Raw genomic sequence first — 144179 nt, 5'->3', positions numbered from 1 at the left:
TGTGTGTGTGTGTGTGTGTGTGTGTGTGTGTGTGTGTGTGTGTGTGTGTGTGTGTGTGTGGACTTTATCTGTTTGTGCTGTCTTTATTTGTAAAGTTCCTTTAATGTGTTGAATAGTGTGCCCTTGCAGAGTGTAGTGTATTCGTTTAAGACCTGTTTTCCCTCTGCTATTGCCTTTTGTATATGGAAGTTTTCTTCAATGGTCAGTTTGCTGTATAGGCTGTGGCTGGGTTTTAGTATTCTTAAGTCTGTTTCTATTGTGGTTGGGTGGTGATTGTGGGCTACAAGGTGGTCAGCGAATGTACTATGGGAGCTGTTGCTTTTTAAAGCTCTGAGATGTTCTGAATATCTAGTTTTGAAGTTTCTGCATGTTTGTCCTATGTACACTGACAGGCAAGTGTTGCATGTGAGTTCATATATTCCTGATCTGCTGAATTTATCCATGGGTGTTTCTTGTGTTCTGATCTTTTTCTGTGTTGTGTGCTCCGTCCGGTATCCTATTTGGAGCCCCTGTTTCTTTAATATGTTCCCTATTCTGTGAACAATCTTGTTATCGTAAGTGAGTATATGCCATTTTGTTTTGTGTGTTTGTTGTTGCTCTGTTGTGTCTCGTGTGTGGTCATTGTTTGTGTTTAGTGTTGTTCGGTGTTGGGTGAGGATTTGGTTGTGTGTGGTATGTTCCTTCCTGTACTGCTTGTATATTTTTTGATTTAACTTGTCTACCATATGTGTTGTATAACCATTCTGCACTGCTATTTGTTTTATTGTGTTTAGTTCCTGTGTGTAATTCTGTTTGTTCATGGGTGTTCTGTTTAATCTGTGGAGCATGAATCTGAAGTTTGCTTGCTTATGAGTTGATGGGTGGTTTGATAGGTTGTGAATGGTGGTGCTTGTGGTTGTTGGTTTCCTGAATATTGTGAAGTTGTGTGTGTTGTTTGTTTTATGTATGGTGAGATCTAGAAAATGTAGTGTGTTGTTAGTTTGTGTTTCTAATGTGAACTTTATTTTTGGGTGTAAATTGTTTATCTCATTGTGTAGCTGTTCTATGTGTGTATGTGGTTCATCGATCAGTGTACATAGGACAAACATGCAGAAACTTCAAAACTAGATATTCAGAACATCTCAGAGCTTTAAAAAGCAACAGCTCCCATAGTACATTCGCTGACCACCTTGTAGCCCACAATCACCACCCAACCACAATAGAAACAGACTTAAGAATACTAAAACCCAGCCACAGCCTATACAGCAAACTGACCATTGAAGAAAACTTCCATATACAAAAGGCAATAGCAGAGGGAAAACAGGTCTTAAACGAATACACTACACTCTGCAAGGGCACACTATTCAACACATTAAAGGAACTTTACAAATAAAGACAGAACAAACAGATAAAGTCCACACACACACACACACACACACACACATACACGCACACACACACACACACATACGAAAAGTAGACAAAAAAAAATTCACAAAGACGCACCATTCACACACAAAAGAAATACCACATAAAAAAGACAACGCAAAAAAGCTAAAGAAGCGTACAGAAAACACACACACACACACACACACACACACACACACACACACACACACACGCACACACAAAGATAAAACACAAACAAGATTCATATTTAGCGCCGAACTCTCTAGTGAACAAATGAACATCGACTGGGCTGGGACACACAACAAACCGCGATCATACTGTGTTTTGGCGAGGTGGAAAAGTGTTTTCATCAATATATTTGTGATAAAACCGGCTATACTTGCGTGTGCATCAGTACACGTCAACATAATGCGGGAAATGAGAGTGCTGGCCACGGAAAACTGTAAGTAATAACCGAGTATAGGCGCGAAAACATCGCGAGTAACTAAATTACATTCCAGAAGATAGGTTAATTCCCACCAAAAAACGTTCTAAACAACATTGTTTGGTTACAGATGACAAGCTACAACATAAAAGGGATCTGTAAATTTCACATTCATCAAATGTAAAGGTTTATACAAAAAAGCGATCGACTGTTTCTACTAAATATTAGCATAACCTTACAAACTTCTAACATAAATGTTCATATTACAGTGCAAAATAAAAAGGAAACCCACTGATGATGGCACAGTGGTGCCGAAACATGTTTGGGTGTTGATGAAAAACGGTGTTTTGCATAACTGGCGGACCTCAAATCCAAAATATTTTCTTCAGTTTTAGTATACAATTCATAACCAATGGATTGTGGTCAGAGTTCACATCTGCCGCTGGAATTGTCTTTTAATGTAAAACCTGGTTCCTAAATCTCTGTCTTACCATTACATAATCTATCTGAAACCTTTCAGTGTCTCTGGGCCTCTTCAGCGTATACAGCCTTCTTTCATGTTTCTGCGCAAAATTCTACCAAGAGGCTTCCTCTTTCATTCCTTACCCCCACTTCCATATTGACCTAGAACATTTCCTTCTCTTTCTTTTCCTACGAATTCCAGTCGCCCATGACTTCTAAATTTTCTTCTCCCTTCACTATCTAAATAATTTCTTTTATCTTATCATACATTTCTTCAATCTCCTCGCCGTCTGCGGAGCTAGTTGGCATTTAAACTTGTACTACTGTGGTAGGCGTGGGCTTCGTGTCTATCTTGGTTGCAATAATGCGTACACTATGCTATTCATGGTAGTTTACCCGCGCTCCAATTTTTTTATTCATTACTAAATCTACTCCTGAATTACCCCTAATTGATTTTGTATTTGTAACCCTGTATTCACCTGGCCAGAAGTCTTGTTCCTCCTGCCACCTAACTATTCTAATTACCACTATATCTAACTTTGACCTATCCATTTCCCTTTGTAAAATTTCTATCCAACATACCCCGATTAACCCTTTTTAAATTTTGTAACCTACCTACCCCGATTAAGGTATCTGACATTGCACACTTCGATCACTAGAACGACAGTTGTATTTCTCCTGATAACGACGTCCCCCTGAGTAATCCCCACCCGGAGATCACAATGGGGCACTATTTTACCGAAGAGGACGCCATCATCGTTAAACCACACAGTGAAGTGGCATGACCTTCGGAAAAATTACGGCTGTAGTTTCCCCTTGCTTTCACCGTTCGCAGTGCCGTTTTGGTTAATGTTACAAGGCCAGATCAGTCAGCCAAGCAGACTGTTTGCCGTTGCTACTACCGAAAAGGCTGCTGCTCCTCTTCAGGAAACACACGTTTGTCTGGCCTCTCAACAGATACCCCTCCATTGTGGTTGCACCTGTGGTACAGCTATCTGTATTGCTGAGGCACGTAAGCCGCCCCACCAGCTGCAAGGTCCATGGTTCATGGAGATCAAATTTCATGTGCCAGTATTAACTACCAATTAACTGAGAAACGAGATTATTTCTTTTAGACTATGAATCATATTACATTTTCCTATCGATTATACTGCAGTTCTGACCAATTTGAATGGTCTGTGGGGATTTCACAACGATGACCGATTTTTAGCCTAGAATACGTTTGTAGTTCGTCGGGAAAGCTTTAAGTAATATGTAGTTACTTATGTACGTAATACAGAAGCTGACGATATGAACGACAGCGTCTATACTTCATCACCACAGGGGATCGAAGTGATATGAGGGTCGAGGAAAAATAAAAACAAAATAAAAAAAATGCTAGAGTCCAATACCAATGAAAAACGTAAAATTCCTCTGTGCTAAGCTGGAGCGCGAAGGTGGGATCAGCTCTATTGACTAAGGTATCGGAAAAAACTTAGGCAGCGCTTTATTTCCCTTTTCATTGCGCTAAAGCTACTATTGGAGATTTTATCTCATCGTCGCTCTTCTCTTTCTGTGTCTTTCGCTTCGTATTCCGTAAATTTCAGTTACGACAATCTTATGATACGTAAACATTTAGATCTTTTGTAAACTATAAAAGACACTGAATGAACGTAATTTCTCAACTGGAACAATAAACAGCAACCGTCGGGGTAAACTACGTTGTTTTAACAGAAACTCCAAATTTCTACTTTCTTTTATAACACTGTACGTCACTATTATCGTCACGTCATCAAATAAACGTGTTTTAAGCTATTATTTGCGGTGTAATAAATCGATCTCTATTAGATTACAAAGTTTTTAAAAATGACATCAGCAAACTTCTTATATGGAAAACCTAACTTCTCTGTCACGGTTGCGAGAAGCCAGGTGCTGCGTTGGCAGCTTTTTGTAGGCGATGATGCCTCGGTTTTACGCAAGCGTTTTCTTAGCAGGTGCACTTAGACAAAGTGGCTAAGCGGCCGTTGCGCTGCTCGCACCTGTAAGGAGCGCACTCAAACCACAGTTTTACCTCCTCCATTTTCTACTACAGTTCCCGGCGCTGCTTTTAGAGCTTTCAGGAAGATACTTATATGTTGCCCCTCCAGACGACGTCTCCCATTGTGTTGAGGAATTGGAAGGACGCTAATGGCTCAACTTTTTGACGGTGACCACGACATAGCATACATTATTGAGGATTTGATACACAGGATTTTTCTATGGTACTCAAGGTTATTCCAAAAATAATCTAGTTTGTTAAATAATATCTAAAATCCTTTGGAGGTACATCTGTGGTCAGACATACAAGCCGAGCATAAAATAGTCCCCTGATTACAAAAATTTATTTTTTAGGGATGTTAGATGTAGATCACTTGCACACAGACGGCAAAGGTCCCGTTTCATCTGCCAGGAAGTTTCATAACGGCGCACACTCCTCTGCAGAGTGAAAATTTGATTCATTATGTTAGATACTGCTACGTGATTTGTTGCAATTTGTGGCTTATCTTATCAAGGTTCTTATGTATAATTTTTCCTCATAGACAGATGAAGCTGTCGTTTTTGCAAATAGAAGCTTGAGCCACTGAGTTTTTACACTTCTCTTCTGCTCATCTTGTTACAGCTAACGTAATTTAGGAGGGTTGCTGCCACAATATCTTACGCGGAGACGGCAAAATGGGTTTTGTGGTTTCATGAAACACTATCACCTATTACACTTCAGTGACTGATCTGATGTGCCTCTGGTAGAGATCTCCCATATGTAGAGAGCATGAAAAGATGGTGTGAAAAGTTTAAAGACAACAACGGTGATGGTTACAAAGCTACAAGTGGTAGACTGACTACACTGCCGATACAGTGCGTCCATCATTTCAACACAGTCCATGGAAATCGATGCGTCGTCTTCCTAGAGAAACAAAGATGCCTCAGAGAACTGAGGTGAAGATTTTAAACAGATAGGTGCGTCTACCTGCGTTCAAAGTGCAACTCCTGAAAGGTTAACAGCCAGATAACAGGGCGAATGCGCTTTGTTTCCTATTAACACGCTGGAACTGAACGATGAAGACAATGACTATCTTAGCAATGTTCCTTTTTTTCGATAAAAGTGCCTTTAACAACCACGGGAAAGTAAATGGTCATAGTGTGTGGATCTGGGTGTCGATTAAGCCAAGCGTATTGGTACAGCCAATAAGGAACACCCCGAAAGTGAATATGTATGGTTTGGCTTAATGCGGAACCTAATTATTGGGGCGTGAGATTATTTGGAAGTTCACAGTTGCCCCTCATTTACTACAATTCCTGCTGTTTGAACAACGTGGCACATCAACACAAGGCGGAGGGGGGGGGGGGGGGGAGGGGATTTTCCGCCAGCTCTTGCATGACAGCTTCCTGAACAACACGACAGGTAGAGCCGATCCAACGAGATGGCCACCTCGTTCACAAGATGTAACTCTTCTAGACATTTGTGTGATGTTACGCCAAGGTTAAAGTGCTCTGTACACCAGTTCATGAGATTCATACCTTTACGGCATGAATACAAGGCTCTGTAGAGGAGGTAACGCAAGAGAGATTGGCACGGACATGAAGAGAATTTTAGTGTTGTCTGTACATTCTTTGGCCAACAGACGGAGCACATATGGAAGAGCATCCATAAAATACTTTATGAGTTGCCGCGAGTTGTACTGAGGCCACCGTAAAACTACACCGGTGGTGACGTCTCACAGCGAGTTCCTCTGTGGATAAAGTACTCTGCTCGCACTGAACCCCAGCTGACGTCGGTTTAGTCTCAGCGACATTCGTACTGCTCCCTCATCTCGTGCCTCACAGATGTAATTTTTCTTAATTGAAAATAACCGAACTCGCATGCAGTGGACGTACTGTGTAGCGGTTTGTGGTGAAAACTTCTTAGTTACTGAAACTGATTTTTTATTGGGACAGTGAAATGTATTGTCCCTTGAAGTGACAGAATCGTACAGATTTTTATGAATATCACATCAACAAAATTCAATGTTCCGTATTTTTAAAGTATCTATTTTCCTTTAAGTGCCGATATACGCAGCGGCAGACAAAATCAAAGTGTAGTTAACACCATCGTCATAAGCGTCGTGTAATGTCGTTAGGGCAAACCAGAACCAAAGCTCACTTTCTTGTATTCTAAATTTCACCATTAAAATTTAGGCTACTACCTGTTGAATAATATGACGGTTAACTCTTCAAAAAAAGTTTACTCCCAAATAATTTCAAAACGAAATTAATGCATGAGACTTACGCTGAAGTGCCAAGGAAACCGGTACACCTCCTTAATATCGTGTGGGGCTTGCGTGAGCACGCAGTAGTGCTGCAATACGACGTGGCATGTACTGGACTAATATCTCGTGTAGTGCTGGAGGGAAATGACACCATGAATCTTGCAGGGCTGTCCATAAATCCGTAAGAGAACGACAGGAATGAGATCTCGTCTGAACAACACGTTGCAAGGCATACCAGGTATGTTCAGTAACGTTCATATCTAGGGAGTTGGGTGGCCAGAGAACGTATTTAAACTCAGGAGAGTATTCCTGGAGCCACTCTGTGGCAGTTCTGGACCTGTGTGGTGTCGTAATGTTTTGCTGGAATTGCCCAAGTCCATCGGATTACGCAGTGGATAAGAATGGATGCAGGTGATCAGACAGGATGCTTACGTACGTGTCTCCAGTCAGAGTCGTATCTAGACGTTTCAGGGGTCCCTTATTACTACAACTGCACACGCTCCACTCCGCCTGGGCAAAAAATTGTTCTTCCCGTATTGCACGTCAAACTGGGAATCATGTCAGAATTTTTAATGCTGTGCACAGGAACGAAGCAACATTTCAGTATTTGTGTATGAAGTTCCCACGATTCAGCACAAAGAAGTGCTAGCTTGAACAATCCCCTGCTGAGACCCACTCCATAGATTCATGAGATTGTCTCCATACTCAACAAGTCCATCCACAAGATACAATTAGAAACGTGACTCGTCCGACCAGGTAACATGTTTCCAGTCATCAACAATTCAGTGTCGGTGTTGACGGGCCCAGGCGAGGCGTAAATCGTGCAGTCATATGGGGTACACGAGTGGGGCTTCACCTCCGAAAACAAATATTGATGATGTTTCGCTGAATTGTTCGCACGCTAACACTTGCTAATGGCCCAGCATTGAAATCTGCAGTCATTCGCGAAAGGGTTGCGCTTCTGTCACGTTGAACGAATCTCTTCAGTCGTTGTTAGTTCCTTTCTAGCAGGATAGTGCATCAGCCGGAGCAATGTAGGGGTTTCGATGTTTTACCGCATTCCTGACCTTCACGGTACACTGGTGAAATGGTCGTACTGGTAAATCTCCACTTCATCGCTACCTCGGAGATGCTGTGTCCTGTCCCTCGTGCACCGACAATAACACCACGTTCAAACTCACTTACATCTTGGTAAGCTGCCATTGTAGCAGCAGTAACCGATCTAACAACTGCGCCAGACACTTGTTGTATTATATAGGCGATCCGCCACAACGCCGTATTCTGCCTGTGTACATATCTCTGTACGCGTATACCAATATCTTTAACCTTTCAGTGTGTAAGGAGATTTATCCTTCTGTCCATAACTACGATTATTGCTTGTTCAGTAGTCTCTATCGATGCATTGCTTTCTGTTGTTCCAGAGAAAAGTACGCTTAGCTGACAGTTGCCATTACTAAGTTCACCCAATTTTCTCCAGTCGACTCCCTGCTGCTCCCCACACCTTTGCTAACGTTACATCTGTTATAACAAATTGACACTTACCAGAATCTGCCCATGGAAACCGCCGTTTCAATCTTCTCAATTGTTCTGATTTTGAAGCGTCATGTTATTATTATTATTATCGTATGCATCTATTACAGCAATACACATTTAGCAAAACAAATATATATATATATATATATATATATATATATATATATATATATATATATATATATATATATATATATATATGAAATTAAATATAGTGCACAAGTTTTAAAACGGTTCAGACTACCCACGGATGGTGACGGACTCGATCCAGCGGAGCGCCTTTTGGGATGCTTGATGGAGCTTCTCAATGCCACCAGGGAAGCGTCTGATTGGACAGTCATTCACAATGTGGTTCATTGTCTGGGTGTTACCACAGTCACACACGCTATCCCTTGAAAAGCCCCATTGTGGATGTTGTATATGCACCTACCCTTTTCAGTCCCATATCTGTTTAACTGCACCCACACCCCCCTGGTTTGGTGAAAGCCTGGAACTGTAACTGTTGGATTATCTACAAGATCGTGGTTTCGGCTTCTTGTAGCTTGCCACTCACATTTCCACTCTGCGTCCTATTCGAATCCTATGTATAGCATTTGGACTCCCGTTTCATATGCTGGACTTCTAGATTTGAGGCGTTTCGTGGGCAATGACAGCAAATCATCATGGAGAGGGATCGAGTTGTTTTCAGAAACTTACTGATAGAGTTTGTAAAGAGCAGCCTTTTGACGAAGGTCTGGTGGACAGATGTTTGAAACCACTGGTAGCCACCAAGTAGGTGCAGACCGGACTGTACCACATGTCACTCTCATAACTGAGTTCAGTTGGACGCCGACCGCGGTGGTCTCGCGGTTCTAGGCGGGCAGTCCGGAACCGTGCGACTGCTACGGTCGCAGGTTCGAATCCTGCCTCGGGCATGGATGTGTGTGATGTTCTTAGATTAGTTAGGTTTAAGTAGTTCTAACTTCTAGGGGACTCATGACCACAGCAGTTGAGTCCCATAGTGCTCAGAGCCATTTTTTTTTCAGTTGGACGTCTGCTTTCACTACGTGGGCGCTTCGGAGTCAAACTGGTGCACAGTTTTCTGCTGCAGAGTATACAAGTACAAGGGATGCTCCTCGGAGGACTGATGTGGTTGCTCCTCATGTACTGCCTACCAGCTTTCTCACAAGGTTCACTCGTGTTTGTATGTTCTTGGCGAAGTAGGAAAGGTGTATTTTTGTATGTTAAAGTTCTGTCCAGAGTGACTCCGAGGAATTTTGGGCTTTCGTTGTATCTGACTGTGCCAAGAGAGCTGAACTGTGGACTGATCTTTGCTGATGAAAGGCGATTAGAGAGGTGGAAGACGTGTCATATTACGGCATTGTAAACAACGAGAACATACGGAAATATTTCCAGAGAAAGGCACGTCTTTTCTTAGAACAATAGCTTCACAAAACATCATCACTAATTTATACTACATGATACAGTCTTCTCATCTCCTGAATCATTTTCCTGATGCTGCATTATTTATTAGCAGTATTGCTAAGCCAAATTTCCTCAAATAATCCACAAACTGAACATTTTTTCTATTGATCGCTTCTCATACCTCAATACCTTACCCGCCACATATAAAGCCTGATAATTTAGTGGACCTTTTATTATGCCAAACAGAAGGAAGTCGGAAGCTGCGAGTTCCGGGCTGTAGAGTGGATGAGGAAGAACAGTCCAATGAAGTTTTGTGAGTTCTTTCCGGGCGAATAGGCTTGTGTGAGGCCTTACGTTGTCATGGAGAAGGAGGAGTTCGTTCACATTTTTGTGGCGACGAACATGTTGAAGTCGTTCCTTCAGTTTCCCGAAGGCAACACAGTGAGGAAGGACATAAAATGGAATAACCGCTTCAGAGTCCCAGAAGACCACCACTAAGATTTTACTGGCAGATGGTGCAGTTGGGAACTTTTTCTCCAGGAGGGAGGTGTTTGGCGCCATTTCATGGACTGTCGTTTTCTTTCCTTTTCGAAGTGATAAATCCAAGTATCATCATCAGCAATGCTGCTCAACAAAGATTTGTCAACATCAGGCTCGTAACGCACAATCAATTCCACACAGGAGGTCTTTCGTTGGTCTTTATTCTTCTATTAGGCGGAGAGGAACCCAGCGGCCAGTCACCTTTTGACTACTACAACTGGCGGGCGAGTGTGTCAGCACCACCAACAGAAACGTTTAGATGTGCAGTGAGGTATTTTATTGTGATCCGTTCATCACCTAGAATGAGAGTGTCCGCACGTGTCAATACTGCAAGAGTCACTTGTGTATGGTCGGGCGTCACGCAGGAGATTCAAATAGCGCCGTCATCTATAGGAAGTTCATGAAACTATAGCGTCTGAAGTGGGAATATTCCACAATGTCGCACAACAAATTCCGCATGAAGCTATTGGATATGAAGTGAGAATATTCCACGCTGTCCAACAACAAAGTCAAGATCTTTCTTCAATCGAAATTAGCCGATAAAATATATGTTGTATTACTTATCTAGTGCCCCTCGTATTTTGTTTCTGTACACTGGGAGATAAAGTTTTTCGTACAAAATGCAGTGAAACAGAGCTACCTCCGCCCCTCCCCTCCGACCCTCCGCCCATTTCATGAACTTCGGAAATATGTTCAGGTTGCAATGAAGATGACGATGGAGTCCCATACTCCGAGGAGCGTAGGGGCCGATGCGGGCGACCCGCACCGCCGACTAACAAGGTCCTAGCAGAGGTGGTTTGCTATTGCCTTCCTCCGACCGTAATAGGGATGAATTATGTTGATGGAGGCACAACAACACCCAGTAATCTCGAGGCAGGGAAACTCCCTGATACCGCCGGGAATCGAAACCTGGAGCCCGTGTGCAGCAAGCGAAAACGCTACGGCAAGTAATGGCGTATTAAATCTTTACACGTATTTCATCTTGTATATCGTACGAGTGCAAACTGAAACGAGATGTGTTTTGCAGTGAAGAGCAATGTTGTTCACATTATAATTGCGTTGTAGTTCGTCGTACTCCAATTCTGTCAAATTCAGCTTTCCCGGCATTTTTCATATAAAGTATTTCGTCACTGATACCTATTCCGGGTCTGTAGTTCATGTGTTCACGGCTGCCATAATTTCTTCGTTGCACTGAGAACCTTTCCTAGCCAACGATTTCTTTAAAACGAGACATAGGAGGAAGGATAGAGATTCTTAGATGTAGTGAATGAGAGAGATATTCAAACAATGTTATAGTTATTTTGGTCTTAGATCGGAAGAATAATTTGAAGTAGCCCTCAATACTAGTTTGTGCAAGTCTATTCATTTCTGTGTTAATACTGTAATGTACATCAACAATAACCTGTCGATTGTCAGGCTTTCATATTCCTCTTCAACTTTTACCATCGTAGCCTCTTTCAGTTCCCTCAGAGTTTAATACTCTGGGGCACTTTCGTGAGCAGAAACAGGGTCCTTAAGATGACTAATGTTCTGTGCAATGTACGTCCCAAATTCTCATCATCAGTTTAGTCCGGGAGATATGTGTATCAGTCGCTACTTATTATCCTACTTTTCACAGAATGTTTGATAACTGGAAATCCACTTTCATTCCAGGTAAAAATAGCCAAAACCGTCCGAAAAGACAAAGGTGTCTTGGCCTTCTCTCATTCACAGCTATCGTTTCCTACTTATTGCCCTTGTTGCTTTTTCGTTTATGGCATGCAGTGTTGGAGCTAGACCTGTTACAAGGATATAAAGTTTGAAAAATCAGTTCCATTCCTTTCTAAACTATTCAAACATTGTTTACAAAATTGTATTCTTGTTTGATTTTGACAAACATTCAACTAATGTTTTGCCTCAGATTTGATTCCACAGGGATACGCTTCTCCTAGATCGCATATGAGTGTAAAGTTTCTCGAGAGAAATGATGTAGTCAAATTTTTTATTATTTTAAACATAAAACTGTGTAAACTTCAATGGATTTTGTTATGAAACTCATAAGAGAAGACATTTTAAAGCAAAAACATTCTTGACCTTTCGACGTATTACTGATTGCACCACGACTCTTGGTGTAACTCCTGTATGTTCCAGTTCTTTTAACTGCACTTAGTAGGTTGAACGGTTTTATTAAACTTTTGCTAGCTTTTGAAAGAGATGTTTAGATTTTTTTAAAATTAAATTTAGTTTTAATTTGTGCGGGAGTAACTGACACCACTCGCTAGTTCATATAGTTGCCAGCACGTACATCTGAGAAACATAAGCTCCAAAAGAGAATGGCCGTTAAACATCTCGACTGGTTTCCATGTCAGATTTGATACATAAATGCATCACACGTTATAGTTTATCTCATTAGTTAACTTCTCTTTGCTATTTAAATTGTTCTCAGTAGTACTTATGTGAATCAACAAGTGTACTCATCAGAATGATTACAGTGGATTGCTTACGTTTTAGCCACGACCCTCGTCAACAACTGTCTGTCACGATCACTCAACACACACTTTCATCTGTGTTGTGACTTAGCGGACCATATACTATGGATCACACATAGTTTATACTACATTTTAAATCTGTGCAATGGAAATTTTTTGACGAAGTAAAGTCACAAAAGGAATAATTGAAGAGTTAAATAAACTCAGAGATTACTAAGTCACAAAAATAAGAATTTCGATTTCACTCGTGAGAAGTGTTTCAAGTTCCATGTACATGGTCGCCATCCACTGCTTACGTCTGCAGCTGGAGGGTCGTTGTGGTTCGGTGTTTTTGGAAAGTCGATTCCTTGTAAAGGAGGTATCTCGTTCGTCCAGCTCGTGCAGTTTCCTTCCGAGGCCCTGACGCATTGTGCTCTCGCGTCTTTATGCAGATAAGAGCGAGTACGTTTGGTACTGTTAAAAGATCGGTTGGCTAGCGTGGTAGCTAACATTCGTCACAGTTGTTCAAACGCTACGATTAATCCTATGACAACGAAGCTCATGGTATTTTTACCTTTGTGCCCTTCTGTCTGCTGTGTGCCTTACTTCTATGATCCTCTTTTCTCAGGAGTGAGTAGAGGTAACGCGTTCATATACATGTCAGATACTAAGGTCTCTGGTGCTTTGGCCGTGGAAAAAATTTAAGCTGCTAACTCAATGCAGTCAGAAAACACAGCCATTTAAGTCTAGTATTTCGCTACTAGCAAACACTCTCATCAAAACACGTGGGGCACTACCCGTTCTAGAATCATAAAATTTGTCTACATACATGGCTCATAGTGTAAGTCAAGAAAAATTGCAAAAATTGTTAATTTGTAATTGTACGATATAAACTAAATCTTTATGTTGTTAGTTGTCCGTCTTTCCGTCTGTCGATCTGTTAAAATCCCATCTTCTCACGACGGGGGAGAGGTAACGAGTTGAAGCAAATATCAAATACTTCGGCCTACTGTTCCTTGGCGCTGTTAATAATTCAAAGCTCTAAGTCATTATAATAGAAAGATACGGGCATACATTTCATATATTTCAATACGCGCAAATTCAGTCATAAAAACCTATATATAAACAATATATACACAGAAATAATTCGGTCCTGGTGGTCTGACTACAAACTACATGCCCAGGAGGAAGGTGGATCAAATATCGGTCAGATGACAGATTCTTACAGTCTTCCTTTTAACCTAGGAATCACCTTTCAGCCACGTGAGGAGATGCCACAAATAAGTCCGTTTTCCCAGGTTGATAAAGGGGTTGGGTTATTAACACGCAAGTCGCCGAAGTGGTGACCAATAGAAAAGGTTACTCCAGGCTATTGAGCCACACGAAACAGCTATTAGCTACAAATGTAATTAAGAGATTGAGTTCTGCTCTACTACGTTGGTTTTTTATTTCATGTTGATGCCATTGGCCTGCGCGCTGCGTGCGCTGTTTGAGCCACTATACACTACTGGCCATTAAAGTTGCTACACCACGGAGATGACGTGCTAAAGACGCGAAATTTAACCGACAGGAAGAAGATGCTGTGATATGCAAATGATCAGCTTTTCAGAGCATTCACACAAGGTTGACACCAGTGGCGACACGTACAACGTAGTGACATGAGGAAAGTTTCCAACCGATTTCTCATACACAAACAGCAGTTGACCGCCGATGCCTGGTGAAACGTTGTTCTGATGCCTCGTGAAAGGAGTAGAAATGCGTGCCATCACGTTTCCGACTTCGATAAAGGTCGGATTGTAGCCTACGGCGATTGCAGTTTATCGTTTCGCGACACTGCTGCTCTCGTTGGTCGAGATCCAATGACTGTTAGCAGCATATGGAATCGGTGGGTTCAGGCGGGTAATACGGAACGCCGTGCTGGATCCCAACGGCCTCGTATCACTAGCAGTAGACATGACAGGCACCTTATCCGCATGGCTGTAACGGATCATGCAGCCAAGTCTGGATCCCTGAGACAACAGAGGGGACGTTTGCAAGACAACAACCATTGCATGAACAGTTCGGCGACGCTTGCATCAGCATGGACTATCGGTTCGGATACCATGGCTGGGATTACCCTCGACGCTGCATCGCAGACAGGAGAGCCTGCGATTGTGTACTCAACGACGAACCTGGGTGCACGAATGGAAAAACGTCATTTTTTCAAATGCATCCAGGTTCTTTTTACAGCATCATGATGGTGCATCCATGTTTGGCGAAATCACGGTGAACGCACATTGGAGGCGTATATTCGTCATCGCCATACTGGCGTATCACCCGACGTGATGGTATTCTGTGCCATCGGTTACACGTGTCGGCCACCTCTTGTTCGCATTGACGGCACTTTGGGTAGTGGACGTTACATTTCAGATGTGTTACGACCCATGCCTCTACCCTTCATGCGTTCCCTGCGAAACGCTAAATTTCATCAGGATAATACACGACCGAATGTTGCAGGTCCTGTACGGGCCTTTCTGTTTACAGAAAATGTTCGACTGCTGCCCTGGTCAGCACATTCTACAGATCTCTCACCAAGTGGAAACGTCTGTTCAATCGTGATCGAGCCACTGGCTCGTCACAATACGCCAGTCACTACTTTTGATGAACTGTGGTATCATGTTGAAGCTGCATGGGCAGCTGTACCTGTACACGCCATCCAAGCACTGACTCAACGCCCAGGCGTATGAAGGCCGTTATTACGGCCAGAGGTGGTTGTTCTGGGTAGTGATTTCTCAGGATCTCTGCACCCAAATTGCGAGAAAATCTAATAACATGTCAGTTCTAGTATAATATATTTGTCTAATAAATAGCCGTTTATCATCTGCATTTCGTCTTGGTGTAGCCATTTTAATGGTCAGCAGTGTACATTGGATGACTGATCTTTTCCTTCAAGAGAATTGCTTGCAGTATGGTGTCGTGATGGTCATTACTCGGCCAGGTTGATTCGATGACCTTTCTGTGCCGCATACTACCGCTCTGTTTATCAAGCTATGCGAGCAGGTCCTAGTTCGTCGCTTGTCCTCTGTGTGGAGTACTGTCAGACTGGACGCTGACGTTATTTTAAAGATCATGTAAGGATGTGAGTGCCAAATCACGGGTAATTGTGCACCCACCTTTCCTAAGCTCGGCATGGCCAAACAACGGAGCGCCGTGCTAGCACAACACAGTGGGCGCGCCGCGCTGTCGATGCGCGGAAGGCGGCGCAGACGTATGACGGCCATCCGTCGGCTGCACAAAACGGCGCCGACAGCGAGGCCGCTTTAATGGCCAACCCCGGCGGCTAAGTGAATTGCTCTCTGGCCGGAGCATAAACTGGCGATTGATAGATCACAATTTATCAACTCGAAAAATAAACGAGCCGCCCCATCCGGAGGGGAGGGAGGTCGCTATTAAAGGCGATGTGTCCGCTGCACCGCGCCGCCACGCACGCTCTATTGCTTCTGCCTGCAGAGGCTGCTGCGGTTCCACAGGAGGAAAGTGCCCGCTCCATTTGATGCACATATACTGACAAATTCATTTACTCTTGAAATGCATACTGTACGGAGATGTAGAATGAAATTTAGGTTTGCAAAACAGCCGTTTCTGATTAAATATTACTCCGCCGATTATCTTTCTGAGACTGTTCGGGATAATTTCTAAGTATTTTGGTATAAAGGGCCTTTGGTCTCTGGTGGCTCTTTACAGAGTAATTACACTTCCGTACCTCGGTCGGCAGAAACAGAATCCTTAATTAAAATTGCTACACCAATAAGAAATGTAGATGATAAACGGGTATTCATTGGACATATTATACAAGAACTGACATGTGATTACATTTTCAAGCAATCTGGGTGCGCAGATCCTTAGAAATCAGTCCCTCTGGCCACAATAATGCCTGGGCATTGAGTCAATCAGCGCTTGGATGGCGCGTACAGGTACAGCTGCCCATGTAGCTTCAATACGATACCACAGTTCATCAAGAGTAGTGACTGGCGTATTGTGACGAGCCACCATTGACCAGACGTTTACAATTGGTGAGAGATCTGGAGAATGTGCTGGCCAGGGCAGCAGTCGAACATTTTCTGTATCCAGAAAGACCCGTACAGGACCTGCAACATGCGGTCGTGCATTACCCTGCCAAAATGTAGGGTTTCACAGGGATCGCATGAAGTGTACAGCCAGGGGTCGTAACACAACTGAAATAACGTCCACTGTTCAATGTGACATCAATGCGAACAAGAGGTGACCGAGATGTGTAACCAATGGCTCCCCATAATTTCACGCCGGGTGGTACGCCAGCATGGCGATGACGAATACACGCATCCAATGTGCGTTCACCGCGATGTCGCCAAACACGGATGCGACCATCATGATGCTTTAAACAGGACCTGGATTCATTCGAAAAAATGACGTTTTTCCATTCGTGCACCCAGGTGCGTCGTTGAGTACACCATCGCAGGCGATCCTGTCTGTGATGCAGCGTCAAGGGTAACCGTAGCCATGGTCTCCGAGCTGATAGTCTATACTGCTGCAAACGTCGTCGAACTGTTCGTGCAGATGGTTGTTGTCTTGCAAACGTCCCCATCTGTTGACTCAGGGATCCAGACTTGGGTGCACGATCCGTTACAGCCAGGTGGTTAAGATGCCTGTCGTCTCGACTGCTAGTGATACGAGGCCGTTGGGATCCAGTACGGCGTTCCGTATTACCCTCCTGAACCCACCGATTCCATACTTTGCTAACAGACGTTGGATCTCGACCAACGCGAGAAACAATGTCGCGAAATGATAAACCGGAATCGCGATAGGCTACAATCCGACTTTTATCGAAGTCGGTAACGTAATGGTACGCATTTCTCCTCCTTACACGAGGCATCACAACAACGTTTCACCAGGCAAATGGAGTCAATTGCTGTTTGTGTATGAGAAATCGGTTGGAAACTTTCCTCATGTCAGCACGTTGTTGGTGCCGCCACCTGCGCCAGCTTCGTGTGAATGCTCTGACAAGCTAATCATTTGCATATCACAGCATCTTCTTCCGGTCGGTTAAATTTCGAGTCTGTAGCACGTAATCTTCGCGGCGTAGTAATTTTAATGGCCACTATTGTACTTTTACTCTGTAGTCCTTCTGTCTGCCTATCTATTTGCCCAGCTCTTAAGAACCACGGGTAAATGTATGTTATTGAAATTTATGTCACATGTCAGTGAAGTTGAAAGACAAACATAGGTCCAAAGAAGGTAGTGGCAAACGAATCACGGGTAACAAAAGAAATAGTTCAGATGTTCGATGAAAGAATAAAATACAGAAATGTCCAGGAGAAATCAGGAATTCAGAAAAATAAGTCGCTGAGGAATGAAATAAATAAGAAGTACGAGCAAGCTAAGATGAAATGGCTTCGTGAAAAATGTGAAGAAATTTAAAAAGAAACAATTATCGGAAGCACTGATTCAGAATAAAGGGAAGTCAGAACAACATTCGGTGAAATTAAAAGGTTTTAAATTGTAAGACATTTCCAGGGGCAGATGTGGACCACAATCTATTGGTTATGAACTGTAGATTAAAACTGAAAGAACTGCAAAAAGGTGGGAATTTAAGGAGCTGGGACCTGGATAAACTAAAAGAACCAGAGGTTCTACAGAGTTTCATGGAGAGCATAAGGAAGCTATTGACAGAAACAAGGGAAAGAAATACAGTAGAAGAAGAATCGGTTGCTTTGAGGGATGAAGTAGTGAAGGCAGCGGAGGATCAAGTAGGTAAAAAGACGAGGGCTAGTAGGAATCCTTGGGTAACATAACAAATGTTGAATTTAATTGATGAAAGGAGAAAATATAAAAATGCAGTAAATGAAGCAGGCAAAAAGGAATTCCGACGTCTCAAAAATGAGATCGACAGGAAGTGCAAATTGGCTAAGCAGGGATGGCTAGAAGACAAATGTAAGGATGTAGAGGCTTATCTCACTAGGGGTAAGATAGATACTGCCTACAGGAAAATTAAAGAGACCTTTGGAGAATAGAGAACCACTTTTATGAACATCAAGAGCTCAGATTGAAACCCAGTTCTAAGCAAAGAAGGGAAAGCAGAAAGGTGGAAGGAGTATATAAAGGGTCTATACAAGGGCGATGTACTTGAGGACAATATTATGGAAATGGAAGAGGATGTAGATGAAGATGAAATGGGAGATATGATATTGCGTGAAGAGTTTGACAGAGCACTGAAAGACCTGAGTCGAAACAAGGCCCCTGGAGTAGACAACATTCCATTGGAACTACTGACGGCCTTGGGAGAGCCAGTCCTGACGAAACTATACCATCTGGTGAGCAAGATGTATGAAACAGGCGAAATACCCTCAGACTTCAAGAAGAATATAATAATTCCATCCCAAAGAAAACAGGTGTTGACAGTTGTGAAAATTACTGAACTATCAGTTTAATAAGCCACAGCTGCAAAATACTAACCCGAATTCTTTACAGACGAATGGAAAAACTAGTAGAATCCGACCTCGGGGAAGATCAGTTTGGATTCCGTAGAAATACTGGAACACGTGAGGCAATACTGACCTTACGACATATCTTGGAAGAAACATTAAGGAAAGGCAAACCTACGTTTCTAGCATTTGTAGACCTAGAGAAAGCTTTTGACAATGTTGACTGGAATACTCTCTTTCAAATTCTAAAGGTGGCAGGGGTAAAATACAGGGACCGAAAGGGTATTTACAATTTGTACAGAAACCAGATGGCAGTTATAAGAGTCGAGGGACATGAAAGGGAAGCAGTGGTTGGGAAGGGAGTGAGACAGGGTTGTAGCCTCTCCCCGATGTTATTCAATCTGTATGTTGAGCAAGCAGTAAAGGAAACAAAAGAAAAATTCGGAGTAGGTATTAAAATCCATGGAGAAGAAATAAAAACTTTGAGGTTCGCCGATGACAATGTAATTCTGTCAGAGACAGCAAACGACTTGGAAGAGCAGTTGAACGGAATGGACACTGTCTTGAAAGGAGTATGTAACATGAACATCAACAAAAGCAAAACGAGAATAATGGAATGTAGTCGAATTAAGTCGGGTGATGCTGAGGGAATTCGATTAGAAAATGAGACTCTTAAAGTAGTAAAGGAGTTTTGCTATTTGGGGAGCAAAATAACTGATGATGGTCGAAGTAGAGGGGATATAAAATGTAGACTGGCAATGGAAAGGAAACCGTTTCTGAAGAAGAGAAATTTGTTAACATCGAGTATAGATTTAAGTGTCAGGAAGTTGTTTCTGAAAGTATTTGTATGGAGTGTAGCCATGTATGGAAGTGAAACATGGACGAGAAATAGTTTGGAGAAGAAGAGAATAGAAGCTTTCTAAATGTGGTGCTACAGAAGAATGCTGAAGATTAGATGGGTAGATCACATAACTAATGAGGAAGTATTGAATAGGATTGGGGAGAAGTTTGTGGCACAACTTGACCAGAAGAAGGGATCGGTTGGTAGGACATGTTTTGAGGCATCAAGGGATCACCAATTTAGTATTGGAGGGCAGCGTGGAGGGTAAAAATCGTAGAGGAAGACCAAGAGCTGAATACACTAGGCAGATTCAAAAGGATGTAGGTTGCAGTAGGTACTGGGAGATGAAGAAGCTTGCACAGGATAGAGTAGCATGGAGAGCTGCATCAAACCAGTCTCAGGACTGAAGAAAACAACAACAACAACTGGTAACATTGAGAGTGAAACGGGATTTCCACCGTCAAAGGCAGAGGAGATAGCGGACAAGTGGAAAGAGTACATTGAAGTCCTCTATAAGAGGAAGATTTGTCCGATGTGATAAAAGAAGAAATAGGGGTCGATTTAGGAGGTAGGCGATCCACTATTAGAATCATAAATTAAGAGAGATTTGAAGGACTTAAGATCTTATAAGGCAGATGGGATAGATAACATTCCATCAGAATTTCTAATAATCAATGGGTGGAAATGGTAACAAAGTGAATATTCACTCTGATGTGTACAATGTAGGGTCTGACGACATACCGTATCACTTTCGGAAAAGTATCACCCACACAATTTCGAACACTGAAAGAGCTGACAAGTGGGAGATGTATCTCATAATGAGCTTAACAGCTCGTGGATCCAAGTTGTTAACAAGAATAATACACAGGAGAACAGAATAGATAATTGAGGTCGTGTTAGATGACGATCAGTTTGGCTTATGAAAGGTAAAGGCACCGCAGAGGCAATTCTGACGTTGAAGGTGATAATGGAAGCAAGAATAAAGAAAAATCAAGACACTATCATTGGATATGTCGAAATGGAAAAAGCGTTCGAAAATGTAAAGCAGTGCAACATATTCGATACGCTGAGAAAATTAGAGGTTAGCTATAGGGAAAGAAGGACCATATGCAATATATACAAGAGTTAGCAGGGAGAAACAATAGTGGAAGAATAAGAACGAAGGGCTCTGATTAAAAAGAATGGAAGACAACGGATGTAGTCTTTCGTTCCTCCTTCTCAGTCTGTACAGTGAAGAAGCAATGTTAGAAATAAAAGAAATGTTCAGGAGCGGAATTAAAATTCAGGGTGAAAGGAAACAATGATACGAATCGCTCATGACATTGTTATCCTGAGTGAAAGTGAAGAAGAATTACAAATTTACATAATGGAATTAAAAGTCTAATGAATACAGAATACGAATTGAGAGTAAATCGAAGAAAGACGGTAATAGTTAGAAGTGACAGGAATGAGAACTGCGAGAAACTTAACAACTTGACTGACGCTCATGACGAAGTTAAGGAATTCATCTACCTATGCACCAAAATAACAAATAACGACGGAGCAAGTAGGACATTAAAAGCAGACTAGCGTGGCAAAGAGAGAGAACGTTCCTGGCCAAGAGAACTCTACTGTGCCAAATATAGGCCTTAATTTGAGGATTCGATGACCAAAAAAAAACTAAAAAATACATATGCAGCCCAAACTTTGACAACTCACGAAATTTACTAGTAATTAGGTTTCCACAGTACAAGTAAAGGAAAAAAAATCCAAAAATCCAAAAATTATATCATACGAAAAAAAAATTTGGCTTATCTTATTCGACTTTCTTCCGTCTGTTAAGACACCTTTCCATCAGGAAAGGGTAGTCGTGTATCGTGGGAGTACCGATCTCGATGCCCGCCCGGCTGGCCACGCGATCTAACGCGCTGCTCCCTCGCACGAATCCGCCCGGCGGATTAGTGTCAAGGTCCGGCGTGCCGGTTAGCCTGTGGATGGTTTTTAAGGCAGTTTTCCACCTACCTCGGTCAATACAAGCTGTTTCCCCTTATTCCGCCTCAGTAACACTATGTCGGCGATTGCTCCTCAAACACTGTCTCCAAGTACGCCTACGCCATCATTACCACGCAAACCTTTGAGGTAGCACTCGTCTAGTATGAGACGTTCTGGGGTGGGAGGGGGGGGGGGGAGGGGTTGGGAGTTCTTCCACTGGGGGGCCGAACAGCACAATAACCCTGGATTCGGTGTGCAGCTGCGGTGAGGTGGGTGGACTGCTGTGGCCTGTTGTGGGGTTGTGAACCACTGAGGGCTACGGCGAAACGATGCCTCTCCGTCGTTTCTAGGTCCCTGGTTTCATCCACATACACACCGATATTAATATCGGCAAAACGTTTCTAGATTCTTGATTTATGCGACGGATGAGTCATCTATATACATAATGAAGTTTGTGCGGAACCCTTAGTGTGACAGTTCTACTCGCACTTATTCAGCTTTCTTTCATTTCACTTCCCACTCTCATTTAACTTTGTATCCGTATCGCAAAAACAATATGTGCACAACAGTGCAAATGTCGCTGGTATTCGCTTTATGTCTTATTTGGAAACAGACTTGACCTTGCAACTCAAGGTGCTTGCTGTTGACAAAAACGCTTACTTAACTCTTCACCATCAAGATTACATTCTCTGTACTGTATCCAGCTCACTTTTCTGCCACCGTTGAGGAAATCGCCAATGTGCACTCTGAATTCAATGGCAGAGTGACTCAAGGAGGCTATGCTGTTCTGTTCCCACAGCAACAGTAAACATACCACAAAAGTACTTTTGCCTCTGTAGAATTATTATATGATTTATGTTGTATCTTATGGTGATGTATGGTTGTTCTCACTGTTGTGAAGCTACTGTATATTCAGAGAAACGAATGCAAGTGGGTTATTTTATTTCATTTTTTGTTTTTTGTCAGCAGTCTTTTGACTGGTTTGGTGCGCTCCGCTACGAATTCGTCTCCTGTACCAACCTCCTCATCTCAGAGTAGACCGTGTAACCTATTGTACGTCCTCAATTATTTCCAATCTCTGTCTTCCTCTACAGTTTTTGCCCTCTACAGCTCTCTCTACTACAATGGAAGTCATTCCCTGTTGTCTCAACAGTTGTTCTATCATCCTTGCCCGTTCTCCATGTCAGTGTTTGTCTCATATTCCTTTCCTTTCCTATTCTGTGCAGAATCTCCTCATTCCTTAGCTTATCAATCCACCTAATTTTCAACATTCACCTATAACAACACATCTCAAACGCTTCGATTATCTCCTGTTACGGTTACCCATAGTCCATGCTTCTCCACTACACAATGTGCTCCAAACGTATATTCTTAGATATTTACTCCTGAAATTAAGGCCTGTGTTTGATACTAGCAGAGTTCTCTTGGCCATGAACGCACTCTCTGCTGGTGCTAGCTTTCGATGTCCTCCCTGCTCCGTCCGTTATTTGTTGTTTTGTTGAAGAGGTAGCACTAGATACTGCCCGTCACTCCCTATAGCTTACCCCTATTCCTCTCAGAATGTCGAATAACTTGCACTACTTTACATTGCCGAACGATTTTTCCAGGTCGACGTATCCTATGATTGTGTTTTTATTTATTCTGTCATGCTACCATTATCAAATTTTACGTCAGAATTGCCTTTACGGTGCCTTTACCTACTTAACCCAAACTGATTGTCATCTAACATATCCTCAATTTTCTTTTCCAGTCTTCTGAGTACTATTCTAGAAAGTAGCTTTGATCATTAGCTGTTAAGCTGATTGTGCGATAATTCTCGCACTTGTCACTTTTTGCTGTCTTCGGAATTATGTATATGATACTTTTCAGGAAGTGGTATGGTATCTCGTCAGACTCTACATTCTACACACCAACGTGAATAGTCGTTTTGTTTCCACTTCCCCCCATGATTTTAGAAATTCTGATGGAACGTTCTAAACAATCATGGTGGTGTCTGTTCTATATCGTGTCTCCCTACCACTTTCGTGCAACGACGCTCTGAGCGTGTTTTTTAGGATATTGACTAGTTTGAACCTGAGACCTGTTGCTGGTAAGGAGACGCCAGACCACACATGACATGTAGAATTCAGAGGAGTTCAGTGAGACAAGGGATGATATAACCAAATACTAAATGCTCTCAGCGTCACCTCCACTGCACTCCCTGTAAAAGAATCTTAATACTAACTAAATTTAGTGGAAGGGGTTCAAGGCTTTCCTATTTTTAGTTAGCTGGTAAAATAACGTCGAAAAAGCAGTTAAATTTACCACTGAAAATTTTATTCTACTCACAAAACATTGTTTATAAATTGCACTATTGATAAAAGGAAGTGTTTTAATACAGGATGGTAAAATCTAACTGCGTTCAACAAAAATGTGAACGAATATTCCCTGAATGGTTTTCCAGGTTCTATAATGGATCGAATGATGACCTATGCCATATCACGTCTATAATCTAGGTTTAAATTAAGTTTCACAGAATAGAAACTATGAAAATGGTCTACAGTGACCCTCAATTAGCTTTAATTACTTATTAAACTTGTCGTAAATTACAGTGGCTGATGTGGCTTCTCAATAATTATATAAAAGAAAAATCATCGCTTTTCAGATCTTTACTTCATGTGGCAAATGTGAACACAATGAGTTTTAATTAACGATCGACACTAGTATTACGCAAAAAAGGGGGTGTAACAGATGAGACTTCTGCAGTTCTGAGTGAGCCTTATGCGCTCAAAAATGCGGGATCCCGTGCGTTCATTACCTTGTCGGTGTTAGGCAGCGTCAGGGCGGCAGCGGCCGGCGCAGCAGCCATCCAGCTCGCCGTCTAGGAACTAACTAACTTCTTCACTTCTCCTTACTACCATTTACCGACGTTGGTTTAAAAATAACTATCTGGCTGTGTTTCCATCTGACTAATTAGGGTCTCAATGTAAAGCTCCGCCTACAAAAATTCTGTCTATCCAATGAGAAACGTTATACTTTTCGAGGTGGAGCAATGTTTTTAAAGTTTGCAATGTAACAGAGACGCGAAAAAGTCTCACGCTAAAACTCGCAGCTGGTGTGGTCCTTTTAGCGTTATGGTAAGATCTATACTGTTCTTCTGGAGGGCTCTATCTTTTAACATGGGCTGGGGGGTGGTCCTAACGTAACAGAGACGCGAAAAAGTCTCACGCTAAAATTTGTGGGGGATGTCGTCCTAATGGTTAGCTGGCGACGTGGGTGTCCAGTGCGTCCCTTATCGTAGAGCCTTCCAGCTTAACACTGTGCTACTCTCGGCTTCTTTTCTCGTTTCTCTCCTTAGAACTGCGTCTGTGTCACAGTGGGAAGGTACGACATGCATTTAGGCATTCTTTTGTTGGTCTGTGGTATTCCATTTGCTTACTTGTTACTCGTATTACTTTGGTTAATTTAATGCCACGATTTATTCGGAGCTATGTGACACACTACAGGATTTGCTTATCATGTCAGGGTTTTCATGGAAGGTGTTGGATTTGCCTGACACCTTATAATGTTACATATCTCTTTGGCCTTATTGGAACTTAAGTCGTTCAAAGATCTCTTAAATTAATATTCTAATATTGGATCCCATACCTCTACTAAATCTTCTTCTACCACATAGGATAAGTCTTCCCCCTCATAGCGGCCTTCAGTCTACTCTTTCCACGTATCGGCTCTCTTCTCTGCATTTTACAGGGGAGTGCCCGTTGCACTCTTACTGTTACCACACTTGGTTTTAATTTCACCGAAGAGTATTTTGATTTTCCTATACATTTTGCCAGTCCTTGTAAAAATCATCTCCTTTTCGATTTCGTGACATTTTCCAAGCAGCGATTTCGTCTTAGCTTACTTCATTCCTCAGTGACTCGTAATTCTGTATTCTTGAATTTCCCTGAACGTTTTTGTTTTTCCTTCTTTCATCGATCAACTGAAGTACTTCACCTGTTCTTCATGGTATCTTCTCAGTTACCTTCTTTGTACCTACGTTTTTTCTTTACAACTGTGACTGCAGTTTTTAGAGTTGTTCATTTGTTTTTAAGTATACTGCTATTCATCAATGCTTTATCTATAGCCTTAGAGAACTTCAAGCGTAGCTAGTAATTCCTTAATACTTCCATATCTTACTTCTTTGCGTACTGATTCTTTCTCAGTGATCTCTTGAACTTCAGCCTACTCTTCTTCACTATTATATTGTGTTCTGAATCTATATCTGCTCCTGGGTAATCCTTACAATCCTCTTTCTGGTATTGGAATCTCTGTCTGACATGATGTAATCTAACTGAAATCTTCCAGTATCACCCGGCCTTTTCCAGGCATACCTCCTTCTCTTATGATTCTTGAAAAGAGTACTGGCTATTACTAACTGTAATTTATTAGAGAACTTAGTTAATCTTCCTCCTCCTTCGTTCCTTGTCCCAAGCCTATGTTATCCTGTAACTTTCTCTTCTACTTCTTCCCCCACAACTGAATTCCACTCCCTCATGACTATTACATGTGTTACCCTTTTAGTCCCGTCGTATACGTTCTCTATCTCTTCATTTTTGGCATGCGTCTGCGGCTTGTATATCTGGACTATCGTTTTCGGTGTTGGTTTGATGTCGATGCTGGTAAGGGCAACCCTATCACTGAACTGTTCACAGTAACACACTCTCTCCCCTACCTTCATGTTCATAATGAATTCTACTCCCGTTGTACCATTTTCTGCTGCTGTTCATATTACCCTGTACTCATCTGACCAGAAATCATTGTCTCTGGTTTTTTTTTGCATTTTACTTTAATTACCCCTAGTATATCTGGATTGAATCTTTCCATTTCAATGTTCAAAATTTCTAGCTTCCTTAACACGTTAAAGCTTTATACGTTCCACGCCTCGACTCCTAGAACGTTATCATTACACTGGTTATTCAGTGTCTTTCTCATGGTCACCTCCGCCTTGGCAGTCCCCTCCCGGATATCCGAATGGGGGACTATTGCGGAATCTTTTGCCATGCAGAGATCATCATGACACCTTTCCAATTACGGGCCATATATCCTGCGGTAACACCTTACGTTTCTTTATTTCAGTGGTTTCCATTGCTTTCTGGATCCTCATGGGATAGATCATTGCTGATTCTTCAACCTTTAGGGGTAGTTTTCCATCCCAAGGACGCGAGAGTGCCCTGAATCTCTGTCCGCTCCTCCGCCCTCTTTGACAAGGCCGTTGTCAGAGTGAGGGTGACTTCTTATGCTGGAAGTCTTCCAACGTGAATGCTGATTATCAGTGAAAATCTCTCGAAACAAGAACCGAGGAAGTTTTGATTCCCAATTATAGACGCTACTCCTAAATCACAGGGGTGCATTAGTGAACCTAAAATAAATCATAATTCAGCTGTTACTGGGGTATTGTGTTTACACACAAAAATATATAAGTGCGTTGTGAAAAGTAATGCCTCCGACTTCTCTTTTTAAATAAGAGAAACGTTATTTATATTCTGCATCTTCCTCCTTCATGCCCCAATATTTATTTCTCGACTTAGTCATCCTAGTGACTTACACATTTATCGTAACGAGAAACTAGTCTTTTGATATCATCACTTTAGAATGTTTGATTTTTTGACAGAGCCACAGCCCCACTTCTGCTTGCACCACTTCGAAGTAAAATTATCGATAGTGTTCTTTAAGTTTTGCAAACATCAGAATCGGAAGGAGGTCAAGGCCGGGTTGTATGGAGGACGATCGCTGGCTGTGAACCCAGTGCGTCGGATTGTTGGAGATGTCTTTGTGCTCGTATGTGGTCTGGCTATGTCATGGCTCCCTGTGTGGACGCACTCTCGGGATTTGAAACTCGGTTAGAGTACCGTGTTTCTCACGCAACGACCTAGTTACTTTACCCACCGCCACATAATACACTAACACTCGGTGTTCTCTAGCGGCAGAGGGCTCCAAATACCTAGTCATGACGTATAATGAACTAGAATGGTAAAAGAGTTTCCTTAAATATCTTTAAAATTTTTGAGATTAAAAATTCGCAGGCACTACTATTCAGAGCGCCCCTGTAAAATACCACTGAATAGACTGGAAAACATTATTAGTTGGCTTCGGTTTCAATCTTTGGAGCTACAGGTACTTATGGCTGTTCGTTTAATTCGCAGTGCTTCGAACGCAACGGTAAACAGACAAAAACGAGCAACGTCGAAAACACGAACGCAGCTGTATGTAGGTTATACAGTACTGGAATTTAGCACCATTCATTTACTGTATAACGTAGCAGCAGCAGCACAGAAAGGCAGGAAAGCCGGTGAACAAGAGGAAGACTGCTGTGAAATGCGCATTTCTATGTGAGTGAGTATACCCAAAGCAGAAAGAGTATTGGAATTTAACGCTCTGCGTTTGTTTCACAGGAATCATCCCAAAATTAACCTCAATCGGTTTGCTAAGCCAAAGAAAACCTAATCAGGATCGTCTTGCTATAGTTTGCGAATGCTGGTTATTTACTCTTCTGTATTTAATTGCGTTCCGAAGCACACTTATTAAGTGAAAGCTTTTGCACGTAAGACTCAACGTTTCCAGTTTGCGAAGAAGCACTGGCTAGTAAATTAATATGCTTCCAGTTGTTGAAGAGAGAAAACATTTGAGATGAGTATATGCTATGTGATTTTCTGTTCGGTTTCTTGCCTCTGCCGAGCAAGAGCTTACTGCAAAACTCAAAAAATAAAAATGGTAATCAATAGATTCCTCTTTCAATGCCATTCTGGATACGAAATGGAAACATTTTACACAAATAAGGACAAGACGACAAGATGACGATCGTCGTTGTTGGTACTGCCGGTTTCGAGGCCTATATGTAGTTGAAAATTACCGAACTATCAGTTTAATAAGTCACAGCTGCAAAATACTAACGCGAATTCTTTACAGGCGAATGGAAAAACTGGTAGAAGCCGACCTCGGGGAAGATCAGTTTGGATACGTAGAAATGTTGGAACACGTGAGACAGTACTGAACTTACGACTTATCTTAGAAGAAACAGCAAGGAAAGGAAAACCTACGTTTCTAACATTTGTAGACTTAGAGAAAGATTTTGAGAATGCTGACTGGAATAATCTCTTTCAAATTCTAAAGGTGGCAGGGGTAAAATACAGGGAGCGAAAGGCTATTTACAATTTGTACAGAAACCAGATGGCAGTTATAAGAGTCGAGGGGCATGCAAGGGAAGCAGTGGTTGGGGAGGGAGTGAGACAGGGTAGTAGCCTCTCCCCGATGCTATTCAATCTCTATATTGATCAAGCAGTGAAGGAAATAAAAGAAAAATTCGGAGTAGGTATTAAAATCCATGGAGAAAAAATAAAAACTTTGAGGTTCGCCGATGACATTGTACTTCTATCAGAGAGAGCAACGGACTAGGAAGAGCAGTTGAACGGAATGGACAGTGTCTTGAAAGGAGGATATAAGATGAACATCAACAAAAGCAAAACGAGGATAATGGAATGTGGTCGAATTAGGTCATGTGATGCTGAGGGAATTAGATTAGGAAATGAGACACTGACAGTAGCAAAAGGAGTTTTGCTATTTGGGGAAAAAAATAACTGTTGATGGTCGAAGTAGAGAAGATATAAAATGTAGACTGGCAATGGGAAGGAAACCGTTTCTGAAGAAGAGAAATTTGTTAACATCGAGTATAGATTTAAGTGTCAGGAAGACGTTTCTGAAAGTATTTGTGTGAGGTGTAGCCACGTATGGAAGTGAAACATGGACGATAAATAGTTTGGACAAGATGAGAAATGTGGTGCTACAGAAGAATGCTGAAGATTAGATGGGTAGATCACATAACTAATGAGGAAGTATTGAATCGGATTGGGGAGAAGATAAGTTTGTGGCACAACTTGACTAGAAGAAGGGACCGGTTGGTAGGACATGTTCTGAGGCATGAAGGGATCACCAATTTAGCATTGGAGGGCAGCGTGGACGGTAAAATCGTAGAGAGAGACCAAGAGATGTATACACTAAGTAGATTAAGAAGGATGTGGGTTGCAGTAAGTACTGGGACATGAAGAAGCTTGCACAGGATAGGGTAGCATGGAGAGCTGCATCAAACCAGTCTCAGGACTGAAGACCACAACAACAACGACATCTAGTTGACTGCGGTGTTCAATCAGTTGGTGAGACATCCTAAAGGAGTTATGACAAATGCACTGCATACTGGAGAAAACACGAAGGTGTCGAGCTTATCTGGCTGTCATATACCGCTTAATGAAAGAAATTTTTCTACTATTTTCTACTGAATTCCCGTTTCATTTTCAAATACGCAGTCCACTCACATTAATATGGTCACCGCCTATATTCGACGTCAGCGTGCAATAATCAGTCAGAGACGGCAAGCGGCAGCACTATCAGTGCAGCGTGTAGAAAAAGCGTGTAGGGTGGATGCGGAAAAGGAGTGCAGTCGTTGTCGTAATGTGGAAGCAGAGCGATTTATTTGACGCCCAAGAGGGCATGAGCATTAGCTTTCAGTCTAAGTTGGAACCATTTTCGTAACGGCGTATTCATTAAACAGGTCGCATGCCGCCGTTTTTTAAGTATATCGTGCCTCGTAAAATGGAGCTATCCAAAGCTGGCGCCGCGCAACTATGGCGCACCAGGGGCCATTGATAATAGGGATGAAAGGCGGCTGCCGAGATATGTACCAGCGAATACACGTGCAGTTGTTGAGAATCTGACAATCCAGATGAACCAAGGGGCTACGAACAGTGTTTCCTCAACGTCTGCTCAGCGAACGTTGCTCCGATCAGCGAACGTTGGTGCATGTGGGTCTCCACAGCAGCTATGTATCTTATACACCCACGCTGACTACTGTTCATCGGCGACGAAGGCTCCAATTAAGACAGCTGTACCGGAACTGGTCGTCTTCTCAATCGTGAAAGGTGGTCATTTTAGATGAATCACGTTTTATGCTCAATCGAAGAGACTGTAGTTGGGGTCTATGGCGTGAAACGTCTGAAAGCAAACACCCTGCAACATTCGTCGGAAAGATCCAGGTCGGAAGGCACCCTCGTCATTCTGGAAGGCACAAAGGATTAGCACAAGTACCTATCTATTCCTGGGGACCATGTCCATCACTACATGCAGTTCGTTTTTCCTCGGCATGATTGCATCTACCAGCAGGACAGTGCAACGTGGCTCACAACTCGTAGTTTGCGTGTGTGGTTCGAAGAGAACCGTTCTCTCATGACCACCAGACGCCCTGGATTGAAGTCTAATCGAGAACCTATGGGACCTGGCCACGGTACGGGAGTCGGCATGGCTCCACATCCATGTCTGTACCTTTCAGAGCTTCACTGGCTGTTCCAGCACGTCCCTCAGCGGTCCACTCTGGAAAAGGTTGTTACTCTGGCTTTTGACAGAAAGTCACGTTAATGTGACTGGACAATGTGTGACTGTAGCAGTGCCAAAGACAACTTTTTCTCGCATCAGAAAAAAATTGATTACTTGATATTGACATAAATACGTGAGATTCTCATTACCAGAAATGGATGGATGTGTAAATAATGAAGCTTAAACGGAAACCTCGGTGTGTGAGTACTGCTCGATATTATCCGGATTTTTTTCAATTCGTTTGACGTCTTACCCTCATTCATCTACGTATCCAATGTAAACATAGGAAATTTTCAGAGTTGTGTTGTTATTAAACGGGTAGCACGTGGATTGATTGCGAAGTTTTGCCCCAAGCACTTATCGAAATTCGTATATTATACTCCTGATCGGACTTTTCTTCACCGACGGGTACGATTTGTAACGAAATAAGGGCCTCTCCAGTATTACTACTAACAGAAATGACAGTGGTCATATAAAAAAAATTAATATGACTGCTTTTCGAAACTTAAACATTGTGACTGAAACAGTTCACTGATATTCATCGAAATCGGTAGACAAGGTCCCAGAATGGCTTTGGAATGCGTAGAACGAGGATTTTTGAGATTTACACGAACGCCAGCCAATACTCATCTGTTTCACGCAGTCTAAACGCTTCACCAGTGAAAATACGCTTATGAAATGCATCAACACAAGTACGCGCCTGTCCTTTGGGGCCACGTCCACCGTCCTCCCTTACATGCATTTTGCAGTGTCCTGACAGGTCGTAACCATCTGACTTAATGACAGACGCTACACGACGTGCATACTCTACTAGCACATCCTACATCTACCTCTAAATCGACCTAACTACTCCGAAACTTCGAAATTAACTGACTGGCAGAAGGTTCATCGAATCACCTTAAAGCTGTTTCTGTATCACTCCAATCACGAAAAGCAGGCACTTATTCCCTTTCCGAGCGAAATCTAAGCTATTTTATTACTATGATATTTCTTCGTATGTAGGCGTGCCAACAAAATATTTGCGAAATATGAGGAGAAATTTGATGATTTGAAATTTCGTGAAAACATCTCGTCGCAATGAGAAACACCTTTATTTTCATGGTTTCCATCCCAAGATGTATATCACTCTTTGACATTCAACAACATTTCAAGATACAACAAACCTCCTACGATGTCCTCCGTGAATGATAGGCCTATATGATAGGTATCCCATACCGTGCAGCGATACTCCAGAAGATGTCGGACAAGCACAATGTAGGCAGCCTCTTTAGTAGTCCTGTAGCCCCTGGTAGGTGTTTGACAATAAAATGAAGTCTTTGGTTCGCTTTCCGCACAAAATTATGTAAGTGTTCTTTCGAGTCTAAGTGTCTCGTAACTATAATCCGTTGCCGAATTTACAGTATTCAGATTTGTGTGGTTTAACGAACAACTGAGATTTACTAATTGCTTTTGGTACTCATTTGGTCGACCCCATACTTTTCATTATTTAGATTCAATTCTGACGTTTCGCACGACACATATCTCTTCTAAATCGTTTGCAAACTGGTTTTGATCTTTTGATGTCTTTAATAGACTAGAAGGCGTCACTGGATGCGAATATAGAGGCGGCCGCGAGGTCAACACACCACTCTCCGGCAGTTGTTATTTTTCGTGGCCGGGGCCGCTACATCTCAATAAAGTAGCTCCACGGTTTTCCCCACAAGGACTAAATTCACCCGGCTTGCCAACAGCGCTCAGCTGACCGGGTAGTAACCCATCCAAGTACTATCCAAGCCCGGCAGCGTTTATGTTTAGCGGTCTGACTGAAAGCGGTGGGGCCTCTGCGGCATGGCCTTAGGCACAATACCTGTGGTAGCACACAAAAAAGAACAAGGCAAGTCCATACTCTAGTTATGTGGGTTGTGTCCAGTGACGAGACAATTGACCATCACAGGTTCTGTTCAAAATAATCACCGGCAGCGACAATACACGCTTCCGGTCTGGTATGAAAAAAACTGCTGCACAGGGGATGTTTTCGGAGGCTGCTGTAATGAATCGTTGCATATCATCGGGTGTAGCTGGTATGTACTTGTAGACAGCGTCTTTCAATTTTTCTCACAGAAAAGCCTACAAGCGTCAAATCCGGGGAACGGACCGGCCAAGGTGCAGGCCCTAAGCGTCCTGTCCAACGATTTCGAAGCAGTTCTCGAAGACATTCTGTACTACTTCGTATACTTCAGGATGGCCAGCAATCATGTTGGTATCACAGGTTCCTTCTAGTCTGAGGAGGAACATTTTCTAATATCCGTGGACGATGGTCTGTTAGGAAGTTGCGATAGTCGTGGGCGTTCAGTGTTCCGTCTATGAAAAACGGACCTACGAGCAGATCACTATCCCAAACCACACGTTTACGCTCCATGGACGCTGTAGTTCCGCCCGACGATGCAAAGAAGTTACAATAGATCAGTAGAGCATATTTCGGCGCTTTACCTGGCAATGATTGGTAAATGTGGCTTCGTCACTAGATAAAATGATCTTAATGAACATTTTCTATGCAGCTCTTAGTGAAGAGAAAGTGATAGAGGTGGAGCCTGTGTCGATGGGGAATTCGTAGGTCATATCACTGACTCTTGCCACTTCCTCGCACGACTGCGCGGGAGCTAACATGCGGATGAGGTGCAACAGCAGCAAGAACATTAATTCTCTCCTCTTCTGTCATCACTTGCTTCCTTCTGTTTCTTTGTCTAGGTGCTACACAACCACTTTCACGGAAATGATTGACGATGTTGATAAATAAGTGCGGAGACGGTTGACGTCTATTGGAATATCTTGCAGTATGAACGAACTGCTTTCTCCCTGCACTCTCCGTACACCACGAGCATGTCGGCTTTTCCTGCATTGGTAAATCCCATCGTCATACAATGACAAACTAGGAAATTGCAGTGCACTCAAGATACAAACAAGCCCACTGTAAGGACTGCGACTACGCGCATTGAATGGCACATACAAGTGTCGCTGTGGAAACATTTAAACTACTATACCTAGTAAACGACTCGCACTAGAATCCTGCAACAAACACCGCTTTTTTATATGTATTTTAAATAATTAACCAACGATCTCCCACAAATATTGAGAAACACTACTAGGTCAAAATATTTAAGAAACTCTCTCATTGCATAAAATCATTTATAAACTAATAAACCATTAGCAACGATCTCATATAAAAATCGACAGAAGCCACTAAGGCTGAATTTGACCATAACTTGAACAAAACAACTTTAGTTAAGACACGTTATTTAAGATTGTTTCAATTCTAATACATTAACATTACATATAAAATAACAGTGGATACACAGCCTTAATTTTAACGCGAATACTTAGAACAAACTCATTTAAACGTACCTTGGGCAGTCTTGCAAATTACTAGACTAGAGAACCTTGCAGAGCGAACCACGAAATTATTCAAATGCCCATTGACTTGTAAGATGGGGTTTTAGGGTATAGAAAGTTACAACTGTGTGCAATCATAAATGTGTAACAACAGAAGTAAGGCCCAAGGTTGTAAGGCTGAAGCTCAACCACGAACGGTGGAACCGACTGAGGAAAGTAATACTTAACTTCGAACAAGGACGTGGCTCCGTTAACAACCCCACTAAAATGTGAACCCAGCAAACGCTACCGAAGAGGAACACACGAGCTCAGACCGAGTCCACCGCCCGTAGGCCGAACTTGTAATCTAAAGGGAAGCTCTGCGCTTCGGTTGCCCGCTGCCTCAGATCACTGAAACACAGACCCTACTCGACAACACGAGACCAAAAACTTTTCTTTACTTTGACATTCAAGGTTGACCAGTAAATTAACACTGTAAAATCAAGGCTAAACTGCAAATAATTTCACTCGCAAGTCCTCTCTTTATATGAAACAGTACCAGATAAAGAAACGCTAAGAGTTAGAAATGAATTGGTTCACGAGAACTGACACTCACTAGAACTTAATGACAGACATATTGGCCACCTTAAGTGGGCTTGCAACGCTAAGCACGGTGACCTTTAGAAATAAAAACGCAGATTGGCCGCAGAGGGAATAGTGGCATGGATTAACCGATATCCTTAGCAAATTAAACACTTGCTAATAACATCTAATGAACTAACACTATGCAAATACATCAATATTATGCGGAAGCAGAGTACACGCTTAATAAGAGGCATCAAATGAAATTGAACACACATAACACCACGCGTCCGGCCACCTCTTACTGTACCAAAAGCGATGAAAATCCCCGTTAACTAAGCGCTCATAGTAATTAGAGTACTTATCTGGGTGTCTTAATGCTGGGGCGATTTTGCGAAGATGTCAGACCATCACTTCGCAAGACCTTAACATCGTGTCCCTCGAAGGAAGCGGGCACATCCATAGCTCACGGGGTTCCCGTAGAATGCACAGCGCCGGCCAACTCTCGCCGTCTCCAGTATAACCACGTGATAACCGCCGCCCGGCCTCAGACACGCCGTCTTCGATTCTGCCCTCCAGCCAATAGCCGACTCGCGCACCGCCGCCTTCCGTTCTCAAAGCGTTGTTCCCCTTACTCGCGGTCGGCACTCGCTTATATCCCGAGCCGGCCCAAGCCCCAAAACAAACCTCTGTACTAGGTAATAGTTCTCATGTCAGATATACTACTGGCCGGCCCGCCACGGCTCAGGCGGCATTTGCGTAGAGTTGTCAGTGCTAACAGACAAGGAACACTGCATGAAATAAACGCACAAATCAATATGGTCGCTATCCTATCTGTTAGGATAGTGCCGCGAAATTTGGCGTTAGTGGGCTGTGGCAGCTGAAGACGGACGCGAAAATCTTTGCTAACAGTTAGAGAAGGCCTCTCCTGGGTTCGTGTCCGTATCGATTGGACCCTAGGCGACTGGAAAACCGTCGCCTCCTCACATGTGTCTTGATTTCGGTTGGTAAGAACTAAGTGGAGCAAACCCACGAAGCCACGGACTAAAGTTGTCATTGTGGGGACTGTGCAAGCTGGTGGTGGTTCCTCCATAATGGTATGGGCTGTCTTTTAATGGAATGGACTAGATCCTCTGGTCCAACTGAACCGATCATTGACTGGAAATGGGCGTGCTCGGCTACCTGGAGAGCCTTTGCACTCATTCGTGGTCTTCACGTTCCCAACCACTAATGGCATTTTATGAACGACATTGCGCCATGTACCTGAGACACAGTTGTTCACGGTTATTTGCCTGCTTCCTTAAACAGCTATATTTTGTGTTAAGTATTTTGTGGATTTGGCTGTGTCTTGCTAACATGTCATGTTATTCCTTTATTCCTGTATCCTTCATAACACTCCGTATTTCCTCAGGATTATTTGTTGCTACGAGGTCAAGTATGTTTTCGAACTATTTTACACTTTGGGTGGCTCCTGAAATAACTGTTCAAAATAATTTTCGGAGAAAGTATTTAGTACTATTTCGGGTAAAGTTTATGCGTGTTACAGACTTGGGACATACATTTTCGTCGATATATCGACGGTAGATTGAAGTATCCACCTATAACTGTATCAGGTGGGTACCTATTCCAAATGGGACTGAAGTTTCCTTCGAACGTTTCAACAGCTGGGTCGTGCGAGTCGTGAGATCGGTAAAAGGAACCAATTACTTTTTATTTCGGTGATCAAGTATAACTTCTATCCATACTAATTTACAGCAACCATGTTCTTCAGTTTCACTAGAAGGTAAACTATTGTAACAGCAATAAACGCTCAACCACCAACGGTATTTATTCTACCGTTTCCGAAAACCGTTAGGGTCTTTATACAAATTTCACCTTTACTTATCTCCGGCTTTAGCTTCAGTTCTTTTTATCAGGCCTTGAAGCACTTGCTCTTTTCCAACACAGCTGTGATATATTACATTTGCAATACATTTCATTAAACAACATGAAATTCGATATGACCGATGGTTAAATATGAACAAGAAAGCAGTAACACTCACAAACAGTGCAACCAGATCTTTAGATATAGTGACAGATGGAGAAAACAGATGAACTTTAGCACCTGAAAATGATACAGTAACGAAGGTGATGTCAAGAAGTTTTCGTAGAGGTAAAACGTTTTATTTTAAAAGAGTATATAATAATAAGAGAAATTAAGTTCAGTTTTACCTTTTTAGGATACTGAAAATATGATTCAAAGTGACTGAGATTTAAGATGAGTGGGATGGGTAACAAAAATGAGAATTCGTAAATGCAACTTCAACACAACTGATTATAAGTTTAACACGTAAGTCTTTATGACGCAGAATTACAAGAGGAGAGATCGCTAACAGTCGTAATGTCAGACGAAGAACCACTTCACTGTGGGAAGTGGTGTGTCGTCATCCGACGTTTGCGGCCTATAAACCACACTTGTGTAATCCTCATTGCCGCTAGAACTGTCCTCTTGAAAGTGGCCGCCTGTTTATTGATGCAGCAGAAAGTGAGTTATTTACAGTCTCCTCGTTGATTGAAGAGTCTGTTGTCTACTTCACAAAGAAACAGCGTGCTGTTACCGATGTTTACCGATTTATTAAACATTTTTCGCCGTTGTTCGAACGTTACAGGCCCTTTTATTAACTCCTCAGACATTGGTCAACGGTGAGAGGCACTTCGGTGTATTTATATTTCACAGTCCTCGCTACGAATCGAAAGCAGCTACGTTGATAAACACATTGCTCCACTTCCTGACATAGTTGCTTCCAGATTATTTTTTTATGAGACAACAGTCTGTAGCGAAATTCACTTTGATCAAGTTAGCTGTCCGCGCTATTCATCGAAAACAGTCCACCGTCCGCACACCGTAATTTTCAATTTTACTTTTCCAGTTAACAGTCCATGCCAGGAAGGACTTAATTATATTTGTATTTTAAGTTCAGAGTCTACGATGTGCAGCGAAGACACAGTCTAAAGCTGATGCAACAAACATTCTGTTCTCGCTCATACACGACATAATCAGTCATGTACTTCTCCCCAGACACCGTTGTTACCGTTTCACATAGCGGCCTCGCGACACATTTCAAAGCTGATCTACGTCGCGGACTGTTTCATATCTTACGGTATCATGAACTTTTAAGCGTAGCTAGAATATTATGCACGTAAGAGCATTTTAAGTACAGAACTGAAAGTAAAAAATAAAAAAAATCTTTGAAAAAAGAAACAACCAAATATTTTGTGAAGTTATTTCCCACTCCAACACCCTAGGACTCGAAAAATGTACATGTTATCAACGAGAACCCGTACACTGCCTGAAGGTAGATCAAATTTTCTAAAAGGCATATCTGGAAATTTCAGTTTTCTCATATGGAGAAGGGAGTAAAGCAAGAAATACGAAAAGTGCCTTTTGCGCCCAACAGTCAAATGACCTGTCTATCTCTCATCGGTGCTATAATTTCCGTGTATAACGTCGAACAGAGGTTGTTGTGAATGTACGTTAACAAATTGTATTTGTAACATATTAGGTACATGACACTAAATAGATAGATGAATATGAAATCTGTATGGAGTAGTGTACATGACTTATGAAATGAGTCAATTCTGAGGCCAGGATTCGGTCATCATTTCGAGTAGGTTCTCTATCTGGAAAAGAAAGTAACTATAGGAGTACGAAGATAAGCTGTATAGCGAAAAACTACCTGCACTGGTGTTATGTGTGCACTTCCTTTACTCGTCTCCGTCTTGCTGTTGGAGGCGCAGACAATGCTCCTTCGGCACTAGAGGGTTCTCGTGAAGGGGTCTGGGCACTAGAAGGTCCAGGAAAAGCCTGAAGGTCTGTGGAATGTCAAGGCTGAACAGTGAATTATTGCTGTCCTTCAACTGACAAAAGTGCAATCGAACGTTTAATGTTTTGACAGAGAAAAATTTTTCTGTGAAGATACCTAATTCTGCAAAATGTTACATGAATTAATACCTTCTGTCGCCTGAACTATTTCAGCCCGGTACTGCAAGTGGCTTCTCAAGATCGTTTCGACTTCTATATCGAAATTATCGCCGCTGTTTGTGCACCGCCCATACATTACTGTTACAGTTTCGTACAGAACAGCTACACCGACCTTGGAAATCCGTATTGATTTGCAAGATATTTGCTTAAGGAGCCTCTCAGGAGCCGAGATTTTCTCTTTGGTAATGGACGTGAACCCATTTTTTGTCAGCTTCCACCCTCATTGGCCCTGCTGCAAGTAGTTTATCATCCACTATAGCACGTAATGGAAAAATCTGACGGAATATTGTTGAGCTGCAGTTCAGATGGGAGATTTGGGAGCCGTGTTTGCTGTAGCCTTGTAGGCTGATGTCACTAAATGCGTATTCTAAAATGGTTGAAATGGCTCTGAGCACAATGGGACATAACATCTGAGGTCATCAGTCACCTAGAACTTAGAACTACTTAAACCTTACCAACCTAAGTATATCACACACATCCATGGCCGAGGCAGAATTCGAACCTGCGAACGTGGCAGTCGCTCGGTTCCGGTCTGAAGCGCCTATAACGCTAGGCCACCGCCACCGGCTAACTGGGTATTATTGAGTGTTGTGGTTGGGTGGTTATCACCACAAAGGGCAATCAACAGTTTCCCATCATCAGTGGCTGTTTCCTTGGATGGACTGAAGAATAGGTGAATTTTTTATGTATGATTCGAAATTCGCGATTTTGGAGAGAGTCTTGAGAAATTTAAACTTTTCGTGTTTGAATAACGCGGTTGTAGAGTCGCAGCCACTCAATGCGGGGAAGAAGAGCATGCAACTGGCAATATACTGTACCACTCATTTCCCAGATAGTAGAGGAGCTCAGGGGCTGTACCTATCCCTAATTTGAGGAAATGTACATTAAGGACGAGTCTGGAGACCGGTCATTATGACCAAAAGGTTCACCTCTTCCTCCCCCAATGGCGACACTCTTCTGAGCCGAAGCCATGGATTCTGCCGTCAGCACTTCTAGTGTGTCTGTATCATAAGCTGCCTGCTTGGAGTCGGTACCATTTGCATTCTTTTTTGTCTTTGGCATTGTGACGTGTGTTGACTCCCATCACCACATTCAAGCCTTCAGCTCCCAACAGGCTTATTTAACTTATAACTTGCAAATACAAGACAGATTGTCAAGGTCGGTGTGAGTGCAGGCGAGCAGGGCTCTTCTGCAAGGAACTGTGACATTAATGTACAGGGTCGTGCTCTAAGGTCGATGACAGTTTTAATGTAGCAGACGTAGACAACACGGACGACCCCTTGCAGTAACACTGTCTGAAGCAGCTGAGGTGACAGAAAATTTTAATTCATGTAATATTTTGCAGAATTATGCATCTCACCAATAATTTTTTCTCTACCACAACATTAATCATTCAATTACAACAGCAGTAACTCACTGTTAGCCTGGACATTTCACAGCCCCTCATGCTTTTCCTGGTCCGTCAAAGGCCCAGAACGCTTCACCAGGACCATGTAGTGATGAAGAAATATTGCCTGCGTCTGTAACTGGTAAAGGGTGCGTCTCTAACAAGTAAAGGGGGGAGGGGGAGCAAGCAAAAGAAAAGCCAAATCCACACGTGACATCAGTAAGTATTTTTCGTTTTGTAGGGAGATGGAATGGACATTTTTGACTTTTTCGCAGAAGTTCAATAAGATCGTTGCATTTTAGCGAGCTCTAGTACCGTTGCTGTTAGTCAGAAAATCAATTTTTTCTACCTTACTTCACGACAACTACAAGAAACGAGAAATAGACGTATGTAAGAGGAAAGAGCAGCGCTTCAAGCTTTTAACCTAGTCGATGATATAAATAGCCCAGGAAGGCGCGGATCCGCAGCGAGAAGGAAACAATGTTTCTAAGCTTTATGATAAGTTACCCGTTAGAGCAAGTGTATCAAGACGTGTTTCACGAACCTCGGCGGTCCATTTATATTTCCCACTTTTCTGTACGTCTCGTAGTCTTCATGCAGTACTCTTCTGAAACCTCAGAGATGCAAGGGATTTCTGGAAAGTAATGGCTCCGAATTTCTTACGTGAAAACTATTAAAGTTTTTTTAAATAAAACATACATTATTAAAATCCTACTTCCTTATTATTCTACATATATACAGCCCTCTACTGCTAAAGGGCTCTGAATCATAGCGCATAGCAAGGCGGTGTACAACGTAACTATGTCAGTGTGTCACAAACTACGTGCTGTAACCGACTTTCGAAATGGAAAATTTCGTTCTCACATGTACTGTCCTCTCCTTGGCAATGCCAGACCACAAACGAGCACTGCGACAGTTCCAACAATCCGACGCCTCTGCTTCACTATCATCGTTCGTCCTTCATACAGTCCTTACTTGGTCCCACCCGATTTTGACCTTAAAGAATACGTTCGATGACTTCATCCTGATAGTGATGAAGCGGTGCAGCCAGAAGTGAGGTTGTAGCTTCGTCAACAATGTCAGACGTTACATAGTGACCATGTCGACAAATTGGTCTCTCCTGGGGGAATTGTGTTCGTCGCAAAAATGACTGTGTTGAGATATAAATTTACAGACAATAGTCATGAAAAAATAAAGATGTAGTATGTTAATGACATTCGCCTCCCCCCCCCCCCCAAATCCGGTGACATTGCGTTTTAGTTGGCCCTCGAACTGATTAATAACCCCGCAATGAAGTCAGCGTTAGTATTCCACTGTTTTAATATGTGAAACTCTGATTAAATGTATTCTTCTCTTTCATAAACTAATTCGAAACGGTACGGTGTAGCCTCAAACGTGTAAAGAAAATGTGCTGATAGGTTCTAAATTTTGCTGATGTCTTCGTACAGCAAGCAATTCGTGTTCCTAAGAGCCAACCACAATGAAACAACTTTACTTGAGCATTATTGCATTCATTAAAACAATAATTTGAAGTTTCCTTACAACTGACTAATTTACTGTTTCTCCTTGAGTATAATGTTGCATACGCAATAGTGTAGTATAGACGAAAAATCCTGCTCAAAACGAGGAGAGCATCTGTGAATTTTTGATTCTTCCATCTCTCTTTTTTATATGTTGTTTCTCTGGCGAAGATTAAAAGCGCTCCAGATTCTCTTTGTATCAAAGAAAGTGAAGGCCATTCCATTGCTTGTGCTGGTATCACCCACCGATAATTAAACTTTCATCCAGTGCCTGCAACACGGCCCTACATTTTTCAGACAAGTTTACTCAGCCCACGCACAGAAAGAAGAGAGGGAATGAACTAGAGAGAAAATTAGTTCATTTAAAAGGAACATAAAGTAACAGTAAGTTAGTAAAGTCTTTTGATTCGCAGTTCTCGGTTCATGTCCATGGTTCGTGGGTAAATATTCATAATTCAATGGAAGGCAGACAATAAGCATAGGAGTTAAATAACAGAAGGAGATCCACAGGCATCCATAAAACAATTTATGCTTAGATAAATGAGCTTCTAGTAATTTTCCCAAAACTTTTGTTCTGCGTAACAGACTGGCCGATAGTAAAACAGGACATTGAAATTACACGTATTACATGCTTATATTTAGATTGTTTAGTTTGGTTGTTCGTTGCTTGAATTAGAAACCTAGAAAATTCTGTCGTTAGTAAGGAAAGATGAATAAGTAAAACCCTATCAAATAAACCCCATAATAAATTCGCATCTTGTTAGTAGTCTCTGCCAGCCACTTTGTGACATACCAGCGGCCGGTCACTTGGGATGTCAATTCGTGATTAAACCTGTGAGTCCATGGTTTAACAGTGCACGTGAATCCAGGAATCCTGAAGTCGGTAAGGCATCCTAAATCGGGGAACACCGAGCAAGTATTCGTCATATGCCAAATAGGTGAGGTGCTGGCCGTGAGGCCCAACAATATTACTGAGATGGCGGGCGCCATGAAAAAAAAAATGGCTCTGAGCACTATGTGACTTAACATCTGTGGTCATCAATCCCCTAGAACTTAGAACTACTTGAATCTAACTAATCTAAGGACAGCACACACATCCATACCCGAGGCCGGATTCGAACTTGCGACCACAGCAGTCGCGCGGTTCTGGACTGAGCGCCTAGAACCGCAAGACCACCGCGGTCGGCACTTGTTTTTCTATTGGGTTGGTGTATAACTTCGTAAACATTTTGTTTTGCATGTTGATACCCCAGTTGATAGGATTTATTTACCGGTTGTCATTTTTATTTGCTTTTCACTGTTGTTTGAGTTGACGTATTGTCAATATCTCCCGTGGTCTAGGGGTAGCGTCTTTGATTCAAAATCAAAACATCTTCGGGTTGGGATCCTCACCTCTGCCTAAATTTTGATAAATAATCAGCATTGGCGGCCGAAGACTACCGGCATAAGAAGTCAGCCTCATTCTGCCAACGGCCTTGTCAAAGAGGGCGGAGGAGCGGATAGAGGTTCAGGGCACTCTCTTGTCCTAGGGGTGGAAAATTGCCCCTAAAGGCGGAAGAATCAACAATGATCAACGACATGAGGATGCAGAAGGCAATGGAAACCACTGCATTAAAGAACGTAACGTGTATCCACAGGACATGTGGCCTGTAGTTGAAGAGGTGTCATGATGATCTCTCCATTGGCAAAAGATTCCGGAATAGTCCCCCATTCGGATCTCTAGGAGGGGACTGCCAAGGGGGAGGTTACCATGAGAAAAATATTGAACAATCAACGAAAGGATAATGTTCTACGAGTCGGGGCGTGGAAAGTCAGAAGCTTGAACGTGGTAGGGAAGCTAGCAAATCTGAAAAGGGAAATGCAAAGGCTCAATCTAGATATAGTAGCGGTCAGTGAAGTGAAGTGAAAGGAAGACAAGGATTTCTGGTCAGATTAGTATCGGGTGATATCAACAGCAGCAGAAAATGGTAAAAAATGTGTAGGACTAGTTATGAATAGGAAGGTAGGGCAGAGGGTGTGTTACTGTGAACAGTTCAGTGACCGGGTTATTCTAATCAGAATCGACAGCAGACCAACACCGACAACGATAGTTCAGGTATACATGCCGACGTCACAAGCAGTATGTAAAGGGGGACCAAAATCTAATAGTCATGGGCGACTGGAATGCAGCGGTAGGGGAAGGAGTAGAAGAAAAGGTTACAGGAGAATATGGGCTTGGGACAAGAAATGAAAGAGGAGAAAGACTAATTGAGTTCTGTAACAAGTTTCAGCTAGTAATAGCGAATACCCTGTTCAAGATTCACAAGAGGAGGAGGTATACGTGGAAAAGGCCGGGAGATACGGGAAGATTTCAATTAGGTTACTTCATGGTCAGACAGAGATTCCGAAATCAGCTACTGGATTGTAAGGCATACCCAGGAGCAGATATAGACTCAGATCACAATATAGTAGTGATGAAGAGTAGGCTGAAGTTCAAGACATTAGTCAGGAAGAATCAATACGCTAAGAAGTGGGATACGGAAGTTCTAAGGAATGACGAGATACGTTTGAAGTTCTCTAACGCTATAGATATAGCAATAAGGAATAGCGCAGTAGGCAGCAGAGTTGAAGAGGAATGGACAGCTCTAAAAAGGGCCATCACAGAAGTTGGGAAGGAAAACATAGGTACAAAGAAGGTAGCTGCGAAGAAACCATGGGTAACAGAAGAAATACTTCAGTTGATTGATGAAAGGAGGAAGTACAAACATGTTCCGGGAAAATCAGGAATACACAAATACAAGTCGCTGAGGAATGAAATAAACAGGAAGTGCAGGAAAGCTAAGACGAAATGACTGCAGGAAAAATGTGAAGACATCGAAAAAGATATGACTGTCGGAAGGACAGACTCGGCATACAGGAAAGTCAAAACAACCTTTGGTGACATTAAAGGCAACGGTGGTAACATTAAGAGTGCAACAGGAATTCCACTGTTAAATGCAGAGGAGAGAGCAGATAGGTGGAAAGAATCCATTGAAAGCCTCTACGAAGGTGAAGATTTGTCTGGTGTGATAGAAGAAGAAATAGGAGTCGATTTAGAAGAGATAGGGGATCCAGTATTAGAATCGGTATTTAAAAGAGCTTTGGAGGACTTACGGTCAAATAAGGCTGAAGGGATGGATAACATTCCTTCAGAATTTCTAAGATCATTAGGGGAAGTGGCAAGAAAACGAGTATTCACGTTGGTGTGTAGAATATATGAGTCTAGCGACATACCATCTGACTTTCGGAAAAGCACCATCCACACAATTCCGAAGACGGCAAGAGCTGACAAGTGCGAGAATTATCGCACAATCAGCTTAACAGCTCATGCATCGAAGCTGCTTACAAGATTAATATACAGAAGAATGGAAAAGAAAATTGAGAATGCGCTAGGTGACGATCAGTTTGGCTTTAGGAAATTTAAAGGCACGAGAGAGGCAATTCTGATGTTACGGCTAATAAAGGAAGCAAGGCTAAAGAAAAATCAAGACACGTTCATAGGATTTGTCGACCTGGGAAAAGCGTTCGACAATATTAAATGCTGCAAGCTGTTCGAGATTCTGAAAAATGTAGGGGTAAGCTATAGGGAGAGACGGGTCATATACAATATGTACAATAACCAAGAGAGAATAATAAGAGTGGACGATCAAGTGCTCGTATTAAGAAGGGAGTAAGACAAGGCTGTAGCCTTTCGCCCCTACTCTTCAATCTGTACATCGAGGAAGCAATGATGGAAATAAAATAAAGGTTCAGGAGTGGAATTAAAATACAAGGTGAATGGATATCAGTGATATGATTCGCTGATTACATTGCTATCCTGAGTGAAAGTGAAGAAAAATGATCTGCTGAACGGAAGGAACAGTCTAATGAGTACACAGTATGGTTTGAGAGTAAATCGGAGAAAGACGAAGGTAATGAGAAGTAGTAGAAATGAGAACAGAGAGAAACTTAACATCAGGATTGATGGTCACGAAGTCAATGAAATTAAGGAATTCTGCTACCTAGGCAGTAAAATAACCAATGACGGACGGAGCAAGGACATCAACAGCAGACTCGTTATGGCAAAAAAGGCATTTCTGGCCAAGAGAAGTCTACTAATATCAAATACCGGCCTTAATTTGAGGAAGAAATTTCTGAGGATGTACGTCTGGAGTACAGCATTGTGTGGTAGTGAAACATGGACTATGGGAAAACCGGAACAGAAGAGAATCGAAGCATTTGAGATGTGGTGCTATAGACGAATGTTGAAAATTAGGTGGACTGATAAGGTAAGGAATGAAGAGGTTCTACGCAGAATCGGAGAGGAAAGGAAAATGTGGAAAACACTGATAAGGAGAAGGGACAGGATGATAGGACATCTGCTGAGACATGAGGGAATGACCTCCATGGTACTAGAAGGAGCTGTAGAGGGCAAAAACTGTAGAGGAAGACAGAGATTGGAATACGTCAAGCAAATAATTGAGGACGTAGGTTGCAAGTGCTACTCTGAGATGAAGACGTTAGCACAGGAAAGGAATTCGTGGCGGGCCTTATCAAACCAGTCAGTAGACTGACGACAAAAAAAAAAGTGAGTAGAGCTGTGGGCTCTAGAAACTGGAGCGATAAGTGGATGAATCGGAGCATTTCCGACACACTTGACATTTTCGACGTATACTTCTGTTTCAGTTCAGGAGAGAGATGACAGCAGCCGAGGCCGCCAGAAACATTTGCGCTGTGTATGTGGATGATACCACTCGACAGTGCAAGACTAGAAAACAGTTTTGTCCTTTTAAGTAGGATCGTTTTGACATTAATGACCCTCCACATTCAAGAATACATTCGGGGTTCGGTGAAGATCGTTGAAACGCATTAATCCAAAATGAACCACGTCAGTGACTCCGAACTGATGAATGTGATGAACTACGGTTATTCCAGCATCGTGAAACATTTGTTTGCGATGGGAAAGGGTCAGAACTAGGACGTATGGAGAAGTATGCTCCAAGTAAATATCACAAAAATCAGCGGATGTCCATATGTGCAAGTCTGCTTAGTCGCCGTCAATTGGCTCGTAAACAACACCGACCATTCCTATGCTGTTTCATTAGTAGTGACGAGAATTGGTATCTTTATACTAACAGTAGGAAGATAATGGAGTGGCTCCGCCCGAACATAGCATGAACTCCACGTACAAAGGCCTGCCCGCATCAATGAAAGATAATGTTATGCACCTGTAAGAACAGCGATTGTGAGGTGTGCTACGAATTTCTTCCCCAAGCGGTAACCATCACTGCTGACTCTTACTGTCCAAAACATAGAAGTATTGCAGACATATTTCAAGTACAGTGCCCAGTAAGACTGCTTAAAGTGGTTCTACTCCGCGATAACGACAGCACGCATTCTGCTATACTGATAGAAAACACTATACATGACTTCGGTTGTGAAGTCATTCCGCACCCACCTTAATCATTAACCTTACACCCTCATATCTTCCCCTTTTCCGCTGTCTGTCGAAGAACCTTCAAGAAACTTACTTTTCGGATGGAAATGCCCTAAAAAAAGACGGCTCGATGAGTTCCTCGCCTCAGACCCACGTGATATCTACAGGATTTCTACAGTCGGCGGACCGAAATGTTTTCTCAGTGTTCGCAGCCGGATGTAAATAGTGAAGAGAATATATTACTGACGACTCAAGTCACTGTTATGTGTATCTGCTGTGTTTATTCAACACGGAAAAATGCTACGAACATATTCACCATCCCATTAGTAATGAAAAGAAAAAGAAACCGGGAGCAAGAAGAAAATTGATGGTGTAATTTAATTAAAGCAGAGAAACATGAATTTCAGTTGGTTAAAAGTATCTTTCTGCTCATAACTTGCTGTTCTAATCTTAACATTATTGCTGCGTATGCATCATATGCGTATCCAGAAATAATGTTTATATTTATTTCCGCTCCTTTTGTTTTTGTAGTTGTTGTAGAGTGGACTGTAAAATAAAAAAAAACCTGCAGCCTAGCTAATGAACGTTACAGATATGTTAACAATAAAGTTCACAAAAATCATAACAAACCAAAACTCTTGTCAAATTAGTTTAATATTTATTTTGGATATATACAAAGAGTATCGTAATGAACGGCGTAAACTCAAACAGCTGAAAGTGCACGATACTAGAAGCAAAAAAGTCTAAAAAAAACCGGTTTTGAGACGAATACCTTAAGTGTTATGCTCATTTATTCTATTTCGATACCGCAAAATCATTTCTTCAGCTGAACAATTGCGCGTAGCTCGACGATGAAATTAACTTCCGTGTGATGTGCCTCTGCCAAGAAAAACATCTGGCAAAAACTTCGAACTTGCATAGACAGAATTTCTGCAGTATAATGCAGACAGTAACTGAAAGAAACTTCGTAGAAGACGAAGAGAAGTGACACTTTTATTGAAAGGCAATAATTACGCTGAATACGCCGTGATTCATGATGTCCTCAGGACAATACAAGCGGCAGGACGTGTTTTTTAAAACGGAGTGCAATCACCACAGACGGTAAAGAATGCTGTGCGAAGTGTTCCCACGATGGACATGAGATTGGTAAAGAGTTCTTGATGTGCGATGTTCCATCACACGACCAGCGCGGCTGATAACTGCCCGATACCTCGATAGCTTGTTGGTGTGTGTCGAAGTGCTGCAACACCTCTACCCTCTAGATCCCACAAGAGTGTGGTGGGATTTAAGTAGGAGGAACAGCAGACCAATCCATTCGCTGAATGTCCTCCCCTTCTAAAGGCTCCTTCATATGCGCCATCCAATGCGGTCGATCATTGTGATCCACAAAAATGAATTCAGGTCCGGAGGCAGTCCTGAGAAGTCGCACACGTAGAAGAAGTACAGTGCCACAATGTCGTGCACTGGTGGGTATACCGTTTGCGACGACGTGGAGATAAGTGGGCCGACGTAACATTATACACTCCTGGAAATGGAAAAAAGAACACATTGACACCGGTGTGTCAGACCCACCATACTTGCTCCGGACGCTGCGAGAGGGCTGTACAAGCAATGATCACACGCACGGCACAGCGGACACACCAGGAACCGCGGTGTTGGCCGTCGAATGGCGCTAGCTGCGCAGCATTTGTGCACCGCCGCCGTCAGTGTCAGCCAGTTTGCCGTGGCATACGGAGCTCCATCGCAGTCTTTAACACTGGTAGCATGCCGCGACAGCGTGGACGTGAACCGTATGTGCAGTTGACGGACTTTGAGCGAGGGCGTATAGTGGGCATGCGGGAGGCCGGGTGGACGTACCGCCGAATTGCTCAACACGTGGGGCGTGAGGTCACCACAGTACATCGATGTTGTCGCCAGTGGTCGGCGGAAGGTGCATGTGCCCGTCGACCTGGGACCGGACCGCAGCGACGCACGGATGCACGCCAAGACCGTAGGATCCTACGCAGTGCCTTAGGGTACCGCACCGCCACTTCCCAGCAAATTAGGGACACTGTTGCTCCTGGGGTATCGGCGAGGACCATTCGCAACCGTCTCCATGAAGCTGGGATACGGTCCCGCACACCGTTAGGCCGTCTTCCGCTCACGCCCCAACATCGTGCAGCCCGCCTCCAGTGGTGTCGCGACAGGCGTGAATGGAGGGACGAATGGAGACGTGTCGTCTTCAGCGATGAGAGTCGCTTCTGCCTTGGTGCCAATGATGGTCGTATGCGTGTTTGGCGCTGTGCAGGTGAGCGCCACAATCAGGACTGTATACGACCGAGGCACATAGGGCCAACACCCGGCATCATGGTGTGGGGAGCGATCTCCTACACTGGCCGTACACCTCTGGTGATCGTCGAAGGGACACTGAATAGAGCATGGTACATCCAAACCGTCATCGAACCCATCGTTCTACCATTCCTTGACCGGCAAGGGAACTTTCTGTTCCTACAGGATAATGCACGTCCGCATGTATCCCGTGCCACCCAACGTGCTCTACAAGGTGTAAGTCAACTACCCTGGCCAGCAAGATCTCCGGATCTGTCCCCCATTGAGCATGTTTGAGACTGGATGAAGCGTCGTCTCACGCGGTCTGCACGTCCAGCACGAACGCTGGTCCAACTGAGGCGCCAGGTGGAAATGGCATGGCAAGCCGTTCCACAGGACTACATCCAGCATCTCTACGATCGTCTCCATGGGAGAATAGCAGCGTGCATTGCTGCGAAAGGTGGATATACACTGTACTAGTTCCGACATTGTGCATGCTCTGTAGCCTGTGTCTATGTGCCTGTGGTTCTGTCAGTGAGATCATGTGATGTATCTGACCCCAGAAATGTGTCAATAAAGTTTCCCCTTCCTGGGACAATGAATTCACGGTGTTCTTATTTCAATTTCCAGGAGTGTACGTACCCACACCATTAACACGGGACCAACAAGTCCAGCATGTTAGACATTGCTGGACGCACTGTCAGATGGCGAAGGGTGGGAGAACGCAATGCACTCTGAAACACTGTCGAACATAAGCGCCTGCACATTCATTCTACGTACTGGGTGTTTCACAAATCGTGTTATACATTCCTAGAGTTTGTGGAAGGGATGTAGCAGATTAAATTTTATACAACAACCCACGCTCGTAAATGTCATCCAACGACGCTACAAAGGGCCAAAGTTACAGGCGCCGGTGGCTGAAAATGTGGAGGGTGACAGTTACCGAACCATATAAAATGAAATCGCCATACCACCTGTAACAGTTTCCGTTAGGACGCTCAAATTCCAGGGTTGGCTGGATTACGGGAATTAGTATGCACGTGCAAGGTTTCGTTCAGCGACGAAGCCCACTTTGATTTGGATGGTTTCGTCAATAAGCAAAATTGGCACATTTGGGCGACTGAGAATCCTCATTTCGTGATCTAAAAGTCTCTTCACGGTCAACGGGTGACTGTGTCGTGTGCAATGTTCTGTCACGGATGTTCCTTGGTGGCACGGAGACTACCGAACGGTAAGTGAAGGTTTTGGAAAATGATTTCATTCCAAAGCGAACCTGATTTCGACAATATATGTTTCTTTTAAGACGGAGCCGACTCCATCGAAGCAGGAGAGTGTTTGATGTCCTGGAGGAACACTTTGGGGACAGGATTCTGCCTCTGGGCAGCCCAGCATGGGCCTCACTTGGCTGCCGCGTTCTCCGGGTCTAAACACATGCGACTCCCCCTTTTGTGGGGATATGTTTAAGATAAAGTCTACAACAATAACTCCAAAAGCATTGCTGAGTTTGAAACACCCACAGCATCAATGTTCCGACACTTCAACGGGTCTTGCAGAACTTCGCTATTCGTCTGTGTCACACAATCTCCAACGATGGCAGGCATGACAAACATGACATATCCTAAATCTGAATATGTATAGTGACGTTTGCATGTTGTATAAAGGGTGTGCACCCCGTAGTTTGTAAGGAATTTACGTTTCTCTCATATAGTTCAATAATTGTCACCTTAGAATGAAATTTTCACTCTACAGCGGAGTGTGCGCTGATACGAAACTTCAGGGCAGATGAAAACTGTGTGCCTGACCGAGACTTGAACTCGGGACCTTTGCCTTTCGCGGGGAAGTGCTCTACCGACTGAGCTACCCAATCACGACTCACGCCCCGTCCTCACAGCTTTAATTCCGCTAGTACCTAGTCTCCTACCTTCCAAACTTCACAGAAGCTCTCCTGCGAACCTTGCAGAACTAGCACTCCTGGAAGAAAGGATTTGCGGAGACACGGCTTAGCCACAGCCTGGGGAGTTCGACTCTCGGTCAGCCTCACAGTTTTAATCTGCCAAGATGTTTCATATCAGCGCACACTCCGCTGTAGAGTGAAAATTTCTTTCTAGAAATATCACCCAGGCTGTGGCTAAGCCATGACTCCGCAATATACTTTCTTCCAGGAGTGCTAGTTCTGCACGTTTGGCAGGAGAGCTTCTGTAAAGTTTGGAAGGTAGGAGACGAGGTACTGGCGGAATTAAAGCTACGAGGACGGGGCGTGAGTCGTGCTTGGGTAGCTAAACTGGTAGAGCACTTGCCCGCGAAAGGCACAGGTCCCGAATTCGAGTCTGGGTCTGGCACACAATTTTAATCTGCCAGGAAGTTCCAATTGTCACCTTGATGGTATATACAGGGTGATTCCGTGCTGATTTTACAAACTTTCATTGATTATGCAGACGGATAAATGAATCAATCTGTGGGAATGGTCCCAGCTTTGGAAACGAACTAGTCGAAAATTACAAGCGACAATCATTCTGATAAACCTGACAGTGATTGCATGTACGGTACTGTAGTTGTTGAGAATGTGGGGTATGGATCATTCAGAGGTTGTAGTATGGATCAAAACAAGAAAATATGTGTAGTAGACATCCATACCTAAGAAGCTGTTAGTACCTGCTCATCTTCGCTAGCGTTAAACAGATCCCCTCTATTGAACAAGTGTTTATAGCTCGTAAGGCATGAATTTTAGGGCCCATGCTATCTCGACATTTTTTCTTGTTTTGGCCCATACTACCACTTCTGAAAGTTTCCTACCAAGGGAAGTACATGTGTGTAAATTTTCTTGTTTTGGGTGTCTGAAAAAGTGCTCGTAAGGTCTGAAATTGCTTAGACATGTGGGTGCATCCTCGGCAGAGAAGCTGTGCTGCACAGATATGAGTTAGACGTCATCTTTGCTCTGCGAAGATGCGAGTCAGATGTGTCTGATGATCACGACGAGAGGAGAGAAGACAGACAGTCGAGTTTTGGTATAGTAGGAGTAAGCAGCAAACAAGGAAGATTTTTGAACATTATGTTACGGATTAATTGAAGATTCCTTGTAGAGAGTAGAACAAAATTTTTTATTGATGCGACTATATTATTTGTGATGAATGGGTTATAGGTAATGATAGAGTTTGTTTTATTTGCGGCAGCGGTTTGATAATGCAGCATTCTTGGTTCGTCAGAAATCCAAATATAGATTTTTTTGCTTTTTATTTTTTTTCGGATTTATAGATAATTGTGAGGGAAATGGATATCAGAATTTTGTTTAACGAAAAATTATACATGTGAAGTTTAATTTTGTAATTTTCGGATTATAATTACATGATTTCAGGGAAATCCTAACTATTATTCAAAAAATAGTTCAAATGGCTCTGAGCACGATGCGACTCAACTTCTCAGATTATCAGTCGCCTAGAACTTAGAACTAATTAAACCTATCCAACCTAAGGACATCACACACATATCCATGCCCGAGGCAGGATTCGAACCTGTGACCGCAGCGGTCTCTCGGCTCCAGACTGGAGCGCCCAGAACCGCACGGCCACTCCGGCCGGCTAACTATTGTTCAAGTTTCATTCAGTTTTATTAAGTCAAACAATATGTGACTGGCGTTGAATTCATTTAATGCAGAGTCGTTGTCCACATTCCAAAAGTCAATTAATTTCCTGTACATTTAAAACCGTTACGAAAAATTATGAATGAATAATGGCAGCACTACTTTTATAGAGAACAACTTGCACATTTGTGAATCTCAGTAGTTAGATTTTACAGTTCTCTTAGCAGTTCTCTTATCGAGACAGGCTGTAGCTACGAGAGCAGTTTGCACGGCATTATACAGTTGGACCCAGATTATCAAGTACTGTAGAAAAAAATATTCTTCCCTTAATTAAATTTCACATGTATCAACTTTAGTTTCTAAGTAATCAGTTGCTCATCGAAGTTAGTATGCAAATTTTGTGATAACAGTAAATTTCGCCGGCGGGGGTGGCCGAGCGGTTCTAGGGCTGCAGTCTGGGACCGCGCGACCACTACTGTCGCAGGTTCGCATCCTGCCTCGTGCATGGATGTGTGTGATGTCCATAGGCTAATTAGGTTTAAGTAGTTCTAGAGGACTGATGACCTTAAAAGTTAAGTCCCGTAATGCTCAGAGCCATTTCAACCATTTGAACCAATAAATTTCACACAAGTCGTGAATTTGTTATAATTCTCCCAGTTAGGTTTGTCTATACACTCTCGCAGCTGAATTACGTCACTAACAATTAACGTTACGCAAGCAGTCGGCTTTAGGGTCTCGTACGTGCACCATTTTAAATAGGAAGTCCGAAGTCTAACATCTAACAGAAAATTTTACATTAAAAGCACAATCAAACTACAGATCCACATTCCCTAAAGTAAATTTAAACATACAACTTACAACTGTACATTTTGAGCAACAACAGTACCGGTACACACTGGTGGGTCATCAGAACCGACCGACCACCATGTCATCGTTCATCAACAGCATCATTACTTGCGGTATGGAGAGGCGAGGGGCTCAGTACACCGCTCTCATGGTCGCTGTTAGTACCTTCAAATATACTGTACAGTGCTTCAGATAGCTATTCATCTAGTTTAAATTCAATCGCTACTTACACTGTACGTTGTATTCCTCTTTATACCTCCAGTTAAATGTTTTCGCAAACATTCCTATATTTCGTATTTTCAGTACGGTCGGACTGTATCGGCAACAGTTAGTAAGTTTCATTGGCCACAGTGAACTTGTAAGCGTACGTTGCTATATGTTGACTTTATTAATTTCGAAAGAAATCTACGAACGGAAAAGTATCAGAGGTTGGAAGATTTTCGGTTTATAGCACCTGGCGAATTATACCTTTAACACAGACGGAGAGTATTAGTATTTAAACCGTTGTTTTTATTTTTCTATTACTGGTAACGTAGGGAAGCCTGTAGTGGGTGTTTCGTCTGCAGGATGATCTACGGAAGACTCACGTTCGTTTCCACCTAGTGATGGCATAGGTAGCCACCGTTATCTATGACATGCGGATGTTATCAGCACAGACCAGCGCTCCTGACACAGGACTGTGGCCAATGCTAGTGGTAGCAACGCGTGCGAAAATCCAAAAAGGCGCGCAAGCAATGCAATAAATTTCTCGCAGCAGCTGTTACGGAAAATGAGGCACGCGGTCGAATCCGCGGAAAAGCCACACGTATGGCGGGGCGAGGTGCGGTGGCGGCGCTATCTATTTCCCGCCAACACTGCCGCACTTTCTCATTTCCACGCGCTCAGTCAGACGTCCGCTGTCAGGAGGGGGGAAAAAGGGAAAAATAGGGGGGAAAATAACGCTGTTTGTCTGAGTGGCGTCACCGGGCGGTGGTGCGGGCCGTGTATTCGCTACGGGCCACGGTCGAGGGGGTAGCCCAGAGGTGCGTTTCCGTTGTGATTTACTCCCTCGGACAACGTTAATGGAACCCCTTTAGCCGGGCTGCGATAGTGCAGCAGAGGATGCGCCAGCGAGCGGGCGCGCGAGGCGTCACCGGCCGACGAGTCAGCGGCAGATAACGCTGGAACGGCGGCCTAGGGCCGATATCTATTAACGCAGCGGCTCGCCCAATATATAACGCCGCAGCGCGCAACAGCGGGACCGACGCGGTGCGGAGAGCAGCTGGGAGCACAGCTGAACTGCCCGCCCGCCGGCGGCACTCGCCGCTTTCAAATCGAATTCCGTTCAAATAAACCCCTGCGACGCGACTGCGTTCTGCAACAGCGGTGCGCGACGGGTTGCCTACCTGCCGCCGGTCTGGCAGACTAAACGACACGGGCTGCCAGCCGCGCAGGGGCGCCCCGCGCCAAAACTCCCGACAGCGCTGCGGCCAGGCACTCGTAATCGATTTCCGGGGGCCCGATCAAAAGCAATTAGGACTGATGGGCGAGTATTGGTGTGAACGGTGGAGTGGTCAGGAGCTGTCGAAAGCGAGAGAGAGAGGAGATACAGTGAGCGAGAGAGATAGTAACACACGCGGACACCAAGTCGATGTTTTGATTTTGCTCGGTGTTGCGTGTCAGATAGCTCCCACCGTACGCTTAGTAGTAGGCCATCGGATCTCACGGCCGAGCGCCGCGTATCGCACATACGCTGTATATGGCGGTCTAGCGCCCTCGCAAATCTATTGTTTGCTCCGTGTGAATGAATATCAAACATAAAAGACGCGTCCGGAACCGGCGCGCACTGCTGATTGAATCCGTTAGCGTGCGTATTTGGGAGCGTGTGTTCGTGCCTGCGTGTGTATGTGTGTGTATGTGTGTGTGTGTGTGTGTGTATGAATGCCAGCGCCGTCGGCCGCGTTTTTGTTGCGCCCTTTTCCGCAGCGGTTATTGTTGATTGCGTCAATAAACATCACAGATAGAAAGTGCCCCAAAAGTTAATATTTATGGGGAAATTTGGCCGCAGAATATATACCGCGCGAAATGAGTGGGCCTGTTGCTGCCCTGCCTACTGGCGTCGGTCTGAAATCAATTAGGCGCAATTCGAGGGGTGGAGGGAAGTGGGTGGAGGAAATACAATAGGTTCATTCCCAACCCAACCGCAGACACCTGTTAATTTTTAATCATCCTCTTTTTTTTTCAGATCGATGTCAACTTTTTCATCTACTGTAATTCAGTTACTTGTCACTTTCGAAGCGACATCTCGAAAATAACATTTTTAAAAAATCGCTAGATGCCTTTGTTATCACAGTGATAATAACGATTACCATAGCCAACTCCGGATTGCTTCAGCGTTTTGAAACTACCGTTACTAACACGTGACACAAGTTAATATTAACGTAAGTGTAATACTTCAGCTTATAAATGCAATAGAGGACATCAAATAATAAAGTACTAGTGCAGTTTTTTCAGTGCCTCCCATGTTTTAGTAAAATGAATTCATTCCACTGACGAGAAATTTTTATAGAGGTTTCAGCGTACAAAATATGTTTCAAAATACAATTTTTAAATCAAACTTAAATTGCTAATTGAAGTTCAGTTGGTACTTTCCGTTTCAATAGGATTCCTATTCAATAGAAAAATATGAATAACGGGCTTCAGATTTTTATGATCTCGGATGAAAGGCTGCCTCCTGAGAAACGAGTATGTCTTCCACTCAGTCAATGGGTTCTTCCAGCGGCATTTCACGGTACTGTGGTGCTGGAATTTCAGCATATGACAGAACTGCAGACATGTACTTACAAAGAAACAAAGAATTAATTACTTAGCTTTATTTTTTTATTTTTTCCTTATCGATCGCTGTATTTGGTCATAGCGGACGTTACATGACAGTTAATTGTTAATCCTTTCACTCAGTTTTTTTTGCTACAGAGACTAGCCAGCTCTCTGACCGAACACGCTGATCTACTGTGCGGGCATCCCTTAAGAAAGCGACATACTCCAGTTTGTTACAGAACGCTTAGTACTTACAGAGTGAAACATCTATTTACACACGAATATTACGTAGGTAATACAAATTCATTCTTTCACATTGTAAGTAACTTTTTTAACAGTCTTCCTGTATCTGGCGGAGATATATTAAAAAAGCAGCTCAGTTCGTTGTTTCCTGCACAACAGTCAAGTGTCATAGTGTGCAAAGGACATTGTTGTTGTTGTGGTCTTCAGTCCTGAGACTGGTTTGATGTAGCTCTCCATGGTACTCTATCTTGTGCATGCTTCTTCATCTCCCAGTACTTACATCCTTCTGAATCTGCTTAATGTGTTCATCTCTTGGTCTCCCTCTACGATTTTTACCCTCCACGCTGCCCTCCAATAGTAAACTGGTGATCCCTTGATGCCTCAGAACATGTCCTACCAACCGATCCCTTCTTCTAGTCAAGTTGTGCCACAAACGTCTCTTCTCCCCAGTCCTATTCAATACTTCCTCATTAGTTATGTGATCTACCCATCTAATCTTCAGCATTCTTCTGTAGCACCACATTTCGAAATCTCCTATTCTCTTCTTGTCCAAACTATTTACCGTCAATGTTTCACTTCCATACATGGCTACACTCCATATAAATACTTTCCGAAACGACTTCATGACACAAACCTATACTCGATGTTAACAAATTTCTCTTCTTGAGAAAAGCGTTCCTTGCCATTGCCAGTCTACATTTCATATCCTCTCTACTTCGACCATCATCAGTTATTTTGCTCCCCAAATAGCAAAACTCCTTTACTACTTTAAGTGTCTCATTTCCTAAGCATCACCCGAGTTAATTCGACTACATTCAGTTATCCTCGTTTTGATTTTGTTGATGTTCATCTTACATCCTCCTTTCAAGATACTATCCATTCAGTTCAACTGCTCTTTCAAGTCCTTTGCTGTCTCTGACAGAATTACAATGTCATCGGCGAACCTCAAAGTTTTTATTTCCTCTCCATGGGTTTTAATACCTACTCCGAATTTTTCTTTTGTTTCCTTCACTGCTTCCTCAATATAGAGATTGAATAACATCGGGGAGAGGCTACAATCCTGTCTCACTCCCTTCTTAACCACTGATTCCCTTTCAGGACCCTCGACTTTTATAACGGCCGTCTGCTTTCTGTACAAACTGTAAGTAGCTTTTCGCTCCCTCTATTTTAGCCCTGTCACCTTCATAATTTGAAAGAGAGTATTCCAGTCAACATTTCCAAAAGCTTTCTCTAAGTCTACAAATACTAGAAAAGTGGGTTTGCCTTTCCCTAATCTAGCTTCTAAGATAAGTCGTAGGGTCAGTATTGCCTCACGTGTTCCGATATTTCTACAGAATCCAAACTGATCTTCCCAGAGGTCGGCTTCTACTAGTTTTTCCATTCGTCTGTAAAGAATTCGCGTTAGTATTTTGCAGTCGTGACTTATTAAACTGATAGTTCGGTAATTTTCACATCTGTCAACACCTGCTTTCTTTGGGATTGGAATTATTAAATTCTTCTTGAAGTCTGAGGGTATTTCGCCTGTCTCGTACATCTTGCTCACCAGATGGTAGAGTTTTGTCAGGACTGGCTCTCCCAAGGCTGTCAGTAGTTATAATGGAATGTTGTGTACTCCGGTTGCCTTGTTTCGACTGAGGTTTTTCAGTGCTCTGTTAAACTCTTCACGCAGTATCATATCTCCCATTTCATCTTCATCTACATCCTCTTACATTTCTATAATATTGTCCTCAAGAACATCGCCCTTGTATAGACCCTCTATATACTCCTTCCACCTTTCTGCTTTCCCCTCTCTACTGCAAAGGACATATGCTGGTCCATAAGTTCTGAAGTAAAATCTGGTGGGTAAATAGATACACTATATGCTCAAAAGGATCCGGAGACGAAACTTAGGCCCATACTGTACAAACAACGTCCTCCGTACTTCACTGTCGGTACTACACACCATGTCAAGTAACATTCTCCAGGCATTCGCCAAACCTAAATTCTTCCATTGGATTACCACAGAGTAAAACCAGACGGGTTACTCCATCCTACTCGTTTCCAAGTATCTATCGTCCTGTGGCCTCTCTGTTTACACTACTCCAAGCGTCGCTTAACACTGGCTACAGAAATGTGCGGTTTACGGGGAGTTGCTCGGTCATTGTATCCCTGTCATTTTAATTCCGTGCCCACAGTCGTCGTTCTAGCTGGTACCATTTTAGAAGAAGTTTCTCCTTACACTGATTTGACGCCATTCTTACAAACATTCTCAGTAGGGTTCCACAGTCCCTGCCCGTCAGTACCTGAGGCTTGCCTGGTCTTGATTTATCAGTTGTTCTTTTTCCGCGTTTGCACTTCACCGTCACATCCCCATGAATCTATCTGACCAGCTTTGTAAGGGAGGAAATGTCCATTATGGATATATTATCCGGGTGACATCCAGTTACTCATGAATGTCCTAAGTTCATTGATCTCTTCTGACCAGCAGTTCAGCTATTACAGCGTCTCTACTGATAATGCAATACTCCTGTCTCCTGTTGTAGTGGCTGGGCTGCCCTCCAGACATCTAGTGGTCAAGTCGCATTGAATTGGTATGTCCAGGTGCCTGTGATTAGATAGTGCTTACAGTCAAGTAAAATGAGAGGGAAGAGGCCCTGAGGCTATGTTAACAGCCCGACGGCCGTTTTGGAAGCCATCATATTGGATGCAGCTTGTTAGTTTTTAAATGAAACATAATTTTTAGACGTATCAAGCACGGGAAAACAACGGCATCTCTCATTTGACATTTTTTTTTCATTTTAGTGCAGCTGAAAAGTAGACTCAGAAGAGGTTTAACGCTGTGAGAAGGAAGAAAGATTTCACTGGACACATTTGAAGTGATATTGCAGCTATCGTATGATGTGAGGAGAGAAATTTGGGAGACGGTAATTAAGAGTGATTAAGAATCTTACTAAAAACTTTCTAAAGCGAAGATTGCGTAAATATTCCTTTATTTACAAAACTGATTTCGACAGGCTTTGCTGTCATCTTCAGGTAATCAAAATTTTTCTTATAAAACTTGTTTATTTGAGTTGGTATCTCAAGCAAAGTTGTCATCTTGGCGTGAGGTTCTAGCCCAAAACGAATACGTTTTATACCAAAAACTTGCTATTGAAATCTCTGTCCGAGCATAATGGAATGCAGGAGGAATATCCAAGCCTTTTCCTACTACACCTCCTCCTCTCGTGACATTTAACAGTGTATTCTCGTTTAACAATTTAAACTTATTGTGGAACACCCTGCATCATTTCTGCTACCATGTCTTTACTGTCCCGTAGCTCTTTCTTGTCCTGCTCTCCCGACTACAGCGTTTCAATCCCCCATAATTATTATATATATATTTTTTACATTGAGCCGTGCTCGACTCACGTTTATCCCGTTTGTTGTTTGTCATCTTCTATTACGGTTCTGCGGCCTTGTTTTCTTATTCCATTTACTGGCGTCACTAACTTCCTGCCATACTTGCCGTGAGCGGCAGCAGCATCGCGTATCGATAAGTGCACTGTCGTACCACCTATGGAGCGACCGATAGTACTTCCTCGTCGTCGTGTGTCTGGCATTTAGTTGGAGACGGACCAGCAGTGCAATACAGCAGCATTGAAGTCGTGGACGGAGCGCCGGTGACGCGACGATAGCCAGTGCTCGCCTACCTCTGGTGACACCGTGAATTGTCCGAAGGAGGGAGATTGGAGCGGGACGACCATTGGTTGGTCGTCTCATCGGCAGACGTTTATTCTGTCCTTTCACCGTTTACGGGCCTGGGAAGTCGGTCGGTTGGCGTGGAGCAGCAAGGAATTCTCGGCGGGGCGTAGTTTGGCCGGGTCCCGCTGGCGGTCTTTACGCAGTGTCGGAGAGTGTGGCGCGGTTCCCATTGCTACGAGGTCCGTGGCTCACCGACCCTGGACACGAAAGTTGAGTTTTGATTTAATCTACCAGCAAGTCAAAACTGTTCACATTGTGTCATTTGGAGTTCGTTGTCGGCTGTTGGGATGTTCCCTCAAGCAACAACGTGGTTTTCAAGTTGGAACATTGTAGCCACCCTCCGATGGAGTTTCACTCTATTTGGGTATTTGAATTGAAGTGCACCAGCGGAATCTTCTGCCCTGTGGCCGTTAACGTTCCGGTTACCTGCCCTGGCCGTTGTAAATTTCAGGCACTGTGGTTTCTCATCGTGTTGTTGCGTCCAGCACTGTGTGTAGTTTGACAGCTCCATGTATGATTGGTTGTGGGCGCCAATATCTTCTACGTTGTTCCATTGAACTCCGTGTTGTGCCCTGGTCGGGTGAAGTGGAAGTTATCTTGTCGGTGGGTCCGTTGACTGTCTGTCGGTTGGATTGTTGTCGGATCGTGAATGGTTGCCCCGACTGCCTGTCTCACCTAATGCAGCGTTAGTGTTTGAATTCCAGGCCGACACTCGAACATCTGAGCGCCCTTGGGTGTACTGCCTTTTTTAATTTGTTCTTGTTGTTTGTACTTGTATGGCTTCTAGCCAATTTTTTTAAAATTAAGGTTGTTTTGCCCTTAAGGCGTACGTTTCTTTAGGCCTTCAGCCGAATTTAAAGACGTGTTTCACGTAAGACCTTTGGTATTTTAAAGGTTTTAGTGTTCTTGTATTTTAACTGTTGGGCCTTCAGCCGATTTTGAGGCTGAGTTGTCTTGCTCTTAAGGCCTTCAGCCCATCTCAAAGAACTGTTTCACGTAAGGCCTTTAGCATTTTTAAAATTTCAATGTTATTGAGTTTTAAGGGTTGGGCCTTCAGCCGATTTGAATTTAACTTGTTCCCTCTTAAAATGTCTGATTCTTTGGGCTTTCAGCCTAACTAAAGAACTGTTTTAAGATAAGGCTTGCCTGTTTAATTTCTGATTGTGGTTGCGTTATTAGTTTTTAGCCTTTAGCCGTTTTTAAATTAAAGTGGCTTTCAGCCGGTAATTATGTCCTAAGCTGTGTCTTAAAAATATTGGGCTTTTGTAATGTTTGATCAAATAATAAAGTTGTATGTTAGAGTGTAAGTGACAGCCCTTATTTTGTTCCCTTTTCACGATTTAAACTACCTGTCTCGTCCTGGGGGTTGAGCAAGGCGTCTCCTTCATAGTGATTTAACCATTCCATTTCCTCCTATACATTCTCTACCTGATGATTGTCTGCTTGGGACATCGGCATGTGTGCCTCAAGTAATGCTATTTTCATTGGCCTGCTTTCGATTCTGATAAGAACAATTCTATCACTGGGCTGTTTGCAGTAACTCACTGGCTGCTCTACTCTTCAATCCGTGACAAAATGCACTCACATCATACAGTTTTGTGCTTTTGTTGATGTCACACTATATTATCTTCCAGTTCACTTCCTTCACTCCTAAGTATAGATATGGGCTTTGCATCTCCATTTCCACCTAGCTACACTGTTGAGTTTAGGCATTTGACATTCTACACTCCGACCAATAGTATGGTATCCTTACATTGCCTTTTGAGTCCTCCTTCTTCACTCAAGAAAACATGAATCTGAAATATGGTAGATATAATTAATCGATATAAATAGTATATATATTAATATAGATATAATTAATAGATAATCATTTATGTACGGAAAAGAGCGGTATTCTTTGTGGTGAATGCAGAGGACTTCCTTCGATTTATTTTAATTTTAAATTGCCTGTTCAATTCATTCTTCTGGTGATTAGTGGGGTACTGCCCTTGCAGTTTCCACTTGCGTCAGCTTGCCCTCAGTGAGCGAAGCCGCTAACCGGCATGGCGGCGGAGGTAAACACCAGTCGCCCGAGACCCTGAGAGCAGCCCACTCTGTCCCTTTACTGCAGAAGATGGAGGCTTTCGTCCTTGACAGAACTAGCAATGTTCACAGAAGAGTGCTCTTGCAAGCTGGATTCAAGAAACTCTCCATCCCAGCAGCAGTCATGGATATCATAAAATCTGTTTACAGAGACTTGGCAAGTCCTGAATTACTGAAGAAGTGTCTTCATGGTCACACTCAAAATCCAATAAGTCGTTCAGTAATCTTATATGGACTCACTTGCAAAAAAAAAGGTTTTTGTTGGAATGAAGACACTAAATTGGGGGCTCAGTGATACCATTATTTCTTTTAATGATGGCAACAATGGTATGGTGAAAGTGCTACAGCATATGTGTATTAATCCTGGAGAAAATTGCATCAGAGAACTTGAACGGATGGATTAGTATGCAGCACTGTTGGCCACTAACGAGTCCAGAAAGAAGAAATGAAGAAAAAACTCGGCAAAAGTTCAAGGGGATGAATTATAGTATGATGAAGGGTGTTTTCGAGTGACTAAAACACAAAATTAAGCGTATATTAAGTGAATTACAGTCTTTTGAAACTTTAGAAGCCGTTCCTGAAGATTTACAATTTCTGTTGCATTTTTCCCTAAATCTCATAAAGAACTTCAAGTAGAAAAATCAAATTTTCTGGCACTAATAGCATACATATCCTGAATCTACCGAACAAAAAGAAGAACATAATGTTATGTATAATTAAAATTATTTATGATCAGGTACAAAAAAGTACACAAAATTTTAACCGTGTAATTAAACATTTGTATTCTCGAAATCAGTGGCTGAGATGCAATTATTAATATACAGTGTCCTGTAGAAGTTTCGTGTCAATGGCTACAGTGATTCCTGATATACATGGAAGCCAAGTCACTAAATTCAACATTGCTAGGATAGGGAGTTCCAACTCCCATTAGTTCCATCATGTGCGGGTCAACGATGGGTGCTTTCTGTGGTTCTTCAGCAGGTCGCCTACGGGCACGTTTATATCCATGTGACTCGCCACAAACAGAAAGGAGGCTCAACGCTGAACGCCACAGAAGTCTACTCAATGTCTCCGTGATTTCTGCTTTGGAACTCTCTGTTGGGTTTTGTACAGTGTCAGCAGTAAACAAGTCATGACGATACACATTATTCGACTTCGTTTTGGCCTGATGCAGCAACAGCGGTTCAACGTTCTTAAAATGGAAAACAATCTCTGTTGTAGATATTTTATTTATATTGACACTTTTCTAACTGTTAGCGCAACTTCATGTTATCGTGAACAGCAAATGCTGTGTTCAAACATTATGAGATATCTCGAGGAAAACGATTTATTGACGAACAGGCCATACGGATTCTCATTCTTGTGAAACAAAACTACCTGTTTATTCTCGCGAAGTAATTGTGTGCTGTTGACGGGGTGTGTCAAATTGATTCCATATTATTCAGATATTCAGAAGGCTTTTGACATCGTCGCTCACAAGGGACTTATAATAACATTCCATCGCTATGGACTAACGTCTCTGTTGGGCTACAGTGGCAATCTTTAAAACAAAGACTTTTTTTTGTTGCTGCAGGATCTTCTCATGAAATTTCAATCACCAACTTTTTCCTCTGCATCGAGAGGAATAGTCTTAGTCCGACTGCTCTTTGCCACGCATGTCATCGACCTGGTACATCACAATACAGACTTCTTCCCTACGTGAAAAACACTGACACTGTTTCACCAATGACTAGCTTTTCCTACTCAATCACCTGAAACTGTTTTCTCGATTGATTTTCTTACCTGTCCAGACATTCCCATTTTCCCTCACATGAAGACTAATTCAATAGTATGGCTACTCGGACGCCACGCCCTCTATGTAGTTGAACGTGACAACAATCGCGACTGCCGTGTTTTTCGTCCATATATGGTGAACAACCTTTGGAAGTGGTAGAGGCTTCGAAGTTATCGTGCTTTATTTGCAAATATGTAGCTCCGTCCTTTAACCGTAAAAGTACTGCACAGTTTTTCCCCTGATTGGGGGCCTTACCTATTTACGTTTTCTTATTGTTAACGCCACGTAGCGCTCTGTATGAAAAATCACTGGCTGTGCCGTGTGCAGTCTGTGGCTGGTTTGCATTGTTGTCTGCCATTGTAGTGTTGGGCAGCGGCAGCTGGATGCTAACAGCGCGTAGCGTTGGGCAGTTGGAGGTGAGCCGCCAGCAGTGGTGGACGTGGGGAGAGAGACGGCGGAGTTTTGAAATTTGTAAGAATTGGTGTCATGAAGTAATATATATATTATGACTACTAAGATAATACATTGTTTGTTCTCTATTAAAATCTTTCATTTGCTAACTACACCTATCAGTAGTTAGTGCCTTCCGTAGTTTGAATCTTTTATTTACCTGGCAGTAGTGGCGCTCGCTGTATTGCAGTAGCTTGAGTAACGAAGATTTTTGTGAGGTAAGTGATTTGTGTAACGTATAGGTTAATGTTAGTCAGGGCCATTCTTTCGTAGGGATTTTAGGAAGTCAGATTGCGTTGCGCTAAAAATATTGTGTGTCAGTCTAAGCACAGTCGTGCATAAATTTTTCTAAGGGGACGTTTCACTATTTGTGTTCTTCCCAGAAAGAAAAAAAAAGTTTTGTTTTGAGCCCCATAAATGTGGAATTTATGACTATCAAGTTTTGTTTTCACGAAAAAAACAAAATACAAGAAAATAACAACCAGCCTGTCACATGTGAGTGACTAGGTCAGTAATGAGCCTTTCTGTAACATAAAATCAAAACAAAAAAGTGATAAAGTACATACCTGTGGATCGATAGGTCAAAAAATAAAATGGAATAAAATAGTGAGTAAGACGTTAGTGTCATGAAGTTGCTCCAACTTATATATGTATGTAATGGTTAGGGTGTCCGACTGCCATGCAGAAGACCCGAGTTCGACTAAAAAATATGTTAAGGCGAGCGCTCGCGATAAACAGGAAATCTGGGTTCGAGTCTCGGTCTGGCAGAAATTTTCTTCTTCGTCTATCCACTATACAGCCGATGGTTGTCCATATCCGCAACTGTGGATACATTTCATATTTTTCATTGCGATTTGCATGGTCTGTTAACCTCCTCGTTGTCGTAACTCATGAATTTAGAGCCCCCTGCCAGTAGGGCCGATTTCGGTGGCCTTACACGGTCGAGACTGAGACCGCAAACCGTACTCAGTTTTCCCACGGGTAGAGAACAAGGCGGAGACGTCTAGTCCAGTTACAGAGGGGTCCATTCGGTATACTACTGCTGGACGAGTGGTCAGTGGTTGCCGGAGGGAGACAATGGGATCCACGTTGGAGCGCTGACCCGGCGAGGACGAGTCCTTTGACGCGGCTGTGAAAGAGCGCCGGCCTCCATTGACAAACAGCTGCGCCACGACGCACTCTGCGCGCCGGCGGCTCGAGTGCTCTCCAAACGTCCGGGCCGAGGCGGCCCGTCGCGAAATCACGCGTGCTGTCCAAACGCCGCGGGTGGGCGCCGCTGCCAACCGCTACATGGTCGCCACTGTGTCCAGAGCGACCTACTGCCCGCTGCCAGAAACATCTGCTGTGTTTGCTGACCACCGAGCGGTAAGGTCTACATTCTAATACAAGGTGTTTGGGGAGAAATAGTATGGTGGTGACGTAGACTAATTCTCATACAAAAAATATTGCATATATGAGGGTCGTCCAGAAAGTAAAGACCATGTAGCAGAAATAAATAAAAATTAAAAAATCTAAAAAAATTTTAATTCCAAAGTTACAGTAGCTTACTCTATTTTAGGATGTAGTCGTAATATCAAGAAACACATTACGAGGACTATTCGAAATATAAAGTGTGATCGGTCACGGATGGAAACCACTATGAAAAATATAACTGTTTTCTTTGCGACAGTTAGCTACACTTTCCAGTTACTCAACTCTTCATAGCTGTCATAGTGTTGTACCAACTTTATAGTACCCTCGTCGTAGAAGGCAGCCACCTGTGCTTTCTGTCAGTTCTCTAAGCTGATCTACACCTCGTTTTCTGTGCCCAACTGTTGTCTTCATAGACAGTGGTTCATGTGTGTAGAGATGAAACTTATGTGAGCCAATAACGGACTGTATTGTGGGTGATAAAAAACGTTCCATAGAAAACGCTGCTGGAGGTTCCTCATTTCCTCTGCAGAATGTGGTTGATAATTGTCATGAAGAAAGAAAAAAAACGCATGACAGTCATGTTGTCTGGTTTGCATGATATCAGGCGAAACCTCTCTTCAGGCCCTCATACTTGGTTCAAATGGTTCTGAGCACTATGGGGCTTAACTTCTGAGGTCATAACCCCCCTAGAACTTAGAACTACTTAAACCTAACTAACCTAAGGACATCACACACATCGATGCCTGAGGCAGGATTCGAACCTGCGACCGTAGCGGTCGCGCGGTTCCAGACTGAAGCGCCTAGAACCGCTCGGCCACTCCAGCCGGTCCTCATACATGGAGGGATATACTATTTTCTACGCATCTTTACTTACTCACTGTGTGCTCAGAATTGAAAAGAGCGATGTAACGCGATCTACTGGCATACTAGAGACACTTAGAAACGCTTTACAACACATCTTTGCATAGCTTCATCAGACTTTTACTGTGGTTTCGATTTCGCCGCCGATCTGACCTTACTATCCAAATAGCTCACTGGCATGGTATCTATCTTCGAGTTCAAATGTTGAACTACTCTACCGCCGAATATTTGAGCTAGAATATCACTGCTTGTTTGAAGTCCATTATTTGCGAACTGCTATACAGTAAAGAAATCCTTCAGTATCGAGAATAGAGAAAATCACTTTGTGCCAAGTCGGGGCTGCGAGGAGGATGTCCAAAAATTCACGCAACCCGACGAAGCTATGATCTGACGCCTAGCTAGGGCGAATTTAAATGGTTCAACCATTATCTCATCTCCTCAAAGCCATGATAATGCCTCCTGAGTGCGACGTAGGCGCCAGTCAAAAGAAGTACTGCAGATGGGAACGTGGTCAAGCTTAGACTGAGATCGCCCAACACAGGATCCAACAGACCGTTGCCTCAGCACACAAGCCGATAGGAACCTGAGTGAACTCATATTACATCTAGTCAGTAAAAATGTAGTCACTCATCTGGAATCGTCAGTCAGCTGTTTCTGATAATAGACGTCGTTAAGATCAAGCTCCAGAGAACTACGAGAGACAATTGTGTCAACAGGGCAACGGCACGGATTCGAGGACGACCTTTGGTTAAGGCTCCCATATCCGACCACCGGCTCGAAATCGTTGGATTGGCCCTTGGGCGACGCATAAGTCAGCGTGGATGGCCTGATAACCCTATCGTTCAACATTTAGTTGACCTTCTGCCACAGTATCCGTATTTTGGGGGGTGAAAAACGATATGGAGCTTGGCGCACAGGGACATCATCTGATAAGGGGATTTTATACTGTAGTTTGTCCATTATGCCTAAACATTTAGTGAGGACCTTGGGATATTCTCCCAAGGTCTACAACATTTGGCGAGCCTGAACTTGCTCAAGAACGTTAACTTCGAGCTTAGAATGGCATGAGTTAAGTAGTTCGACCTTACCACTGCTACGACTAGAACATAGGGCAATTTTTCCAGAAGACGGAACGTAAAGGGAAAGGTCTTTCTGCCGAAATCTGGCTGCAGTCTGGTTTTCTGAATAAACTCACAACAGAAGTATAAGTGAACGGACAGATTCTTAACGGCGACCCGTTTAATCGGACAAGAAAAATCACAAATGAGTAGTTCCTTCACACCTAACCAATCAGAGGCAACTCTGAAGAGTGATACGCAATGGAGGAGCACATGGGGTAGCCGCTCGGAATTGGGCGCCATTTCAAGGTTCACGCGACCTGCTCCCCCCCCCCCCCCCCCCCCCACACACACACACACCGTCGAATGTTAGAGTCCTTCCTTGGGCATGGATGTGTGTGTGTGTTGTCCTTATCGTAAGTTAGATTACGTTCGATTAACTAGTGTGTAAGCTTAGGGACCGATGACTTCAGCAGTTCGGTCCCATAGGATCTTCCCACAAATTTCCAAATTTTCCGCTAAGGGGACGTTCTACGTAAACTTCCACATTCCAAATACCTATGGTAATATAACAAAGAAATGAAAGTGCCTGATTCTAACAGGCCAGAGACCGGTTCCCAGTTCAGTTGAGCACAAACATACGGCAAGGAGAAACCGTTAATGGCGCGGATACGAGAGCGTCGGCTAGGAGGTTCGCGCCGACCCGGTCTCACTCAGTTCAGAGCATATAGCGTCATCTGTTAGATCTTGAGCATTCTCCTTTTCCACATCGGAAACTGAATACTTCAGTGGTATCCGACAGTGTTTACTGCCTTGTACTTAGAATACGGACTATAGCCCTGTTTGCTGGTTGCGCTGCTCGTCTGCGAACCTCGGAGCCTCCAAGGAAGACTACAAGCTGCTTAGTTCAGAAAACGTAGTGGGGATCTGGACGAATGCAGTCCACGACGTATCTTCCTGTCTGATGCCCTTGACCATGTTCAGCACGCTGTCATGTTCTGTAACAGTCATCTGCAAAGCGGCAACTGCCGTTCCCACACGCTCTATGTGTTCGAGGAAATTCTACCCGCTAATAATGATCACACTTTAATTAATTACTGACGTGGGGTGATAGCTTTAACAGTCTCCTGAACTGCCCTCATCCCTAAGTATTTCCGTAAGTACACCACTCAGCAAATCTCGGATAAAGGCATACAATAAGTTCAATATAAGTGAGTGGGGAACCTCCAAGCATCAGCGTGAATCTCAAAACCGACCATCAGCCATAACAGCTCTTCAAGCTGGGGCAGTTGGTCAATGGCTCGATCGGGAACATCCCGAAACAAATGCATAATAGGGTTTGGCAACTTAGCAAATGATACTACAGTCGATCTATCGGTATGGTAAGCATCAGCATCCTCGTCCGCCTCATCTGGTAAGTCCTGGGTGGGGTCACCCCTCTCTGTGTGACCCGACACTCCTTCTAAACTAATCCGGTTGTGGTTACTTGTAAGTCCTTGACCCGAGTAAAAAATTGATTAACCCTGTCGTATTGCTCGTTAACAAGAGGGAGGTGACTCAAATCAAAGATATGGTTCCCTAATGGAAAACTGATCCTGAACTCTTGCTGTCTGCTTGCGACTCGGCCGATCCACTTCAAGAAATAGAATATTCCGAAGAACCTCAGTGAAAGCACCGACGTCACCAATCAGGTCTGAAGAAACATGAATCGGGTCCAAGGACGCTCACGACGTCACTGCTAGCTCAGTGACGACGCCACCTATTGGATGCCGCCTTAACTTAAACTCATGTTCAAACTGGTCCCTTTTCAAATATATGTATACTGACAAACACTTCCACAACAGGCTAATATTTAAACACAAGATTAATCCAAAGGTAATTATAACAAGTAGTATCCATAAATCTATTACACAGACAGCATCGAGATTAACCGCTCAGTAAAAAATTTCACTAGATACAAATATTTCACCTTACCAATACTGGACATAAGTCAACAATTAACAGTGTCAGATACGTGACTACCATCTCCCCATGCAGCTAGGGCTAACGGTCGTCCCACTGGATTTATTGTAATATTAAAAATAAAAGTGTTAAACAACTCTACATCTACATCTACATCCATACTCCGCAAGCCACCTGACACCGTATGGCGGAGGGTACCCTGAGTACCTCTATCGGTACTCGATGCAATAATTGCCCTGTCTATCCCAGTAGGACTCGTATTAGTTGCACCCCCTCGCAGATCCACCAAAGAAGAATGCCACAAGCAACTCAAACAATACAAAACCAGTCACTGCGCAACAACAACGGCGAACTGCAAGTTTCAGAGACACACGAACAGAAATTCGACGAAAATGCTCAATTAATCTCATATGCCATGATCGACAGAGCCACCATTGGTCATTCCCTACGAAGTTATAGGCAAGGGAAGGAGTTGCAAGTGAATCGCCACCTGACAACTTGTTACCAAGTCACTTCGATAGACGAGACCCCAAGGGTGGCAGCGGCAACAAACCTTCGATGGAAAACCAATAGCCAACCGCCTCTTCCGGAACGGAGGCTTAGGTCACGTCCTGCAGAATCAGCCAACCGTCATCCGAACCACTTCAGCTCGGTGCCCTAAACTCATCCCAGCTTTGCCAAATGACACTCGAACGCCGGGAAAATTCAGCCCAACGGCCGCGGCGCAGCAGCAGCGCCACCGGACGACCTAAGGAAAAACCACGCAGAGGAAGTCGCCCAGAAGAAAAATCGACACGAGCCGACGTGGCTCAAAACTATTTATTCTGGCTCAAAACATGGATACCGCAATATGAAATCATCTATTGCTGAATAGACTTTGATAAATTTATTCTACACAGAAGTAATACCACTTTGGTGCAGCAGAGAATGAGTGGCAAGACTGTTACTCTGTTTTCCCTAACAAGCCAGAACAGCAATACTAGCCCTAACTCGATGTGTAGCACTGTCTCAGGTGATGGTCATGGTTCAAGCAGCGATGTGTGGCGCCAGCAATTCGTTATCGCGTGCATGAAATATGCAAAGTCGTGGCTGGCGTTTTGTTAGATGGATCGGAATTACTCTGCAATGGAGCCCTGAAATCTTGGTAGATTCCAGCGTGGGATACTGCAGTTCTCACACATAGCATGGACCAATTTGGCTCACTTGTATGGCAGTGCACACAAGGAGATCAAACATCAAGGCGGTGAACCTGTCACGAAGGAGATTACCCCCTGCACAGTGAGTTGTCTGAGTTCACTGTGGTATAAACTTTTGGTACAGCTAAAGCCACAAGACAGGCTCCCCAGTCAAGACGGATACTGATTTGAAGTCATGTGTCCCAAGTGCAACCCACTTATAACTATAGTCGAGACCACAGTCCTCTGCAGACTAGAGTCAGAATCAGAAGACCGCTCCAGACAAGAATCTGAATCGGAAGACCCTCCTCAGCCTGGAGTCTGAAACAGACGACCAGATGCCTCAACAGACATGACTCTGAATCAGAAGACCAAGTTCCTCTTCTCCTCACTTGCCATCGAATCTCTGTAAACTACTCAGAAGCGCAAACGTTTAGTGCCAATCACAACACTCCACGAGCTCCATATCTCTCCTGTAATTCATATGTTGTACCCATCAGCCAATCCTAATCAGAGCTAAAAATGTTCTTCTCTTTTCTTGAGAAACTGCCAACTTCTGACTTGCGAATTCCTGCACAGAGAGGAGAATATGTTGTACTCCAGACTTGTTTCTTCCCATGCCCTCTTCAGGCAGAGTATTTGGAATTTCTGTACAACTCTAATGTGAGTAATACATTTATCACAGAGATCATTATGTGGATGGCCTGAACGTTACAGCATGCCTGAGCAGGGTCGCAGCTAAACTGTGAGAAGTGATTTTGTGTCCCAATATAGACCATTTCAGATCCCCATAAATGTTGTGTTCTTTCTAAAATTGTTTGAATGGCTAAGGCTTGACAAAGATCCTCGTCAGCCAGAGGGAAGACACAATCTGACGGCTCCCTCGATAACGTTTGGTCCATGGTGAATATAGAAACTCGCGAATTTTTACGGCCGTCATCCCTGTTCACAAAGGATGCTTATGATACTGTTGAAGCGCCCTGGGCCGGCGACCTAGACTTCCCTTGCGCCCCTGTTCCTGTCATGATAGAGATGCCCAACAGGTAGGCCCAGGCAGGCAGTTCTTCCCCCTCTTTGGCCGAAAGCAATGTCGGCTCACTGGTGTGAGAAATTCTTGGGAACAGCATTCTGTCCCTGGTAGGAGCTTGTTCCTTTCCCTAATAGCTGCATATGATTTCCAACCCCCATACTACCACTCCAAGATTTATGGTTAAATGATCAAACTTCCTGCTTGTTCTGAACTGCAGAAAAATACTAATCAAGGATGAGACACTATAAAGATCCCGCATTCATGAACAATATAAGTGCTGTCATCAATTCCCGCTCATGCTGATAACTTCCTGTTGACTCACAAAATTATGCGTAAAATCAACAATAAACAGTAGCCTTGAATATGGAAAACAGTGAGAGAGTAATTCAACCTCTCTCATTACTATTGAATGAAGACACTGGCCATGTTTAGGTGGTGTTATGTTTGTAGATCTAGGTAATATAAATTTGCAGTAATCGTAGTCCTATGGATATCATTTCAGTAGTTAGTTAACCCTTATCTCACTTCAACAGATTAACCAAGGCTATCAGTCATACTTACATGTGAGGGAGTTATTCCTCATAAAATTTCCTTGCTGCAGATCTTCTTTTACATCAGATAGCTTGCAACCAAGTTACATGCCATAGGATACCTTAGTTCGTTTTTGAAATAATCACTGATGCTCACGCATCTGGCGACTCTTGTATTAAACCATTAGTATAGTCAATAGCAACAGCTTACAATTCATTTAGCTCCTCACACAGACTCGTATATAAGTGACTACTTTCAAGGGGTTCGGTAAAGCTTTATTTCCGTGTTAGAATTGGTTTTTCTCTCTGCCCATGGTCATATTAATTAAGACACAGCCTGCAGCAGAATTACGTGAACCGTGTCCTTACAGTCGCTGTTCAAAACACGATCTGGGTTAAGTTTGGTTAGAATGTACAGTGTTTCTTGCTAAAACTGAGCGAACGTAATGTTGTCATTCACTTCGCTGCTTATTTTTATATGCGACTAACATCATTGTTTCTAGTATCAAACATGTAGCATCAACTGTTCAGTGTTCATTATGGACTTTGTTTCCAGCGCACTGTAGTGGAAGTGTACTCAAATACAGAGTTGACTGATGCCCATTTGCTGCGTGAATTAATAGATGGTAGTGGCCGTGGCGCTGAACATTTATATCGGGAGAAATGTCCACAACACGACGGAAAACGATTGAAGCAATTAATCGTCGTCTTATGGGCCAGGGACGTTTAAGCCTACTACTCACGGCTGAGGGAGACATAGAAGGAGGTGTGCACCTCAGCTGGAGGAGGAACTTCTTCATAAAGTCGACGACAAACCTACTGTCAGCTTGAGACAAATAGCTGAAACAAGTAATGTTGACCACGTAAGTGTCTGGAGGATGATACACGAGAACCCGCTGCAACCATACCACGATGGCGTGTGCAGGCACTATCAGCAGCAGATTTTCAGCATGTGTTAACTTCTGCGAATGATTCATTCAACAATGTGTTAATCCTCAATTTAACGGAAATGTGTTGTTCACACAAGAGGCTTCATTCCAGAGTAGATGATTAATGGTTCTTCCAGATTATTTAGCCCGTTAACGTATAGTTTTGTGACTATCGGACTCGACTTGCCGATTATCACGAACGGCATGGGAGGAGGATTGAGCTAGTTGCTGCGTAGACCGGCCTTGTCTCCTAGGAATGAGATACCTTGTTGACACAGCGAATTACTGTTTCGGTCACGGATTTACATACACAGTTAATACGAAGAAATACTGGATATTGTATACTGTCCCGCGACATTTTCAGTGGAAACCTGTGTCAGAAAGTCATCCACTGAGTTAAGAGAGCACTGATGTCATAGGAGACAAGGCTTGTCTTCGCAGAAGCTAGTTCAATCTCTCCACTGCTGATTGTGGCAATCAGTCGCAGTCATTGAACAACAAACGGTATTGGTGGACGTTCAGCATATGGTACGTCAGCGTACAATGTCATATCTGCTGCAGAAGGCGTGGCCTAGTGGTAGGCGACGTAGACTGCGTCTTCGACGCTCTGCAGCGTCATTGGATGACATTTCCGGACACAGGCTCCTGTCCTCACTTCGTTCCTCAAGGTACCTGTTACAACCTGTGGAAGTATTGTCGCTGTAGTTTTGAAACACCCTGTACGTATATAAAGGATGAACCAGAACCGCCGGCCACGGTGGTCTAGCGGTTCAGGCGCTCAGTCCGGAACCTCGCGACTGCTACGGTCGCAGGTTCGAATCCTGCCTCGGGCATGGATGTGTGTGATGTCCTTAGGTTAGTTAGGTTTAATTAGTTCTAAGTTCTAGGGGACTGATGACCACACATGTTAAGTCCCATAGTGCTCAGAGCCATTTGAACCATTTGAACCAGAACCTCACCGACAAAATTTTGGATGTTGCTCAGGGACGTTTCGTGAGTATTTTTGTATTAAGACAAGTGGTCTCTGTCGGCTCGTAGCAGAACAATGTAATGTTTCACTGCCACTATTTTTCGCAGCAAAATATCAAAGCAGCCTCACTTGTCGCAATAAGTAATGGCAGCAGGTGTGCGTGGAGAGGCACTAATACCATCTATCCATTTCCTCAGGATGAGCTGAGCTGGAGGCTGGTATCACAATAACGATTACTTTGTTTTATTTTTTTATTTACACGTCAAGTTCCTTAGGGCCATATTGAGGAGCAAATATCAGAGTTCATGGAACATCTCAGTACATGAAATAGCAACATAAAAGTAATAAGAGATAAAAAAAATTATGAACCCGAAAAAAGTCATGTCATAAGTTAAAGTGAACGCAGTCAACGCTACAACAAGAATCAGCTTAATTTTGCAGGGAACTCCTCAACAGAATAGAAGGAGTGACGCATAAGGAAACTCATCAGCTTCGATTTGGAAGATCGTGTATTACTGCTAAGATTTTTGAACTCTTGTGGTAGCTTACTGAAAATGGGTGCAACAGTATACTGTACACCATTGTGCACAAGAGTTACGGAAGTCCGATCTAAATGCAGGTTTGACTTCTGCCGAGTATTAACTGAGTAAGAGCTGCTTATTTTTGTGAATAAGGGAATATTGTTAAAAAGAAATGACACTAAGGAAAATATGTATTGAGTGGCCAATGTCAAAATACCTAGCCTCGTGATCGACAAGAGATTCGCGAACTTACACCAGTTATTGCCCAAACCACCCGTTTCTGAGCCAAAAGTGTCACCCCAAAATATAATATCATACGACATAAACGAATGAAACTAAGAAAAGTGCACTAATTTTCCTGTTGAACGATCAGTCACTTCAGATATCGTTTGAATATTAAAAATAGAAGCATTAAGTCTTCGAACAAGATCCTGATCGTGGGGTTTCGAAGACAGTTTACTATCTATCTGAACATCTAGAAATTTGAAATGTGCAGTATCACTAATGAAATGCCCATTCCGTGAAATTGAAAAGTTAGGTTTTGTTCAAATGTCTGTTAGAAACTGTAAAAACTGAGTCTTACTCCGCCACGCACCGTATGGTGGATTGCTTAGTATGTATGTAGATGTAGATATAGCGTTAGTTTCTTTTCTACAAGCCATGAAGCAGTGTCATGGACTCCACACAGGATTGGCCCCAACACTGATCCCTGGGGTACCCCCATTTGACCGTACTCCACTCAGACTCGACATCACATCCATTCTGAACACTGTGAATAATGACTTTTTGCTGTCTGTTGCTAAAGTACTGGGTGAACCAACTGTGAGCTACTCCCTGTATTCCGTAATGGTCCAACATCTGGAACAATCTTTTGTTATCAGCAGTATCAAACACCTTACTTAAATAAATAAAAAATATGCCAAGCGTTCGAAAACTTTCGTTTTACCCATCCAGTATTTCACAGAGAAAAGAGAATATAGCATTTTCGGATGTTAAATGCAGTAGAAATGTAGGAAGAAAGCAAGACTCTGAGCTATGTGATTGTTTTGGTATATATTGTTGGAAGTAGCGATTCAGCTAAATAAGTAATTCCCTTACCTGTGCTAGTACCCATCATTTTTAGCCAAGTAGTTCTCAGGCTGGCAGCATCATTTATGAGAAGAGGCCCACGGCCACTGGGGCCACGTGGTGCTTGAAGCGGCCCCCCTCGGACTATTTCTTCTAATAGTGGGCTACCAGCTGCACTGAGTGCGGTGATGGTGATGTGCTGCCTAGCGACCAGTACGTCTCCTGCAGGCCAATCATGAGATGCTGATGGCCTTCTACCTTGGCGGCCTACAGTTCAGGCTCAGGGTAGTGTATCTGTCTACTCATCTTTCCTGGAGGGCTAGCTCCGATATTACTTGGCCGCCATTTCTGCACTGGGAAAATGGCCTGATTTCAGGTACCACAGGAGACTGTGTCCTTCAAAGTCAGGTGGTCTTTCGTCTGCGCCGTTGCTGGGTTAGAGCTTTATCAGTAGATAAATTTGCTAATACTAATCCCGTTAGTTCTGCAATTGTGAATAAGATAGGAGAAGTGGAGCCACTGTCGATGCTGCATCTCCAGACGGTCGGTCACGAGGCAACCTGCTGATGGTGAATTACTCCGCACATCATTTACAACATATGCCCTGGAGGGTGTGAATAAGGCCAAGCTCCATCACTGTTGTGTAATCCATATAGAAGTAAAATGTCTGATTAACATTGATATTTCTATGAGCGACCACTGGTCGTCATCCTGAGAATGACACATCGCTCCAACTCAATTCTGCCACAGTCGAGGTCACCCACTTTGGGCCTCTATAGTAATAATGATTTCTTCAGTTCGTTACTTCATTAACTTCTCTCATGTGAAAATACCTTCAAAAATGCGCAGAAGCCTGTAATACAACAACAGTCATGCCATAACCCACGAAGTTATGGAAATAGTTGACTGGGGTTACTGCCCGTGGGAGAATATATCAACGTAGAGCCGTTGTTCTACTCTTCACTCTTTCATGGCATTTGGTGAACCTACATATGAGATTCATTTCGGGAAGTAAAACTAGAAAATAGAAAATATAAACTTTAATTTTAATAGTTTAAAAGAAAACTGGGGCTTGTAAATGAGAATTAAGTCTCGAATTCACTTTTAAGACTTTCGTACGTAAATTTATTGGTACTGCTCTGTGTCACTGTTAACTAACGACTAAGTCAGTCAAAACTAAAATGAGGCCAGGCAATCTTGAGGTTGACAAGGAAAATGGGTTTTACCATTGTCAACAACAACTACCACGAGGCAATCGAACAAGTGTTTCAGGAAAACACACACACACACACACACACACACACACACACACACACACACAGTGCATGTATTCGACATTTGCAGTTTCATTCAGATATTTACAGTGCAATACAGATACAAAGATTAATAAAAGCAAGAACTCACACGATATGCTGTTACAACGGAGAACACGAGTTACTTATACCGAACTCTTTACAAAATATTCTGCAACATCATACAAAGTTTTGCAGCCGGTATATATATATATATATATATATATATATATATATATATATATATATATATATATATGTGTGTGTGTGTGTGTGTGTGTGTGTGGGTGTGGGTGGGTGGGTGGGTGTGGGTGTGGGTATGTGTGCGTCCCTTTCATTGATTTGAGTCACTGCAAGCATTTTATTCATGATAATGATAACAAAATTTTAAATTTGCATTCAAGTGCGTACAGTTACGTTTAACTGCTGAAACTCAGTGGCAGATAGTACGACAGAATTACGAGTCATTAAGAGCGTCTTTGGATGCATTGATACACTCCTGGAAATGGAAAAAAGAACACATTGACACCGGTGTGTCAGACCCACCATACTTGGTCCGGACACTGCGAGAGGGCTGTACAAGCAATGATCACACGCACGGCACAGCGGACACACCAGGAACCGCGGTGTTGGCCGTCGAATGGCGCTAGCTGCGCAGCATTTGTGCACCGCCGCCGTCAGTGTCAGCCAGTTTGCCGTGGCATACGGAGCGCCATCGCAGTCTTTAACACTGGTAGCATGCCGCGACAGCGTGGACGTGAACCGTATGTGCAGTTGACGGACTTTGAGCGAGGGCGTATAGTGGGCATGCGGGAGGCCGGGTGGACGTACCGCCGAATTGCTCAACACGTGGGGCGTGAGGTCTCCACAGTACATCGATGTTGTCGCCAGCGGTCGGCGGAAGGTGCACGTGCTCGTCGACCTGGGACCGGACCGCAGTGACGCACGGATGCACGCCAAGACCGTAGGATCCTACGCAGTGCCGTAGGGGACCACACCGCCACTTCCCAGCAAATTAGGGACACTGTTGCTCCTGGGGTATCGGCGAGGACCATTCGCAACCGTCTCCATGAAGCTGGGATACGGTCCCGCACACCGTTAGGCCGTCTTCCGCTCACGCCCCAACATCGTGCAGCCCGCCTCCAGTGGTGTCGCGACAAGCGTGAATGAAGGGACGAATGGAGACGTGTCGTCTTCAGCGATCAGAGTCGCTTCTGCCTTGGTGCCAATGATGGTGGTATGCGTGTTTGGCGCCGTGCAGGTGAGCGCCACAATCAGGACTGCATACGACCGAGGCACACAGGGCCAACACCAGGCATCATGGTGTGGGGAGCGATCTCCTACACTGGTCGTACACCTCTGGTGATCGTCGAGGCGACACTGAATAGTGCACGGTACATCCAAACCGTCATCGAACCCATCGTTCTACCATTCCTAGACCGGCAAGGGAACTTGCTGTTCCAACAGGACAATGCACGTCCGCATGTATCCCTTGCCACCCAACGTGCTCTAGAAGGTGTAAGTCAACTACCCTGGCCAGCAAGATCCCTCTAAGAACATGCAAAAAATGGGAGAAACTCAAGTCTCGCAAAGAAGCATAATAAAGTTGACTCGCTATGTGAGGTTACGAAACGAATTAATGTCTTGCCGGATTCATTGCAAAGTAAATGGGATAAAGTTTTGTACTTCTTTTACTAAGTGAATCCCATAGACTGTTAAAGGGCCGAATGCATAGTCAAATGCACGGTGTACTGGCTCAAATACCAGGTGATTCGAAGTAAAGCCATCCTGAACCGAAGACCTCAGGGCTTTACTAGGAACGGTGCTACAACAAGTAACCATTAAACTGACTTATCTAAACTGTTACAACGTGCAACGTGGACTACAAATTACTGTGGAATACAGTAGTAAATAATTCTCATAAGAGGAAGAAGCTATGAATGTCATCAGAGAATGTAATGCCGTTGCTTTGGATTTGTATTGTCTGGTACCTATCCAATTAGCCACGAATCCATATGTTTTCAGCTGCACCTAAACGTTAACTTGTGACAGGAATAACGAAACATTTATCTTTAATACGCTCACTGTGGAAAAAATATTCAATAATGCAATTACCACTGAAGCTATACTGTGTAACGACAACCGCAATTTAAACCAACAGGTATATTCAGATATATTCTTGAAGAACTGAAATGAAAACTACTGTTAAAAGGAAATGACAATGAAGAAGAGAATATTATCAGCACATCTGAAAACCTAAAACACAGAATTAGTTTACAAACTGTAAACAGTCATAAGGACAGTGAAAAAATGGCACAAACTCAGTGAACAACAGACAGACTTACAGAACAGGGTGAAACAAAGACGGTAGATATACAATAGCACAAATTAATCAGTATGATTTTGAAAGAACAGATGGTTAAAATAGCTGTTACAATCAATAACATAGTAACAAGAAACCCAAAGCAAAAACCCAAAAATAGAAAAAATTATAGCCCGCGATATTCGGTTGAGACCAATACACTGCCTGAGAAGAAAAGTGAAGCATCCAGAACAGGAGCGTGTGTCAGTGTAATTTCGTACAGTGTCACACCATTTCAGCGGGTATGTAAATAACTAAGAGTTGTAATTATTTGGCAGGGGAAAGGGAGGGGGTGGGGGGCAGAACGGCCACCAGAGTGAACTAGTGCTGTTCGTGTTTAGTATTATTGTCGGCCATGATAGTATATATAAAGGACGTAAACAGCTTCGGATGCTGAGTGGTCACTGTGAAGAACGCAGAGATCCCGTGTGTTGGTGGGAGATAATGTTATCAGTACCCGACAGAGTCAGAAAAGAGTTCCCTTGTCGAGTCTTGGAGTCTCCAAATTTTTGGGGCATTCAAACGCCACAGTAGCCCGAAGTTCCACTAAAAGGGAACGTGAGGCAGTCGTGTCGTCAGAGACCCAGTCGACGACGTATCGCCACCACAAGGCAAAATCGCCACGTGCCACACGTCTGCATTTACATCAAACTCCGAAAGCCGGCTAATGACGTATGGCGAAGGTATTTCTTACAACCGTTTTACTCCCGAATAGCGCGTGGGAAGAAAGACTTCTGGTAAGCCTCTGTATTGGCTCCAATTTCTCGACTTTTCTCCTCGTGATCATTACGTGAGACGTACGTGGGGGCAATTAATATGTTTCTGACTCTTCTCGGAAAGTGCTCTCCCGAAATTCCAATTGTAAATCTCTCCGTGATGCACAACGCCTCTCTTGTAACGTCTGCCAACGGAGTACGTTGTGCATCTCCGTAGCGCTTTCGCGCCTGCTAAACGATCCCGTGACGAAACGCTCATCTCTTCGTTGGATCTTCTCTGTTTCTTCTATCTGTCCTAGCTAGTAGGGATCCCAGACAGATGAGCAATACTCAAGAATCGGTCGAACAAGGGCCTTGTCAGCCACTTCCAACGTCGATGAGATACATTTCCTTAAGTATCTTCCTATGAATCGGAGTCTGACACCTCTGTGTTTTATGTGGCCATTCCACTTAAGATCTCTCTGGATAGTTAATCCTACACATTTTACGGTAGATATGGTTTTCAGTGACTTGTATTAATAGCGTTTCTGTATAGTAGTGGATTTATTTTTCTATGTATGCGCAATATCTTGCATTCATTAACGTCCAGGGTCAGGTGCCAGAACTTGCAACATTCATCAGTTCTCTGGAGGTCATTCTGCTGGCGTTGCTACTCAGTGTAGACAACCGCATCATCTGCATATAGCCTTAAAGAGCACCCAAAGTTTTTTTTCTACATCATTACTATACATAATAAACCGTAACGGCCCTTTGACACTGATTTGGGGGGTATTCCGGAAATTGCCTTATATCTGTCGATCGTATTCCGTTAAGAGTGAGGTGTTGTATTGTGTCTGCAAGGAAGTCTTGAATCCAGTCGCAAATCTGTTCCGATAATCGATAAGCTCGTGTTGTTTTCGCTAAAGTGCAGTGCGAGACGGTGTCAAATGCGTTCCTGAAGTGAGCGAACATGCCATTGACCTGGCGGCGTTGGAAACGCGCTGGAGGAACCGAGCTAGCTTTCACAGGATCTCTATTTTAGTGATCCCAGCTGATTTTTATAGAGGAGATTTTCGTTCTCCAAAAACGTCACAATACTTCAGCGTAAAACATGTTCCTTAATTCTGCAACAAATTGACGTCAACGATCTAGTTCTATAATTGTGTGCATATGTCCTAGGACAGTTCTCGAAAGCTGGACTGACCTGCTCTTTCTTCCAGTCACTAGGTACACTTCGTTGAAGAGGAGCAAGTTCTTTCCCATAATCCTTGTAGAATGTGCACCGAGCACATCGTTACCCATTCTTATGGGCGGCCGCTATTCGAGACCAAGTTTTGGATAGCCAAACATCAATACGTACTATCGGTAGCCTTGGTCGCAGACCAGAAGCAGTCGGATTGGGGAATCACCGTCCGATGCCTAGGACCAGAATTAACACTGTAGCGCTGTTGCTAAGTCTTGGATGGTTCCGTGATGGAAAGCACGGACTCCTTATGAATGGCGTCTCGTTGTGTTCATAAATGGATCGCAGTTAAGCACTACCTGGAATGACCGTTACCAGCGACTATCGCGGCGATTTCGGGGGAAGAGGGGGGGGGGGGGCGGCTCCGTCTTCCACTGTTTTTAGTTTTGAGAGACACAGCACTAGTATTCTTGGCGTCGTTGTGTGGGACGCCGTTCGGTATAACTTTAACTCATGGGTGACAGTGACTGAATGAACTCCTACGTAAAAATTTTTATCTCTCCTAAGACATTATTGTGATGCAATTATTCAACAGGATAGGGTTGATTAATGTGAAGTAGCAGAAATGAGAACAGCGAGAACACATCTGGATTGATGGTTACGAAGTAGATGAAGTTACAGAATTCTACTACCTAGGCATTAAAAATGACGGATGGAATAAGGACATAAAAGCTGACTAGCACTGACAGAAAGGACATTAATCGCCAAGAGAATGCTAGTATCAAACATAGGCCTAAATTTAAGGAAGAAATTTCTGATGATGTACGTTTGTACCACAGAATTGTATTATAGTCAACTGCAGACTGTGAGAAAAACAGCAACAGAAGAGAATCAAAGCACCTGAAATGTGTTGCTACTGGCGAATATTGAAAATTAGATGGACTGATGAAGTAAGGGATTAGGAGGTTTTGCACAGAATAAGAGATGAAAGGAATGTATGGAAAACACTGACGAGGAGAAGGGACACGATGATAGGAAATCTGTTAAGACATGGGGGAATGACTTCCATGGTACTAGAGGAGCTGTAGAGGGCAAAATCTGTAGAGGAAGACAGAGACAGGAAGACATCCAGAAAATAATTGAGGATGAGGAATGCAGGTGGTAATCTGAGGTGAAGAGGTGGGCGTAGGAGAGGAATTTGTGAAGGTCCGCGTCACGCCAGTCAGAAGACTGACGAGTCAAACAAAAAAAGTAGTGTTTGTAAATGCAGCGCACCTGTCTCTGTGAATTGTCGGCGAGATGTTGAGGAACTACCATGGCCAGCAACATTCACAGATCTGTTTCCTGTAGAAAATGAGCGGGGTCAACTCAATCTCAATACCACTTTCTATTACACTAGCTTTGTGACATCGTTTCCAGTGCATGCAAGCAGGCTACGTGGGGTGCGATGTTTTATTGATAAGTGGGCTCAAACTCCCAAGTTCTTTGTAAATTCGACTCGATTTTCTGATCATTGAAATTACATTGTTATGTAGGCTGCTGTCGGAGTCAGCATGGACACAAACCGGGAAGGATAGAGATGGCGATGGCCCGCAGCAGGATTCTAGTATGATCTATACATTAAACTTTAATATTAATATAACACTACATTGCTGCAAAGAAGAGAACCATTGCTTAACTTGCAGAATGAGATTTTCACTCTGCAGCGGAGTGTGCGCTGATATGAAACTTCCTGGCAGATTGAAACTCTGTGACGGAACGTAGGAGACGAGGTACTGGCGGAATTAAAGCTGTGAGGACGGGGCGTGAGTCGTGCTTGGGTAGCTCAGTTGGTAGAGCACTTGCCCGCGAAAGGCAAAGGTCCCAAGTTCGAGTCTCGGTCCGGCACACAGTTTTAATCTGCCAGGAAGTTTCATTGCTTAACTTGTTGTACCTCCTACGTGCAAGTACTTGACAATCTATTACCGCTCACATAACTGAGGCTAAATAACGTGTTCACCGACCAGTGATGGACGGCTGGTTAAGTTAACGTTCACAGAGGACGCTGAACTCTGTCTTCATGGATGTGTTGAGTTACCGCTGTTTCCATTGGCGCGCGGTCGCCTACTTCATGGCGTTTCGCGGAACGGCGCTGGTCGGTGTGTCGTCGATGTTTTTGTACTGCACAAACATCACGTAACCTCTTAAGCTCTGAAATTTCATTTCATTTTCTCCTCCCTTTCTGCGTGCTTCACTTAATTTTTAGGCATTGAAATTAGCTGGTATTGTATGAAATTCATTGACGATAGGTATATGTAGATAGGCTGATAATACACTGGAGCGTCAAAGAAACTGCTATAGGTATGCGCGTTCAAATACAGAAATATATAAACAGGCAGAATACAGCGCTACGGTAGGCAACTCCTACATAAGACAGCAAATCTCTGGCGCAATTGTTAGATCGGTTACAGATGCTACAGTGGTAGGTTTCAAGATTTAAGAGGTTTTGAACGTGGTGTTACAGTCGGCGCACGAGCGATGGGACACAGCATGGTGCAGGTACCGATGAGTGAGGATTTTCCTGTACGACCAATTCACGAGTGTACCGTGAATATCAGGAATCGGTTAAATCATCAAATATTAAACACCATTGCGCCCGGAAAAAGATCCTTCAAAAACAGGATTAACTACAACTAAAGAGAATCATTCAACATACAGAACTGCAACCCTTCCGCAAACTGCTGCAGATTTCAATACTTGTCCTTCAACAAGTGTCAGCGTGCGAACCATTCAACGAAACATCATCGATATGGTCTTCCGGAGCCGAACCCCCCCTCCCCCCCCCCCCCCCCCTTGATGACTACACAACACAAAGATTTACGCCTCGCATGGGCCCGTCAACACCGACATTGGACTGTGGATGACTAAAAAGATGTTGCCTGGACGGACGAGTCTCGTTTCAAATTGTATCGAGCGGATGGACGTGTAAGAGTATTGGGACAACCTCACGAAATCATGGATCTGCTTGTCAGGAGGGGACCGTTCAAGCTGGCCGAGGCTCTGTAATAGTGAGGAACTTTAGCAGTTGGAGTGATGTGGGACCCGTGATACGTGTAAATACTACTGTGACAGGTGACATGTACATAAGCATCCTGTCTGATCACCTGTACCAATTCATGTCCATTGTGAATTTCTACGGACTCGGGCATTTCCAGCACGACAATGCGACACTCCACACGTCCAGAATTGCTACAGACTGCCTCAACGAACACTATTCTGAGTTTAAACACTTCCGCTGGTCACTAAAATCTCCAAAAATAAACATCATTGAGCATATATGGGATACCTCGCAGCGAGCTGTTCAGAAGAGACCTCCCCCATTTACAAATATGGATTATGGACAGCCCTGCAGAAATCGTGGTGTCAGCTCCATCTAGCACTACTTCTACATTAGTCGAGTCCATTCCACGTCGTGTTTCGCCACCTGTGCGTGCTCACGGAGTCCCTACAAGATATTAGGCAGGTACACGAGTTTCTTACCTTTAATATGCGCCACTGTAGTTAAGTGATCGGCGCATATTATGATCGGTATATGGTTCATTTAGTCGGAGGACTGGAACGGGCTATACATGGCCTCATAAAGCCAACTCAGGAACTATTTGAGTGGGAAGCATAGCTACAAGGTATGGGAAGCCGAACAAGTGTGCAAGAGTGGTGCGCTGATGACCATCGCCACGCCCTCCCCCATCCACCAGACCGTATCCAAATGACATCATATGTCAGCGTATGTAGAGACGGATGGTCTGCAGTACCAGATCATCTCTGCCTGATCTCAGAGTTTTAGTATATATCGCTTTAGTGTCAACCCCTGGTAGCTGAGTGGTCAGCGCGAAGGAATCTCATGCCTAACGGCCCGGATTCGATTCCCGGCTGCGTCGGAGATTTTCTGGTTGTTGTGTTGTCTTTATCATCATAATTTTATCCCACATCTACACACAAGTTGCCGGAGTGGCGTCAACTCGAAAGACTTGCACCACGCGAACAGTCTACCCTACGGGAGACCCTAGCTACACGGCCTTTCCATTTCCATCGCTTTAGTAAAACATTCTCCGTTTCCTTGTGGCGTAGATTTCATGTGACGATGAGGTTTTATACTATTACTTCTTTTCTCATCGTCAGATGACTATAAGACTGTTAGATATAAGGTTCCTATTCATCTGTCGAGTAACATATTTGAAACAAAAAAAAAAAAAAAGAAATCCAGATTTAGCAGTGCATGCTAACCCACAACTTCATTCAAGAAAATAGGCAGCGAAATATTCCGGTCAGCCACGTCCCTCGTGGTAACATAAGGTATCAAACACCTTGCTTCAGTTTCAAGAAAGGCTCTGTACTTCAGTTTGACAGTGTGGTTACTCAGTCTGCAATTTGTTAATGAGGTAGCTTCTAGCATGCATCAGTGAAGCCTCTGTGCTTTTCGTACTAAGGCTCCAGCAATCGAAAATAAACAAAGAAAACCTATATGCTGATAAACTGATCATAGAGGAGATTTTACGTGTTAAACCCTGGTGAAATTCTTGGAAATTGCGATAAATAGAGAATATTTAGAGGAAAAGAGTGGTTTTTTCTAAAGGATCCACGCTTGTTAACTAATAGAGTGGGAAGCAGTGAGCCGTGCTCTCTCCCAACTGTGCGTTTTCGTGGACTTAGCTGTCTGTCTGTGTTTGGTTTTCCGCCCTTGTCGCGGTTACGTCTTGGTCCTTCTCCCTTCTTCGTGTGGCACCAGTGATGTGTTCCGATATTTGCGGCGTGTACCATCTGTGGTTTGGTGTATATAGTTTCCTGCAAGAGGGTCCCAAGTGAGTCGGTCGGTTGTTGCGGTGCAGAGAAGTTCTCCACGCGGTGCAGTCGGCTGGAGCCGCTGGCAGTCCCTGCGAAATGTCGGAGCGTGTGTGGAGCTGTCCGATCGTTACGAGCTTCGTGGTTCGCCGACTCAGGATATCAAAGTTGAGTAGTGGTTTCAACTACCCAAGTCACTTGTATTCATGTTGTGGTGGTTCGTTTCAGTGGTTTGCAGTTGGGGAGGTATCTCGGTGAGCAACACCGAGTGATTCTACTGCTGAGATTTAACCGCCATGCGGTACAGTTAACTATTTCGGACTACTACGATTTGAGTGCACCAGTGGAATTTTCTGTCTTGTGACCGTTAGTGTTCTGGTTACCTGCCCTAGGCACTAACGTAAACCCAGGCAGTGTTCTTTTGAGCGAGTTAATTATCACCGTGTTTCAAAGTAAAGTGTACCAACGGAATGTCCTGCATAGTGGTCGACAGTGCTCCGGTTACCTGCCCTGGCCACTAACGTGATTTCAGTCAGCGCCCTTTCCTCACCTATTGTCGCTGTCCAACATGGTGTGTAATTTTGACAGCTAATACGTACTCCATTGTGGATTATCACGTTTGTAACATTGTCGGTTGGGGTTTCATGTACTGACTGACGGGAAGCTAGTTGTTGTGTCGGTCGGTCCGTGGCTGCCCCCTGGTTTGGTTCCGACGGAGCAAGTATAGTTGGGTCCACCACCTGTCTCACCTAAGTGAACGAGGGCAGACCGACCTCCATGGAAGCCTTCTGAGTGCCACCGGCGTTTAATTATATGTTGTCAGCTATTTTAAATTTTAAGCTTACACTTATTGCATGTTTCTTAAAATTTTGCTGCATCCATGATTAAATTTACCTTTCAAGCTTAAACACTGCGACCTTCTAGCTTGAAAGACTATGGTAATATATTTTGATATTTTGAAGTTTGATTGTGGCCCTCAGCCATTGGTATTGCACCTTGCGTGTGTTGTTTCCTTAAATTATTTTATTGCTGTCTTAATTAGATTTTATCTTGTTGATTTTTAAGATTTCTTGTTGTTACACATGCTGGCCTTCTGCCTTTAAAGGTCTGTGGAAACATATTCTAAAGTTTTGAAATTTAATTGTGGCCCTCAGCCATTTGTGTTGGACCTTGCATATGTTGCCTTTTGGGATTTAAATTATTTTATTGCTATCTAAACATAATTTTGATTTTTTAAAGATTTCTTGTTGGCCTTCTGCCTTTAAAGGTCTATGGTAATGTATTCTAAAAGTTTGGAAATTAATTGTGGCCCTAAGCCATTTGTATTACAATTTGCGTATGTTGTTTCTCAATTATTTTATTGCCATCTTAATTCGATTTTAATATTGTTAATATTTCTTGTTGGAGGCCTTCAGCCATGAAAGAGCTGCTAAATGACAATAAATGACAATTAGAAGCAGAAACTGACCTCAACCCTTGGCCCTTTCCACAATCCTATTACCTGTTCCGCCCAGCGGGTTTAGTGGCGGTTTCAAGCAGCAAACACGAATTAACAGCATTAATGTATCGTAGATATCGTGCAATGAAGATGACGTAATGAGGTAGCTTCTAGCACACAACAGTCAAGAGTCTGTGCTTTTCGTGCTAAGGCTCCAGCAATCGAAAATAAACAAAGAACACCTCTATGCTGATAAACTGATCGTAGAGGAAAACTTACATGTTAAACGTTGGTGAAATTCATGGAGATTGAGATAAATAGAGAATATTAAGATGAATGGAGTGGTCTTTTCAAAAAGAACCACGCTCATTAACTAATAGAGTGAGAAGCAGCAAACGTGTATTAACACTATTAATTTATAGTAGATATCGTACAATGAAGAGGACGTAATTCAGTTGCTACAAGTGCATGTTTCTGTTACATAACCTTTTTGAAACACCCATAAAGATACCTGAAGCATCAAGGTGAAGCATAGTAAGTCGAAACGAATAAGTAATGTTTGCTGTAGCAAAATTCAGCTTCTTATTAAGTCAGTAAATGACTGGAAAGTAAATGTGAGTTCGTAGTGTTGGTCAAATTTAAATTTGCCTGAACACGTAACCAATTACAGCTTTTCAGCCTCTATGAGACCTTAATAATAAACAGCGAAGAGAACCAGTCGATGTAAAACTACGTGTACACTGCCTTGCTGCCTTTTAATACTGTATCATGCAATAGCTGTAAATTCGAGGCGAGTTACCTGTTGAAATAAACTGTAATATGATCCAGTCTTGAAATAAACCATAATGTGATCCAGACTGCAATATATACGATTTATTTAGAAATGTCAAAATGACCTCACTCCATATTATCACTTAAATATACATCAACATCTTTAATCCACTAACCACCGTTTGGCTTGTGCGGAAACTTTAATAGTAAATCACACCGTAATGCCGAACGGTTCTCTAGCAATGTGTCCTCGGCAGGCGTTGGACATCGAAAGAAAGCAAAGCCAGATGCACGACGCGGGAGCGGCAGTTTTCAAACGTGGCGCTTGCCCCAGGCGCCACCTGACATCACCACCGGTGCTGTCACGGGCAATAGATCCGCTAGCTCCCCGGGTGGACTTACGGGCGCGTGCCACGTTGGGTCTATCTGATTGGCTGCTGATGATGGCATCATGCCTATATAAGGGAGAGACCGTAGCAGCCCCGGCAGTCTGTGAACTCCTGACGACGATGGTGGAGATGGTCATCGAAAGCTCGAGGATTTTATTCAGACTCACGCTGCTTGAAATCCGAGAACGTTTTATTCGGTTCTCTAGCAGTGTGTGTCACTAGCCATGGCTCAGCATCTCTGTGACGCTTTCCCCCTTACGAAATGAACCTGTAAAGAAATGTGCTGTTTTTGTTTGGATATTCTCTATTTTCACTATTAATGGTAACTGGTGTGCCTCTCAAACTGATGAGCAATATTAAATAACTGTTCAGCGATCTTCTTCTTGTGGGTGGAGTGTCTTTTCTATGGATTCTTCCAATCTCAGTCGGGCATCTGCCTTCTCTGTGATTATGTAGTTATACAAACGTTACGTACTACATTATTTGTTGTATATTACGCTGTTACTACATTTACTTTTGGCGTAACACTGTGATTTGTTGGCACATTCGAGTAACTTCAATCTTATTTATGATCTATATAAGAATCAGAATTTAGAGATCGATTCTGTACTATCATTATCACCGAAACATTGATAAGCCCTCAATGGGAGTGGCTTCAAACAGAAGACATAAAAGCACTCATGGATGCTTGTACAATATTCATGAAATACACATAGTCATTGTACTAACGGCAGAACACAAAGGAACATGTGAAACCAAACAGTAATTAAAAATTGTATAGGTTTTAAAGAGACGAAAATTAAAATTCCTGTTAAGCAAATTGCTTACCATATCCCACAACTGTAGATTTATGTGCTCCTTACTTTCTGTCCTAAAATAACATTTACAATATATGTAGTACATAAGTACAAATGTTTATACTAAATACATTTAGTAGCAGGCCGGGATGGCCGAGCGGTTCTAGGTGCTACAGTCTGGAACCGCGCGACCGCTACGGTCGCAGGTTCAAGTCCTGCCTCGGGCATGGATATGTGTGACGTCCTTAGGTTAGCTAGGTTTATGTAGTTCTACGTTCTAGGGGAGTGATGACCTGAGAAGTTAGTCCCATAGTGCTCAGAACCATTTGAACCATTTTACATTTAGTATTTTCTAGGTATTTAGCTGAGGTGTAGTACGATAGCCGAACTGCAATGGCGTCTAGGAATGATTACTTCATATTGGTTGGGGTTCGTATGATTTCTTTTAGAAACAGCCATTGCTACCATCAGCAGTAAGAATTACTGGTTTTTGAGGTTCAGGATTGCATTTTCTGCCATCGGTTGTTTTGCAGTGGAGCAGTAAAAAGAACAGCTTTTTAAAATTTTGACGTGTGATAAAGCACGAACCTCTCCCAGTTAGTAACTGAAAATGGCAAAAAGCTGGAATGGCAGTCGTGAACTTCATAAATAAGTAATTTTAACTATCGAAGATGAGAATGATGGCTTTTAAGGAAACCGCTGTATTTCTTGGTGTGTAGAAAAAGCAGTTATAAGTTAAGGCATCCCTCCCTACCCTGACGACGGTTTTCGTTATTTGTTTAAAGTAATAACGGAGTCAAAGCCCATAGTAACGAATGTTTCTTATTTTGTTATTCTTTCAGAAGTTCTCAGGTACACAGTACTGACATATGTTTGCACAGAACTGAGAAGTCTGCTTTTATGATGCTGCAAATGAAATTATCGTGATATATGACTGTTAATTGGGTTGAGTTGGGTTGTTTGGGGGAAGAGACCAAACTGCGAGGTCATCGGTCTCATCGGAACCATCCCGAAATTTGCCTCGAACGATTTAGGGAAATCACAGAAAACATAAATTAGGATGGCCGGACGCGGGACTGAACCCTCGTTCTCCAGACTGCGAGTCCAGTGTGCTAACCACTACGCCACCTCGCTCGGTGACTGTTAATTTTTCTACTGATCTGAATGACTATGAAGTCCAATGAAAGGCGTCCGAAGTAGTTTCGTTTCTACAAACGTTTACCCCCTCCATACTTCCATTCTTCTAAATGACGATAGAAGAAAGTATTTTGTATTTCTTGTACTGATGTTGCGGCAACTCTATATTACAACATAGCATACTGTAGTCGTGGTAGTACTTCCTGGTCTCGTCAGCCAAATTGATGGACACCTACTTGATGTTTATTAGTGATTTATCAGTCTGAAAATAAATTAACACATTAGGCCTAATTAGGCCGTGCTAATACAAAATGTGTAGTTAGTGCCAAATAACATCCTAATGAAGAGTAATCGTCCCAGAACTGATACGTGATTCTTCATCCATGACGGATTTGCGAAGAATGACCAATAGCAGGCCACTGTGACGTCATAGTGCCCCATAAATCTCGATACTATGCAATCGTAACAGCAGAAAAAACAGAGACCCACAATGAGGCTGTTTTCCTACTGAGTCAGGAGCTGGTAATGGTGTCTCACTGGAGTTTGTGAACTACCAGCAGAGAAGGGGTGAACAGAGGAGAAGGATGCGATCAGTTTCATGGTGACTGCTGGAGACTGACGTGCAAGTGGATATACTCGTATTCACAGGCAAGTAATATGATTTGATTATTTTTGCCTTTCATGGTTATGCTTATTTCTTTTCCTAATTACGGGAGACGAAGCTCTCCTGCAAGTAGGAAAAGAAATATGAAAGGCAAAAATAATCAAATCATGTTAGTTGCCTGTGAATACGAGTATATCCACTTGCACGACAAAGTCTGCACCAGTCACCATGGAACTGATCGCGCCCTTCTCCTCCGTTCACCCCCTCTCTGCTGGTAGTTAACACACTCCAGTGAGACACCATTACCAGCTCCTGTCTCAGTAGGAAAACAGCCTCATTGCGGGGTCTCTGTTTTTTCTGCTGTTAGGATAGCATCGTATCGAGATATATGGGGCACTATGATGTCACAGTGGCCTGCTATTGGTCAGTGGAATGCACGCGCAGGCGTACTCGTCGTCAAGGTTCTGGTCGACCATATCTGACTACCAAAGAGAGTATCACCGTATAGTGTACCAGGTACATCATCATATCTGCATCTGCTATCCAAGAACAGTTATTTGATTCCCTACAACACTCTGTATCATTATGCATCATTGGCCGGAGGATAACAGCAGCCGGACTAGGAAATTACTTTTTAATGTGTAGGCTGCCGCAAAACACCACAACAGAGACGGCTATGATTGGAATTATGCTTTGGTCGGGAAGTGTGGACTTCCAATGAAACGTGTCGTGTTGTGTTAAGCGATGAATCGTGGTTTTTGCAATACCGCAGATGACCAAAATAGGCAACTATCGCGGCAACCTAGGCACAGGACACACTTTTCCAGAGTTTCAGAGAGGCACAGCGGTAGTACTAGTATCACAACCATTTTGTTTCCAGCTTCAACTTGTGGGTACTTAAGTTTTCTTTTGTGAGGGAGTATTTAAGTATCACCTACATTTGTGTATTTCAGAGAGTACCCGTAAGTTAGAACTATTGTTTGTATGAAGCATATTCCCAGTAGTTGTACCAATTTCGAATCTTATGAAGAGTTGGCCATATAATTTCCGAGCTTTTTTCAGACAGTAATTTAACTCTAGGTAACTGACGACGATGCAGAGCGCCATCAAACCAGTCTTCAGTACTGCATCATTTAAAAAAATATAATAATATTATTGCTATTGTCTAACAAGTCATTAGTAAACACCACGATCAACAATTTCCACCATAGCCTTCCTAGGGGCACGAATAAAGTTATTTCTACTTCAGCTGTAGGCTTCACGCATACGAGTACATACATACATCAGTTAGTTAATTGTTCCATAGATTTTTGAAGTTCAAAGGAACTGTTCCATTTCAGCCTGAATTTACAGCTTGCTTTACTGTCTCTCAGACAGTTTATGGTGCTGAACAAATAATAGAAAATTTTTGTTGTGTCATGTTTAACTCCTTTCTGTGGCACTGACTGCTTTAGTAGTGGGTGTGGACATTTCTTTTCCGATTGGGATGGATTTTTTATGATATATTTCTCTAGAGAATACAGACATTGCGATGGTGTCGTTAAAATGCTTAACGTCTTGAACAGGTGCTTATATGGCGACTTCACATGAATGCGAAGTATTGTATTTATAAATGATAGAGCACAGCAATCAGTGGTCCTCGTCTGCAGGTTTTATTTGGCAAATCCAGATTTCGGCTAGTGCCTAGCCATTATCAGTGTTAAAAAGTACAAGAAGTATATGGTTAGTCGATACTATAAAAAGTTAAAACACGTGGCATAACCTATATGGCTTATAAATTATATTGTCCACCACTACTTTCTAATCTCAAAGCATATAAGTTCCGTGTTATTCTGGCGTCAGTTGTTTTTTATGTTTCCTATGTTTACTGGCAAACGTGTAAATAGGTCGGCCAGCAGTTTAAATAACTTTACTAAAATTTTATGTAATTCCCATGAAAATTTGAGTTGGTTTTTTTTCCCTAGAGACGCTAACTGCTTTCTTTTGGGTATTGTATATTGCGTTACTCATCTACGGGGCGCCATACAGCCAGTCGATGTGCTGTCCATACAGCTTACCTTCACTACACAATAGTATACAAAGAACTGTGACTGACACTCTATCATTTATAAATGAGATCACAGTCGCTGAGAGCACCTTCTTTCCTAATAGCAGGTAACCTAATCAAGTTCTAACAACCCTACCACAACAAAGCTCAGCATTTAATAACGATTGTAGCCGTCCGGAGTGTCCGTCCGGTTATTGGCGCGGCAGTGTGGAGCCGAGCGACCGCTACGGTCGCAGGTTCGAATCCTGCCTCGGGCATGGATGTGTGTGATGTCCTTAGGATAGTTAGGTTTAATTAGTTCTAAGTTCTAGGCGACTGATGATCTCAGAAGTTAAGTCGCATAGTGCTCAGAGCCAATAGCGATAGTGGTGTTTCTCACGCTGCTAAATACTGCATTTTCTGGCAACAACAGTCATATCATGTGGCAAGTGCCATTAGAGCACAGTTAATAAAGTTATTTCATGTAGTACTCAAAAAACTAGGGACTCATCTTTTTGTGTTTCCCACGCTGGACTCGTCGTAAAATCATGTCTCAATCGTTGAAACTCTAGTTGGTTATGATTCCAAGCTCGGATGCAGAGAGGCCTAGGTTTTATTCTGCTATATTCAAAAGTTTTGTAGATGCGCTTCACAAACCATTCTTGAAGATTACACTTTTGCTTGACAATGGTGACGTAAAAAAATAATCAGCACTCCCAAATTAAGTTACACTTCCTTTTAATTGCTTTTATTGCAATATCACACAAACACAAAACATCACTTCACAATACAAAACATACTTGATAACATCTCAAAAAGACGTCCAAGACTTGACTTTCTCAAGGTCCGTCTCTCTAACAAGTTAACAACCAACTAACTATCGCTTACGCGCCCAAAAATCAGAGTTACAAATACGTCTAAGATCATAGTGATAAAAGAAATAATACACATAAGATTAATATCATTGCAATATAAACATATCGATGTATCAAAATGAAATCAAACTGAATGTTGTCTCATAAATACGTTAACTACTTTACAGAAACACAGTAGAATATTACTGGTATCGAGAGGTTCAGGTGAGGTACCATAATGGTTACGTAATTCAACTACCAATACGAAGTATTCGTCTTATTGCTTGTTTTTGTGCAGTCAAAACTTTCTTTCCATGATACTATTTACCCCAAAATATTATTCAATAATTGGCGAGACATTCACGTTTTATGGGGTATTCTTGAGTAACTGCACGCCGTAGAGTTCGAACAGTGTTCGTATATCGATCGCAGTGGCACACGTGTTAACAACTTGATATACACGCGTAGCGGCTGGCCACTTCCAATTACGGACTCCCCGTTGAGGAGACCGGCGTGCCAACTGTTAACTGGTGGCGACCGCGACGTCTGGCCTTTCATTGGTGGTCGGGCCGCTAGACAGTAACGGCGGCGTGCGGCGTGTGGCGTGCGACCGCTGACTCGTCCCACGCTGCCTTCTCAAAGGGAGGACAAAAGACTGCCCGCTGCCACGTGACGCCGAACGCCCCCCCCCCCCCCCCCCAAAGCACTTTCACACAGTCCAACACACACACACACACACACACACACACACACACTCTCTCTTTCAGCGATTCACTCCAGGCCTGTGAATGTGTCCGTGCGCGGATATAGAGAGAGCGAGCTATATTGGCCGAGAAGTGCACAATGGGGCGTGTGCCGAACGCCGCAATGACTGACCATCAGTCATTCGCAAAGGACTGCCGCCGCCCCAGAGAGGTGCGGCGAGGGCGGAAAGGATGGAAGGTGGGGGGGGGGGGGGGCGTAGGGTTCGGGGCGCTCCGCAGCCGTGCACTGCACGTTCGCTGGCCAGGCTTTTTGTGGCGTCGGCTGCCGCCGCACGCGTTTGAAAAAGAGCGCCGTGCCGTAGTCCGCCAAATGCAGACTACCAGCGTGGAAAGAGGCAAAAATGAGGCTCTGTTGAAACAGCCGGGAAACAAAAACACTGCGAACACCCCGGCTAAGTGGCCTCCTTTGTGTCTGGAGACAAAAAGAGCTCACCGAAGAGTAGGATGTGGCATGGAAATCGGCAGCTGAGGCGCTGTCCTACAGTGATTTGCATACTCACAGGGGAAGGGGGTGGCGAAAAGTGAAACAGTAATGATCAAAGTGTTGTACAACCTCCCTAAATATAAAATACAACTGATCTTTTCATAATTAAGTTATCCTGTCATCCAACTTCCAGCTATGTGGAGAATAACATAATTACACACAATAATTACACACAATACATGTTTCATTAGTGAACTACCACCTATCAACGTTAATCGGATCTGACTGCCGAATCCAGGTCCTGAGCTAAATTACCAATACTACCACGGACTTTTTTGTTCGCATGAGGACTGGAGACGGCTGCTCCACATTCTTAAGGCCAAATCGAGTAACTACCTCAAGGAGACGTAGTGGCTCCAGCATCTAGAAAACTGGTATTAGGAATGGTGGTTATCGCTCGGACAACCGATTTTCGGTATTATCGGTTTTGACCTGACATTTGAAACGGTTCAAAATAACTGGTTTATGAAACAACCGACCTTAGCTTCTTATTTGTGTTATTTCCTATAAGAAGCAAAGAAATCCTACAAAGACTGAAAAATTTTGACTAATTCAGTTTGAATAGACATAGAACCAAACTGTTGAACTGCCAAATCGAAGAAAACGTAGTCAGTCCATCCATCTTTAGCTGTTTTTTTCCGACAAGTAAGTGGTTGGGTACTACAAAAAACTCCAGTATTCTCCTAATCACTGTAATTTTATGAAACTCCATTAAAAATTGTATTTCATTAGAGATTGTAGCAATCTTTGGACATTACGAATAGTCTGTGCTGCAGGGTAAAAAGTGATACTGAAGAATATTTTTCTTGTTAATTTGCCCGTTTTCGAGGGCTAGAAACAGATGAGGACGTATTATGTAGAAACAGGCAGCTTATCAGTTTCTTTCTAAAAATGGCTCTGAACACTATGCTACTCAACTTCTGAGGTCATCAGTCGCCTAGAACACAAAAAGATGAGTGCCTAGTTTTTTGATTACTACATGAAATGACTTTATTAACTGTGCTCTAATCGCACCTGCCACATAATATGACTGTTGTGGCCCGAAAATGCAGTATATAGCAGCGTCAGAAACACCACTATCGCTATTGGCTCTGAGCACTATGCGACTTAACTTCTGAGATCATCAGTCGCCTAGAACTTAGAACTAATTAAACCTAACTATCCTAAGGACATCACACACATCCATGCCCGAGGCAGGATTCGAACCTGCGACCGTAGCGGTCGCTCGGCTCCAGACTGCAGCGCCTAGAACCGCACGGCCACTCCGGCCGGCAGCTTCTTTCTATTTTTATTGTATGTTATGAATAAATTCTTGGTAGTTTTAATTTCATTACTGTTAGTTACTGTTACATCTCTCTTTTACTATCTCATAACAGTGTCAGGCAAATCTTAAATCTTTTAAATCAAATAAAGCATTGTACTTCATTCCTACTTCACGTCGCACAAGTATTTTCAGACTAGGATTGGTACCATACTGCCGCACAGGAGATTGTTGCGACGACACCGAGAAGCTATCGCATTGGACCAGGTGGGCGGCAGGTCTTTCACACTGCTAGTACACGTGTGCCTTAAGACACTCACATAGCGACAGGGCTTTATTGTCTCAGCAATGCTGTACCAATTCTTATTCAAGTGCTATTGCACTTTTATGTCGGCATTGTTGCACTGATCGCGTTTTCCACTTTCTGTAACGATGCAGTGTTACCAAGTTTTACTTTACGAATAAAAACTGCTCTTTCGTAAAAAAACTGAATTTATAGGACTGCTGCTATAGCTAATTGATTGTCTTGCTCAATTATTAGTGAAGAAAAAGCATCTGTTATAACAGAGACAGACAAGTACCAACAGATATCGGTTATTCTGAACTAAAATATCGACATCAGTTTTAACTGGTCGGTTTTCCCCATCCTTGTGGTAGAGAAACGTGCAGACGACATGATCCACCATATCTCATCCAAACAACTTCAGTAGAAAATGGATCTGAGCACTATGGGACTTAACATCTATGGTCATCAGTCCCCTCAACTTCAGTAGACAGGGCGTGTTAACAGTACAGGGTGTTACAAAAAGGTACGGCCAATCTTTCAGGAAACATTCCTCACACACAAAGAAAGAAAATATGTTATGTGGACATGTGTCCGGAAACGCTTAGTTTCCATGTTAGAGCTCATTTTATTACTTCTCTTCAAATCACATTAATCATGCAATGGAAACACACAGCAATAGAACGTACCAGCGTGGCTTCACTTTGTTACAGGAAATGTGCAAAATGTCCTCCGTTAGCGAGGATACAGGCATCCACCCTCTGTCGCATGGAATCCCTGATGCGCTGATGCAGCCCTGGAGAATGGCGTATTGTATCACAACCGTCTACATTACGAGCACGAAGAGTCTCTACATTTGGTACCGGGGTTTCGTAGACAAGAGCTTTCAAATGCCTCCTTAAATGAAACTCTAGAGGGTTGAGGTTAGGAGAGCGTGGAAGCCATGGAATTGGTTCGCCTCTACCAATCCATCGGTCACCGAATCTGTTGTTGAGAAGCGTAAGAACACTTCGACTGAAATGTGCAGGAGCTCCATCCTGCGTGAACCACATGCTGTGTCGTACTTATAAAGGCACATGTTCTAGCAGCAGAGGTAGAGTATCCCGTATGAAATCATGATAACGTGCTCCATTGAGCGTAGGTGGAAGAACCTGGGGCCCAATCAAGACATCACCAACAATGCCTGCACAAACGTTCACATAAAATCTGTGTTGATGACGTGATTGCACAACTGCGTGCGGATTCTTGTCAGCCCACACATGCTGATTCTGAAAATTTAGAATTTGATCATCAGAATCGAGGAAGTACTGTACATACTGACGAAACTAAAATGAGCTCTAACATGGAAATTAAGCGTTTCCGGACACATGTCCACATAACATCTTTTCTTTATTTGTGTGTGAGGAATGTTTCCTGAAGGTTTGGCCGTACCTTTTTTGGAACACCCTTTATATGGTACTCTGCGACTCATCACTCAGCTATATTTTGGACGCATGTTACTTACTATGTTGACGTATCAATATTTCTTACAATATTTGTTACAAAACAAGTTCCCCGTTGGATATGTACGAAGAACTTTGCTCTTAGAAATTCTAACGCCTTCTTTGTTTACTTCAGTATTTACAATGTGTATGTGATGTATGTGAGGGAACACAGCAGAAGAAGGCGCGTATGAGCACTGGAGACACTGCCATAGGCCACGGAAAAGTAGCAACCACATGCATGTCGCATTAAATTACATGATGGAGTTCTAATACTCTGAAATGCATATTGCAAATAAAGAAAGTTGTGAATGTTGAAAGTTGTTTCGATTTCTATTGTAGTTAATAGAAAGCTTGTGTAGAATAAATAATTTGAATGTGAAAGCAAATAGAAAATTTACATAAAGTTTGAATATTGATATCATATCTCAGTAACTATAAGCGAATGTCCGATGGCTATTTTTAGGGTTACATGCTTCAGTTGGTAACTCAATTGGTAAAACGCAACCCTTATAGGATCACTTCTTTCTCCGTCTACCATTTTGTCTGTCTGTCTGTCCGACTCTTAAAAACTCTTTTGCATAGGAACGGTTAAATGTGTTAACGTGAAATTTATGGTAGTTGAGTGACTGTAAAAATTGAAGCTTTTAAGTCAATGTAATCGAAAATACACCAGTTTATGTCACATATTTTGAAACTTGAGAACTGTCGGGTACTTCCCATTGATCTAGAAACATGACATTTGACAAGAGTTATACATTGCTACTAAAGGAATAAATCCGAAAATAGCGAAATTATAGCTATACCATACGAAAAGATCTTCGTATTTGTTATCTAATGGTCTGTCCGCCCGTCTATTAAAACCCCTATTAAGCAAGAGTTACATAGTAAAGTGTATAGTCCCTTTGTGCTTTAATAAATGCAAGGTTCTAGGCCAATGAAGTCCATACGGCCAGTTGTGTCGCATGTTTTGACACTCGCAAACTCATTCATCAAAACATATAAGGTACTTCCCGTGCTTTAGAGGTTTGAAATTTGGAGATTTTTAGTTGCTTCACAGGGGAAAAGTCTCTCTCTCTCTCTCTCTCTCTCTCCCCCCCCCCCCCCTCTCTCTCTCTCTCTCTCTCTCTTTTTTCTTTGTTGACCGGCTGTGGGCTGTGTTGTATCCGTCTGTTAAGATCCCTTTTCCACAGAAACTGGAGTACCTATCACATTGAAATTTACATCGCATACTACATGCTTTGGAGGTTTAATAACGTAAGCTTTTCCGTCACTACAGTCTTATGTACGTCAAATCCTGCTGAAGAAAAAGAGGCTGAATTCATGTTCATTGAAATAAATATACAAAGTCGGAAATTCTTGACTGGCGTCGTGTACAAGCCGCCAAAAATAAGCTCAATGAGTTCCTTCCAGTCGGAATTACATTCACTTCAGTGTCAATACGAACATGTCATCGTAATGGGTGACTTGAACATAGACCTGCTAAGAGACACTCCCTCCGCAATAAACCTAAGAAGATTGTTTAGTTGCAATAGCATGAACATTCTTCCAAAGCACTGGAATATATTGTTCATGACCAAATCACTGAACACTTGCATGAATTCAGTCTATATGACAAATTTCAATCCGGTTTCCGTAAACATCACAGCACAAACACTGCTCTAATTAAAGTAACTGATGACCTGAAATATGCCATCGACAATCGAAAGGCAACAATATTGACGCTACTGGACTTCAGCAAAGCTTTTGACACTGTTAACTTTGACATATTACTCAGAAAAATGCAACAGCTTAATTTCTCTGATAGTGCAATGAGATGGTTTGAAAGCTACTTAAAAGACAGACAGCAATGTGTTGTCTGCGCAAATGAAAAATCTTCCTGGAAACATGTTTCTTCGGGAGTGCCACAAGGATCAGTCTTAGGACCACTTTTGTTTTCTTTATATGTCAACGATATTTCGTCGGTTTTGTCCTCCTGTAAACATCATTTCTATGCCGACGACCTCCAGCTCTATCTCAGCGTCAGACCTGAAGACGTAAACACTGCAATCGCTCTGATGAATGATGATCTGTCTTCAGTAGTGACATGGGCGAAAAACCTGGGGCTTAAATTAAATGCAAAAAAGACGCAAGTAATCTTAATAGCCCATCAGAAATTAATAAGTTCAGATTTCCGCGAACGGCTACCTCCTATTCTGCTCGAAGGTACTCCAATACCATATCAGAAAACAGTGAAGAACTTGGGTGTAACTTTGGACGAGCATCTCAACTGGGCGGAGAATACAGTCGCAGTGTGCCGAAAAACGTCTGCTTGTCTCTATGCTCTCAAAAAGTTTCGGAACATATTCCCACAGGACTTGAAACGCCAGCTCGTGCAAGCACTCGTTCTACCGAACCTCCACTATTGTGATGTGATTCAACAAGGCATGAGTAGTGAAAACAAAAGACGGCTAGAGCTAACCATGAATGCCTGTGTGCGTTACACCTGCAACATTCGCCGATATGATCATGTTAGTGCTTCATACTCCGAGCTAGGGTGGCTGCGGCCGGACAAACTGCGTGACTACCACACTCTATGTCTACTTCACCGACTCCTCATCGCGCAAGCACCCCAGTACCTAGCTTCAGAGATTAAAATCCTGTCATACCATCATAATCGAAACACGAGGTCACTCTTATCTGGTATCCTAACTGTGCCCACTCACAAAACAAAAACTTTTGCAAACTCCTTCTCAGTTGCCGCTGTCCGCCTCTGGAACAAACTGCCCCTTACCTTGAGGAAAATTCAATCTCCTGTTGCTTTTAAGAAGAAGTTGAAGCATTTCCTACTATCATCCGTATAAAATTCTCCACAAAATTAATGTGCAAGGCAAATCCTCTCATTTGTCAAATAGCAAAGCTAGTGTCTCCTATCTTGCTATCTTGCTCCTCTTCATCTATCTCTATTAGACACGCAGTCTCCTTTTCCTTTATATTTTCCTTAATTATGTTTCATCATGTCTCTCTATTCTTCTCCTCGCTTCACCATGAGTCTCCCTCATACTCCCTGCTGCCAGCACTCCTATCTTAAATCTTTCTCTTCAATAATGTATTTTTCGAGGTGTACCTTTCTAATTGTTTATCTCACTTTTTGTATTAGATGTAGTTTAACATGCCTACTGAAACATATGACTGTAAAATAAGTAGAATGCCTGGTTAGATGTAAGAGAGGGCCTGATGGCCCTAATCTTGCCAGGTTAAATAAATAAATAAATAAATAAATAAAGGTACCGTCATATAAGTCACATATTCTGATATTTACAAACTCGCTCATTAATACCCATAGGGATAGTGTTTCACGGTGCAAGTAAAGGGAGAAATCAGAAAATTGTTAGCTTTTAATTATGCCGCACGAGCAAATTTCTCTTTTGTCGTTTGTCATCCAACTTAAATCTTAAAATTAAAACATTCTCGGGAGTGACATCCTGCCAGTATCAATGCCGATAGCACGCAAAAATCGTCGAAATTCTCAACTCTAGGGGGTTGGATGAACTGACTGTAAACATAGTTAAGTTGGAACGGAATTCTTAGAGCTCCACTCCTACTCGCACTCGACGAAATATTTTTTTCGCAAGTCCAGTCGTTCGGCAGACCAGCGTACAGATTTGGCAGAAAACAGAGGTGGCTGCTTTCTATAACGATGGTGTCGGGAAGCGTCTGAGTTGGAGTGAGGAATATTACCTAAAAGCTGCAAATGGAATGTTTCTTATTTTGAATGTGGTTTTCATATCTCCAAAATGTTATCCTTATAGTCAGCTATTCATGTGAACAAAGAGATCAAAACAGTAGAAGTCCCGTTTGCACTGTATGGTGAGTGAGAAGCTGCAGAGTGAGGCCAAGCATTTTCATGAGGAAAGAGAGTGCTTGACGACAACATTACTCTTCGCTTCTTATAAACTGCCTTTCTGCGCTGGTTTTCTCGAATGGCCTGATCCACTCGCTGAACAAGATGTACAGTAGACACTCCGTTCCTTCCCTTACTGCCTGCATCATTACCTTCTGTCCGTCCTGATTCAAATATCCTACACCAGAGCCACACTTGCCTCTCGTGCTGAACAGTTGTGTGGGCTGGATGAAATACCCTCAGTATGAAGAAATGAAATGACAGTACGTGCTTCACATTTGGCGGCAGATTCTATTGTTGTCTGTATCTTCACACGCTTAGTGCGAGCACAGAACCGAGAAGTGTGACGAGACACATTCGACTTGAATACTAATACAGACAGGGTATCACATCCGCACAGAGCTTCATCGGATTTTGCCGGTATCTTCAACTTCAAGACTGATCTTTGAGTTGTAGAAGGCATATGTTCACTTCTGCTACGTAAACAAAGACATTATTAACTGAATTTCAGTCTTTTTCAAAAAGTTCAATTCCAGCGAAAAGGTAGTTTTAATGAAAGGAAGAAACTAGTCGATCAGGAGAAGTCCTTATTCTAAGTGAACATTAACTATGATTGGATATATATTTGCCTGAGACAACTGAAGTCATCGCTGCTCAGTAGTGTTAGAAAGGTTTATTTGGGCAGAAACCTCAGAGGCTCGTAGAGATAAGACGTCTTCCTTGCTGCCTCCACTTAATTTGTGAATTACTGCACAATGAAAGAATCATGTGTCGCTCGAAGCAGGGGTGGTAATTTTTTGCATGTGGACATACAAATTTTCAGTACCAGAACTTCTCAGTCGTCCTGTTTTCTGTAATGAACATTAATTACACGTGGTGGGCTTAGTAGACTTTGTGACAGAGTAACAAGCACTCTCCTTATTATCAGGTGCTCTGCATAATCCACGAAGATTCTTACTATTCGTACAAGTACATTTTGCGAAAGAATTTACTAAGGATTTGATTAAAAGAGAATAATTAATTTTCAACGTGGCTGAGTCTGGATAGGAACAGCTGTACTAACAGTACAGACCTAGGGATAACGAAGAATGAAATGTGTGTATTATATTTTTGGTTAGGGATCCGCTTGCGGGGGCTTTGGCTAGCTGGTACAATGTTTTCTACAAGACGCCACTTCTGGGAATTGCGCGTCTATGATGATGAAATGCTGATGAGGACCAATCGCACACTTAGTCTCGAGTGGAAAAAAATATCCCCGGTCTGGCGAGAAATCAAATGCAGGTCCCCATAATCTACTGTCAGTAACACTAACCGCAGCACCCCTAGCTGCTACTCCGGTATTAGTGTTTTGTAAGGCTTATCACTGAACAATACAGTACAAACACGTTTACCTAAATAATTACACCAGGCAACATTTTTAAAACATTCGTCAGGTGATCTCTCAGGAGAAGGATTTGTAGCATTAACTTTTAACGTTTATTTTGAAAATTACTTTCATTTTATTCCATTATATCAGGAATTTTCACAAAATAAGATCCTTTAAAGATAAGAGAAAAGTATTTGCAACATATCCATCTGTAAAGCTTGAAAAATCATAAGTTCTAGGTAACTGAAGTGAATATTTGAAGTTCGAAATAAATCTTATATTTGGGTAACCATTGTTTTATTTTTAGGCATATCGCATGGGGGCTTAATTATAAAATAACAATAACAATAATTTTAGTAGCTGAGTAGTATTAGTACGCAATCTGACTGCATAAAATAACAATAAAGAATGAAACAAAATTTCCGTTAACACATTTGCTGTCTGTAGTTCAACCTTGCAGAGACAGTGATTACAGCATTTCGGTCGCGTCCGCATTGTTATTTTGTGCCAGGAAGGGCTCTCAGCAAGGGAAGTGTCCAGGCGTCTCGGAGTGAACCAAAGGTGTGTTGTTCGAACGTGGGGCATTTTGTAACCCGCTTGGAAGGTGGCACGTAGGTCTGTTCCGGAAATCTGAAAAGTAGGCTGTATGTAGGAAGCGAGTAGGAGTAGGTGAGATAAAGCGAGTCGGTACTGCAAGTAAAGTAAACCACGTTTTACTATAATAAAAACATATGCAAACATATTACATAACTTTAAGTGATGAGCACGTAGGTGTGCTGCGAAGATCTTCCGCTCGCGTAGTACCAACCTACACTGTGTCATCAGACCTATCGATACCACAGGCGAGATACGGAGAGACAGGAACTGTCGATGACATGACTCTCTCAGGCCGCCCAAGGGCTACTACTGCAGTGGATGACCACTACTTGCAGATTATGGCTCAGAGGAACCCTGAAAGCATCGCCACCATGTTGAATAATACTTTTCGTGAAGCCACAGGACGTCGGGCTATGACTCGGATTGTACGCAGTAGGGTGCATGATGCGCAACGTCACTCGACGTCCATGGCGAGGTCCATCTTTGCCACCACGACACCTGGCAGTGAGGAACAGATGGGCCCAACAACATGCCGAATGGACAGCTCGGGATTGGCATCACGTTCTCTTTACCACTGAGTGTCGCATATGTCGCATATGCCTTCAACCAGACAATCGTCAGATGTGGTTGGAGGCAACACGGTCAGCCTGAACGCCTTAGACACAGCGAGAGCAACAAGGTGAAGGTTCCCTGCTGCTTTGTGGTGGCATTATGTGGAGCCGACGTATGCCGCTGGTGGTAATGGAAGGCACCGTAACGACTGCACGATACGTGAATACGATCCTCCGACCGATAGTGCAAGCATATCGGCAGCACATTGGCGAGCCATTCGTCTTCATGGACGACAATTCGCACCCCATCGTGCACATATTGTACATTGTACGAATGACATCGCCCAACTAGAGTGGCCAACATGTTCTCCAGACATGAACTCTATCGAACAAGCCTGGGATAGATTGAAAGAGCTGTTTATGGACGACGTGACCCAGCAACCTCTCTGAGGGAACTACACCGAATCGCCGTTGAGGAGTGTGACAATCTGGACCAACAGTGACTCGATGAAGTTGTGGATAGCATGCCACGACGAATACAGGCATGCATCAATGCAAGAGGACGTGCTACTGGGTATTAGAGATACTGGTGTGTACAGCAGTCTGGACCCCCACCTCTGTATGGTTTTACAATGTGCAGTGTGTGGTTTTCATCACCAATAAAATACGGTAATGATGTTTATGTTGATCTCTGTTCCAGTTTTCGGTACTAGTTCCGAAACTCTCGGAACCGAAGTGATGCAATTTTTTCCATGTGTGTAGTAAAAAAATGATTAAGAGTTATATTAACTACATTATGAGTGTACTGTTAAAATTACTTTTCCATCTTTCTAATTTTATGTTTACTTACAGAGTGTTTATCTTTCCGGTCTCTCTTCAACAACTAATGAAAACTGATCAGCGTACTATATTTGGATCTTCCTTGGTATCTTAACGTTATCTTCTAAATATCTGTGTGGCGGTGTGTTTTCTTTTCTTTCCTATAATGACCCAGTTATTCATTGAATATTTGAGTGTAGAAGATAGACTTTTACAGCGTAACAATGGTTTGAAGATTATCGCAATGACCTCAAGTCGGTATCTTGGTCACCAAATTCGCCAAATCTGAACCCGATGCAACGCACCAGGTCTGCTATTGCTGTGATCTGGCTACCACCTACAATACAGCAACGAATCATACAGCCGTGTGAGGTAGATAGCCGAAGCTCCGACCACCAAACGATACAACTATTGGAGATCAAACAGAAACTGTTCGGCATTAATACAAATTCGACGAATTGTTCTCGACTGTACCTTCAGCTGCCGCCACCGAACCGCCCAAGAGTCACGTGTCGCCAGGTAGCTGGAGTCAGTATCCAAAAACCAGGTTGGTGTTGATGTTTTTGCAGCACCGCTATTGAGACATTCCATACTGCACTTCTACGGTTGCTATGCTTAGCAGGCCATCAAAGCAAACACGCCCAGCCAACTAGGATTGTGTCAACACTGCGTCCACGGACTTCAATGGTACTCGAGCCGCGACTTCCCAAGACCCCGTCTTAACCGTCCACTACTGTTACTCGCAATCCGTCCTCGGGTTCACCACCTCGCTGGATATTATCTTCACCATCCTCGAACTCACCGCCTCAGACGATGTTATCTCCAGTTCGTCCTTGAGCGGCTTGTCACCCTCCGCTGACCAACGCTTCACGGATATCGATTGTGCAAGAAAATTCCAGTACAACGCCAGTGACTGACTTTCGGCTCAAACCAAGTAGTGCGGACTGACGTCCAAAGAAACCTGTATGATTGTACTAAGGAAAGTATTGTTTCTAGAATGAGACTTTCACTTTACAGAGGAGTGTGCGCTGATATGAAACTTCCTGGTCGCTTAAAACTGTGTGCCGGACCGTGGCTCGAACTCGGGACCTTTGCCTTTCGCTGGGAAGTGCTCTACCAACTGAGCCACCCAATCACGACTGACGCCCCGTGCTCACAGCAAGTTTGGAAGGAAGGAGTCCAGGTACTGTCGGAATTAAAGCTGTGATGGAGCGTGAGTCGTGCTTGGGTGGCTCAGTTGGTAGAGCACTTGCCCGCGAAAGGCAAAGGTTCCGAGTTCAAGTCTCAGTCCGACACACTGTTTTAATCTGCCAGGAAGTTTCAAAAGTACTAGCGCGCTGTTGCCCTCAGTCACGAACTTTAAGCTATCGAGACCCAGCTTCTTTCCCACCAATCACTAGCCCGCAATTTACGATGTGCCACATACCTCTAGAAATACACACTGGGCCTATCGAACGCATGCCAGGAAGAAAACTGTATTGCATTACGATGATGGACCGACAGTCTATGAAACCGGCGGTCATAATGTTTGCAACTCATCAGTGTATTTAAAAACAACTTATTAGAATAAATACACAGTGTCACCGCAGGTTCCCTATATTTCTAAGTGCCTCCGTTCTTACAGTGTACCGACCTGTCACTGTGTTTATGGCCGCAACATCTTTCGATAACACCAGTTTCCACAAATCCCTGTCCACGAATTTTTTTCGCTACTCTTCGGTGGCCTCCCGCATTTAGAAGGTACATCTCGTATGGCAACGAAAGAGTGTCGGCCGAAAACGGCCGGCTTTTGTGCGCCGAAAGAATCGTCCATTTAAGCCCGAGCAGACCGCGCGCCGCGGCGCCTCTTCTGCTTCGAAGGGCAGAGCGGAGGCTCGCCCGCCTCTCAGCCAGCCGGCAGCTACACAGGGGTAAACAAAAGGTAGGGGCTGCCGCGCTCATTGAGGATTCCGCGCGACGAAGAGCGGCGCAACCTTCCTAAAGCGGTCCTTTGTGCCACGGCGCGGCTGCGCTTCACGGTTTGTATCTATTAGGGGCGTTAAAACTTTGATCATGCCCGCCTCGGTGGGCGCCACCTCAACACCGGAGAAGCCGCCCCTTAACAGCTTTTGCCGCACGTCTCGAAACCTGTGCAAGTATTCTGCGTCTCACTCTGCACCGACTCCCCTCACGCTTTATGCTTCACAAATGCAATGTTCCACTTGACTCAAGAAATCAGTTAATGATACAGGTTTAACAATCATGTCGTTAGAGAAAATAAATTCTTCAACGGTATAGAAAAGAACTGTTTCTCGATTTTTCTGTAAAAGCTTTAGTTATATACAGTGTGGTCAGAAAATGTGTGAAATGCTTGTAGCGATGTTACAGGGCAGGTTGTACTGAGACATAAATGTTAAGAAAAAAATTCGATATGTTGCTCCGTTTCCGAGTTATTTAGCGTAGAATTTAGCCAATCGGGGCGTCGCGCTCTCACACTCAAGTGGCCTGCCAGGGGCGGTATTGCCCAACGAGTGCTCTGTCTCGTAATCGGAAACTTGAGTTTACGCGGGCGACGATCTGATTGTCTAACTTCACCGCTAAATAGCCCGGAAACGGCGCAACGTATCGCATTTTTTCTTAACATTTATGTCTCAGTACAACATCACGACAAGCGTTTCAGGTATTTTCTGACCACCCTGTGTATACTTGAGCAGATAATATTACATGGAAGTAAGCACAAACCACTGTTATTTTACACTGCCTGAGAGGGAAGGAGTGATATGGCAGCTTTCACGGCTGTTCTGTATTTCTTCAAAACCAGAACTTCAGACACGGTGATAGGGATCACCAATCCCTTCTGTTGCTGTGAGAGACTCGAACCCTATGATGTGTTAGAGTTTATCTCTTAACTCTTTCAATGCAAAGCAACAAAATAAAAAAAAAAACGAGCAATGTACATCTTTAGAAAATCGGATCAGTGGGCACTGCGAAAACGCTCACTGAGATTGGCTCTGCAGTAAATAATAGTAGAGTTCGAGCATGAACTCTACCAATATTTTATGTACCCCATCCTTTGCCCGGCCCCACCTAATCTGCTACTTTAAAGTGTCCGCATAATACCAGCGGCCAATTTCTACTTCAGGCTGTGCCCGAGCATTCACGCGTCTAATAAACGAACCGAAAATAGACTGCCTACATTTCAGATATTCGACATAAAAGTTTTCTGGGTGTAGTACCGCGACATACTGTATAAAAAACTGCTGCTGGAGAAAAACCAACGTTTTGACCACGGTTGCAGTGGTCCACTGACCAAGAAGAAGGCCGCTGCAACCGTGGCCAAAACGTTGGTTTTTCTTCAGCAGCAGTTTTTTTATACAGTATGACACGGTACCATACATACACTCCTGGAAATTGAAATAAGAACACCGTGAATTCATTGTCCCAGGAAGGGGAAACTTTATTGACACATTCCTGGGGTCAGATACATCACATGATCACACTGACGGAACCACAGGCACATAGACACAGGCAACAGAGCATGCACAATGTCGGCACTAGTACAGTGTATATCCACCTTGCGCAGCAATGCATGCTGCTATTCTCCCATGGAGACGATCGTAGAGATGCTGGATGTAGTCCTGTGGAACGGCTTGCCATGTCATTTCCACCTGGCGCCTCAGTTGGACCAGCGTTCATGCTGGACGTGCAGATCGCGTGAGACGACGCTTCATCCAGTCCCAACATGCTCAATGGGGTACAGATCCGGAGATCTTGCTGGCCAGGGTAGTTGACTTACACCTTCTAGAGCACGTTGGGTGGCACGGGATACATGTGGACGTGCATTGTCCTGTTGGAACAGCAAGTTCCCTTGCCGGTCTAGGAATGGTAGAACGATGGGCTCGATGACGGTTTGGATGTACCGTGCACTATTCAGTGTCCCCTCGACGATCACCAGAGGTGTACGGCCAGTGTAGGAGATCGCTCCTCACACCATGATCCCGGGTGTTGGCCCTGTGTGCCTCGGTCGTATGCAGTCCTGATTGTGGCGCTCACCTGCACGGTGCCAAACACGCAAACGACCATCATTGGCACCAAGGCAGAAGCGACTCTCATCGCTGAAGAAGACACGTCTCCATTTGTCCCTCCATTCACGCTTGTCGCGACACCACTGGAGGCGTGGTACACGATGTTGGGGCGTGAGCGGAAGACGGCCTAACGGTGTGCGGGACCGTAGCCCAGCTTCATGGAGACGGTTGCGAATGGTCCTCGCCGATACCCCAGGAGCAACAGTGTCCCTAATTTGCTGGGAAGTGGCGGTGCGGTCCCCTACGGCACTGCGTAGGATCCGGTCTTGGCATGCATCCGTGCGTCGCTGCGGTCCGGTCCCAGGTCGACGGGCACGTGCACCTTCCGCCCACCACTGGCGACAACATCGATGTACTGTGGAGACCTCACGCCCCACGTGTTGAGCAATTCGGCGGTATGTCCACCCGGCCTCCCGCATGCCCACTATACGCCCTCGCTCAAAGTCCGTCAACTGCACATACGGTTCACGTCCACGCTGTCGCGGCATGCTACCAGTGTTAAAGACTGCGATGGAGCTCCGCTCCGTATGCCACGGCAAACAGGCTGACACTGACGGCGGCGGTGCACAAATGCTGCGCAGCTAGCGCCATTCGACGGCCAACACCGCGGTTCCTGGTGTGTCCGCTGTGCCGTGCGTGTGATCATTGCTTGTACAGCCCTCTCGCAGTGTCCGGAGCAAGTATGGTGGGTCTGACACACCGGTGTCAATGTGTTCTTCTTTCCATTTCCAGGAGTGTATAATACTTCACCAATAACTGAATGCTGGCGATACGAAACAATATTGAGCGAAAATCAGCTATGGGTGGACATGTCTCATAAGTGTTTTCCATGCCCATGGTACCACTGGGTCTTAGAAAGAGAGGCATAATCGTTCTATAAACCCGCCATATGTTAACAACACGACTCCATGGCCATGTTACTGTCACATGGTTATACAGGTGCTCACATGCGCTACTCACGCCTGCTTGTTAAAGCCTGTACTAGCCTTATAAACCGACGTATGGAATCATCTCGGAATGAAGTGGTTTTTTTCACACAAATACTTCGACACTGAATATAGACAGTGATCGATGGAGTGTGTATTGCCGGCCGCGGTGGTCTCGCGGTTCTAGGCGCGCAGTCCGGAACCGTGCGACTGCTACGGGCACAGGTTCGAATCCTGCCTCGGGCATGGATGTGTGTGATGTCCTTAGGTTAGTTAGGTTTAAGTAGTTCTAAGTTCTAGGGGACTGATGACCACAGCAGTTGAGTCTCATAGTGCTCAGAGCCATTTGAACCATTTTTGAGTGTGTATTAATAGACGGACAGTTCTCTTGCACGTCAATGAGGCTGTATGCTCGTAATAAAATCACCGAATTTAGATACTGATTCAGCGAAGGAACTTGGTATGAAGCAGTATCTGCAACTCCCTCATGCCGCCGCTAGATCTCTCTCTAGTATTTGTAATGGATTCTGTCTCACATCCACGTCAGAGCTTCTGCGTTTTATCTCCTGGATTATAGGAGATGGTTTATTGAGAATGATCACATAAAGTAGGTAGTGTGTTGATTGAGATCGTATGAAATATACACTGGCTTTTATAAAATTTAGTGTTACGTTTTCCAGTAGAGATAGTGTCTGAGATTTGGAATCAGGTCTTTCTATTAAACCACATTTCTGCCTGAATCCTATGGAGAAGACATTTGATGATTACAGCCACTAGTTAATTAAGTTCGTGGCACTCTCGTATATTACAAAACCAGTCACCTTTTCCGCATTTGTCTGTTAGAGTAAAACTCTAATGTCGGTTTAGAGAGTCCCTAAGCATCACGTGACTCCTCCTCAGACTCTGCCCCGCCATCCCTGCAGTTTTTCGCGTGTGATCGTCCCAGTTTTAGTCTGAAGTGAATCGAAGTCGGAGAGAGCTATTTCTACCACGTTCTGCAATCCATGTAGAAAGATTGTGAGCTGAGTTAATGTTAGAGAACCATGTTTTGTCCACTCACTGGAAATGGGAACATGGTGTCATAGCTCTGACAGTTATTTACGATGTGTAAGGACAGCGCCAAATGAAGCCTGTTGTGGCAACTTGAGGTAGTATAAAAGACAGTACAAACAGTTATGGCGGTGTTTGTTATCGGGAAAATTAGAAAGATTCAATATCGTATAGGTACTGCAGTTCAAAAGCAGATCCACGTCGCTCAGGGACCATTCACGTCTGTATCGTCGTTATTCTGTACCATCCAACAGACAATAATTACGAGCTATAAAAAGCTCTGCTACCTTCATCCGATACCTTTTTATCACATCCTTCTATATCAGAATCGAATGCTGTCTGCGTGCTGGCATCGAGCACACGTGATGATCTTATTAAATATACAGATATTGGTCAGCTGGAGCAGACAGGCAGTGATCGGCGTTGCTTGCACAGACCAGTGTAAAGTACTGGACGAGGATTATCTCCCAGAGATTATCAGTTGCAAGAGAGGTTCCGTGTTTTGTTGCTTGAAACATCGATATTTCTGCTGAAACACGCTTTGTACACTGCTGTACACTGTACATTGTTGTTTTTTCCCACCACGACTTCGAGGTCTGTAACAGTGATAACCGTCCCCGAAAGGTGTTGCACCCTCCACCAAGACTCGTTCTCCATCTCAAAAAAGTGACGTCAGTCATTCATTATGTGGTAATCCGCATCATACCTGTGGATGGATGCGATGGAAAAGACACCGTCGGTATACTATAACAATAGGCATCATAGATGAGAGAGCGACCGGTTTTAGAAATTTTACCATAATTTCAACATCCAACAATGACGCAGCACCAAGCTTCCCAATTTCTGTATCATCGCTACACAGTCCCTCCACTACTTTGCGAGTACCATTGCAAATGTAAATATATGACTGTGCATTACATTCACTCATTATTAATTCTCGAACATATCACTAGCACTTCAATCATAGTGCAAACTTTACGATCTTCCTACATGTGGATAGGAGTCACGGGGCATTCTCACATTCTTAGGAGACCGAAAGATCTCTCATTGCCTTTAGCCAACGCTCCCTGCAGCACTGGTTCGGATTTAATCTGCAGCTGATCAGAACTAACCACTACATTCGACGTTTTGTGAAGGAACAGTGCGAACCGACGCCGTAATGCTGTCCCGCACCCATACAAGAGCGCAAGATTTCTCCTGATGTGCGAAAGTCGAAGAGGTTAGCACTCCTTATCTGTCTATAGTAGACATGAAACTGTTGTGATGATATAACAGACGGTTAAGAACAAGAAACAGGTGGTTTTTACGCATGATCGAGCTCCAGACGGACAGAGTTTGCACATTTAACGTAAATCAAGTGTGCTATCAATTCTAAATTATTGTACTAGTATCTGAGGTCATTACCAAGAAGGCATTGATAAGAGATAACATAAACATATGCACACCTGAGGCAACATGGTTCTGCACTTAAAGCAGCTATAATGTTAGATCGTTGCGGTTTCCGACCTACTAGTCGTATGTAATGCAACGCTGCTACTATCCCAGTGTTATAAATATATTTCCAGTGCATGACATACAGTCTACTTGCAGCTTTCTCTACGATAAACTATGATTACAAACTGTAAAATGGAAAACTACTTCCTTAAAATATCGATTTCGTGTGATACCTGTACAATATATCTTTCCAGAGGTGTATAGCTCCCACTGTTCACGTACGATCACCGTTCAGAAATTATACTGCGCTTACTTACGTCCCATATCAAATGTTTGTTAGTAATGGTGAATGCCTCTTACAAAGAAAGACACAAACGCATAGCCGCTGTGATTGACATGTGAAATTTCATGTAATGTGACAACTAACTAAATAGGACATCTGTCAAGCAGATGATTTAAGGAAGTAGTTTTTCATTTTAGAGTTTGTCTTCATAGTTCCTGTCACTGTGAATGATGAGTTTAAATGTAGAAACAATTAATCTTCTTCGGATAGCAGTTTGAAAATGCTCCTCAGTGCCTCAAATCTCTTCCAGTTGTCTTATGCTGTGACTGTCTTATCACCCAGTGTGTATGTGTATGTGTGTGTGTGTGTGTGTGTGTGTTTTGTGAAAACAGCAGGAATTACATGATTTACACTGTGCGATGTCTAATTTTCTGTGAGAGCCAATGGATAAACGTGTTAATGTCTGTTTAGAACCTAACACAGACTTCGAAGTCGTGGTGGAAAGAAAATTAAATATATGGCAGTGTGCAAAGCGTGTTACATCAAAAAAAGTGGTGTATCAAACAACTATTCAGGAATCCCGTCTTACGATTGATAATCTGTGGGAAACGGTCCTCGTACAGTACAGGCAAAGAGACTTGACACTGGTCTGTGCCGCCTGTTCCAATGGATCAAAATCTGTACCCTACGTGATCAAACGTATCAGGACACCTGGCTAAATATGACTCACAAGTTCGTGGTTCCCTCTGTCGGTAGTGCTGGAATTCATACTGGTGTTCGCCCAGCCTTAGCCCTGATGACACCTTCCACTCTCGTAGGCATACGTTGAATCAGGTACTGGAACGTTCCTTGGGGAGTGACAGTCCATTCTTCACAGAATGCTGCACTGAGGAGAGGTACAGATGACGGTCAGTGAGGCCTGGCACTAAATAGGCGTTCCAAAACATCTCAAAGGCGGTCTATAGGATTCCGGTCAGGACTTTGTGCACGCCAGTCCATTAGAGGGATGTTATTGTCGTGTAACCACTCCACCACGGGCCGTGCATTATCATCAGTTGCTAGACTGTGTTGAAAGATGCAATCACCATCCCCAAATTGCTCTTCAACAGTGCGGAGCAAGGAAGTGCTAAAAAAATCGATGTAGGCCTATGCTGTGATAGTGCCACGCAAAGCAAAAAGGGGTGCAAGCCACCTCCACGAAGAACACGACCACACCGTAACACCACCGCCTCTGAGTTGTATTGTTGGCGTCACACATGCTGGAAGATGACGTCCAATGTTTACGCCCCTTACGCCAAGTGCGGAGTAGTCTGGCATTTACCGGCATGGTGTTTGTCTCATGAGCAGCTGCTCCACTATGAAATCCAAGTTCTCTCATCTCTTGCCTAACTGTCAGTAAACATGCAGTGGATCCTGATACAGATTGGAATTCCTGTATGATGGTCTGGATAGATGTCTGCCTGTTACACATTACAACCCCCTACAACTGTTGCCGGCCACTGCCAGTCAACAGATGAGGTCAGCCTGTACACCTCTGTACTGTACGTGTCCCTTCCCGTTCCCACTTCACCATCACATCGGAAACCTACTTGGCAGTAGAAGGCAGCACAATGCACCTAATATGAAATACGAATGTTTTTGTGGGTGTCCGGATACTTTTGCCCACATAGTGTCTATTTAATAGGATCGCCACATATGCTCGATGCCAGGATGCAGACGGTATTTGTTTTCGATATCGAAATATTTAATAAGAGTCTATTGGCTGAATTTAGCGTAGCTTTTATAGTTCGTATTTTTTTCTGTTGGATGGTGCAGAGCAATGATGATACAATGTTTGGGTGATATACGTAAATGGTCCGTGAGCGACGTGAATCTGCTTTGGACTGCAGTACCTGTACGATGTTAAATCTTTCAAATATTCCTGATAAGAAATACCACCATAACTGTTTGTACAGTCTTTTATACTACCTCGTGTTGCCATTTGGCACTGACCTTATACATCGTTCACTGTTGGCAGTGCTAAGACAACATGTTCCCATTTCCACTGAGTGGTCGAAAAATTGTACTATAGCATTAAATTACTCTGTTCTCCACAGGTTTCAGAATGTGGTACACATAGCTGTCTCTGACTTCTGCACAGTTTCGATTTAAATTGGGATGATAATACGTGCAAAACTGCAGGGAAGGAGGTACAAGGTCTGAAGAGCAGTTACAAGATGCTTAGGGACTTTCTAAAATCACTTTGAAATTTTATTCTAACAGGTAAGTTCGAAAAAGATGACTTGTTTCGTATTATGTGAGAGTGACACGAATATAACTCAATAGAGGCTGTAATAATTTAAAAAACTTCTCCATAGGATCCAGCGCAGGTGTGTGGTTGAATGGAAAGTGAACTGTGGCTGTTTCGTGGAAAGAGGGTATTTATCATCATCGTGGTTGTGTTTTACTCTTTTAATAGATGCTTTGTTATAGAAGTCGCATTAAAGTTAAGTACAAATGTTGCAGTCCAGTGCTCAGTCTGGGATGGTGGCAGCGGTCCCTCAGAGTTCGTGGCTGTCCCTGTAGACCAACGGCCCACAGTCGAGAAGGCCCTCACTTGTCTCGGTTCTGTTCTGAGGGACGCCAGTGTCATACTCTATTGTATGCGTTGCTTTTGTGTGCTTTGATAGTGCTGACTGCCCTGCAGCATGCTCACCGGGGCGCATTGTACAGAAGACACTGCGGTGTGAGGGAGGTCACTTTAGGCAGAAGGCTTCCTTTTTCCCAAGCAACCATCTTTTGAAAAAGCCACCTGGAGCGTCTTCTGTAATGACGTTGTTGTTCCGGAGGGGTCCAGTCTTTCCGAGAAACACTTGTAACAGACTGCAAGAAAGATTTGCGTCGACGTTAAATAGAATGGGTCTCCATGGCAGAACAGTGGGCTGCTGGGTATGAGACGGGCATGCCTACTGGGTGTGGTCGCTGGACACTTCAACACTTCGATGAGGGGTGCGGCTGTGCTGCTAAATTTCCCATTTGTGCCGGCTAATTGCTGCTGCCTCACGGCAGGCCTCGTGTGGCGAACGGCTGCGGAGGGTAGCGGAGGGCCTGCTGAGGCCAGTGACTGCAGGTGGGTGGAAGTGGAGCTGCGAAAACAGCAAAGCACTCTGGTGAGCGATCTCAAGCATTCTCTGGAATTTCGTTGTTGTTCCAGAAGATTCCAGTCCTTCTGACAAATATGTTAAAGATAATGCAAGGAAGAGTTACACTGGCGTTAAATTAAAGTATTAAAGTATTCTCCATCGCAGAACGACAGGCCTATTGGAAGTTTTGGGAGCATGCCTAGTCTGTGGGTGGTCGCCTGGTGACTATGGTGGCTGAGCGTGTGGGAGGGGCCGTGTTGCTGTATTTTAGATGAACGAGTTGCACTTGGGGTGACCGTCACTTTATCTCCTATTGTTTGGTTGACTAGACCTACTATGGTGTTGTCGAAGGAGCATTGCCTCAAGCATCTGCGCGAGTGCGGCCAGCGAACATGAGGGGATGGTGTAGCTACGTGGCGCTCGGCAGAGCAGCTGGCCATTTGAGAAAGCCTGTATACTCCTTGTATGTGGACGGATGGAGTGACGGATGGAGGGGGAAGCATGGCGGGCATAACAGGGCCTCGACCTTCCACAATTTTCGGATGCGTATAATTGAGAATACATGGTAAACTACCATCCCCCCACCCCCTGAGCAGTCTTTTGGGATGACGATTTTCCCCGGTACATGTGTTGTGTTATGACCCGTTCATTATGAGTGCTGGTTTTCTCATGACATTTGTGAAGTATAATTAGAACTTTGATGCATTTTTCCTTCAGTTGTGGTAGCGTGTATTGGCTTCAATTCCCTGGGATACAGGGTGGTTTTTGAGCAGGTGTCTATAGTGATCTCTGACGTCAAACTACAATAGATACTGTCCTCAGCTGTATGCTTACAGGTAATACACTTTTAGAATTCCCATCTGTCCAACACCAGCATCTTGGTAGTTGAGCATATTTTTGGAAAAACAGAATAAAGATAGTACCTTAAACTTCTGCCTCTGTGTCCCTCTAGCTTGTAGGTGAAGGGTAGAGGCTGAGTGTGTCCATCACTAGTTTCGAGTGGTATTGCGAAATTTTTGCCAGCAGGATAACACCAGTTGTATGGAGTCGTCGGGTTTTGAGTTGTATTGCGATTTTAGGCCATCCTTGTGTAGCGCTATGCATATAGTTGTGTAATTAGGCCTTATTTTTTAGATCTATTGTGTAATTAGGATCTATATTTGCTTTTTTTTCCTGACCAAAATAAATAAGGAAGACTAAGCTAACCTTCTTCTCCCGTATCTGGACCATTTCCATTTGTTGGTGAGGGGGAGGCGGGGGTGTGAACATGGGCTTTTCATCCAGTAGGATCAGAGTTCGAGTCGCAGAAAAGGCACCACCATTTCTATTTTCCTGTCAGTTCCAGGCGCCTCTGGTGGTACAATTTTGTTAGGGGGTGCATTTCCGCTTGTAACGCCGCAAATGCATATCCTCCCATTTCCATCTCCTGTACTATAAATTTTTTCCTTATTTTGTTACCTGAAGATATGACGTTTCGGTGTCTTTGTATATTGTAATTGTTTTACTATTTGTATATACGTGCATTTATGTCGATGTATAATTGGTTTGTTTTGTAAATACTACACTCCTGGAAATGGAAAAAAGAACACATTGACACCGGTGTGTCAGACCCACCATACTTGCTCCGGACACTGCGAGAGGGCTCTACAAGCAATGATCACACGCACGGCACAGCGGACACACCAGGAACCGCGGTGTTGGCCGTCGAATGGCGCTAGCTGCGCAGCATTTGTGCACCGCCGCCGTCAGTGTCAGCCAGTTTGCCGTGGCATACGGAGCTCCGTCGCAGTCTTTAACACTGGTAGCATGCCGCGACAGCGTGGACGTGAACCGTATGTGCAGTTGACGGACTATGAGCGAGGGCGTATAGTGGACATGCGGGAGGTCGGGTGGACGTACCGCCGAATTGCTCAACACGTGGGGCGTGAGGTCTCCACAGTACATCGATGTTGTCGCCAGTGGTGGGCGGAAGGTGCACGTGCCCGTCGATCTGGAACCGGACCGCAGCGACGCACGGATGCACGCCAAGACCGTAGCATCCTACGCAGTGCCGTAGGGGACCGCACCGCCACTTCCCAGCAAATTAGGGACACTGTTGCTCATGGGGTATCGGCGAGGACCATTCGCAACCGTCTCCATGAAGCTGGGCTACGGTCCCGCACACCGTTAGGCTGTCTTCCGCTCACGCCCCAATATCGTGCAGCCCGCCTCCAGTGGTGTCGCGACAGGCGTGAATGGAGGGACGAATGGAGACGTGTCGTCTTCAGCGATGAGAGTCGCTTCTGCCTTGGTGCCAATGATGGTCGTATGCGTGTTTGGCGCCGTGCAGGTGAGCGCCACAATCAGGACTGCATACGACCGAGGCACACAGGGCCAACACCCGGCATCAAGGTGTGGGGAGCGATCTCCTACACTGGCCGTACACCTCTGGTGATCGTCGAGGGAACACTGAATAGTGCACGGTACATCCAAACCGTCATCGAACCCATCGTTCTACCATTCCTAGACCGGCAAGGGAACTTGCTGTTCCAACAGGACAATGCACGTCTGCATGCATCCCGTGTCACCCAACGTGCTCTAGAAGTTGTAAGTCAACTACCCTTGCCAGCAAGATCTCCGGATCTGTCCCCCATTGAGCATGTTCGGGACTCTATGAAGCGTCGTCTCACGCGGTCTGCACGTCCAGCACGAACGCTGGTCCAACTGACGCGCCAGGTGGAAATGGCATGGCAAGCCGTTCCACAGGACTACATCCAGCATCTCTACGATCGTCTCCATGGGAGAATAGCAGCGTGCATTGCTGCGAAAGGTGGATATACACTGTACTAGTGGCGACATTGTGCATGCTCTGTTGCCTGTGTCTATGTGCCTGTGGTTCTGTCAGTGTGATCATGTGATGTATCTGACCCCAGGAATGTGTCAATAAAGTTTCCCCTTCCTGGGACAATGAATTCACGGTGTTCTTATTTCAATTTCCAGGAGTGTATTTGTATTTTTACGCTGGGTCTTGCCTAGGGAAAACTATGCTATCGAAGGAATACATCGATAGGTCGTGTGGAGAACCAAAGTGTTTAGGATCTTTGGTAGTGTGAACTCGGCCGCATGGAGCGCGGGCAGAGCAGAGTCTGGCGAAAGTAGGGTGGTGGAGGAGGTGTGTTGTGTGACCCTCCCGCGAGTTGCCGCGCTTTCGGGGTTTGGCAGCATGTAATTGTGCTCGACTTGCTATGATAGTTTCTGACACGGTGTCGCGGACGGGAAGCATTAGCTGGCGCACAGCAAGAGCCCGTTTCGCCTGGTGACCGTGTCGAGAAGAAGGCGCGCCAACATCCAGTTTCTGCGACAGCGACGGCCGACAGTGAGTGACTGTCGCCACCACCTAGATCGGCGACTGCAAACCTTCAATCAACCATCAAGGAGGACTAAAAGCACGTAAAGTCTTAGAACTGTATGGCAGACCTCAGCTTTTTTAAACTGTTGCATCACAAAATAACAGAAACTTAACATGAACCTTTGTTGCTCATTGTCCCAATTGCATTATCAAGCAGGGTCTCTTCCTTTTCCGGAATGAAACCGAGTGTCGTTGAAATTCAGACGCCAGCATTAAAGTAATCATTCCATTTCACTGCTTTAGTTTCAAAGTTCAGTTAACGTATTAATAGCTGGCTACAATATTTAGATTACACAAGCACAAATTAAGAGTGCGAGTTTTGTTAGCAAAATTTAACTTAGCTGTGACTGCAGCTCAGCTTGGTACGTACTAAATGTTACTATTGTTAATTGTCCAGAGTCATTTAATTCAAGTTCAAAGCTAAATCTTTTATTTCTAAATTGCGTAGATTCAAGTAGCTTTTGAAATGATTGTTGAGGTAGCCCAAGACTAACCTTATTTTACTGAATTACGTAGTGGTTCAGAAACAAATCTCACTATTAATTTCAGTCACTAAATTAACTTTCAATATTCCGGTTTTATTAATTCTTTTGCTAAATTAAGTCAGAGTGTAGCGAAATTTATTACTTCTGACAAACTTTCAGTTTTCACACAACACGTGTTAACCTTCAGTGGCCACGCTTTTATTGCTTATTATATGTGCAATAACCTTTCTTTTTCAGTTATTTAGCAGTTGTCCATAGGACTGGCCACCGTAATTTTCCCCAAATCCCAAATATCTAATTAACGCCAATTAATTGTTAACGTGACGACCGCACATTTACTTTCTTTATTAACTTTACCCCTTTTCAAAATGAATTTCCACCAGTTTCATTTGCATTTTTCCTTTCATTTAGATGTAACCCTTTGCTCTCACTTTACCGACAGATTAACTTCGGTGACGATTGCTTTCCCCAAGTTTCCATTAGGTACACGCGGTTTCATTTTTAACTGTCATTAAGGTCGATAAGTAAAGGGGGAGGCTACACGCTTTCTGTCCTGGAGGACCAGGATTCTAGCCCCGTAAAAGGTACCGCTATTTTAACTTCCCACCATTTCTTGGCTGGGGGATGGGGTGTGACGTCAGCACAGCTCAGAGCCAAAGAGATTCCCACCAAAATTCGAAATTCCGACCAATAGGGTACGCAGGGGATGTGGGGGGGGGGGGGGGGAGGGTGAAGGAGGTGGGGATGGCTGAGGGGGCTGTGGACCACGTGACGGCTGAGAAAAACACGTGAGTGTCATTTTGGGGGTGGAGGTGGGGGTGGTCGAGGGTGAGGTTGGAGGATGAGGGGAATTAATTGATCAATTTAATAAATTTGCACATCAGTTTGATATCAAAATTAGGATGGGGACCCGATCACCGTACTACTGGTTATATAATATATAAACACATTACCCCGCTCATCCTTCCTCCAAGAGGCTCGTCACAACAGGCAAAGAGTACCATTCCGTGTTAATAACATGTTAGGAAATTAAAAGCGACAGATATTATGAAATTGGACTGGTGGCACTGTTCCAGTATTATGGTCCTATTTTTTGCCAGTTTGATGAAGAGTCCACACATTGGAGTAATACTACAGAATTGGTCTTAATTTCCTTTATAGATGGAGGGCACTTTCACAAGCCTCCAGCTCACTGAGGACGCTAGTCTTTTCATTCTGTCAAGTCTATTCGCCTTCCCTAGCACTGCCTTTTCGGGATAGTCCCATTTCGTATGCCTTATTAGTATTAGTCCTGAATAATTTGAACGTTAGATCCCAGTTCTTGATCAGAGTCAAAAGGCGGAAGTAAAATGCTCTTTATGAAAAAATCTTTGATCATACAAAACGAGCAAACGCAATTCTCATTCTTTTCTTGGAATTCTTAATGTAACTGATACCGAGTTCAGTCACTGGGTCCAACGATAAGTGTGGTGGGACGTGAAATTAAAGCGTCACCCATCCACCAGTGTCAGCCCAGTTTGCAGGTGAATGTAAGTTTGATTTAGTGTTATGTTTAGATATTTTGTAATATTTATAATTGTTGTGAATTATGTAAAGTTTTTGTATTTATTTTTATGTTTCATATACGGAGAGGGCGGCCCACCGAACGGAGACAGCATCTTCGCTGCCGGACCAGAGAGAAAATTGCTGGCCACTATACGTCATGGGTCGACAGCCAAGCAGCAACAGAAGATCCTGAAACCGAGTTGTTACGTCGTGCTTCTAAAACCTGAAAAAATAAGAATTTGTAATGTTTCTACAACAATGACGTCAAAGAAAGTTTAATCATGTTGCAAATGTTCAGTCCTATCTTGTCAAGGCTCAGGTTCACGTCTATATGTAGTATATAGGAAGAGAATAAGCTAGTGTATACTACAAAAGTTTAAATACGTGTTCTGAGAATTTATTTATGAAGAATTATTGTTTTATTTGACAAGATTATTAATTTTGACAACGTTCATCGCGAGTTTGAGTCTTAAAAGTTTCTTCAATGTGGTTTTAATATTTATTAAAGCAGATTCTTGCGTTAATATAATGTCTGAGAAAAAACAAATGACTTCTAAAGTGAAAAAAGTTTGCCCAAACCAACTGGACTGAGTGATGTAATTCTGCGCATACGACTCAAATGATGATGTTTTAATTACAGTTTCGTTCAAGAACCATTCAGCGACCACTTATAAAAAGAGTTAAAATAATTCTGAAGTGATTTGTAACTGACGTTGGTAACGAAGTCTGGACATGGTCATATGTCACAAGAAAATCATTTATACAAAACTTACGTCGTTACACTACATAAGGCCGTCACTATGAAAACAACATGTTTACGTCACCATGAGATTGTATTTGATATTAGTAAGTCCAAACACGGAAAAGTAGTAGCACAATTTAAAAAATGTACGATTCTAAGTCAATGGCTATTTATTTGCTCTAATTTTGACGAGAATCACACACAAAGTAAACATAAAATATATTTGTTTAAAATATTTAAAATAAAAAAAGAAATCGGAATCACAATGGACAGATACCAAGTAGTGTGGACGACTGAATGGAGAAATTGCAGAAAGATGTGGTACGGGCTGCTTGCGAAATCAGTGTTAACAATGCAACAAGAAGTTACGAATAGTAACCAAACCAATCAGCACAAGCTGCGTGCCAACGTAACCAAGTAACTAGTTGCTCGGTATATGGATCGCGCTGCCACTATTGCGACTTTTACAGTACTCCAACATCGGCTCACCACGCGTCAATCAGCAGTAAAATGCGGCCAGTAGACGAGTGACCCTCACGGCTGGCTGCGATCGAATAACCACGAGACACAGAACCTCCCTCCACGTCTCCGGAGAAGACGACTCAGTGCGATTGCCAGTGTGCAGACTGGGAGATGGCTAATCTCCTGAAAAAACAGGGAACACTGCTGAATCTTCCTTCCCTTGGCTCATAAAACTCAACAAATGGGAGGGGCGAGGGGGGGGGGGGGGGGATGCTACCGGGCTGGTCGGCTTCTATGAGCCCTGTACATTGTTGGGAAAACTATGTTCAGTCGAGTGCATTACGTTTTGGAGCGAAAGCAATGGCTGGTCTGGCGGTATCTCCATGTATCGTCCTTGATTATCTGAACAGTATAGGCAAAACTTTTGTGCTCAGTTGTTCTCTGTGGATGGTAGTGGCGGGTGGCACGTCACCTTCTGCTCAGAACTAGGAGAGACGCCGGCTCTCCTGACAAAAACACGAAGCAGGCCGCAGCCCTTCTTACTTGAAAACTGACCATCTTCCTGGAAAGGTTCACCCTTCCTAAATTACATTCGCTCATTACCTCCTGCAGCCAGAAAGGATCCAGATACCATACCTGGCCAACACCTTCCCAGTGAGAAGACTAAATAAAATTAAACTCGAAATCATGGCAAAAATGAATCAGTATCGCGTAGCAATTTGTGTCAGAAGTGTCACAAGTTATAAAATGTGACGCGCTTATAATGTTCACCACTACTCTTGTAATCAGATTCTACCTTCCTTTTTCTCTTTCTTTTACGGTTTATCTTATAGAGAGACGCCATTTATTGCAGTATGTTGAAGTTTTGTTCAGGTCTTTCAACATTTTCCTTATGATCGGCCGATGAGCATTACGCCCTGTAGACAATAGCATCTTTAGTAGCATCTTTAGGGAACAACCTTATAAATCTGCTGATACTACCTGATAAAACGTTTGTCTGAGTTCGGAACATCAGCGGTCCCTTTACACTTTCTAGGAACGCACTCGACGTTAGTTTAGTTCCCATAGGTCGCAGTCCAATATATTATACTCTGTACTGCACTGACGCGCCACAGAAACTGGTATAGGCACACGTGTTCAGGACAGAGTAATGTAAACAGGCAGAATATGGCGCTGCGATCGGTATCGCCTATATAACAGAAGTGTCTGGCGCAGTTGTTAGATAGGTTACTGCTGCTGCAATGACAGATTTCAAGATGTAGGTGAGTTTGAACGTGGTACTACAGTTGGAGCACGAGCGATGGATACAGTATCTCCGAGGTAGTGATGGAGTGGGGATTATCCCGTACAACCATTTCATGAGTGTACCGTGAATATCAGGAATCCGGTATAATATCAAATCTCCGACATCACTGCGACCGGAAAAAAATCCTGCAAGATCGGGACCAGCGACGACTGAAGAGAATGGTTCAACGACACAGAAGTGCAACCCTTTCGCAAACTGCTGCAGATATCAATGGTCGGTCATCATGAAGTCTCCGCATGAGAACCATGCAACGAAACATCATTGATATGGGCCTTCGCAATCGAAGGCCCACTCGTGTACCCTTGATGACGGCACGACACAAAACTTTACACCTCACCTGGGCCCGTCAACACAGACACTGGACTGTCGATGACTGGAAACGTGTAACCTGGTCGGACGAGTCTCCTTTCAAATTGTATCGATCTGATGACGTGTACGGGTATAAGGACAACCACGTGAATCCACAGGCCTCATATCAGCAGAGGACTGTACAAGCTGGTGGATTCTCTGTAATGGTGTGAGGCGTGTGCAGTTGGAGTGATATGGGACTCCTGATACTATTCTGTAGATACTGTACTGAAAGCACACATACGTAAGCATCCTGTGTGATCACCTGCATTCATGCATGTCGACGTGCATTGCGATGGACATGGGCAATTCCGTCAGAACAATGCGACACCCCACACCTCTAGGAACTCTCCTCTCTATAATAAACACTTCCGCTGTGCTCTAAACTTCCCAGACATGAACATTATTGAACATAGATGGGATGTCTTGCAATGTGCTATTCAAAAGAGATTTCCACCACCTCGTACTCTTACGGATTTATGGACAGCCCTGTAAGATTTATGGTGTCAGTTCCCTCCAGCACTACTTCAGACATTAGTCGAATCTATGTCATGTCTTGTTACGGCACTTCTGCGTGCTCGCGAAGCCCCTTACGGTGTTAGGCATGTGTACGAGATTCTTTGGTTCTTCATTGTATGAGTCAAATATTCATCGAGCCGTTCACCTATTTGCGAAGACACGTCCTATGATCGTATGCTGTTTAGTAGCCGCGCAGAGTGTGAACGCGAAAATCTAGGGATATCGAATCACCTGCATGCATTGTCTGAAGCATGTTGTCTGTAAACAAAGCAAGCTGCTTCTCACCATTGTATAAAAGTATAGCGTAATTCATCTAGTGAATAATATGGCAGCCAGTCAAAACAATGTTCATACCGTTCTGAGCTGTGCATGTCTTAGAATCAATTTTTGCCCCTCTTGAAACTTCTCTGGTCGTCGAGAGAATGGTCGATGCCTCACGAGGGACACAGTGTCCATCACGGAGTCCACGTGACAGCATGCTGGAATCTTCATGGTCTTCTGCCCTAACAGAGTAACAGGGGTCACTTACAAAATGCGGATGTCTGTGAAAACGGCAGTAGAAGAATTATTGCTTCCCTCTGCCTGCCTGCATGGTCACGGGTTTGCATCTACTGCGTCAGCTATTTCCTCCTTTTGGCTGCCCTGGTTGTGGATGCAGTGGTGGCGCTATTTACATGTTGCCAAGAACTGGTGTAAAAAAAAAAAAAAAAATCGGTGACTGTAGTTCAGCTGAACAACTACTGCTTCTATCAACTTTAGTGGTCGCATCGATAGTGACTTACATCCAAACTCAGGAAAAGCATGTAAAAAGTGAGTACCTTTAATGCCTGTAAGGACCTAAAGGGTTGCTGGAATTCACGTAGTCCCTTGTTCGTTGAGCGATATTCCGTTTGGGTTGTCGCGTATACTGATGCTTAGCTGTCATCAGTGACCATTATATTTGTCTTTGACCTCTATTTGCATTAGCATTTCGTGTTAGTAGTTAAAGTCCGAATTATGTAAGACTATTTGAAAAAGGCAGAAATAATCTAGTGTTCTCATGTTAATTATTTTGTGGAAGTCACACTGCCTTTTCATTTACAAGAATGCATTTTGTTTTTTAAATAAATTCTTTCCTTTAACGTCCTGTGTGTTAAAATTAGCAATCGTTTCGCACTGTTCTTCTCTTTTAAAATGCTACAGTTTTTCTTTAGTTTTACTTTATTTTATTTATTTTTTTATTCAAGATCACTTTTGTGAAATTTGCAGATTTGTAATTAATTAAAGTTTATAGGCTCGCTGTTAGATTCTATGGTCTTCGAACTACGGTGACGTTATTTTAATGTTTACTCTCTGTGTGTTTTAGATTTTAAGGGGCCGAGTGATATCTGATCTACACTCCTGGAAATTGAAATAAGAACACCGTGAATTCATTGTCCCAGGAAGGGGAAACTTTATTGACACATTCCTGGGGTCAGATACATCACATGATCACACTGACAGAACCACAGGCACATACACACAGGCAACAGAGCATGCACAATGTCGGCACTAGTACAGTGTATATCCACCTTTCGCAGCAATGCAGGCTGCTATTCTCCCATGGAGACGATTGTAGAGATGCTGGATGTAGTCCTGTGGAACGGCTTGCCATGCCATTTCCACCTGGCGCCTCAGTTGGACCAGCGTTCGTGCTGGACGTGCAGACCGCATGAGACGACGCTTCATCCAGTCCAAAACATGCTCAGTGGGGGACAGATCCGGAGATCTTGCTGGCCAGGGTAGTTGACTTACACCTTCTAGAGCACGTTGGGTGGCACGGGATACATGCCGACGTGCATTGTCCTGTTGGAACAGCAAGTTCCCTTGCCGGTCTAGGAATGGTAGAACGATGGGTTCGATGACGGTTTGGATGTACCGTGCACTATTCAGTGTCCCCTCGACGATCACCAGAGGTGTACGGCCAGTATAGGAGATCGCTCCCCACACCATGATGCCGGGTGTTGGCCCTGTGTGCCTCGGTCGTATGCAGTCCTGATTGTGGCGCTCACCTGCACGTCGCCAAACACGCATACGACCATCATTGGCACCAAGGCAGAAGCGATTCTCATCGCTGAAGACGACACGTCTCCATTCGTCCCTCCATTCACGCCTGTCGCGACACCACTGGAGGCGGGCTGCACGATGTTGGGGCGTGAGCGGAAGACGGCCTAACGGTGTGCGGGACCGTAGCCCAGCTTCATGGAGACGGTTGCGAACGGTCCTCGCCGATACCCCAGGAGCAACAGTGTCCCTAATTTGCTGGGAAGTGGCGGTGCGGTCCCCTACGGCACTGCGTAGGATCCTACGGTCTTGGCGTGCATCTGTGCGTCGCTGCGGTCCGGTCCCAGGTCGACGGGCACGTGCACCTTCCGCCGACCATTGGCGACAACATCGATGTACTGTGGAGACCTCACGCCCCACGTGTTGAGCAATTCGGCGGTACGTCCACCCGGTCTCCCGCATGCCCACTATACGCCCTCGCTCAAAGTCCGTCAACTGCACATACGGTTCACGTCCACGCTGTCGCGGCTTGCTACCAGTGTTATAGACTGCGATGGAGCTCCGTATGCCACGGCAAACTGGCTGACACTGACGGCGGCGGTGCACAAATGCTGCGCAGCTAGCACCATTCGACGGCCAACACCGCGGTTGCTGGTGTGTCCGCTGTGCCGTGCGTGTGATCATTGCTTGTACAGACCTCTCGCAGTGTCCGGAGCAAGTATGGTGGGTCTGACACACCGGTGTCAATGTGTTCTTTTTTCCAATTCCAGGAGTGTAGTTGAAGGTGGTAGTCCTGCGTTAGGGCATAATTTATACTCAAATGCATTTATTTTCAGATCCTTTTGGGCTACTTAAAAAAATTACGAATTTGTTCACATTGATTCTCTGATCGTTTATCGCATCTGAATGTCATGTGTATCAACTTTAAGGCTTTTGGTAAATGTTGTTATTTTCATGGTTGGAGTTATTAACGATGTTATAGTCATAACGCCTTTTGTGGCCTGTCTTTTTGTCAGTTTTTTACGAGGTTTTCCTAAATTTTGGTTCGGTATCTTACCACTTCCACATCCAAGCTCTCTAACTTATCTGCAGGACAGTCTACTGGACGGTTCAAATCACATTGTAGCACTATCGGTTTTTTGCCCCCTCCCCCTCCGACCCTAAGGACGAGTGCTTATAACCCCATGAATTAGAGACACGTAAGTGTCCCTGAATGTATCACCTAGGGCTGCTATGTAACCGATTGTCACAGCTCTCCTCGGAATGTGGCCTCCAGATGCTATATAAGTGACCCAAAGCCGCTACGCAGGGTTGCATCCTTCAGCTCTTCTCCCATGACGATGCTTACTTACTCTAACGGTAGAATTTGTGATATTTATGCTTTGGCTTCATTTATATGCTTTGAGGGAACACTTTAAATAACAATCTTTCTTTTAAGCAACAATCATTTTCAGTTGCTGTTTATGGAGTTCTAAGAGTCGTAATCCAGCCATGAAGGGCAACAAAACGGGGCGTAGAATATCTCCGACGTACCGTTGTGCTCTTGGATGCTGAAGATGGCTGCTAAAGTGTTCCTACAGACCATTAGTTCTGATGGTCACGCCGTATGGCGGACGATAGGTTGGTATCCTACTGCTGTCCTAGGTGTATCCAGACATGTCTTCGCTTGTCATCGGAGCTCAGTTCGGACTGAGACTCATCACTGAAGACAATTCTACTCCAGTCAATCATATTCCAGCCAGAAGACATGTCTGGAGACGCCCGGGACAGCGGTAGGGTACCGACCCGGCTGTCGCCTACCGTGAACGTGATGGTACGCGTTTCCCCTCCTTACACGAGGCATACCACCAACGTTTCACCAGGCAACCCCGGTCAACTGTTGTTTGTGTACGAGAAATCGGTTGGAAACTTTCCTCATGTCAGCACATTGTAGGTGTCGCCACCGGCACCAACCTTGTGTTAATGCTCTGAAAAGCTAATCATTTGCATATCACAGAATCTTCTTCCTGTCTGTTCAATTTCGCGCCCATAGCAAGTCATCTGCGTGTTGTAGCAATTTTAGTGGCCAGTAGTGTTGTTTGTTTCTCTGTTCATGTTCATTCCGTCCCATTTGGATAACTTCTTCGAGTTAAGTAGCTATTTATTTTTAATTTTTTTTCCTGTCTTAGAGTATGTATTACCCATTGCACTGCACCGTTTATCACACGCTTTTTCTTATGTTACAATACGGAGACGATTTACTGGGCCAATGTTCTTGAATTTGGCACTAACTGTCTATAACAAAATGGTCTAATTAATATTTAGCTCTGTTAGTTAAGCATCTACAAGGAATGAGGTGCAACCTGATTGGCTATATTAGGTAACAAGGATATCATTACCACGACATATAGCACTGACACCACTAGAGACAGGCACTGCAATTTGCAGAGAAGCTCACTTCCTCTGTCGAATAGGCTACCCGCCGGGCGCTGGGCCTGCTCGAATCCGTTGCGCAGGCTGGAGCAGCGTCCTCCGCCGTCCGCCCGCGGCACTTGAGCGCTTCCCGTCTAGACGTAATGGCATCATCCCGCTGCTCCGCTACCTGCCAGCGCCGCTTTTATCTCTGCCTACTCCTGTTGCTCAGTCCTCGGGGGAAGCGGCGCAAAAAGAAGCCTCTTAATGCGATCCGGAGAGGCATCGTGGATTAGGAGAGAGCACCCTCCGCAGGCGGGGCGGAGTGCGCAACGAAAACGTCGCCTCGCGTTTTCTTCGATCGTCTTAGATGGGCCGAGGGAGACTGGAAGCGTTTTTCACCTCTGCCCGCCCAGTCTATCAAGTTGTACAATTCCGGCGACATCCCTAATCTCCGTTCTGTGACTCTGGACTCTTCACTATTGGGCGAATGAAGACTCAGCACGACGTAATGGCTTTGTCTATAGAGTTTTATTTAGCATCCTCGTGATGTATGTCGAAGTAGGAGACGCCACTGAGTAAGGAGGGCAGAAAAGAGAATTCAAAACGCAGCTGCTCACTGAATTTGTAACTGCGGCAGCAGTAGCAAATAATGTATTTTGCTTATGCGGATATGAAATAGTGCGGTGAATATATGACTATATTTGTAAGTGAATTGACAGTTCAAAGGGCATAAAAATAAGTTAGTTGGTTAGTTACATGTTTTATAGATGATTTGAACGATTCTTCTGCAGAAATGCTGTGGAACTAGACACTTTACAGGATACGTATACGTCGTCAGTGTTAAACCTTCATGGTCATATTATTATTTTTAGTCCTGCTCGTGTTACTAAATTTTATTTTTTATTATTTTTATTGTTTTATTTTTTACCGTTTACCAGTTTTAACTCTTCCCTCTAGTCTTGTTCTTCTTAAATGTGAGGGAAATGACTAATACATGTATATATGTATTTTGTATGTATATATGTATTTTGACCTAGCTCTTTGAAGAGGTATCAACGTGACGGCCGTGGTTGAACATTACATATTATTCTTCTTGCTCACTTCTCTGCAATCAATACTTTTTTCCTAAGTCATGGGTTACCCATTAACATTATGCCGTACGACCTTACCGACTGGAAATATCCAAAATACGTAACGAGGTTGATACTTTTGTTAGCAAGATTAGCAAAGACGCGAAGAGCAAAATTATCTTCATTTCATCGTTTCTGACGCTCAGTAATATGCTTCTTATAGTTCAAGGATTCAACAATATGCACACACAAAACATTAGGAGCATTCTACCTAATTTATTGAGTCCTTTTCATGTGTTAGACCAATTGCTGCTATGACCATTTGTTGTACAAAACAAAAAATAGTGCGTTTTATGAAAATTTAGGGAAAATTCGTTTTCAGAGAGCCACTAAGTGATTCTTTGGGAAATATCATTTACCAACTGTTCTATTGCTTTCTCTCTAAAGCGATTAATTCAAGCATATAAGAAATAAGAGGGTACCCAGAATTAAATCTTGTGGGACTTCCTTCGTCTTTTTTTGCCAGAAACCAATATTTTCTACTTTTCCGACATTGCCTGAATTATTAAGTACAAGGTGTTGAATTCTATTTGTCGAGTATGAGTCAAAGAACTGTGTGTAAGGTCTTAAATTCCAAAAAAGCTTGAGGTTTTCTAATAGAATACCATGATCTACACAATCAAACATCTTAGAAAAATCACAAAAAATACCAACTGACGTCTACTATTTGATGAGTGAAAGTATAAATAACATTCTCTGTCTGGCAGCCTATCTGGAATCCTAATTGTGGTAAATTTGGTATGCTAAGTAAATTGTTTTCACTTAAATATGCAACTGCTCGTAAGTACATCACTTTCTTGACTACTTTGGATAAAGGTGTCATTAAGGAAACTGGACGATAATTGTTTAAGTCTGTCCAGTAAATTTTATTAAGAAGCTGTTGAACAATTCTATGTTTCAACACATTTGTAAAAATTTCCTGTACCATGATGCATTCCATTATCACTAAGGACATTGCTTATTTGGTTAGTTAAACTTTTCAGGATTATACTTCAAATTCCATCACCACCACAATAACTTTCGGTTTTCAGAGTCTGTATAGTTACATTAATTTCACTATACGATGTAGGTGCTACTTCTAGTTGACTACAGTTTCGTAAATGATATTTTTAATACATTCTGTGGTTCTTCAAATGGCCCTGAGCACTATGAGATTTAACATCTGAGGTCATCAGTCCCTAGAACTTATAACTACGCAACCCTTACTAACCTAACTAACCTAAGCACACCACACACATCCATGCCCGAGGCAGGATTCGAACCTGCGACTGTAGCGCCTAGAACCACTCGGGTACCACGACCGGCTGTGGTTCTTCAGATTAACTATTTAATCCTATGTTTGCTGTTACGGTTAGAAATTTATTTTTAAAGTTAATTGCAACTTTTGAATTATCAGTCACAACATTATCATTTATTTCAAATCTTGTTGAATCATGTACACTGACTGTCTGTGTTGTCTCCCGTTTGACAAACTGTATAGAGCTGCCACTCCTGACAACAACAGTGACTCTAACGAGGCTCGCCATTGAATCGAACTTGGTTTGAATGAGAGATGGGGGTGCGTCATTACAAACTGGGTCAATTCTATGCCAGTGTTTGCCCATCACAGTGGCTGGGGAGGGGCAAAGACAGACGCTCGGCAGCGAAGAGAATTTTGGAGAACATGCTGGCCCGGAGAACAGTAGAGCACCTTTTTATGGAGATAGGTCAGGAGAACTGGAGTAACATGCGGTCAAGCGTTATCTTGTTGAATCGTAATATCGCGGGAATTTCGATGATAAGTCAGAGCCATACGGCTTAAGCTGTCAGGAAAGTAGATGGTACTTATCAGCTCACCGTCAATGCGAGTAACATGTGAAATAAGTCCATCCTGATGCTACCCGCAAGACACCAACTCATGGTACCACTTTTGTGTGAGATAAATTTGCACTTCTCTCTGCTGCTGCAACAAAATGAGCTGTCCATTGTGCTCCAGATGTTGTCCACAGCCGTTAGCGATGGCTTGGGGCAAACAAGCTCATTTCCTGACTCAAAGTATTTGAAGTGGCTGTACGATCCTATAACTGCAAGCCAATAAAATGTTTCTCCACTCTGGCGCTAGTCGTATGGAGTCTTTGAAATCCTGTTTGGCAATGAGTAAGGCTATCCGCAACCTGTCAACTCCGTTCATAGGATTTGTCGACAAAAAAAGCGCTTGACAATGTAAAATGGAGCAAGATGTTCGAAATACTGAAAAAAATACAAGTAAGCTACGGGGAGAGACGGGTAATGTACAATGTGCACAAGAGCAAAGAGGGAATAATAAGAGTGGACAACCAAGAACGAAGTGCTCGGATCAGAAAGGGTGTAAGACAGAAATGTAGTCTTACTCCCCTGCTGTTCAATCTTTACGTTGAAAAAGGAATGATGGAAGTAAAAGAAAGGTTCAGGAGGGGTATTAAAATTCAAGGTGAAAGGATATCAGTGATACGATTCACTGATGACATTGGTATCCTGAGAGACAGTGTTGAAGAATTAGATGATCTGCTGAACCCAATGAGCAATCTAATGAGTACAGAATATGAATTCAGAGTAAATCGAAGAAAAAAAAAGAAATTAATGAGAAGTAGCAGAAATGAGAACAGCGAGAATCTTAAGATCAGATTTGTTGGTCACGAAGTAGATGACGTTAAAGAATTATGCTACCTAGGTAGTACCAAAGACGAACGGACGGATGGAGCGAGGAGAGCAAGCAGAGTAGCAATGGTGCAAAGGACATTCTTGGCGAAGAGAAATCTATTAGTATCTAACGTAGGCCTTAATTTGAGGAAGAAATATCTGAGAATGTACGTGAGGAGTACAGCGGTCTATGGTAGTGAAACGTGGACTGTGGGATAACCGGAAGAGAAGAGAATCGAAGCATTTGAGATGTTGTGCTACAGACGAACGTAGGAAATTAGGTAGATTGATAAGGTTCTATGCCGAATCGGAGAGGGAAGGAATATGTGGAAAAACTTATTAGGAGAAGAAACAGGATGATAGGACATGAGGGAATGACTTCCATGGTACTAGAGGAAGCTGTAGAGGATAAGAACTGTAGAGAAAGACAGAGATTTGAATGCATCCCGCAAATAATCGAGAAAATATTTTGCAAGTGCTACTGTGAGATGAAGAGGTTGACATAGGAGAGGACTTCCTCGCGGGCCGCATCAAACCAGTCAGAAGAAGATTGATGACAAAACAAAGTGCTTGCTCTACGTGAGAATTGAATGTGAGCCACAGGCCACAGTATCAGGGGATGATAAGTCATAGAATCGAAAGGCAGCGTGCCTGCTGCTGTCGTTCAAATGGCACTGAGCACTATGGGACTCAACTTCTGAGGTCATCAGTCCCCTAGAACTTAGAACTACTTAAACCTAATTAACCTAAGGACATCACACACATGCATGCCCGAGGCAGCATTCGAACCTGCAGCCGCAGCGCTCGCGTGGTTCTATACTGTAGCGCCTAGAACCGCTCGTCCACTCTGGCCGGCTGCTGCTGTCGAATTCGAACACAACCTGGTAGGTGTTCACCTTTTTACACGAAGCATCACCTCTTCTTCCCCAAAATAATTAACTTTAAAATTCGATATATACAGGGTGCAAGGTGTATAAGTGCAGAAATTTCTAATGGTAATGGTATCGGTGTACTCAACAACATTACACCAGCATTTAGGTCATTTGAAGACAATAATTAATTGTATTTATGTTGGTTAGTACTTCCAAGCGAATGTGGTAAGAGCAAGCTATGACAGAATGAGATTTTCACTCTGCAGCGGAGTGTGCGCTGATATGAAACTTCCTGGCAGATTAAAACTGTGTGCCCGACCGAGACTTGAACTTGGGACCTAAGCCATGTCTCCGCTATATCCTTTCTTTCAGAAGTGCTAGTTCTGCAAGGTTCGCAGAAGAGCTTGTGTAAAGTTTGGAAGGTAGAGACGAGATACTGGCAGAAGTAAAGCTGTGAGTACCGGCCGTGAGTCGTGCTTCTGTAGCTCAGATGGTAGAGCACTTGCCCGCGAAAGGCAAAGGTCCCGAGTTCGAGTTCCGGTCAGGCACACAGTTTTAATCTGCCAGGAAGTTTCAAGCTATTACAGTTTGCTTTCCCTTGGACAACCAAACATTTAGTTTGTACCGGCTGGCACAGTCCATTTACTGGTGCAGTTAAGACCGTGAAGAAAATCTCTGGTAGTAAATTATGAGACGTGTTGCGGGAATACAGTTATAGGCAGAGATAAAAGAGCGAGGAAATTGGTGTGTTGACATATTAAGGCGCCACATAAAAATATACGCACTTACTCCCGTCACAACGTGCATACATAAGGGGCGGTCAGATGAAAACGAGGCAGATGGAAAAAGGTAATTAAACTGTTTATTACTTCAAAAATAGTCGCTGTAACTGTTGATACAAATAGAAAAGATCGGCAGTGCCTTCATGCAAATTGTTTGCGGTTGCCTATGTTACTTAATTGTACCTCAGGTATGCACCTCTTTGTCGAAACTATATCGACCGTCAGGAATGTGGTTCTCCAGAGCTCACATGTGCCAATGTAGATTCGACTACGTTGCAGAAGTTTCAAAAAGGATCTTCTATGCAGTCACGATCTCTTTCCGAGCGATTTACCTATTCTTGGAGCCCTGGAGAAAGACAATCGTAGTCGTCCATTTGCTTCGGACGAAGAGGTGTGCACTCTTGGGTACAATCATGGTTCCGTAGGCCACCGCAAACATTTTTCCATGAAGGATCGACCATGCTGCCTCACAGTAGAATAAATGTATTAATAGTTAATAAGCAGTTTACTCAGGTTTTTTTTGCCATCTATCTTGTTTTCGCCTGCCGCTGTGGCCAAGGGTTTCTAGGCGCTTCAGTCCGGAACCAAGCGGCTGCTACGGTCGCAGGTTCGAATCCTGCCTCGGGCATGGATATTTGTGATGCCCTGAGATTATTTAGGTTTCAGTAGTTCTAAGTCTAGGGGAATGGTGACCTCAGATGTTAAAGTCCCACAGTGCTTAGAGCCATTTTTTATCTCGTTTTCATTTGACTTCCCCTTAAAAAGGGCGCCACTCCTACTTGTTTTGTCAGATACCGCTGAAACGCTTATCATTTTGCATATAGATGCATCCATTATATTTTATGCTAATTTGTTTGTTACCTGCTGCCTTCATCTCTTACAGCTCTAATCGATAGCAGTGTATATTCTGACTGTTTGTATTTTATGTTGTTATTGTGACAACGTATGAAGTTCTGCAAAGCACGGGATTGTGTCGCAATGAAGGTTCTTTTTGGGGAGTATGTTAAACGTTGTGGAACAATGCTTAGCAGTATGATACATTGACTAACCAATCGTCCAGAGCTTGGACGAAGGAGGTTGTTGTATGTTGTCAGATTGTCATATCTGCTAACAGTAAAAGCCTCCACTTCCATCATAACGGTATAGTCCGACATGTCGAAACCCATCATTAAATTTTATAAGCGGGAAGAATACCACGAAAGCAACGCAATGTAAAATTTTTAAAAATTGCTGAAGTTAGTATTTTTTTTCACGCGAAGAACCGCTTAGCACACAGGTTAGTACAGCCCTTCTTGCCTAGCCCGCAATCAGCTGTGAAAATTGAGCATACGCTGGGTAGTACTAACATCCGCAGTGACAAAAGCGAATGTGAAGAACCTAAACCAAACAAGAAATATCGCGTATCATGTTTCCAGTAAGACGGAGTTAGTTTCGATGGCTAAACCTGCATATGTAATTCCTACAAACGTCACTATCAGAAGAAAACAAATCAAGTCAGTTTTTATTGTTATATTGGGGACGACTTCCGTCAGTGGCGACTTTAACTTCTTGAAATGAAATATTTCTTACACACACGTCATTTTATAAAAATTACAATAGTTTTTAAATAAGGTGTATTTTAGTAGTAATAGTGGGGCAGTTCCTTGTTTATTCCTCACTATAGACGCAATAAAAAGAAGTGTAATTTGATTGACTAAAAGAAACATTCTCCTTACAATAAGCACACACGAAAACGAAAAATCAATGCTATGAGGCACGTCCCATTAATTACTAGTTTTATTTAGACATAACTGCGCTGGAGTGAGAAATCGTTCTGGTCCTTGCTTTGCTTCCTGTGCCGCACACCTATCATATTTGAAGCAATTCGTAAAATGTGCCAATGCAAGCTAATAATGCACAACTGACTCGAAATTAAGAACACAGTTATCCTGTTTTCTGCTTGAAATACGTCTTGCAGACGAATAAATTCTTTATCTACAGTTGTTCCGGGTAGAAAATAAAATACATCAACAAATTTTTCTTTGTTTTCCTGAAAGACAGATGTATCGTTATGTCCAAACCAAGAGTTCAACAAAAGTAAGGAATTAATTTGTGCAACTGAATAGAAATCATTTCATATGAATTGTTAAATATTATTCTTTGCTACTTTTCATATAGCGGAGATGCTGAGTTGCGATAGTCACAATGAAAAGGTTCACACAATCATAGCTTTCGGCCATTAAGGCGTTTGTCAGCAGTAGACACTCGCACACACACACACACACACACACACACACACACACACACACACAAGCGCAACTTGCCCACACACCTGCAGTCTCAGAGGATGGAACTATGCTGCGAGCAGCAGCACCAGTGCATGACGGGAATTGTGACTGGGTGGGGGTAAGGAAGAGGCTGTGGCGAGGAGTGGGGGGGGGGGGATAGTATGGTCAGAGTGGCGGACAGTGAAGTGTTGCAGGCTAAACCGAGGTTATGAGAGAAGTTGCGGAGTGGGGGAAAGGTAAGTAGCGGAAAGGAGAGAAATAAAAATAAAAGAAGTTATAAGACTGGGCGTTGCGGTGAAATGACGGCTGCGTAATGCTGGAATGGGAACAGGGAGGGGGCTGGATAGGTGAGGACAGTGACTAACGAAGGTTGAGGCCAGGAGGGTTACAGGAATGTAGGATGTATTGCAGGGAAAGTTTCCACCTGCACAATTCAGAAAAGCTGGTGTTGGTGGGAAGGATCCATATGGCACAGGCTGGGAAGCAGTCATTGAGATGAGGGGTATCATGATTGCCAGCGTTTTCAGCTACAGGGTGGTCCACGTGATTTTTGGCCGCAGTTTGTCGGTGACTGTTCATGGGACAGACAGGTTGTTGGTTGTCATGCCTGCATAGAATGCAGAACAGTGGTTGCAGCTTAGCTTGTAGGTCACGTGACTGGTTTCACAGATGGCCCTGCCTTTGATATGAAAGGTAATGTTAGTGACGGGACAGGAGTAGGTGGTGGTAGGAGGATGTATGGGAAAGGTCTTGCATCTAGGTCTATTACAGGGGTATGAGCCATGAGGTAAGGGTTGAGAACAGGGATTGTGTAAGGATGGACTAGTATATTGTGTTGGTTTGGTGGACAGAGGAATACCATGGTAGGGGGGGGGGGGGGAAGGATACTGGGTTGGACATTTCTCATTTCGAGAGGTAATCAAAATCCTGGCGGAGAATGTATTTAAGTAGCTCCAGTACTGGATGGTACTGAGTTATGAGGGGATGTTCCTCTGTGGCCGGACTGTGGGACTTTGGGAGGTGGTGAAAGAGTGCAAAGATAAGCATGGGAGATTTGTTTTTGTACAAAGATTGGAGGATAATTACAATCAGTGAAGGCTTCATTAAGACCCTCGGTATATTTTGAGAGGGACTGCTCGTCACTGCAGATGCGACGACCACAGGTGGTATGAAACGGGTGGCAGCTGTCGAAGTGGAGGCATTGCTGGTAGTTAGCAGGGCTTATGTGGACGGAGGTACTGATGTAGCCATCTCTGAGGCGGAGGTCAACATCTAGGAAAGTGACTTGTTGGGTTGAGTAGGACCAGACGAAGCAAAGGGGGGAGAGGTTGTTGAGGTTCTGGAGGAATGTAAATAGGATGTCCTCACCTTCAATCCAAACGGCAAAGATATCATCAATGAATCTGAAGGTGTTGAGAGGTTTAAGGTTCTGGGTTTTTAGGAAGGATTCCTCTAGATGGCCCACGAATAGGTTAGTATAGGATGGTGCCATGCAGGTTCCCATAGCTGCACTGTGGATTTGTTTTTAGGTAATGCCTTCAAAGGAGAAGTAATTGTAGGTTATGATATAGTTGGTCATGAAGACAAGGGAGGAGGTTGTTGGTCTGGAATCCATAGGGTGTCTGGAAAGGTAGTGCTCGATAGCAGTATGGCCATGGGCATTAGGAATGTTAGTGTACAGGGAGGTGGCATCAATAGTGACGAGCAGGTGGAAGGTGTTGGTCTAAAAGAGCACAGTTTCTCTCAGTGAGCGCACAGTAACCGGCCACAATGGGGCGTTCTGGGTGGTTGGGCTTATGGACTTTAGAAAGCAGCACTACACAGCAGTAATTTCACCGCCACACCCAGTCTTTTAATTTCTTTTATTTTTATTTCTCTCCTTTCCGCTACTTACCCCATCCCCCCCTCCGCACCTTCTCTCCCACCCTCCATCTAAACTGCAGCACTTCACTGTCTGCCACTTCCACTACACTACAGATATTGTAGACCATCATTGGCTAGTACGGCGGTGACGTTCACAGTGTTGTCACTTTTTCAAGGTGTGGGAGATTCACATCGGGGTTAGCCACGGCGTCAGGGTGTGGGGAGTCTTTGGGTATGAGTTCACGCCACGGTTGGTAGTAATTGACGGAACTCTCATTGTGCAACAGTATGTCATGGATATCCTACGTCCTCGTGTGTCACCTCCCAGTCAATAGTATCGAGGCGCAATTTGTAAAAAGGACACTGTTAGATCAGAAATAATACGAGTTTTGGAACTTTCTGCCAGATGTTGAGGTATTCCCATGGCCGGCAAGATCTTCAGATCAGTCCCCAGTAGAAAATATGTGGGGATAGCTCGGACGTTAACTCCATTCCAGTGCCAGGACGCAGAGTATCAAGGGTTACATGCAACAGTTGCAGGCCAGCTTCATTCAGGAGAAGATACAACGGCTTTACAACGCAGGGAGGTACGGGAAGTTTTCAGTTAGATTACATCATGGTCAGACGGAAATTCGTAAATCAAATATTGGACTGTAAGGCGTTCCCGGGTGCAGGTACATATAGAGATGAATGTTTAGAAATAGTAAAGAAAAAGACTCAAATCTAAGAGACTGCTCGAGGAATCATTGCGCAAAGAAGTTGGATATGAAAGTCCTAAGGAATGAAGACGCACACTTTGAGTTCTCTAAGGCTACAGACACTGCGATAAGGAATAGCTCAGTAGACAGTTCAGTTGTAGAGCAATGGACATCTGTAGAAAGGGAAATCAGAGAAGTTGGAAAGAAAATCGTCGGTACAAAGAGGGTAACTGTGAAGAAACCATGGGAAAACCAGAAATACTTCAGTTGACCGATGAAAGAAGGACTTACAAAAATGTTTACCGAATTTTCAATAATACAGAAGTACAAGTAACTTATGAACGAAAAACCCATGAAGTGCAAGGAAGCTAAGGCGAAATGGGTGCGTGAAAAATGTGAAGAAATTGAAAAGAAGTAATTGTCGGACGGACTGTCTCAGCACACAGGAAAGTCAAAACAGTCTTCACTGAAGCTAAAACCTAGGGTGGTAACATTAAGAGTGAAATGAGAATTCTGCCGTTGAAGCCAGAGGAAGGAGCGGGTGGAAAGAAAGAGTACACTGAAAGCCTCCATGAGGAGGAAGAATCATTTAATGAAGTGGTAGAAGAGGAAGCTGTAGCCGATATAAATGAGGTAAAGGATGTGGTATTAGAATCTGAAAGAGCTTTGGAAGACTTGAGATCCAATAAGGCAGAAGGGAGAGATAATTTCTTAAATCATTGTGGGAAGTGGCAATGAATCGACTACTCACGTTGGTGGGTAGAATGTATTAGCCTGGCGACAAACTAACTGCCTATCGGAAAATCATCATCCACACAATTCTGAAGACTGCTAGAGCTGACAAGTGCTAGAATTATCGGACAGTTACATTAAAAGCTCATGCATCCATGTTGCAAGTACGGAAGAATGGAAAAAAAGTTAACGCTCTGTTAGACGACCATCAGTTTTGTATTAAGAAAGATAAAGGCACGATAGAGGTAGTTCTGACGTTTTGGTTGATAATGGAAGCAAGGTTTTAAAAAAATCAAGACACCTTCATAGGGTTTATCGACCTGCAAAAAGTTTTCGTCAATGTCAACTGGTGCAAGATGGTCGAAAATCTTAGAAAAGTACAGGTGAGCTAAATGGAAAGATGGGTCATATGTGGGGTGGGTAAAATAAAAGTGACCTTGAGAACAGAATTCTAGGAGGCAAAGATGCAAAGCAGAGGAAACGAATTACAGTACTAACCTGACTGTATAAGATATAGAAAGCCGCTATCATTCATCTCTTGGCACTTTCAGGTCCTTGGCATCAAAGGTGAATAAAAACAGGACTGCTGGAATTCCAGTAGTCTCATACGAAATGTTCTCCTGCAATCAATGAAAACTATGTGGGTTGTTGAAGTACGACGAGGGCGCCTCACACTGACATGTTCTGGGTTGCCAGCTAGGACTGCGACCAGAAGCAGGTCCAGGTGGAGCAGTTCTCAACATGATTGACGTGATACGCCGGTCTCTTGCGACTGGCGTCAGGTAGATTCGATAGGATTTAGACAAATTTTCTGGTGAACTGGATCCACATTTTCTGGTGTGCGGGCACGTTTCGGAACTTTTTTGGCCTGTTTAAAACCAATCCTGTCTGACGCCATTTTCAGGCTAAGAATTGCATGGTACTCTTAGCTGGCACTTTGAAACATTGAACTTCTCAGCAGACATCTGACCACACCATTTCCACCACTTTTCCACAACGAAAACACAATGCTCCACTGTGAGTACTACCATCGTCCCTTTTGCAGTGCTCCACTCACACTGATAAACCCGCACCCCACCCTGTGTGGTTCACGTGGCGGTCGTACCCGTGGTGTTCGCGTCACGGTGTCTGGTTATATGCATACGTTCATATTCCAATCGTATTCACTCGTCCGGGTCACTTTTATTTGTCCTGACGTTTACAATATGTACAAGTGCCAAGAGGCAACAGTAAGTGTGGAAGACCAAGAGCGAAGTGGTTGCATTAAAAAGTGTTTAAGACAGAGATTTACAGGATCAGATGAAAGGAAGGAAGGAACAGTCTGATACTTAATGTAGATTCAGAGTACATCTAAGACAGTAAAGTAATGTGAAGTACACTGCAGAAATGCGAACAGCGAGAAACTTGCCATCAAAATAGGGGACCAAGAAGAATTCTGCTAACTAGGTAGCAAAGTAACCAATGATGGACGGAGCAAGGAGGACACCAAAAACAGACTAGCTGTGGGAAAAGGTCATTCGTGGCCACGATAAATCTGCTGCTATCAAACATAGGCCTTACACTGATGAAGAAATATCTGAAAATGTTCGTATGGATCACTGCATTGTATGGTAGTGAAACATGGACTGTGGGAGAACCGGAAGAGAAGAGAATAAAACCATTTGAGATGTGGCGCTGCAGGAATTTGAAAGAGGTCAAATTATGGCATTTCAATAACTGAAGAATAATTGCCACACTGTTTAAAAGTGTTGCAACAGCTGTGCAGCATTGCCAGCAGAAATGGTCACGTGAGAATTCTTACACCCGTGTACGAGGTTCTTGACGTCCATTCATCGCTGACGCCCACCAGGATCGTCATACTATATGGGCAATAGTGGCATGGCGGATCGTTAGCAATCACAGTACAGGCAAGATGGCTTAAGAGTCCAGATACATCAACACAAACATCGGCGAACACGGTTCGAACGGTGCTGTCAGAGGATCACTTGGAAGATGAGATGGCGCGACGTGGTTGAGCCATGCACGGGTCACGTTTATCCCATTTATTGTTTGTCATCTTCTATTACGGTACTGCCACTTCGTTTTCTTAACCCATTTACTGGTGTCACTAACTCCCGGCCTTACTCGCCCGTGAGCGGCAGCAGCAGCGAGTATCGATAAGTGCACTATCGTACCATCTCTGGAGTGACCGATAGTATTTCTGGGTATTCGTGTGTCAATAGCATCGTGTGTCTGGCAGTTAGTTGGAGACGGACCAGCAGAGCAGTTGGGACGCAGCAGCAGTGAAGTCAGAGACGGAGCGCCGGTGAGGCGCAGACAGCTAGCGCTTGCCGACCGCTGGCGACACACATGAACTGTCCGACAGAGGGAGATTGGAGCAGGACGACCGTTGATTGGTCGCTCGGTTGTTCTTCATATCGGCCGACGTATACTTGGCTTTTCACCGTTTCCGGGCCTGGGAGTTGGTCGGTTGGCGTGGAGCACCGAGGATATTTCCATGGCGCGTATTGTTACTCGGCATGCTGGCAGCTTCT

This window comes from Schistocerca gregaria, chromosome 4 (assembly GCF_023897955.1).
Source record: "Schistocerca gregaria isolate iqSchGreg1 chromosome 4, iqSchGreg1.2, whole genome shotgun sequence".
NCBI classification, from domain to species: domain Eukaryota; kingdom Metazoa; phylum Arthropoda; class Insecta; order Orthoptera; family Acrididae; genus Schistocerca; species Schistocerca gregaria.
Note: the sequence above shows the minus strand (reverse complement) of the source record.